This window comes from Macrotis lagotis, chromosome 1, assembly GCF_037893015.1.
Source record: "Macrotis lagotis isolate mMagLag1 chromosome 1, bilby.v1.9.chrom.fasta, whole genome shotgun sequence".
In the NCBI taxonomy this organism is placed as follows: Eukaryota; Metazoa; Chordata; class Mammalia; order Peramelemorphia; family Peramelidae; genus Macrotis; species Macrotis lagotis.
Genome location: NC_133658.1, coordinates 460,388,848 through 460,533,026, shown reverse-complemented (window position 1 = coordinate 460,533,026; position 144,179 = coordinate 460,388,848). Strand labels below are relative to the sequence as shown.

Here is a 144,179-nt window from a genome sequence, read left to right as displayed (position 1 = left end):
CATGTGTGATGCCAGTTTCATAAAAAGCCTAATGTAAACCTAATCAGAATTCTTAAATCTTGCTATGTGATCTGTTTGTTACTCACTGACTAATGAGAAATTCAATATAGATATAAAATAAGTATTCTGTGAGGGATGCTAAGTAGGCCAAGATGAAAAAAACCCATTGTTTGCCCCAGGTATACATACTACTACTACTACTTATTTAATGCTATAAATAATATTATGTGATGTACACAAATCTGTTGTTCTTTTCAATTATCTGACTCTAAATGATCCCATTTGGAGTTCTCTCTTTTCTCATTTTTCTTTCTCATTTTCAGGATTGAAGCAAGGAAAATTAAGTGCCTTGACCAATATCACACAGCTAGCATGTGTTGCAGTCTGCTTTTGAACTCACAGGGATGAGTCTTCCTAAATCAGCCCCAGCACTGTCTAACCTAACTGCCCACCCAAAAGCATATTTGCTCCATCTTGCTACTGGAGAGGGATATTCAGTGTTATCTTATTGCACACCAAGTTATTGTGAACATATGAAGGTGAAAATGAGAGCTTTCACTGCTGGTAGTTTCAGTCAGTGGGTTATGTAGAAAGAGTCAGATACATAGCACAGTGATTAAATAGTATACCATCCCTGAAGTCACAAAGATTCATCTACCTTGTTTCAAATCTGGATGCAAACACTTAATAGCTCTGTGACTCTGGACAAGTCACTTAATCCTGTTTGCTTTACTTTTCCTCATCAGTTAAATGAGATGGGAAAGGGATTCCAAAACTGCTGTAGCCTCTTTGCCAAGAAACCGTCAATTGGATCACAGCAGTCAGAGACAACTGGAAAAACTGAACAAGGAGAAAAAAATGTAGCAGCAATACTTATGCGAATTTGAAGGATGGGTTCCATGGGTATGGGACAAAGGAGTACCATTAAGTGTTCCCAAGCAAGAATTGTTCTTCTAAATTTTCCTACATCACAGGTTCAAAATAGTGATGGGGTATTTTGCAGAGAATACTTCTTTGTATATTATTGTATATTATTTTGAAAAGTCTTTCCTAGATTAGGTTGTTTACATTGTCAGGTCAGCTATTATCCAGTGTCAAAAGCAGTAGAATTCTATTCCTGAATATTTATAAAATGGAAGGTATATGAATGAAGGAGCTGGCAGGGAACTCAGAAAGACAGTGACCATCTGACACGTGAAAGACACTAAAACCACTGGAAGTGAAGCACACAGCTGTTCTTCTGAGCCAGGCAGAATCCTTAGAAGGTTTTCCCACATCCAGTGCAAATGCTTGCTACTTAGAAATGAAAAGTACCATGATGTCTTTTCAGTCCTTGGAGTCTCCTTCTCTAAAATGTTGGGTATTCCATTAGTACAGGGAGTTTCCTCTTCTTGGGACTCTTTTGATCACTCCAATTCCTCTTCGCATTACAATCCATAGGCTTTTTTCCTTTGACAGATGGCTGTCTGTCTTACCCTTGTTTCCTTTCCTTATTTGCCAAATCCTTCACTTTTCAGGAGTTTACTTGCTTGAAACATATTGTCTATCCATAGATTATTCCTGGAGCATGGTAATACTAGCATGGCTCAATGCCATTGATTTCTCCCATAAAATGTTTGTCAGCATGGTGAGAAACAGCCACAAAGTTCACAGAGATTTTAAACCTCTTTTGAGGTCTAGAACAGTGGTAGGGTAAGTTTCTACTATTGAAAAATTGCCACGTGCTTTCTGAAAAAGTTTTCTTGTTCTGATATACATGGAATCTATGGTAGGTTCATGGCCTCATCAAACCCAATTGGGGCAAGAAAAGAAGGATAAAAATTGGAACAAGATCAATTGAAGAGACTGGTTTCTTTGGGCCAGTGAACTGAACCACAATCAATTATATTTCAAATACAGAAAAAGAAAATGAATTTCATGCTTAATGTAAATGTATTATTTTGTCTTAGTTTAGCATTTAAGTTTTCTCAGTTTACCATCTGAAATAAAGTCAGATGTTTGCTTTCTTTGAAGGAACACAAAAATTTTTTGTATATTGACATAATAATCTCAGTAAAATTTGATAGTGTTTTGTTGAATTGAGAAAATTGCAGGTCATTGCAGATCAGAAAAAATCAAAATCGTTCAATATTTTGAATTTCAAAAGTGCCTCTTTCCCTAATGCACATGATTAGTGGAGTTTCATAGTAATACCTTGCCAAATCATTCATGACTTAGGTGCTGAATCATGAAGAGAATTGAACCCTACTAGTCTCATAAGACTTTCTTACCAGGTGACACCATAACCCAGTCATTCTTTAGTGACTACCATCATGCATGCTCAATGAATGTACCAGTGTGTGGAACCATTTGTTCATTGAACTATCGTATTCTATGGGGTGACCAATTGTGTCCACAAAGACATAAATGCTAGTGTAGTAAGCCTTTTCATGACAATCATCCACATGTGATCTATTTCAATGCCATCTTTGCAGTAATAGCCACTGAAATTTTAAAATACTACTTCCTTAGGTGGCTTGGAAAGATAATTTGTAAGACATAGTACTATACTGGAGTTCATTTATCTTACACCTTCTAAAGTGACCTAACTCCAAAGCTCTCCATTCAAGCAGGTAACTAACTGCTTATTCAGCATGATTCAGCATTAATTCAACCAACTTGTTTAAAACTTTAACTCTTTACCCCTAAGGTTGCTAAGTAAGCTAAAATGAAGAGGATATATAATTTTCACCCTCAAATGGTTAACATTCCACCTGAATAATTTTATAAATAAGTTTCTCCATGTAATTCACAAAATATTTCTTCACAGGAATACTCAGTGTATCATTGTGCACCAAGTCTTTGGTAAAAGGTAGGGTGAAAATGAGAGCTCTTCTGAAGAGAGGTTTTGTGATTTGGGATTAGGTGATGGAATAGAGTTATATTGGAAACGCATATAGTAACTATTCTTCTGGGAATTAGTAAATAGCAAAGTTGACCATTTAATGTTCCAATGAAGGGATTGGTCCTGTCGAATATTCCTAGGTACAGTTTTTGATAATGCAATCTAGGTATTATCATTGACAAGAGAAATATCCAAACATATGTCATCCTGAAAATATTGCTAGATTAGGCTGCAATTCTTAAGATTCTATTTCACTGACAGAGTTGAATCAAAATATTCCTTGAATGTCTGCATATTTTTTAATTGGTGAAATCACCAAATATAGTGTGAAAAAACTTACCACTGTGATCATTTAGATGTTTCGTCCTGATTTTGTTCTAATTTCAAACCATGGACCTTCCAAGAACAAGAAGCAAATTCATCTAAATTGAAATCCTTATTGCATAAATATAAGAGGTGTAGATATGTAGTTTTGATATGCCACAAAACTCTTCACTTGGATAAAGACCTTGGAAGATAAATTCATTTGATTGTGGGAAAGTCAGTCCAAGTCTTTTCAAGAATATTTTACTTTTCAGAATCAATAACGTTATTCAGACTGTCACTCAATCAAAACTTATTTATAATATGTGAAACTAACTTTGTTGTTTTCTTTTTCCTACTGGAATTTAATACCATCAACTAGCTTACAAAAACATATTTTTCAACACACCATGTACTGTGTCATCTTTGTTGTCTTCTTTTTGTAAATGGAAAAGATTTTTTCTGACTAGGTTGTTCCCCCTGAATCCCAGACTATGGGATTAGGGGAAGAGGGTGAGGGAGGAGGAACTGGCCTCAGGGTTTAAGGAAACCTTGCTTCTTGTAACTCCTCACAGGCATCCCTAGTGCAATGAAGGGCAGTACTGCCTTTCCATGAGAATTCAGCAAAATCCTTTTGGCTTTCAAGTTATATTAAGTATTTATTTTGATTTTAACTAGTGGTCTTTATATTATACAGTTTCAACAAAACTGATTGTGTTAGAAACTCAAGGAAGTTGAGATTGCAAGAAGTTTTGTATTTTGTACAAACACACCCTAAACTTACCTAAAATACAATAAGTTTGTTTTTAGAATGAAGTAAAGTTTTCATGTGATGGAACAGGACTTTTATTTTATTTTCTAAATTTCACCTTTAATTTTTAGGATTTTCACACTTGTGCTTATTTGAGGGTTTTACATTCCTTACTTTTCTAGTTTGTTTTTTTATGTGAATATTCAACTTTTTGGTCTGTGACTTCGTTATTTTGTTGGTACAAGTGCTTAGATCTACAAATTTTCTTATTAGTGCTTTTGCTATATCTCAAAATTTAGTTATTTTATTTCTGTTGCCTTTAATAAACTTACTGTTCTGTTATTTGTTATTTATGCTACATATTCTCTAACTTCAGGTTGTTTAATCTCCAATTATTTTTTCTGTTTCCATAATCCCTCATGAGACATATTTTTATATCATTATGGCCCTTAAATGAAAATTAATTTTCTATATTCATGATTGTCTTTCTTTTATATCATTTGCTGATTGGTTTCCTGCTCATTTTTTCACTTGGTACTTTGTAGTAGAGTTGTGCTTTGGTCCTGCACTGCCCTGGGCTTTCTTTGCTGGGGCTGAGCTTCTTGCTGCTGACTTTCACCAAGCTTCAAGAATTAGTTGCTTGCTTGCATTAGAGGGCAGGCTGCTTTCTGACTTGAACTTGGGTGTGGGGCTTCTCTTTTGGCCTCCTCAGAAAGTGGGATTTCTTTGTTTACCTGGCCCTGGGGCATGGCCTTCCTGCTGGGTTGCTAGCAAAACAGAATCTATATGTTGGTTGGGAGGGATCTTGTTGATGTTCTATCCCAGTAGTTGTGGGTTGTTATTTGGTTGCTATGGAAACAGGGCCTGTCTACAGAACTTCACTCATGGAGTGAAATGGGGGATAGCTTAGGGCTGCCAGACTGGCCCCTAGCTCTGTAGCTCAGTCCATTGGCTGGCCTTCCTAGTGGGTTCTCCAGGTTTGGATCCTTGCTGCAGGCATCCTGCTGAGCCTGACTGCTGTTTGCTCTCCAACTAACCTCTCCTCCAAGCTTTTCTTCTGTGCTGGTAAGCTGCATTCTTGCTACTCAAAGGATTCTGGGGCAGTTTTCAAGTTGTTTAGAGGGGAACTTTGGGAGGGTTCCAGAGAGTACCTTACTCACTCCCCCATCTTGGCCTCCAACATTTTCACCACCTCCCAATAGAAACTATTGGTTTCCAAGGTCAGTTGATTGCTAGGAAAAGAGGAGGGAATTATTTCTAGGTAAAGTTGTGTTGGACTTTGACCTTCATCAAAAGAATGTGTTTCCTCACTGTGTTGTACCAGGCAGTGCCTGAAAATTTGAGGACATGAAAACACCTTTGCAAATCAAAAATCCACTTAGGAACTATAACTGTGAGAAGGTGTGATTTTTAGATGTATTTAATGCCAGAAGATTGTGTCTTGAAGAAAGCCATTATTCAATGGCTGTCTAGTTAATTTGCCTAATAAAGAAATTATACTGCTGAGAATGACTACAGGTGGAGGAGACCCAAGTTGGGAATTTTAGGTACTGTGGACCAATAGGAAGGCAACAGCTTTCAAAGGGATAGAGAAGCTCAGATCCCAGACAGAGAAGAAAGGGATGCAGGGTCTTGTTAATACTCACCCAAGCCCTCAGGTGAGAGCTAAGGCATTAAAATAGGATCAGAATTTAAGAGAAACCGTTCTGAAACCTGAGGAGGAAGGGAGAGTTTAGTATAAAAGGGGACTGCTTTAGACAAAATGATAGTTTACTTACAGAAGTCGATAAAAATCAGCTGAATAAATCGATCATAATAATACTACCTAAACCATCATTTAAAGGGTCAATAAATGCATACAAAATAAGCAGAAAAGAGAAGGTATTGTAAAATAAGGAGAAATGAATAAAGTATAAATCCAAAAAAAAAAAGCTGCAGAAATGATAAACCTGCAAACTGCTTCTTTGAATATACTAACAAAAGAGACAAAATGTTAGCCAATGTGGTTAAGAAGAGCGCAGGAAATCAAATCCACAAAAGGGCATATGAACAGAGTTGAAGTCACAGCAAAACCAAAAGAAAGAAAAGGGAAGAAAAAGATTGACACTAAGAAAATAAAGACCCTGAAAGAATCACGTAATATCTTTAAAAAAAATTTTAAATGCCAAAACTAAACGTAGTTGAAATAGAAATATTTAATAATTTATTCTCAGAAATTAAACTACAGGTAATAGTAAGGTGGCTGCATGTGTGGGAGATGAGGAGGGAGGAAAACAGCATCCTGATAGACTTGCTAAGAGTATTCTATCAAACTGAAAACATAAATAGTACCAGTACTACACAAGTTTTCGCCACAATTCTGAAAGGATTCTACCAGACTCCTTTTTATGAGACAAAGTCAATCATGATACTGAAGCTGGGAAGGCTAAAGTAAAGAAAAAAAAAACAAAGATTCATATCACTAATGAATATTGATTTTAAAAACTAAGCAAAATATAGTCAGATTAAAGCAATTCCTTCAAGAAATCATTTATTATGAATATGTTAGCAGCAAATATAGTTGCATGTTAAGGACACTATCCACATAGCTACAATAAAAACAAATGCTCAAGAGATTAGATCAAGGAGAATCAGAAACAATGAGATTCAATAATCCAATATTTGACAAACCTCAAAACAGAACTGACTTAGAAAATTACTACTTGTTTTTCTACAAAAAAATGGAAGTCAGTCAGACAGATATTAGTTTTAGATAAATGTTTTGCATAATTTGTCACAATTTCAAATGGATTTGAAGCAGGTGTATTGAATATACCTTAAAAGATTAGTAGCAATTCTGATCTTTGAAAAAGCTCTGGGTAGGATATGCATTCTTCAGTTATATTTCACTTCCTTTCAAATAAAAAAGTCTTCTCTAATGTTCAACATGTTCCTCCCCATTATAAAAGTAAGGAAAAACCAATTTTTGTAAAATTCATAGTCAAGCAAAACAAATTCTCACATCAGCTATGTCCAAAAATATTCCCTTTCAGTGTCCACCCAGAGACCTTCATTGATAGTGTTTCATCATTAATTCTCTGCAATCAAGCTTGGTCATTTTCTTAGTGAGAAGAGTTCTTTGATCTTTCAAGGCTGTCTGTCTTTTAATTCTTTTGTGATTTCATGACTTTTTCTATTAAATATAATCCTAATAAAAAAAGAAGCAATCACAAAAAAATAAAATAGATATTTGCCTGATATAGAAAAGATTTTGCTTCAAGAATATATATATATATATATATATATATATATATATATATATATATATATATATATATATATATGTATATCCCATTTTCAGGTATCAGCAGATACCTGAAGCAAGTTTTGGAATCGTAGAATGTTGGACCCATGAAAAGGATTTTAGAGATGACCAAACCCAGAGGCATCAAACTCCTCTACTCCAAGGAGCAACTAAATTTCAGAGAGTGGAGGAATATGATGAAAATGTAATTGGGAAGTGTTTTAAAAAAACAAACACAAATACAATAAAACAAAGATCAGTGGTGTTGCAGATTTCCAAAGCAATTTATGGTTTCTTTTTGAGTTTGACACCATCTCCCAAATCTATTTCACCCTTTTAATCTTAAGGAAAAAATTGCAAGAAAATTCAGAGGGGATAAAAACAAATGTTTATTTAAAACAAAGGATTTTTTAGAAGTACTTTTATTGATCTGTGTAGAATGATGAAATAATAGCTTTATCCACATGTAAGTCAAGGCATCAACATGGAAAGTTAAAAAAGAATTTGTTTTTTTTTATTTTCTTTAGGTTTTCTGAATAGTCTTCATAACTCATCAGCTTTCAGTCTACAATGAAATTAAACATCAGAACATTTTTTATACTGATGACTACCATTATATTAGCTTTGGTAGGTTGGCTGTTATGTATTTTTATCACAAATTCAGTGTGTTGGAGACTGTGGCAATTTTCTAACCAGAATGTTACGACTATGTGGATTGGACTTTGGAAGGCTTGCTATCTTGAACGAAAATCTCCTGCAGAGTTTGAAGTAGTCTGTGATCAGTTGGATTCCCTCTGGGATGAACTTGAGGAATTTCATTACTTCCAGGACCTGATCATATTGTCTGATTTCCTCCAAGCATATGGTCTGATATTGAATGTGGGGGCATTACTAAGTCTCCTTAAGGAGGAAAATTGCCCAAACTTCATCCATACATGTCACCTCATTGCTGCATTTTCCTACATCTTAGATGGTATCTGTGTTGGAGTTGCAGTGATCTACAATAGTTATTTGGATGTGTCAGGCCAAAGTACACTGCCAGACAATTTTCCATATCATCTGGAGAAAATAATTGAGAAAACATTTGGTCATGGCCTGTTCTTTGGAATAGCAAGTGCAGTTTGTTCTTTGGTAAGTGGAACCGTCTTATCTTGGCACACATGCCTTTCCAAGTCATCTAGAATACAACCAAAAAACAGTATTTTAACCATCATTTAAGAAAGCTGACTAGAATGAAAAGGAAAAGTGCTAGAGGTAGAGTGTGCCATCTGGTCTAGTGAATGAACTTTGTAAATATGATTGTACATTATTTCTATCTTGATATTTTAATGTATGCATTATTCCATAGTTGTATATCCCATGTGATCATTTTAATAAAATGTTTATATAAAATGAGTTCTTTAACTGTCTGAGATGGGGGTAAGCACATGTTCCCCATTTCTCCTCCCAGCTGCAAGGTGTAGATATCTCATTGGGTCTATTTCTTGACTCCTCAGAGCCATGGCCTATTGTATAATGACCATGGAGTCAGAAGTCCTCAGATCCTCTTGGTGCCTTCCTTTCCTCATTGGCCAAATGCAGAAGGTGAACTCCAAGCATTCAAGATTGCTTCCAGCTCTCAATCTCGGGATTTTCCCCTCAAATGAGAGATTTGGAATCCATGACATCTGAGTTACTTTTTAGCTCTAAATGAATGCTTTTCTATTCAGGTATAGAAATGAGAGAATTCGGGCTCAGTGGTGTCTGTGGTCCTTTCCAGTTCTAAACTGTGATCTTAAGGACCAGCTCTCTTTTGGTCATAATACATTTTTTTTTATTTTCTTGGGGTGATTCACTTCTCATCTCCTTTCTTTTTTTTGTTTCTTTTTTGTTTCTTTTTTGTTTTTTTATTTTTTAAGGTTTTAAATATATTTTTATTAAATATATTATTTGAGTTTTACAATTTTCCCCCAATCTTGCTTCCCTCCCCCCACCCCTCCACAGAAAGCACTCTGTCAGTCTTTACTTTGTTTCCATGTTGTACCTTGATCCAAATTGTGTGTGATGAGAGAAAAATCTTATCCTTAAAGGGAAGTCGGAGAGGTAACAAGATCAGACAATAAGATATCTGTTTTTTTTCTAAATTAAAGGGAATAGTCCTTGCACTTTGTTCAAATGCCACAGCACCTTATCTGGATACAGATGGCACTCTCCTTTGCAGAATGCCCAAAAATGTTCCCAATTGTTACACTCATGGAATGAGCAAGTCCTTCGAGGTTGAACATCACTCCCATGTTGCTGTTAGGGTGTACAGTGATTTTCTGGTTCTGCTCATCTCACTCAACATCAGTTCATGCAAATCCCTCCAGGTTTCCCTGAAATCCCATCCCTCCTGGTTTCTAATAGAACAATAGTGTTTCATGACATACATACACCACAGTTTGCTAAGCCATTCTCCAATTGGAGGACATTTACTGGATTTCCAATTCTTTGCCACCACAAACAGGGCTGCTACAAATATTTTTGTACAAGTAATCTTTTTACCCTTTTTCCTCATCTCTTCAGGGTATAAACCCAGTAGTGCTATTGCTGGGTCAAGGGGTATGCACATTTTTGTTGCCCTTTGGGCATAGTTCCAAATAGCTCTTCAGAAGGGTTGGATGAGTTCACAGCTCCACCAACAGTGTAATAGTGTCCCAGATTTCCCACATCCTTTCCAACAATGATCATTATCCTTCCTGGTCATACTGGCCAATCTGAGAGGTGTGAGGAGATACTTCAGAGATACTTTAATTGGCATTTCTCTAATAAGTAATGATTTGTATCAATTTTTCATATCACTATGGATAGCTTTGATTTCCTCATCTGTATATTGCCTTTGCATTTGCTTTGACCATTTTTCAACTGGGGGATGGCTTGGTTTTTAAAAAATTTCACTCAGTTCTCTGTTTTTGAAATGAGTCCTTTGTCAAAAGACTAGTTGTAATAATTATTTCCCAATTTACTGCATGTCTTTTGATCTTGGTTACAGTGGTTTTTGTCTGTTCAAAAGATTTTTAATTTAATGTAATCAAAACTATTTAGTTTGTTTTTAATGTTCTCTATTCCTTGGGCATAAACTGCTTCCCTTTCCATTGATCTGGCAGCCAAACTATTCCTTGTTCTCCTAGTTTGCTTATAATATTGTCCTTTATGTCTAAATCCTGTACCCATTTTGATCTTCTCTTGGTATGGGATGTGAGGGGTGTTGGTCTAATCTAAGTTTCTTTCATGTTAATTTCAAATTTTCCCAAAAGTTAATATCAAAGTGAGAGTTTTCATCCTGATAGCTGTACTCTTTGGGTTTATCCAATAGCAGATTTTAATAACTGTTTCCTGCTATCTCTTTTGCACCTATTCTATTCCACTCATGCAGCAGTCTGTTTCTTAGTCAATACCGGACAGTTTTGATGACTGAAGCTTTATAAGATAATTTTAGGTCTGGTAGGGCTAAGCTCCCTTCTTTTGCATTTTGTTTTTCATTGAATGCCTGGAAATTCTTGACTTTTTATTTCTCATATGAATTTACTTACATTTTTTTCTAACTCATTAAAGTTATTTTTTGGAATTTTGATTTGTAGGGCACTAAATAAGTGGTTTAATTCAGGTAGAATTGTCATTTTTATTATATTAGCTCAACCTCTTCATGAGCAGTTGATATTTAACCAGTTATTAAAATCTTATTTTATTTGAGTGAGAAGTGTTTTGTAATTGTTTTCCTAAAGTCCTGTTGGATAGTAGTTTTTTTTTTTCCCATTACCCTTTATTTTTTTACTTTTCATGTGTCTCTTTAGGCTCCTGTTTGAAGCTTGGCCTTCTCTGGTCTTCTCAGTAGGAACAGTTTGAAGTCTCCTATTTCATTATCATTTTCCCTGGAAGAGAAGACCCAGTTTTACTGGATAGTAAATTCTTGGCTGCATTGCAATGACCCTTGCTCTTCATAATATTGCATTCTAGGCCCTTCAATCCCTTAATGTTGATGCAGCCATGGCCTGTGTGATCCTTACTGTGGTTCCTTGGCATCTAAATTGTTTCTTTCTGGTTGCTTGCAGGATTTTATCTTTTCTCTAATCATTCTGGAATTTGGCCATAAAGACCCAGTTGACAAATGAGATAAGTGAGGCAGAATGCCTTTCTCATTATACCACTATGAGTAATTGTCCATAGTAGCATTTGGCCATGGATCTTTCTGACTAAATCCATCACTCTAACCACTTTCCAGCTAGCCACCTTGGGGGTGCCAGAGTGACTTAGTAACCAGCCCTTGTGAACATACTTTGAAAGATCTATATATCCTCCTGGAGAAAGTACAGTTTCCTTCTTAACACTATCTGCCAGGGTCTTAGGGACCTGAATTGTAAGACAAAGCTTCTACCACCATAGTTATGTCTTTTGGAAGGTAAATATTATCAAGTAGAACTGAAAATGAATCTTGCTAACATCCGAGTCTCTTAGTTGTTGGTCATTCTGTATTACTCATGTGTGATGTACCTCAGGGCATCTTTGGTACCTGCAGGCATGTTTCCACTGCTAAAATTCCAGAGCCACTGATAGAGCCACCCAGCCTAGGATGGCCTAGTTATATTCGGTCCATGGGGTTCACCTGAAATAGTGGGCTACCAAGGTTTGCCACTATTGTTTTCTTGAACCTGATTTAATGTTCTCTTAGAGTTCTCCCTGGGGTTGGCTCTTGTGCTGGGCCTGAAATCAGGAAGATTCATTATCAGCCAAGCATCCCAACATCCATGGAGTTTCTTGTGTCTGCTTTATGCTCATGCAATAAGGAAGTGATTTCAACAATTGAGCCTTTAGTCCCAGAGAAAATCCAGGCTCAAGAAACAAATCAATACCTTTTAAGGAAAAAGTAGCCTGGTTCAAATGCAAGGAGGGAATAAGGCACATATATATCTAAAATGCATATATTTATATGTGTGTATATAAATATACATATATACATGTGCATCAATATATACATGCATGTATATAGATTTGTGTAATACATTTATATATATAAATATATATATATATTTATGCACATTTATGAACGGGCAAATATAGAATTTTTTCCTTCTAGTTTGTTGAATAAATTATGAACAACTCCCTTGTCCCAATCCTAATTGCAAGGGAACTCTCACAACTCAGAATACTCTTCATTTATAAAATGCTGATAGGTGCGAAGATTATTGTCCAGCCTCAAGGACACCTTTCATAGATGTAAAGTTTCTGGTGTTTATGGAGAACTTTCTTCTATTCATTATGAGAATCAATCTGAAATGAGTTAAAAGTACCTGAGAAATCTGGTTTTATACACACACACACACACACACACACACACACACACACGTGTGTGTGTATTGCTGTCTGAACCATCCCTGAGAAAAGGTTGACCATTTTATGATGAAAGAGACCACTGGATTTGTTAAAAGAGTACTTTGATAGGAATCTAGGTTCTGCTTAGCCTATCAGGGCCAAATCTTTTAACACAATGGGCCTCAGTTTAGAGTAACCTAAGGTTGTTCATCTAAATGATCTCTAAATAGTCAGGTCAAAAATATCATTGTGGAATGAAATGATATGACTAAGGAGATCTCTAAGGTTCTGTTCTCCTACACATCTATCCAATTTTTCCTACATGTACAATCACAACACCCACTATTGCAGGTTAGTTCTATGACTATAGTGACAGTTTCGTATGCCAATTGATCTTTCACCATTTCCTCATTCCAGTCTTACTACACTTCCTTAGAGAAGTTTTTTTTCCTGGACCCTCAAAGTCCTTAAGAGTCCCTCCTCTCCTCCGATTATCTTGTCCATACTTCAAAAAGTCAATATGATGTTTTCATGCACTTCCGGTAGCTCCCATTCTCCTCCCTCTGGGCAAAAGCTACTCTTTGGTCACTTTGAGTATTTCATTTGACTTTGCTCCTACTAAACAAGACATATGAGTACTTGTGGAGAAAAAGGCCAGTAAGTAATACAATGATGATTTTAAATGAAATGAATTTAGAATTCCTTGACAAGAATCTGGGAAAGGAAACTAGAAGCATCCTCAGTCTGTTGTGAGGTGTTTGTAACAAACTATGATGGCCAGAAATGAGCCAGAGCTGTGCAGCGTGAATGAGCCAGAGCAGTTCAAACTTGCAGTTTCCTCTGAGGGCTTCTATACGTGTTGTCTCTCTCAGTATTTGGTGGAGACTTCTCCCCCTTTCTTGTGACCACATAAAACCTTGCTTTGTCATTGTGTGGGCCCTGGTTCTTTACATACCTGACAACGAGCACTGAGCTCTGATTGAGTCACTCCTCTAGACCCCTTAACACAATCATCCTCAGGGACTGCTCCCTTCTGTAACTGACCCCACATTTTCTCGATCTTTGAGACAAGACCTGGATGTTCACTCCCCTGATTGTGAAGCAGTCTGACAACTTAGTCCACAAGCTTCAGGAGAAAGAGAAATTTCAGGCTTTGTTCGTATAATCTGAACATCCCTGCATCATTTGGGTTCTGTATACCAGTAGAGAGGATCTTCTGAGCACAGAATATGTACTTTCTAAAGGCTTATAAATGAATGGATCTATTTGGGTCAGAGGTGTAGCAGGGGCCTCGGGTCATCTCTTTGAACTTCTCCATTTTACACAAGGAGACTGAGGCAACGAGATGAGAAAGAACCTTCCCAGATATGCCCAGGGAGTAAGGAGCAGAAGCAAGATTTGAATCCAATACTCTTCTGCCTGCATCATGTTATGAATGCCATCTTCTAATGCTCGTTAGATGCACCTCAAGGACATTCTTGTATAGTTAATGAACTGAAGGCTTAGCTTCAGTTAGCTTCATTTTTGCTTATAAGACAGACCCCCACTGGCACAAATCTAGAAAAAATGTCCCTTTGGGATGACATATCACTGAAAATATATTCTCCCATTCTGGATTTGGATGTATCCTCACCAGTGACTGCTCTTATCCTGAAATGACCCTAGGTAACTAATACGTGTGAAGACTTTACTGTCATAATTTCCAAATATTGATGACATTCCTTTGGGGTTCACACTGGACCAGGTCTGTACAGTCTCTCAAGACACCTAGAAAGGTAAGGAGTGTCTGCTTCACCCTAGAACACACTATTCCCTCATATAACCTCAACTCAAGTCATATTCACTCACTCTCACCATAGAATCAAGTCTCACGGCTACAAGCTAGACTCTCAGATTGTTCCAATCCTTTTTTTTAAGGCATTCTTCTACTCATTAACTTTAGGGATTGTTTTATGCAATTGACCAAAACTGGTTTTTAACAAGGTGTTTTTTTTAGCCTTTTGGGGATATCCTTGACTAAGCTGCTGATTTAGGTTTTTATGTTTTTCCTGCAACTCTATCATTTCTTGTCCCAATTTTTCCTCTACTCCCTTACTTGACTTTTAAAATATTTTTGGTGCTCTCTCATAGCATGAGAACAACTTCTATATTTCTTGTAAGCTTTAGATGCAGAAGCTTGAACTTTTTCATCTTCTGAGTGTGTATTTTCATCCACCATGGGACCAAAGTCATTGTCTATGGTCAAGTCCAATTTTTTTTTTCCGTTTGCTCATTTCCCCAGTCATGCCCTGGTTTTGGGGGTGCTTCCTGAGCTTTTGAGTATTATTGGGACACCCCCACAAAGAACTCAATTCCTTCAAGGTCTCTGCCTGCTCTCCTGCCTCTGGTCTATGGATGGCCACAAGCATTTCCCTCTCCCCTGGAGTTGTGAGGAGGATGCCTGCTTTATGACAGTATGGGGGCCCAGCCTGTAGCCAGAGTGTGACTATGGGCAAAGTCCCAAAGGCCTGTCCCAGGGATAGAGGAGAGACCTTAACAGTATCCCCCCACTCCCTTAACTTCCTTGGGCTGAGCAGTCAGGGAACAGCTGCTGGGCAACTCCAGCTGTACTGCTCTGCTTCCTGGGATCTGGGCTGTGCTGAGGGCCCTGCCTTGCTGAGAAGATCCACAGTGGCCGGGGCTTTACGCTCACTCTGGCAGAGGTTTACTAGCTAATCTTCCACGTTGTGCTTGGTGCTCCTAGGGTTGGCAGCCCGGGAAACTGTTTCTGCTGCCAGGAGAACAATGCTCCAATGCACCCCACACGCTATTCCCTGAAGGCTGGAGCTCCTTTGTTCTGGTTCACTCGCATCTCCTCCAACCACAAGAATCAAAGGCTTCCCATGATTTTCCAGGTTACCTTGGGCTAGAGAATTGTCTTACTGGATATTTCTGTGGGTTCTGTCTCTTGAAAATAGAAAAACAGAGAAATAATTTTAAGATTTTTGAAATATTTTGGATAGAGCTCCTAGGAAAGACTGCTCTCCTGCACAGTCTTGGCTCTATCCCCAAGAAAACAACTTTGAAAGACTTCAGAACTCTGAAAATGTAATAACGACATGAATTTTCAAATCCGTTATACATGTATATAAATACATTCACACATAGATCAAAGATTAAAGTTTTCCTGATACTATGCAATCAGCCTGTGAGTGCCCACTATATTTCCAGCAGGAGAGAGAGGGACAAAAAGTCTGTACTTCACATAGAGGGGTGGGGAAATTAAGAGCTAAATTAATGAATGCTTCATGAAGCCTTGCAAAATGTGTTGTAAAATAAAACACCAATATTCAAATGCAGACAATATTTGCTTTGTTTCACTTCTTTCTTATAATTTTTTAAAAAATTTATTTAAGGCAATGGACTTGCCCAAAGTCACACAGCTAGACAATTATTAAGTGTCTGAGGTGGGATTTGAACTCAGGTCCTCCTGACTCCAGGGTCAGTGCACTGTGCCACCTAGCAACCCCCTCACTGTACTTCTTAATACTTATCTTTGTCCTTTGTTCTCAAAGAAAATGATGACTTCAAGGAAGTGATACCCTATTAAGCAAGTGAATTGTATTTCAGTAAGAGGGTATTGTGTTAAGGCATGAGCTTCATTTTCTCCTCCAGAGCCCTCTTTATCTGATCTCCAGATATGAATCAACATGATTAGACATGGCTCTGGACAGAAGGTAGTCAGGGTAATGTGACTTACCCAAGATCACAAAGCTAGGCTCAAGTGTCGGAGGTCAAATTTGAACTGGGATCCTCCTGATTCCAGGGACAAGGTTATATTAATTGAACTACCTTTCTGCCCAGATTAAAATGTTAAAATACAGAGTTCCAGAGAAAGAAGGAGTTTTAGTTGAGAAGTCACAATAACATACAAAAGGACAGAATAACAATAACATTTAAACCAGATATAAGCCAATATTTTTGAATCTCTAAAAATTAATAGTATTAATATTTGATATGGCCTATGTTCTACCTTAGATTCACAAGTCTTAGGTTTTCATTCCAAATAAAGTAAAGGTAATCCTTTAAAAAACCAAGTCAGACATACAACTAAATTGAATATTTTCTGTGATAGATGAGGTAGATCCTAAAGAAATGTGAATTATTATTATAGTGTTAGCTTTGAGCTTCTCTACAACTAATAATAATAATAGTTAGGATACATATAGTACTTTTAAGGTCTGTAAAGTTCTTTGCCCATCTAATTCTCCACAATAACTCAAGGAGATAGCTGTTTTTATCTCTTTTTATAGACGCTATGACTGAGGGAGATAGAGAGAGAGAGAGAAAGAGAGAGAGAGAGAGAGAGAGAGAGAGAGAGAGAGAGAGAGAGAGAGTTGGCAAGGCTTAACCATAGGAAGTAAGTATCTCAGGCAGGTTCGATCTCAACATTTCTCTGACTTCAAGTTCAAATTCCTTCTATTATGCCACTTATCTGCCTCTGGATAATAAAAGGCTAAAGCTTTAAAAAGAATCAATCTGCATGACTTTAAAGATGTAACTTTTCTTTTGGATTATCCTTAGTAAAATATTATTCCAGATCAAATTTACATCAGTCTGGACTTTTCCACCTCAATACTTGCTTTCTTCTAAGAAGCAAACATTAGATTTAATCCACCCATCTCATTCCACAAAAAATAAAATATATAAAATTGTGTTAGAGGATGGGAATAGGAAGCAAGAGAAATTGTGTCACCCAGGGACTAACTAAAAGAGTTCTCATTTGAACCTAAAACGTCAGTGAGTAAGAGAGTACCTTCCCCACTGTATCATATTATCTGTCTCCTTGTGTTATGTTCTATTTAGAAATTGTTTCAATGTTTAACTCTTTGATATGATATCTTTCTGTGATTCTTGATCATTACTTTCCATCAACCCTCCTTAGAGAATATATTGAACAGTCATTCTTTCTCTAGATGACTGTGCTCTATACAGGTTCTAATAAAATATAAAAGTTGTTTCCTTCACTCTTATGTACCTGACACTATTTTCTATCACATATTTTTCACTTCTACTCATTGTGAACCCCATAAAGAAGAAAAACACAACCCTGAACTTATATATATATATATATATATTATATAATATATATCCTAATATGTATTTGTATGTGCATGTATAGATATATAAATGTATATGTACAAATATATATATATATATATATATATGTGCAAAATAAAACATTTAAATAAATATCATCTAGCTAAATAATCTCCTGGATTTGCCATGTCAAAAAAACAACAACAACAAAAAAGGAAAATAAGAGGGAATGTAGAATGAGAGAAAAATCTTAATTTTGTTCATCCATTCTCTTATCTGGAAGTGGATTGCATGTTTCATTATGAATTCTTTGGATTTGCAGTTGGTTATTGTATCTTTAATAGAAATAAAATCATAGAAATAAGAATTTATTAAAAGTCAACTAGTCAGGGTGGGAAACAACTTACAAATATTATCACATTTTAAACATCTAACTTGCCCCACTTTGCCTATTATGTTTCGCAATGTTTGCAAGTTGGGCAACTGATAACTTTGATTCCATAGAGACTGTGATATTGGACACTCAGAGAGTTTTTATGTCATCCTTTTGTGCCAGGCTCTGCCCAAAGTGCCAACAAAATCTTCTAAAAGAGGGAAGCATTGGGGGTGGGGACACAGCGAGGGAAAAAAGAAGACTTCTTGAAGAATCTGAGATCTGAGATAAATCTCAAGAAAGGAGAATGTCCTATAGTTTTAGGAGCCAGAGCATCAAAGATCACTCAGTGAAAAGGTACAGTCAAGAACTGTAGCAGCATGTGCAAGGAACAGCAGAAGGAGTAAGGTTTGTGGGCAGATTACTGGAGAGAAAGAAAAGGGTAGGACAAAGCATTTTATATTTGATCCTGGACATAATGAGTTATTGGTTTTTTTAAGAGTAGAAGTTGGTAGCAGCAAGGTTGTGCAATGCATAGAGCACGGGCCCTGTAATCAAGAGGACCTGAGTTCAAATCCAGCCATGGGTGATTAATAATTACCTACCTTTGTGATCTTGGACAAGCCACTTAACCCAATTTCCTTGCTAAAAAAAATAAAGAGTAAAAATTGATATTAGTTTTAATTCTTAACTAAGATTAAAATAAGTTCAACACAATTATACATGAACAACTTTTTCCAGATTGTTCACCTTCTTGAGGATGGACAAGGGAAAAGAGGGATGTGGAACAATATGGACGTCATATACACAGAAATAGATGGATATTGAAATCTTAATTTGCATATAATTGAAAAAATAAAATTGAATAACAAAAATTTAAAAATAAAAAATAGAGAGTGACATGGTCAGGTATAAGTTTTAGGAAAATTTTGGCAACTAAGTGAAAGATGGACTGAAGTGGGGAAGAGACATGAGGAAAGAATAATAAGAAGAAAACATCTGAAATCTTTCATTCATGAGGGGATGAGAGCCTACACCAAGACATTGCAGGGGTTCTAGGAATAAAGGAGTTTGTACTCATATAAATATGAGTTTGTATATATTCGCACAGATAGATATTAGAATTTCTTTTTATTTACAGGAAATTATGTTTATACTCATACAAACACACATACATTTATATATACATATGCATATTTTTAAATATATGCATATGTTGTGTATGCCGAAATGGCAATACTTGGCAAGTGATTGTTGAAGAAAGGAATTAAGGATGATACCTAAATTTAGAGGCTGGATGATGAGGAAAATGGGGGTACCCTTGACAAGAACAAGGGAGTTTGGTGGAAGTAAGAATTTAGGAGAAAAGATAATGATATTAGCTTTCAACATATTGAATTTGAGATAGCTTTGTGAAATAGCTTTCTGAAATCAAAATGATCCATAGTCAGATGAAAAATTGCTCTAAATCAGTACTTATTAGAGAAATGCAAATGAAAGCATCTCTGAGGTACCACCTCACACCTCTCAGACAGGCCAATATGACCAGAAGGGACAATGATGAATGTTGGAAGGGATTTAGGAAATTTGGGACACTAATACATTGTTGGTGGAGCTGTGAACTTATCCAACCTTTCCGGAGAGCAACTTGGAATTATGCCAAATGACAACAGAAATGTAGATATCCTTGGATCCAGAAATATCAATACTGGGTCTATACACTGAAGAGATTATGAAAAAGTATGAAAACATCACTTGTAGAAAAATATTAATAGAAGGACTATTTGTGGTGGTAAAGAATTGGAAATTGAGTGACTGTAGTAATGGATAACTTAATAAACTGTGGTATATGTATGTGATAGAACACTGTTTGTCCATCAGAAACCAGGAGAGATGGTAATCCAAGGAAGCCTGAAAGGATTTGCATGAACTGATGCTGAGTGAGATGAGCAGAACCAGAAGAACTTTGTACATCCATCAGCAACATGGAAGTGATGATCAAAATTAATGGACTTGCTCATTCCATCAATGCAACAATTAGGCAAAATTTTGGGGTATCTGTGATGGAGAATACCACCTGTATCCAGAGAAAGAATTGTGGAGTTTGAACAAAGACTATAACCTTTAATTTTAAAAAAAAGTTATCGTGTTATGTAATTTTGCTATTTTTCATACTTTATTTTTCTTCGTTAAGGATATGATTTCTCTCTCATCCCATTCAATTTAGATCAATATATACCATGGAAACAATATAAAGACTAACAGATTGCCTTATGTGGGGGTGGGTGAGAGGAGGGAAGCAAAATTAGGGGGGGAAATTGAAAAATTCAAAATAAAAATTTTTAAAAAGAATTATCAAAACATGTATATTACTGAATATTGAGTTTTCCATTTTGCTAAGGGGTTATACTGGCAATGTCTTTGGGGGATTTTTGACTCTTTTCTGGGAAAGATGAGTACAATAGGAGGAAGTTGTGGCTCCTGAGTCCTTTTGGAAGCTTAGAAATGGGAAAGACTGGATTCATTTGTGGAGGAGGGTGAAGTGGATGCCATTGTTTATTGACTTTTTTAAAAAAACTATTTGATTCGGTCGAGCAATATGCAGTCTGCAAGACTTCCAACATGATTTTAGGGATCTTAGAAGATCTACAGTTAATTGCAACTTCACATAATTTTAACTCCTCCATAATTAACTGTCAAATCTCATTACATATAGAAGCTATCTTCAAGATTCCTCAAAACTTTCACTTCTCCAAACTTCTTCCTAGCTGAGACTTTAACCTAATTTTAACTAAGAGAGTAGAACTTGCTTTCATGAAATGCGTCTTCTCCACTTCATCTCAGAATCCAATTGATAATGTGTCCCCATGGTCTTCTCCGGCATTCTTATTTCTGAGAAAAGATGGAATGAAATATAGTATGTGGCAGTCTCTGTGTTAAGTGTTTTATAAATCTTTCATTTGTCATAGCAAATCACCTTCATGGTGCCCTTATTATTCCTATTTTACAGTTTAGGCAACTGAGGCAGAGTTTAAATATATTAAGATTCATAACCATTCAAAAGTATTTTTCCACAAAGTAAGGAGGTTGCATTCTGAGTTCTGAAAAGTCCCTTCATTTTACTCAAACAAAGTTTGAAAATGATTGAACAAACCTTGTTAATAGTTGGGGAAAAGCAAAGAAAACCTTCAAAGGCCTATCATTCTAAATGAATCAACCTTCACTTTCAATCTACTTCAGAGATTTCCTCTTTTAATTACATAGATGGCTCCCTATTACCAATATATTAAATTTAACTCAAGTGTGTGAAAAAAATCAGACAAATGAAAAATATAATAAGGTATTGATTAGATTTCTATTAGACATTTTGCCTTATCATTTGACTACATGAATGAGGATAAATTGTTAGCAACAGATTTTTTTAAATGTTTAACAACCAGCTTTCCCTGGGAAGAAAAATTGTCTCAGAAAGAGAAGTCAATCTATGCTAGGTCCTCACTCAGGGACATATCTGTTGGCTCTTGCTTTTTTGCGCATCATTTTGGAGGGTGACAGGTACACCCTATCCTGATTGGGGTGATTTTTTAAGCCAAGATTTGCAGAGGCAGCTGAGTTTCATAATCAGCCCACTTTCCCCAACTGCCTCTCCCTACCCCCTACTCCAATGGTGAAATAATCAGGAGGAGTTGAAAACTCTTTTCTCACCTTCTCAATAAAATATCCATCAATTGGGATTGCCTTCTCATTGCCAAAATGACATGAAAAAAAAGACACTCTGGGGTTTAAAAAGCCTTGTCAGCCCCTGCTCGGTGTCTTTTTGACACAAATGTAGTTGGCCCTTTACTAACGAGTTTAGTGCACCATTAATAAATGATATTTCACTCAGAGAAAATCCTTCATTTTTATCAATGTGATAAATTTCTCCCATGACAATTTTAAACTTTTGTCTTTTTTAACTGTCTTGCTTTCTTCTTCTTTTTTAAAATACGGAGTATTTTAGATTCTTATAAAGACTGATTGGTAGTCAGAATATATTTTCTTAAGCAGCAACATTTCTTTCCCCAGCCAGGCATTATTAGTCAGTTTGTCTATGAGTAAATTAATGTATGTCGATGATATACAAATTGCACCAAGGTTGTTTCAACTTCAAAATTACAACAGCATGTGTTATAAAAACATTAAAATCAATGCTAGAATTTAGAAATGCCTTGGGTAGGATCTTGTCAAATAGTTTTCATCAATTTTATTTATCTTGTCGTGTTTGAAATAAAAAAAATCAGAATAGAAATTGTTTGATATGTTTTTTGATAATGTTGAAACAATGTTGTTAAAGAATTTGCCTAATCTAAACAAACAAGGAATCTAGCTTTCTGCAAACTTTTTTGGCAAATGTCAAAGTAGTGAAATACTATAATAGCTAGGAAAAAGGGTTAGTCTGCTGTACTTGAAATTTATCTAAAAGAATACATCATAACTCCGTTTAACTCAACATGGCTGTTCAAAACAGAATTCTCCACTGTATATTGCAGTGGACAAACCTATTTGATACAAATCATTATGAAACTTAGCACACTTCACAGGAAAACTGAAACTCACCACCTATGGAAAATGAAAAAAAGGAAAATAGCAAAAAGATTTTCCTAATTAGAAAGACTTCATTGGGAGAAGAAATGGAAATGATAACAGTATTAAAAGCAAAGAAAATAGAATTCTGTGAGATGGACAGAAATAAAGAGACTTTGAGCTTGACCTTAGTCTCATATATAATTCTCAGTAGGAAGTTAAAATAGTTCTCGATTGATTGTTCAGTGATATGTTTCTATTTATACTTAAGGAAAACATTCTGATATCATTGTGAAAGAGTAGCTGAATAGGGAAAGACCTGAGATAGGGAGATTGACTAAGAGACAATTAAAATCATATAAATGAATGATGAAAGTCTGTGCTAGAGGGAAAACTGTGAAAATAGATTGAAGGACACAGATGCTAGATATCTATGAATGAAGTAAGTGCAAGATCAAGAAATTTATTGGCTATATGGTATGAAACATAATATAAAGTTAAAGGCGACCATGGCATGGGGAGTTTGAAGATGTCAGTCAATGCAAATTTATTAAGTTCCTACTTTGCACTAGGTATTGGGTTAAGTGTTGGGGATACAATGATAGGCAAAAACCAACAATTTTTCTCAAGGAACTCACAGTCTACCAGGGAAAACACCATGGAAATCACGCTGCAAAGAGGAAATATACAGAGTAAACTGGAGAAAGTCTCAAAGAGAAGATATTAAGAATAAAGAGTATCGGAAAAGGTTTCTGAAGAACTTGGATTTTAGTGGAGACTTATAGTGGGAAGAGAAGAAAAAACAGGGGAAAATGTCCGTGGTCATATTTGAAGAACAGAAAAGAGACCAGTGTCACTGGAGTGGAGGATGAAAACTGGAAAAGTAGGAAGGGGTCAAGTTATAAAGGACTTTATAAGATTTTATATTTGTTGCTACAAGTAATAGAAAGCCACTGCAATTTACTGTACAGGAGTGAGAATTGTGAGAACTGTGATTTAGAAAGTTCAGTTTGACAGCAATGTGGATGACAAAATGAGGCAGGGAGACTAACCATAAAGTTCTTGCAGTAATGCAAACATACATGTAATAGCAACAACAAAGAGAAAAGGGAATTATAGAACAAATGTTATAAAGGTACAAAGTGGATATGACAAATGAGAGAGAATGAGCAGTGGAAGAAAACACAGAGGTTGCAAACCTGAGTGACTGGGTGGATATTATTACCCACTACTGTAGAGAAGTAGTTAGGAGGAGGAAAGGGTTTGGGAAGGGAAAGAAAATGAATCAATTTTTTTGTACATGGTATGCTTAAGATGTCTATGGAACAATGATTTCAAATGTCTAAGGAGCAGCTGGAGATGCAAAACTGGAAGTCATGAGAGAGGTAAAGGGGGACTGACAACTTAAAAAAAAGACGGTCTGATTTAGCAATGAATATTAAAGTCAAAAACGTGACTACAGAGTTGATGAATGAGTGATAGGAAAAGAAATGGAGGCAGCATTTATAGACAGTTTTTTTTCTTTCTCTAATTTCACTGAATCAGGGAGGAGAAATAAAGGACAATAGTTCTAGAGAATTGTAGGATCCAATGAAGATTTTATAACAATGAGGGAGCCTTGAGCATGCAGTACTGAAAGAATCAGTAGGTTGGCAAGATTGACATTGAGGACAAGAGGGAGAGTGGGAATAGAGAGGCAGAGATACGAGTCAGAGAAGAATTAGAGACAGAGGATAGTGAGGCTGTGATTTTTGTGAGAGAGGAAGAATAAAATCTATTACTTTTATCGTTCTATATTGAAGACTTCTGTAATTCAGTTAATCTTTCTATTATTGATTTAGATTGTTATGCCAATTGATGAATGTTTCATACTGATATTTGTTCTTTGTGGTTCCATTAAACATAATCTTGTTTTTTTCCATCAATATTGTGAATTAATTTTCCTTTGTCTGATAGAATGATTACAACTATAGTTTCATCACTTGATGCATAGTTAAAATATTTTTTCCTGCAGCTTCTCATCTTCCTTAGTCTGGAAAGAGTTAAAGAGTTGTATTGCATTTCCAGAGTTCAAGAAAAATCCACAATTGTAGTTGTTAGAGGTGAAATTGGCTTTGTTCTTTGGGGTGCTTCATTGTTGCAGTGTTAAATGTCTTTCTAACGTTTTTGTTATGCTGTTAATAAATTGCATGGTGGATATGATTCACGTTTGTCTATGAGCTCAAGGAGGGGGGGGGGTGGAGGGAGGGAGGGAGGGAGGGAGAGGAGAAAGGTTGAGGGAGAGGGAGGAAAGAGACAAAGTTTACAGGGAAGAGAAGGGAAACGACTAGCATGTGCCAGGAGCTTAGTGTATTGGCATTGGATCTTCACTTATAAATATCATTTCACTTTATCTGCTTAGCTACACTGTGAAGCGGGCAAGATTTTTATCCTCATCCTACAGTTGAGAAAAATGAGAGATTAAATGATTTGTCCATGATAACCTTGGTTGGTGAAAACTGAAGGGTGAATTTGAACTCAAGTCCTCAAATACTTCTATCCATCTAATATTCAGTATCGATTGCCAGGAAAATTTTCAAAAAAGCATGAAAGTAGGTAGTAACTAGAAAATAAAGAGACTTTTTTTGTTCTTTTTTTTTCTCTCTAAAACAAGAAAATTTCACAGGAAAATTCTTCAAATTCCAGTTGAAATAAACTCCATCTAGATTTTTAAAACTTAAGTTAAAATATTTTATAAACTAATCATTTAGTGTTGAAGTCTTCTGATTTTGGTTTTAGAAATTGAATCAAATTTTGGCATTAGGTTTTTAAAATATTCATAACAATCTTGAATTGTGTAAAGAGAATGTTGTTTTATACCAATTCATAATTAACCTCCTTCTAAATTTCTAGTTTTTAATTATTAATGTGAAATCTTTTCCTTTTAGTTACCAAAAGTTTCAAAAAGTATTTAGAGATGATGGTTTATGTCTTCTGCTTGAACCATGAGTAATTTGAAAACATCACATATATAATCAACTTTAGTTAACTTCAGGTAAGATTTGGTTAGTAATAACACATTGTACTTTATGTTATAGAACATATACATATATATATATATATATATATATACATACATACATATGTATAAATAGATTTATAAAAGAGTAATAATATGCTCTACTCATATTATACTCAGAAACATGTCATATATCAAACAAATATAATTATATATTCATAAATATATCAAGAAAGCAAATTCGCTATTTTAATATACGTGCTATTAAAGTATATGGTACCACTTTCTAACAGGCCTTTTGATCCTCAAGGTTAGCATGGAACAGCAACCTACTAAAGAACAAGCTGTCATTCTGATGACAGGACAATGCTCCCAGGGAAAGGGGGGTCTCAATATCAGGTTCCATTCTGACTCAGGGAAATAAAAAAGGCTTAGATTTTAATTCACAGGTTGCACAAAATAATCACGTTCCTTCAAAGGGTACTAAAGTAAGTGCTACTAAAAGTTCATAAAACCTTACAGCAAAGAAATTCACATAAGGAGAGAGGGGAAAGACAAAAGGGAAGGAGAACAACCATAAGATGTGACTGTGTTTAGTTCCATACAGAGCCAGCATGGAGGAGGGTGCTGCGCAAACTTTTATAGGCTGTCTTGTCCTCAGGTGCAGGGAGGAGTTCAGGAAGGGGGTCAAGGAGAGACCCTCTGGATGTGTCCAAATTCAGGTTTCCTCCTCAGAAAGCTAAGAGCCAGGAAGGTGGAGGAGGAGTAGGGGGAATGAGTTCAGATTGCTTTCTTTTATCTTGGTGAATTTACATTTAAGAAGAGGCATACACCAAAAGATGAGGAGGGAGTCAGAGGCCCACAGAAAAAAATCATACAAGGATAGATCATAGTTCCTAAATATTATAGGAAAAGCTACACAAATATTTCTCCTTCAATAATCCTGCTTCAATTATTGAGGCAGTGTGAGTCAATAGAGCTTCAAAGTACAAGCATTGCATAAAATTAGTCTAAAGATAAGGGAAATGGGGGGATGTTTTGGGTTTGATAGTGGTTGGGGCAAAGTGATCAGGGGGAAGGATTGGAGAATGAGGTTTGGCCTTACTGGATTCCAGAGTTTGACGTTTGGGAACTTCAGTTTCTAAACTGGGAGATAAGGTGAAACAAAGGGGGATGTAACAAAATATATAGTGTGGCTTCATTTCATCATTATTAATTAGTCCCATTATCCCTTGAATTTGTTCCCCAAAATGTGAAGAGGTTAGTAAATTACTGTCACAAACTTTCAAATAACCCTCTCTAAACCCTACTATCACACACAACATTTTAGATGAATGCTTCTTTTTCATTCTGGTTGTTTCGACATTCTAGGAAGACAGTTGAGGATGGCAGTGAGGTAAAATGACCTACACCCAAATGACAAAGAAGCAGCACTGAAGGTTGACAAAATTTTCAAACTTGCAGGGGGATATGAATGTATAACAATAGAAGATACAAGTGATAACTCATAGTTCCTGATTCTGAGATCTGGATCATGAAAAAGAGACTCAGAATGAAGGATACATAGCACACTCTTAGGATTCTCACTGTGAAAAGGTACAACACCCAAGGTTACTCAGTGTCGTGAATGGCCTCATCTGTGCTACTGCAGCTTGATTTGTTTTGGCTTCTGATTCTATTGACGAAATTCCAGCTTCTTCTCTATTGACATGTCACTTCTCATATTTCATATTACACTAGTTCATACAAGTCTTCCGAGCTTTCCCTGAAACTATCCATTTCATAACTTCTTATAAGAGCAGATTTCAATCTATTCAAATATCATTGATTTTTTAGTCATTTTCCAAATGATGGCCACACTTTCAGTTTCTAGTTCTTTATTGCCACCAAAAGAGCAGATATAAAAATGTTTTTAGGTATAAATCTTGTTCCCTTTCCAACAGACTGTTAACAGACTAACTTGCAATTAATCTTGAACATGGTGCCTTAAATCTGTGACAAATATCCTTTGACATGGAACTGAGTTGAAAGATATTTTCCATTCATCTTCCTATGCATACAAGAAATACAATTAGAAGGGACCTACTGACTTTGATATAGCATTTTGGATTAAAACCAAAATTTTAGATATGGCATACATTCAGAAAAGAGTGGGAACAGGGCAGAGCCAAGATGGCAGTGCGAAGGCAGCATTTCTCAGGAGCTCCTTCCCTCCCAAAAGCCAACAAATTATAACTCTAGGCAAAATTTAGAGGGGGCAGAACCCACAGAAAGACTGAGTGATGCATTTTTCCAATCCAAGATAACTTAGAAGTTTCGTGAAAAAAGCTTGTTTCACTAGGACTGCGGGTTGGAAAAAAGCCATGGCCACAACACAGTGCAGCACAGGCAGGACCAGAGATCAGCAGCAACAGCTTGAAAGGGTGGCAAGAGAACTCTGCTACACCAGAATGAATGTGGAGTGAGGAGCACCGGCCCCAGAACCTGCAGTGAGAATCTGGAGAAAGAAGCCTGCATCCATAAATATGGTAAGGGAAGTCTGCAAAGATTTCTGGTTTCTCCCTCAGGGTTGAACTCTGCTGGTAGCCTACACTCAGGTGCAGGTTTTAGTTTGGTGTTCCATACTAAGTAGCCAAGCTGGATCCCTCTTTATAGCTCCAGGGCAGAGGGAAGTTCTGTGGCCATCTACATATCAAAGCACAGGCAAGAGAGCATATGACCTTGGAGGAATAAAGGTCCAAAAGCCTTGGAAGTATTGTAAATTATTCTTGGCCTGAGGAAATGAGTAGCAATGAAAAAGGAATAATCTGACCATAGAGAATTACTTTAGTCCCATGGAAGATCAAAGCACATGCTCAGAGGATGGCAAAATTGAAGCTTCCACATTCAACACCTCTAAGAGAAATAGAAAATGGGCTCAGACTATGGATGAGCTCAAAAAAGACCCTGAAAAGCAATTAAGGGAGATGGAGGAAAAATTGGGATGAGAAATGAGAGCGATACAGAAAAATCATGAAAACAATATCAAAAGCTTGGTGAAAGAAATACAAAAAAAATACTGAAGAAAGTAAAATATTAAAATCCACTTTTGGCATAATGGAAAAAGCTAAACAAAAGGCAAATGAGGAGAAGAATGCCTTAAAAAAGCAGAATTGGACAGTACTAAAAGGAGATAAAAACAGTCTCTGAAGAAAATAACTGCTTCAAATGCAGAGCAGAACTAAAGGAAGCTGTTGACTTTGCAAAAAATCAGGAAGAAATAAAAATGTTCAAAAAAGCCAAAAATTAAAAAGAAAACGTTAAACATTTCTTTGGAAAAACAAATACCCTCAAAAACAGATCCAGGAGAAATAATTGAAAAATTATTGGGCAATCTGAAAGCCATGATCAGGAGAAGGGCCCAGACTTTACTTTTCCATAAATACTACAGCAAAATTGCCCAGAGATCCCAGAAGCAGAGGGTAAAATAGAAATTGAGAGAATTCACTGGTGACCTCCTGAAAGAGAGCCCAAAAGAAACACTTCCAGGCCAGAAATATTATTGCCAAATTTCAAAAGTTCCAAATCAAAGAGAAAATTCTAAAAGCTGCCAGAAACAAACAATTCAACTACCATGGCTCCATATTCAAGATTACACAGGATCTTATAGCATCTACATTAAGGACTCCTAGGGCTTGGTATTTGACACTCTGGAAGGTAAAAGATCTTGGTTTATAATCCAGAATCAACTACCCAGGAAAAAATGAACATCCTCTTTCAGGGGAAAAGATGGACTTATAATGAAACAAGGGACTTTCAGACTTTCCTACTGAAACAACCAGAGCTGAACAGAAAGTTAGATCTCCAAGTACAGGACTCTGCTGAACCATAGAGAAGGTAGAAGAGAAGGACCAACTATGAGGAACTTAATGATATTGCTCTGTTTGTATTCCCTCATGGGAAGAAGATTTTGATAACTCATATGAACTTTCTCATTTATAAGAACTGCTAGAAGGAGCATAGGTAGGACACAGGAAGGAGCAGAATGCAATGGTATAATATAGTAAAAAGATGGATTCAGTGGGTGATAAAGGAAACTGGGAGGAAGGGAAAGGAGATGAAGAAGCTACAAAATTTCATATAAGATTCAAGAAAATCTTTTTCAATGGAGTGAAAGTGGGAAGGCCAGGGGGAATCGGTGGGGTGTCATTCTCATCAGAAATGGCTCAGAGAGGAAATAACATACACACTTAATGGTATGGGGGAATCTATCTTACCTTAGAGAACATTGAAAAGAAAGGGCTGGAATAAGGGGGAATGTGGAGAGGGAAGGGGGTAATAAGTGATAGAAGTGAGGGAAGATCGAGGGAGAGGGTACTCCGATTTAACAAAATTTGGACAGGGCCAGGATGAAAGGAGAGAGAGAATAGAATAAATGAAAGTGGGGAGGAATAGAATGGAGGTACAGCTAGTAATAGCAACTGTGGGGGAAGATATTGAAGCAATTTATGGGTTGGATTTATGATAAAGAAAACAACTCACCCAAGAGACAGGGCCATTGGAATCTGAACACAGACTGAAGTAGGGTTTTTCCTCCTCTATCTCTATTCTTAAGGTTTCTCATCTTCTTGGGGGGGAGGGGGGTTTGTGTTTACTCTTATAACACATTCAATTTACATCAATGTATAGCATGGGAACAATGTAAAGACTATCAGACAGCCTTTGGAGGGGAAGGAAGGGGGTTGGAAATTGTAAAATTGAAAACTTTGCAAAAAAATGAGGATAAACAATGGTGTAAATTTCCTATTAATAATAAAAAAAAGAATTGGGAATTTTAGTCAATTAAAAATTCATGAGTGTATGTAGCAGTCAAAGAAAACCAATGGTGTATTAGGCTGCATTAACAGAAATGCACTGTTCTTAATGAATGAGAGTAATGATCCTATCATACCTTGCCCTGGTTCGTCTTCTGGATATCTAAGGTATATTGTGCTTGCTCTTAGAAGGAGTGTATTATCCATCATTAGAAGTCTTCAAGTTGAGCCCAGTTGACTCAGAGTCAGAGAATGAGATTTGAAAGGCATTTTACTCCTGTAAATCTAATGCATTCTGGAAAGAAATCCTCACTACCATATATCTGACAAGTGGTGATCCTTCTTAAATCACCTTAGAAGGTGAAACGTCTTAAATACTCTAAGAATGTCAAAAGGTTCAGCTCTGAAGGCAGTTCATTTAGTTTCTGTCCATCTCTAATTAATAAAAACTTTTTGTCCAGCCAGTTGTAACAGACATTCCTGCCCAGATGGAATTAGATGACGAAATCCATTCTAATTCTGACTGAAGTGCTGTTATTCTAGTATTGTCATCCATCTAACAAATACAAAATGACATATATGTCCAGGGGTAAGCACTGATGAAAACACAAAAAATGAATCCTACTCTGCTATCTTTTCTATTAAGGAGTTTACCAAGTAATGAGAGGAAGACTGCATAAGAAAATAATTATAAAAATAGACAGTATATGACAAATATCACATCAATGGTACAAGCACGAAGTCCACAAGAAGGGAAAAATATTTCTGGAAGAATCATGAGCACTGGGACCTGAACCCTGAAGAATTCATGGGATTTTGACAGGCAGAAATAGAGAAGTGAGGTCATTCTGGATGGAGGAAATTTCAGGAGTTGAAGAGACACAAAGGTGAAACATTCTTTGGAAACACTGAGTAGGCCAATTTGGATGCAGTAGAGAGGTGAGCTCATGAGAATAATGGATGCGCACTTGAGTCTGCCCTGCCCTGGGGAAGCATCACACCACCTTGTTGTACTCATGATGTCTTGCTTTCAGAAATGTCTTTAGAAATATCCATAAATTAGGAGAAAACATGTTTTCCAGAGCTAAGGCCCAGCAAGCAAGCCATGCCCCTGAGTGTGGCATAGCATCCTTTTCTGTTTCTCCCCTGGATTTTACCTTCTGCCAAAATCACATTTTTTTTTTCTGTATTTGATCCCTGCTTCCCTATTCCCACCTGTCAAAATCCCAGTGAATTCTTCAGGGCCCAGATCTGTGCCCATGATTCTTCCAGAAACAGTTTTCCCTTCTCATGAACATGTGCAACATCTTGCTTATACCATCCATGTGATATTTGTCACATACTTCCTTTTTGATAATTATTTGCTCATACAACTTTCCTGGAATTACTTGGTACACTCCTTGATGGAAGAGACGATGGCGCATGATTCGTTTTTGTGTCTGCATCAGCGCTTACCCCCGGACTTACGTGCCATTTTGGCTGACTATGAGAAGTCAAAGCAACCATCATGCCACGTTGGTTTTCATTCGACTCCTAAAGAAGGTGGCCTCGTTCCCAGTTCCTCTGGCAGGTGGAGGCACAGCCGACCCGGACAAAGCCGGGCCAGGGCTGGGGGAGGAGGAGCCTTCCTTTCCGCAGCTTGAGAGAGGCTCAGGGAATGCCTTCTGGGGCCTGAGGGGTTCTGGATCCGTAAAAGGAGAGGAAATCAGGACAGTGACAGGCGGGGCAGCTGGGGTTCATTTCCGGGTCAGGGGGCGGGAGCTGGGCTGCTCGAACCTCCCCTCCCCCACACCTCCCCTGCCCCGCCCTGCCTCCTGAACTGCATCTTTTGAAATCTGCTCCAGCCAATCAGAGTCCCCAGCGCGGGCACGTGCGCCAGACCTTAACGTTGCGCATTGGCTGCGCGTCCGTTACCGGCCGTTAGGGGCGGGTCGGAGGTTGCTCTTCCCCCGGGCCGCGCCCTGCGTCTCAGCCTGGGCCGATGCCCGGAGCCCCGGAGCCGCCGGGCCCCCCTGGGCCTTTGCTGCTCTAGCATCTGCCCAGATCCCGGCCCGCGGGCACTGGCAGCCTCCTCCCAGGCCTGGGCAGTGGGTGCAGTGAGGAGTCTCCTAAAGGTGGTTGTGGCTGGAAAGGAGGCGCCCCGTCAGGCGTGGAGGGCGGAGGCTGGGGGCCGCCTGCCCGGGGCCGCTGCCGGGCACTCCTTGGCCTGGCGCCCACCCCAGCAAAGGGATGCAAAGAAATGGAACAGCTTTTTAAGTATTGCTCCCTCCTCTATTTTGTTTTTTATTGTCTAACTACTTCTTGTTCCTAGCAAGGAAGTGAAGCTGGACATTTCTGTGTATCTTGACCATGAAGGTGCTTTCTATAGTTTAGATTGCATGCTAAAGTTGCTTATAATGGCAGTGAGCATCTCTATTCTTTACTGGTTCCATTTGAGCCTATTTTATTGTGTCGTTCCCATCCTCCTCCCTAAGGAAAGGTCATTATATAGATCCCAAGAACCAGGAGAACAGCAATGGAAACGGAGATGAAACCAAAGCTGTTCATGGCAGGAACAGCTGGCTGGATCAGAGCAGACTGCACCAGTGGGTAGTTGGCGGAGCAGGTCTTTCATAGAGGGAGCGTGATAGGAAGACAGGGTGCTATGGTTGGGGTCTCCATGGAGGATGTGACTTGTCTGGGGTTTCAATGAAGATTAAGATTCCTCTTCTCAGGAAAGGATACTCAACCCGGCTCAAGAGTGAAACCCGGACCTCAAATCTAACATTCCTTTCAATTTTTAGCTTAGGGTCAGTTACAGATTAGGTTTGGTTAGCTCGGACAGCAACTGTACTTGCAGTGGTAAAAGGGAAAGCCCCTTGCCCGCCAAGACTATGGAAGAATGAGCCAACAGTCATCTCCGAACTTATGAGGGGCCTGCTTCATGGGAATCAGGACAAAGACTCAGTTTTGGTAGCGCCTTCTAGCTGAAGAGGAACAATGTATGGTGAGCTGGAAGGTCAGTGACGGTTTGGGAGTCAGGAGGTGGCCCCTTGATCTAGGCAAACAGGATGAAAGAACAGAATTTTGATATGAGACAATCATTTTGAGTAGTAATAGTGCCTAGAGAACCTTTACATAGAGTGACTATGGGTCTAGAGATGCAGGTGGTCTCAGAGGACTGACCCTTGATACGGTGGGGCTTTCCTTGTGGAAGGAAGAAGGGATAAGTGTAGAGAGAAGAGGTGAGGTTTCCAACAAGCCTGAAAAACAAAGGATATTGAGCATGTTGACTTGGGGGTGGTTAGAGGATGTCAAGAGTTATTAGGAGGTGAGCATGAACCATGAAATGCGACTCAGTTCTTCATGAATCTTTGGTCTTAGGTTCTCATGGAGATTGTTAGGAAGATGCCCCATCCCAGTTTGTCACCATGGGAGTTGCACAGACAAGAGTCCCTGGGGCACAGCCAGCCAGAGGTTAGGCTAAGAAAAAATGACCAGTAGTATTAGGATGTGGAAAAGAGTGTGTGAAGAGGGACAGTAGAGTAAGGAGTAATTGGGAGAACAAGACCAGGGACTATCTACAAGGGCCACATGTATCAGTGGTTGATAAGAGAATAAGCAAAAACAGAAGCACCAGTGAGCATTTCCCAGAGGTTAACAAAGACAGGCATTTAAATTTCTCTTCAAGAGAAAGAGAATGTCTTCAACATGTGGTCTTTTCCATGTTATGCTCAGTTCAGGGTTTAACCTATAGCAAGTTGAAATACATCAACACCAACAACAAAAAAAGAAGGACAGTAAAAATACATAGAAGTGTGGATGACAAAATAGTTTGCATGACTTTGGTAGTTGATAGTTGAATCAAATTATTTTTCATCCAGGCAGCATTATTCTTTTCAATATTAGGCGAACACTGCCTTTTACTAGATATACTGTGCATGCACCTATATCTTTCATTGGATACTTGTTTTTATTGTGGAATTCTGCTAAAGAGAGGAAAAAAAAACTGAGATCTGATTAAACCAAAATAGTCCTTGATACAGCAGGATCTCAGACATCCTTAATTCTGTTTAGCTTAGGGTAAGTGTCACAGTTAACAGTCAGTCATGCAGTCATGGATCAGCAATAAGGAGGTAGAAAACCTTCCTTTTCATGGGGGAATTGATGCTGAAGGAATTCTTTTGAACTGAGACCAAAGACTGACTTTTCAGTCTGTCGGCAGACACCTCCACTTGTGACAGTCTTAGGTGCAACTTGTAATAGTGGATTGCAGCAGTTCATCTGAATAGTAGGTTATTGACTTAATGATTCCCTCACACAATGATGCCTAAAGTCAAACTTTAGAAATATAACTTATCATAGGCCAAAAGTGTCTTACCCCAAATAGCAAAGTCCACCAGTTTCAGCTTAAGGCTTGATGCCATTTTCCTCATGGCTTGCTATAAACAATAAAAGCTTACTAGTTAACAATGGCTAACAAATGGACAAATTTCAAATCCATTTGCCTTTTCCTTTATCAGTAGAATTAATGTCAAAACTTAGGTAATCAGATTGAAGACTTTTGATGATCTATGACTAGATGTTCCTAAAAATTCCTTTTTAACTCAATTTACAGTGAATTCCAAAAGACCTTTTTATTTCAACAGTGCCTATCTAATTTTCCAATGATCTGTCATTTTTTGTAATCATATCTGTTAAGAACATTACTTTTTCTAGCTCTCTAGTATAACTAGTGACCATGGTGTAAAAACATATATACTCTTTTTGTTGGCATGATTCCCAGAACGGGGTGGGTCTTCAACAGGAGTTGAACTGCATTTGATAGGAATTTTTCTCCAAGGAAAGCCATAAGGCTGAAAGAGTCAGCATCGAGTATAGTAAAATTCCCAGAATGGGGTGCAAACTAGAGCAAGATATGGTACGATAGACTATCCCCTTTCAAGTTGTATTTTCCAGGTATATTTTACTTTCTGGAGCCAAACCAATTTGGGCAAGAGTTGACTGATCTTCCATTGTAGAGGAGTAGACAAGAGGTAAGAAGAAAACTAAGAACAGTGGCCTCCTTCAGAGGGAGGGAGTTTTGTCTTCATTGAAAGAAGACATTTTTGACATATTGAGCTGTTCAAGGTTTACTTTCAATTGAAGTTGGGCCAGGCATTATTTTTTAAAAAAAGTTTCTTCCTCAAATCCTGTCTTGCAAATTTTTCCCGGTTCTTTAGGAGACAACCTGAGGGGTTCAGGATCGGAGTAGTTCAAGACAGTGAACTATAGAGATATATTGCCCATACACTGGGAGGTCAGGAGCTGTTGGACTGGTGGGGCAGAGTCTGAGGGTGAGGTTTGATGTAGATCCAGGATATACATTCATTGTAAGAGGCTGGATAGAGAATTGCAGGATTTGAATAACATCGCAGTCCCAAGGAGAGTAGTCACAACTTCAAAAAACAGCTTCACTCTATTAGCCTTGGTTGAAACAAATTGTTCCTGTCACTTTAAGGTGTTGAGCAAGTTTTGGAATTTGAGGTCCTGTGAAGGAGTATTATGAGGTGAGAATACACAGTGTACCCCGGTAACTATGACTAAGACCCACTTGAGGAGGGAAGGAGGCATTATTTCGTTTCAAGTAAAACAAAGAGGCATCCCAGTTTCTTTTTTTCTGTTTCAAGGCAGTTCCCCACATAGATAGGATTTTGGTGGTTCTGAGAAAGAGGAAGGAGTGCCTGGGGAGGAGTCTTAAGTCTTGAATTAGTCCAGTTTTCTGAAGTGGCCAGGGAGCAGCAATTATCCTTAAATACCAAGGGCTTAGTAGGTCCAGGAGAGGGTTGCAATGATTCCCTCTGTCAGGATCAGGGAGTTATCACAAGAGGACTGTCGAAGCTTCCTGCTTCCTTGGCTGAGTGCCTTCAGGAATCCTTGCCACTCCTCTCCTAGATTTGGCACCAAATGAAAAGTTGGGCCTTGGTCTGAGAACTGCAAGCAATAGAAACAAATGGAATATAAAGCTGTTTATTGAAGGAGCAGCAGCTGGATCTGAACAGAATCCATCTGTGGGTAGTTGGGGAAGAGTTTTTTATAGAAATATGTTATATAGGAAGCAGGGTGTTTGTATGTTAAATAGTAATTGAAGATAGTTTAGGCTCTCCATGGAGGTTATGAATCATTTGGAGTCTCCCTGGAGTTTTCTCAGAGAAAAAAATGATGCAGGAGTGAAGTCCAGGCCCGGTCTCAACATTTAAGCTGGTCCAGTGGTAAAGCACCAACCCTGGAATAATTTTCTCCTCCTCCTCCTGGATTTGGGTTTAACTTTGACACTTAATTACCTAGCTGGGTGACCTTGGACAAGTCACTTAACCCTACTATCATGTGAAAAAGGTTTTTTTTAAAGCATCATGTGGATTATCTCATCTAGTATTTGCCTAGAAAAAATAGCCCCAAACAAAATTGATAGAAGCCTTGAGGTATAGTCTGCTATATATAACTAATCTTGTTTTCCTTTTCATATCCAATTAGAAGAAGTAAAGTAGTAAGATACAGAAAAAGCCCTTTAAAAATTTCATTGCTTCAAACTGCACTGTTAACTTGAACTGTACTTGAAGAAAATGAATTATATAAATTTTAAAATAGTGCCATAAATTATATAAATTTTAAAAATACATGTTTTAGGTTGACATTTACATTAGTTTATTTTATACATCACTTTCATTCTCTTAAATATATTCTTCTCTCTACTTCCCTATCCTGTGAACATTTCAAAACAAAAAAAGAATTTTAAAAAGGTTAAGCAAACTAGTCAACACATTTAACATGTTTGTTACCTATTGCCCTCTACTTCTTTAAGGAGGGAAATAGGGAGATTTGTTTTTCTTTCCTTGGAAACAAGCTTGGCAATAATCACTTTTAAGGACTATTTTGTAATTTCTTTTCTCCATTTACCTGCTGTAATTAGCTTGTGGTTTTTGTGAAATGATTGATAACATGTTTAATATCTGAGTAAATTTAAATGTTTCTTCTTTTATAGTCCTCGAGTCCTTAATGGAATGATTTCTGCCCTTTAATGTTTTGATGCACTGTAATTCAGAATTTTTATTAGAACTTCTGATTTCATTTCATAATCTTTCCTGAGAAATGAATTTCACAATAGATTTAACCATAATTATTTTAGTTAGTTTTATTCATAAAATTAAATTATTATGCCCTGGATTGTCTTGAAAGACACAAAAGACAAAACTATTGGCATTTGTCTAGAATTATGGGGAAAAAAGTCATTGTTTACCATGAACTGTCTCATCTCTAAAGTCAAAGTTTAAATGCATCAGGGTGATAAAAGTTCATTGCAATGTGTGCTAAGGGCCTCTTTAAAAAAAAGTCATTTCTAGGCAATAAGCTGCAGAGAAAGGAGTGCCAATGTTTGACTTTTAGGCATAAGAACATTTTATTAGTGTTTTTAGAAAGGTAACATGATGTTTTAGATTCAGAATCAAGTGTCATCTTTAATTTGGCTTTTTTAAACCTTAGCACAATATAGAAGAAAACATTTTTCTACATTGGATAGAATTGTCATAAAGTGTTTGCAACCCAGGAGGTCTATGTCAACATTGTACAAATTAAGCAGGTTACCTTAATGTGAATTAGTTTAATCAGGCCATTCAATTTAACTATATAAACAGTGAAGGGAAAAGAATACAAGTTGTTCTAAGGAAAGAAAACAAAAGTTACTTTCTGGTCATTTTAAGAAGTCCTTTAGTCTTGTACCAAACTGAAGATGGGTAACATCAACCATGGCTGATGTTTACTTTTCCTAATGAAAACTGATTGGAAATATCCTCACTAATATGATTTAAAAATTTCACATATGATAATGAAGTGACTTTTAATATTCTTATGGATATTTTAGTATTTTTATCGATGACATTCATGCAGTTTTATTATTTAACTTTTTATATATAATTTCTAATTAAAATTAGCAAAAACTCCAATTTCATGAAAACATAAAAATTCTTTCAGAATTTTGCAACTGTGCTGAAAGGATTCTGCTTGCCATTTCTTGGAGCACAAAAATATTTCATTACAATCTTATACTTCAACTTGTACAGCCATTCACCAATTGATAGGCACCACCTCAATTTTCACTACTTTGCCACAGTAAAAGGAGCTGCTATAAATATTTTTCTTTTACCTTTACTTTATTTTCCCCTTCACTGATTGGGATAGATCAGTTCAACTCCACCAGTAATTAAAAATGAGCCTTCTTAAATTATGTTCCATGGACTTCCAAGGAAGACACTTCAGGAGGTTTATGAACTTGGAGGGAGAAAAAAAATAGTGTTATTTTAACTACTTGATTTCCTTCTTTTTTTGCGTTTGATTTATTTACAAACATTCCAAGATAAGTTTGTGGGCTTCTCTAGACAACCAAGGGGTCGATGACAAGAAAAAAACGGTTATGAAACATTACCCTAGTATATCTTTAGTATTCCAGTAGTGAAAAGTTGTGGTATAATCAAATGAGAATATATATTATTTAAGTATTTCTTAGATGTAAGTCGCTATAGGGAGATATAATGAAATTTTAACAGGATTCTTGTCTTTACTTAGTTAAATGCAATTCTTATTTCTCCTTTCAAGTTATCCTTGGAGGGGGGAGGGGGAATCCCTTTCTTAAAATAAGTTAGCAAAATTTGATAGGAAAACACTAAAACCCAGTGAAGTATCATCCTATAATGCATTCTTTTGTTTTTATTTTAAAAAGTTTATTTTTTTCAGTTAGCTAAGGATCTCTAGTCTGTTTTAGAAAAATGTATTTGTGTAGAGAAATTGGAGGCTTTGATTAATTTTTCTTTTTATTTAAGAAAGATTGTATTTATATTGAGTTTTACAAGTTTTCTCCCATTCTTTCCTCCCTCCACCCCCTACAGAAGGCATTTAGTCTTTACATTGGTTCTATGTTATACATTGATCTCAGTTGAATGTGATGACGGAGAAATCACATCCTTAAGAAAGAAAAATAAATTATGAGATAGTAAAATTACTTAATAATATAACTTTTTTATTCTAATATGACAGTAATAGTTTTTGGTCTTTGTTCAAAGTCTATAACTGGTTACAGATAGTATTCTCCATTGCAGATGGCCAAGAATTGTCCCTGGTTGTTGCCCTGCAGGGATAAGCAAGTCCATTAAGGTGGATCATCACCCCCATGTTGTTGTTAGGGTGTACAGTGTTTCTCTGGTTTTGCTCATCTCACTCAGCATCATTTCATGCAAATCCTGCCAGGCTTCCTTGAATTCCCATCCCTCCTGGTTTCTAATAGAACAATAGTGTTCCATGACCTGCATATAACACATTTTGTTAAACCATTCCCCAATTGAAGGACATTCACTGAATATGCACTTTTTTGCCACCACAAACAGGGCTGCTATAAATACTTTGGTACAACTGATGTATTTACACTTTTTCATAATCTCTTTAGGGTATAGACCCAGTGGTAATCTTGAGTCAAAGGGTATGCACATTTTTGATGCCCTTTGGTCATAATCCCAAATTGCACTCCAGAAAGGTTAAATGAGTTCACTCAAAAATGTATTACTGCCCCAGATTTCCCACATCCTTTCCAACACTGATCATTGTCCTTTCTGCACGTAATGACAAGTCTGAGAGGTGTAGGGTGATATTGCAGAGATGCATTTCTCTAATAAGTTATGGTTTGGAACAATTTTTCATATGACTATAAATTGCTTTGATTTCCTATGCTGAACTTCTTTGCATATCCCTTGACCATTTGTCAATTGGGTAATGGCTTTTTTTTTGAAAATTTGGCTCACTTCTCTATATTTTAGAAATGAGTCCTTTGTCAGAAATACCAGTTGCAAAAATCATTTCCCAATCACTACGTTTCTTTTGATCTTGGTTAGAGTGGTTTTGTTTGTGCAAAAGCTTTTTTAATTTAATGTAATCAAAATTATCTAGTTTGTTTGGAATGATATTCCTCTATCCCTTGGTCATAAACTGCCTCCCTTTGCATAGATCTAATAGGTAAATTAGTTCTTCATCTTCTTGTCTGATTATAACATTGATTTTTAGCTCTAATTCCTGTATCCATTTGGTATCCTAGATCTTGGTATAGGGTGTGAGGTGTTTGTCTAATTCAAGTTTCTGCCATACTAACTTCTAATTTTCACAACAGTTTTTATTGTAGAGTTTTTATCCCGATAGCTGGTCTTTTGGGGTTTATCAAACAAGATTACTATAATCATAATCATTTCCTGCTATTGTACCTAAGTCTATTCCACTAATCCATAACTCTATTTCTTAGTCAATTCCAGGCAGTTTTGATGACTGATGCTTCATAATATAATTTTAGATCTGGTAAGGCTAAGCCACCCTCTCTTGTACTTTTTTCACTGAATCCCTGGAAATTCTTGACCTTTAATATCTCCATATAAATTTACCTATGACTTTTTCTAAATCATTAAAGTAGTTCTTAGGAATTTTCATTGTAAGGGCACTAAAAAAGTAGTTTAGTTTTGGTAGAGTTGTCATTTTGCAATTTGTCATTTTACAAGTTGTCATTAGCTTGACCTATCCATGAACAGTTGATGTTTTCCCAGGTATTTAAGTCTGCTTTTATTTGCATGAGAAGAGTTTTGTAATTGTTTTCAAAGAGTACTTGAGTCTGTTTTGACAAGTAGCCATCCAGGTATTTTATTTTGTCTGAGGTTGCTTTGAATGGGATTTCTCTTTCTAGCTCTTTTCACTGTATCTTGCTAGGCATTTATAGAAATGTTGAGGATTTATGAGGGTTTCTTGTATATTCTGCTACATTACTAAAGTTGCTCATTATTTCTAGTAGTATTGTAGATGACTTTTTGGTATTCTCTTGGTATACCATCATGTCATCTGCAAAGAGTGAGAGTTTTGTCTTCTTCCCATTCTGTTACATTTTTTAAATTTTTTTAGGTTTTTTGCAAGGCAAATGGGATTAAAGTGCCTTGACCAAGGTTATACAGCTAGGTAATTATTAAGTGTCTGAGGTCAAATTTGCACTCAGGTCCTCCTGACTCCAGAGCTGGTGCTCTATCCAGTGTGCCACCTAGCTGCCCATTCTAATTCCTTAAATTTCTTTTTTCTTCTCTTATTTCTGAGGCTAACATTTCTATTACCATACTGAATAGCACTGGTGACAATGGGCATCCTTGTTTCAGCTCTGATTTTATTGAGAATTTCTCAAACCTATCCCTGTTGCATATAATGCTTATTGAGCATTATCAGATAGATACTGCTTATTAATCTAAGGAACAATTCATTTATTCCTACACTCTGCAGTGTAGGAATGGGTGCTCTATTTTGTCAAAACCTTTTTCAGCATCTATTGATATAATCATATGGGCTCTGATATGTATGTTATTAATATAATTATACTAGCAGTTTTGCCAATATTGAACTAACCCTGTATTGCTGGTATAAATCCTACTTGATCATAATGTATTATCCTAATGATAACTTGTCATAGTCAATTTTTGTGTAAGTGCCATGTACTGCAGGACAAAAAAGTATATTCCTTTCTATCTCTATTCAGTTTCCTCCATAGGTCTATCATGCCTAGGTTTTCTAAAAATCTATTTACGACTTTAACTTCCTTCTTGTTTATTTTATTAATTGATTCATCTAAATATGAGAGTAAGGGGTTGAGGTCTCCCATTAGTACAGTTTTGCTGTCTGTCTTTCTGTAGCTCTTTCAACATTTCCTCTAAGAATTTGGATGCTGGTCCATTGGGTGCATACATATTTAGTATTGAAATTACTTTATTGTCTATGGTACCTTCCTTATCCCTTTTAACACTATCTATTTCTGCAACTGCTTTGTCTAATATAAGGATTGCTCTCCCTGCTTTTTTTCCCTTCAGCTGGAGCAAAATATATTTTGCTCCAACCTTTTAACCTTTATTCTATATGTATCTCTCTGCTTCAGATGACTTTCTTATGAACAGCATATTGTAGGGTTCCAGTTTTTCATCTATTCTGCTGTCTGCTTTCATTTTAACTGAGAGTTCATCCCATTCACATTCAAAGTTATAATTACTAACTTTTTATTGACCTCCAAGCTATCTTCCTTCTGTTTGTATTTTCCCCCTTTTTCTCCTTTGTCCATATTCCCCAATATTTTGTTTCTGAATACCACCACCTTCAGTGTGTTGGTCCTCCTATATCAAACCACCTCCTCTTTCCCTCCCCCTTCCCTTTTCCCCTTCTTCACTTCCTTCTTTTAGTTCCCCTTTTTCTCCCTGTCCCTGTTCCCACCTTTTCTCCTTTTAATGCTTGAAAGTAAGGTAAGTTTCTTAAATTGATTAATTGTGTTTAACTTAACTGTAAGTCAATTCTGATGAGATTCAGATGGTTCTCACCTCCTCCCTTCTTCCACTCAACTACAATAAGCCTTAATGTAATGAGATTTACCCCATTCAGTCTCCTTCCAACCTCCCTTCTCCTTACTGCCCCCACTTTTAAGGAGGTATTGTTTTTAAATCATTATGATTCACAAATGAATTCTGAGTATCCAATACTTCTGGTTATGTATATTCTCTCCTATACAGTCACAATTCTCAAGAGTTTTGAGAATCTTTCTCCAAATTGGGTATAAAGCCAGTTTCATCATATTGTATAGCAGTTTTTTTTAACCTTTTCATGTGTCTCTTGAACCTTCTGTTTGATTTCCTAATTTTCTATTTTGTTCTGGTCTTTTCATTATGAAATCTTGGAAGTCTCCCATTTCATTAAATTTCCATCTTTTTCCCTGCAAGACAAGGCTCAGCTTTGCCAGATAGGCGATTGTTGGCTGCATTCCAAGATCCGTTGCTCATCGAAATATAACATTCCAGGCCCTTCGATCCCTTAAAGTTGCTGCAGCCAGGTTTTGTGTAATTCTTACTGTGGTTCATGGGTATTTAACTTTTTTTTCTTTCTGTTTCCATGTAGAATTATTTCTTTTATTTGATAGTCCAGGACTTTGGCCACAATATTTTATTTTAGGATCTCTTTCTGGAGGGGATCCATGTATGATTTCATTAACTATTTTACCCTCTGGTTCCATGATATCAGGTCAATTTTCCATGACAAAATCCTATAATATTAACTCCAGGCTTTTTTGCTCTTCAATGTTTTCAGGAAGGCCTATAATTCTCAGATTCTCCCTTCTTGACCTGTTCTTGATGTCAGAGGTTTTGATGATGAGGTATTTTCCATTTTTTTTCCATTTTTTCAAACTTTTGGTTTTGTTTAACACAATCTTGTTATCTCATGAAGTCATTGGGTTCTGCCATTTCCATTCTTTTTTTAGAGAAGATTTTTTCTTCATTTATCTTTTACAGCCCCTTTTCCAGTTCGTCCATTCTATTTTTGAAGAACCTTCGGTTTTCCCAAATGTAGTTTTGAGAGAATCATTTCCTTTTTGCATTTTCCCAATTGAAGATTTGAGAGAGTTATTCTCATTTTGCATTTGTCCAATTGTATTTTCCAAGGATTTGTTTTCTTGCTGCATGATATTAATTTTATCTTGCAATGTGTTAATTTTCTCTTGAGTTTCTTTTCCCACTTTTTCCAGTTGATTTTTAACTCCTTCCTGATTTCTTCAAAGAAGTCTTTCTGGGCTGGAGACCAATTCGTATTTTCCTCAACAGTGCTTGATATCTCTCTGGGTTAGAAATTGCCTCTTCTAAGTATTTCTCCATGGGCCTCCCTTTTCTCTGTCCTTTTTTCATCTTGTGTTGGGGGGTGTGGAGCAAGCTCTCAGAGGTTTGCTTTTTGAAGATCCTAGAGGCTTTGTTCTCTTGGCTCAGTAATTCCAGGGGCCAGCCAGTAGGGGCTGCTGGTTGCTTTCTCTGGAGTGAAGTGCTCAGCAGCAGGTTCTGGGTTGACATTGAACACTGGGCTGGGCCCTGGTGGAGGGAGTTAATCTTTTCCTGTTGAGTGAACTTGTTGCCCTGAGGGGGTTGGGGTGGATTGTTTATTATGGAGCTCAGGTCCCTGGTTTGGCTGGTTGTTGTCCAGGCATGCTCTGAGAATCTGTGCTGGAATTCATCCTCCCACTGCTACTCTCCCCCCACCCCCCTGCCCAAAACTGTGCATCTAAAGGTGGATCTCGAACCCTACACTTGCCACTCACCAACAAAATCTCATGACTGAGGCTGTCCCTCTGGCTTCCCCCAGCTGCCATACCAAGCTTATCCTCTGCTCTTGTCCCAGGTTTCACCCACAGTCCCCTGAGACAGATCTTCTTGGTAGGTGTTCTTCTCCCAGCTTCTCTTTCTGGATTTATTGATCAAATTTGTGTTAAGAGGGTTCTCTCATGTTATTTCTGAGAGGAATGAGATAGCACCTATCACAGTGCCTTTCTTCTCTCTGCCATCTTGGCCAGAAATCTCCAAATATGACGTTTTGATTTCTTAATTAACTAATACTGATTATCTAGTTTAAATATGCCAATACCCTAATGAGAACTTATAATATATTGAGCTAACAGTCTATTGCTTTCTTCTATTTTTACCTAGTGAAAGGAATTCCCAGTAAGACCCTCACAGGGTTAATGAACAGAAAAAAAATGCTTAATAAGTTTTTAAAATTTTTATTAAAGATATTATTTGAGTTTTACAATTTTCCCCTAATCTTCTTTCCCTCCCCCACCCCTACCACACTGATAGCACTCCATCAATCTTTGCTTTGTTTCCATGTTTTACCTTGATCCAATTTGGGTGTGATGAGAGAAAAATCATACCGTTAAAGAGAACAGAATTCTCAGAGGTAACAAGGTCAGACAATAAGATATCTGGGTTTTTCCCCAAATTAAAGGGAATAGTCCTTGTACTTTGTTCAAACTCCACAGCTCCTTATCTGGATACAGATGGTACTCTCCTTTGCAGACAGCCCAAAATTGTTCCCGATTGTTGCACTGATGGAATGAGCAAGTCCTTCAAGGTTGAACATCACTCCCATGTTGCTGTTAGGGTGTACAGTGTTTTTCTGGTTCTGCTCCTCTCACTCAGCATCAGTTCATGCAAATCCCTCCAGGTTTCCATGAAATCCAGTCCCTCCTGGTTTCTAATAGAACAATAGTGTTCCATGACATACATATACCACAGTTTGCTAAGCCATTCTCCAATTGAAGGACATTTACTGGATTTCCAATTCTTTGCCACCACAAACAGGGCTGCTATAAACAGTATTGTACAAGTAATGTTTTTACCCTTTTTCCTCATCTCTTCAGGGTATGGACCCAGTAGTGGTATTGCTGGGTCAAAGGGTATGCACATTTTTGGAGCCTTTGGGAACAGTTCCAAATAGCTCTCCAGAAGGGTTGGATGAGTTCACAGCTCCACCAACAGAGTAATAGTGTCCCAGATTTCCCACATCCCTTCCAACAATGATCATTATCCTTCCTGGTCATCCTGGCCAATCTGAGAGGTGTGAGGTGGTACCTCAGAAAACCTTTAATTTGCATTTCGCTAATAGTTAAGGATTTAAAGCATTTTTTCATATGGCTATGGATTTTTTTGATCTCCTCATCTGTAAATTGCCTTTGATGGGGAATGGCTTTTTGTTTTAAAAATATGACACAGTTCTCTATATATTTTAGAAATGAGTCCTTTGTCAGAATCATTAGTTGTAAAGATTGCTTCCCAATTTACTACTTTTGTTTTGATCTTGATTACATTGGTTTTATCTGTGCAAAAGCTTTTTAATTTAATGTCATTGAAATCATCTAATTGGTTTTTAGTGATGTTCTCCAACTCTTCCCTAGTCATAAACTGTTCCCCTTTCCATAGATCTGACAGGTAGACTAGTCCTTGATCTTCTAATTTGCTTATAGTATTGTTTTTTATGTCTATGTCCTGTAACCATTTGGATCTTATCTTGGTAAAGGGTGTGAGGTGTTGGTCTAATCTAAGTTTCTTCCATACTAACTTCCAATTATCCCAGCAGTTTTTATCAAAGAGGGAGTTTTTATCTGAGTGGCAGGACTCTTTGGGTTTATCAAACAGCATATTATTATACTCCTCTCCTGCTTTTACACCTACTCTATTCCACTGGTCCACCACTCTATTTCTTAGCCAATACCAAATAGTTTTGATGACTGATGCTTTATAATATAATTTAAATCAGGTAGTGCTAAGCCACCTTCGTTTGCATGTTTTTTCATTAAGCTCCTGGCAATTCTTGACTTTTTATTTCTCCATATGAATTTACTTACAATTTTTTCTAACTCTTCAATGTAATTTTTTGGAATTTTGATTGGTGGGGCACTAAAAAGATAGTTAAGTTTTGGTAGAATTGTCATTTTTATTATATTAGCTCTCCCTATCCATGAGCAGTTGATAGTTGCCCAGTTAATTAAATCTGATTTAATTTCCGTGAGAAGTGTTTTATAATTGTTTTCAAAAAGTTTCTGAGTCTGTCTTGGCAAATAGACTCCCAAATATTTTACACTGTCTGAGGTTACTTTGCATGGGGTTTCTCTTTCTAGCTCTTCCTGCTGTTTCTTGCTAGACATATATAGAAAAGTTGAGGATTTATGAGGGTTTATTTTGTAACCTGCAACTTTGCTAAAATTGCTAATTGTTTCCTGTAGTTTTTTAGATGATTTCTTGGGATTCTCTAGGTAGACCATCATGTCATCTGCGAAGAGTGTGAGTTTTGTCTCTTCCTTCCCAATTCTAATTCCTTCAATTTCTTTTTCTTCTCTAATTGCTGATGCTAAGAATTCTAATACAATATTGAATAGTAGTGGTGATAATGGGCACCCTTGTTTGATCCCTGATCTTACTGGGAATGCCTTTAGCCTCTCCTCATTGAATATAATGCTTGTTGATGGTTTCAGATAGATACTGCTAATTATTTTAAGGAACAGTCCATTTATTCCTACTCTCTCTAGTGTTTTTAATAGAAATGGACGCTGTATTTTGTCAAAAGCTTTTTCAGCATCTATTGATATGATCATATGATTTCTGATAGGTTTGCTATTGATATAATTGAGTATACTAACAGTTTTCCTAATATTGAACCATCCCTGCATTCCTGGAATAAATCCTACTTGATCATAATGTATTATCCTTGTGATGACTTGTTGTAATCGTTTTGCTAAGATTTAATTTAGGATTTTTGCATCTATATTCATCAGGGAAATAGGTCCATAATTTTCTTTCTGTGTTTTAACTCTTCCTGGTTTAGGTAACAGGGCCATGTTGTGGTCATAGAAAGAGTTAGGCAGAGTTCCATCTTTCCCTATTTTTCCAAAAAGTTTATATAGGATTGGAACCAATTGTTACTTAAATGTTTGGTAGAATTCACTTGTGAATCCATCTGTACCTGGAGATTTTTTTATGGAGTTCAATAATGGCTTGTTACATTTCTTTTTCTGAGAAAGGGTTGTTTAGGTATTTATTCTCTTCTTCATTTAACCTAGGCAACTTATATTTTTGTAAATATTCATCCATTTCACTTAGATTATCAAATTTATTGGCAGAGTTGGGCAAAATAATTTCAAATTATTACTTTAATTTCCTCCTCATTGGTGGTGAGTTCACCTTTTTCATTTATAATACTAGTAATTTGGTTTTCTTCTTTCTTTTTTAAATCAAATTGACAAGAGGTTTATCAATTTTATTGGTTTTTTGATAATACCAACTTTTGGTTTTATTAATTCAATATTTTTTTGCTTTTGATTTCATTAATTTCTCCTTTAATTTTTAGAATTTCTAATTTGGTATTTGATTGGGGATTTTTGATTTGTTCTTTCTCTGATTTTTTTAGTTGTATGTTTAGTTCATTGATTTCCTCTTTCTCCAATTTATTGATATAAGCATTTAGAGCTATAATATATCCCCTGAGAGTTGCTTTGAATGAATCGCATAGGTTTTGGTACGTTGTTTCATCATTATCATTATCTAGGATAAAATGCTTAATTCTTTCTGTAATTTGTTTTTTGGTCCACTCATTTTTTAAAATGAGGTTATTCAGTTTGCAATTTGTTCTGGTTCTATATCTCCTTGGACCAGGATTGCATATGACTTTTATTGCATTGTGATCTGAGAAAGATGTATTCACTATTTCTGCCTTTCTGCAGTTGATCATTAGGTTTTTATGTCCTAGTACATGGTCCATTTTTGTATAAGTTCCATGTTCTGCAAAGAAAAAGGTATATTCCTTTCTATCCCCATTCAGTTTCCTCCATAAGTCTACCATATCTACATTTTTTAACAATCTATTTACCTCCCTAATTTCTTTCTTGTTTGTTTTATGATTTTATTTATCTTCATCTGATAGCAGGAGGTTGAGGTCTCCTACTAGTAGAGTTTTGCTGTCTATGTCTTCCTGTAATTCTTTCAGCTTCTCCTCTAAGAATTTGGGTGCTGTCCCATTTGGTGCATATATATTCAATACTGAAATGACTTTACTGTCTATGGTACCTTTTAGGAGGATAAAGTTTCCTTCTTTATCTCTTTTAATGCTATCTCTTTTTGCTGCTGCTTTGTCTGAGATAAGGATTGCTACCCCTGCTTTTTTTACTTCAGCTGAGGCAAAATATATTTTGCTCCAACCTTTTACCTTTACTCTCTATGTATCTCTCTGCTTCAAATGAGTTTCTTGTAAGCAGCATATTTTAGGATTCTGCTTTTCAATCCACTTTGCTATTTGCTTACGTTTTCAGGGAGAGTTCATCCCATTCACATTCAAGGTTATGATTACTAATTTTTTATTGCCCTCTGTGCTATCTTCACTCTGTTTGTATTTTCCCCCTTCCCCCCCTTATCCATATTCCCCAGTATTTTGTTTCTGAATACCACCCCCTTCAGTGTGTTTGCCCTCCTATATCACACCCTCCCCTTTCTTTCCCCTTTTCCTTTTTACCTTTTCCCTTCCCTTCCTTTTGTTATTTCCCCTTATTTCCCCCACTCCCCTTCCCTTTCTCCATCCCCCCTCCTCTTTTCCCCTTTTAATACTCGAAAGGTTTGATGTTTTATAAGTTAACTGACTATGTGTAGGTTGACTTTTAGCCAAGTCTGATGAGAAGAAGATTCGGGTGTTTCTCATGTGCTCCCTTCTTCCCCTCTATTACCATAGGTTTTTTGTACCTCTTAGTGTAATGAGATTTGTCCCATTCAGTCCCCTCCCTCCTCCCGTCTCTTTCCTGTCTTCCTTTATAGGGAGGTAGTGTATCTTTTTACATCATTCTACCTAGGTCATAGAAAATTAAGAGTGTCTTTCCCTTCTAGTTCAGTATATTGTATTGAATAGAGTCAAAATTCCTGAGAGTTATTAGAGTCTTTCTCCCAAGTGGGGTTAAAGCCGGTTACATCCCATTAGACAGCAGTCTCATGGATAGGTCATGGATATCCATCATTTCTGGCTAGGTATATTCTCTCCGTTAGAGTTACATTTCTCAGGATTTATGAGAGGCTCTTTCTTCCCCCCCCCCCCCCCATGCTGGGATATAGCCAGTTTCAACTTACTGGATTGCATTTTTTCCCTTTTACTGCCCCCCCCTTTTTTACCTTTTCATGTGTCTCTTGAGCCTCCTCTTTGATGTCCAGATTTTCTGTTTAGCTCTGGTCTTTTCATCAGAAATTTTTGGAATTCTTCCATTTCTTTAAATGTTCATCTTTTTCCCTGGAAGAGAAGGTGCATCATTCCAATCTCCCGTGCTCTTCGAAATATCTCGTTCCAGGCCCTTTGATCCCTTAAAATTGATGCAGCCAGATCTTGCGTGATCCTTATTGTGGCTCCTTGATATTTAAATTTTTTCTTTCTGGCTGCTTGCAGGATTTTCTCTTTTATCTGATAGTTCTGCAGTTTGGCTACAACATTCCTTGGTGTTTTCATTTTAGGATCTTTTTCTGGTGGGGATCGATGTACTCTTTCAATAACTACTTTGCCCTCCAATTCCAGGATATAAGGGCAGTTTTCCATCACTAGATCCTGTAATATTAAGTCCAGGCTTTTTTTTCTCTTCAATGTTTTCAGGAAGTCCTATAATTTTCAGGTTGCCCCTCCTCGATCTATTCTCGATGTCAGTGGTTTTGTTGATGAGGTATTTTATACATTTGCCTCTGTTTTTTGATTTTGTTTAACTGACTCTTGCTGTCTCATGGAGTCATTAGTTTCTGTAGACTCCATTCTTTTTTTGAGGGAGGAGTTTTCTTCATTAACCTTTTGCAATTCCTTTTCCAATATTTCAATTCTAATTTTGAAAGAGCTTTCCATTTGACCAGTTGAGTTTTTGAGAGAATTAATTTCTTTTGCATTTGCTTGTTTGAGGATCTGAGAGAATTATTCTCATTTTCTAATTCTCCAATTGATGATCTTAGAGATTTATTCTCCTTTTGTGTTTGTCCAGTTGTATTTTCTAAGGTATTAATTGTCTCTCCAAATTTTTAAGCTCCTTCCTTATTTCTTCTAGGAAGTCTTTCTGTGCTAGAGACCATATTTTATTCTCCTCAGAGGTTGGAGGTCTCTCTGAGTTGGGGTTTTTCCCTTCCACGAATTTTTCTATGGATCCACCTTTTCACTGACACTTCTTCATTATGCTAAGACCTTGAGTTGGGGGGGGGGGGCTGGTTCACCTGGGCTTGAGATTGCTGAAGGCTTTACTGAGTGCAGTTTCTACGGCTGGCCAGTAGGAGGTGCTGGTTTCCCTCTCTGGGGTGTCTGTGACCTTGGTTGGGAGGCCTTCTCCCTTTGCCTGAAGGCAGGGGTTGGAACTATTGAATTCTTTTTCCTTCAATCAATGGTGGTCTTTACCCTGGCCTGAGGTGATTCCTCTGATGGGCTGGTTCTTCTGCACACCTGGGCCTGAGGCAGAAGTAATTTGCTTTTCTTTGAGGAGAGGCCTCTGTGCAATGGAGGCATGCCCTCAGAGTTTCTCAGACCCAAGAAGCCTAGGGATGGTGTCTGCCATTCTCCTGCACCAGTATTCTTCCCCTAGCCTGGTCCCCGAGGTCCAGGGGGACAGCACCAACACCAGCTCCTCTGCTTCCCCACGGATCCCAGCCCCTTTCATCCAGCCCCACTGCTGATCCAGCAGGTCCCTCTCTTGGTCCCTCAGACCCCCGGTTCCAATTCAGCTGTTAATCTGGCTGATCTGGGCCAGATCCTCCCTCTGAGCCCAGACTCACCCACCCGAATTCTACCAGAGCTGCAGAGGGAGACAAATCCTGAGGTAAATGCTCTTTCTCCTGGCTTTTCTTTCTGGGTTTTGTGGGTTGGATTTCTTTTAAGAGGTTTGTTTCATGTGATAGATGGGGAAGAGAGCAGGAGACTTTAGAACTGTGCACTGTCTTCTCTCCTTCATCTTGGCCGGAAGTCCCTTAATAAGTTTTGACAATGAGATTCAGTTTTTATTATACAACCTTGAAAGTGAACGTTAATGTGTGGGATAAAAACACCAAACACAATCTTCAGGGACTGCTCTGAGTAAAAGTTCTGATTTCCTTTTCTCCAGAGGAGGGAGACTCATGTTCAAAGAGCTGCACTTAAAGGATAGTCAATCATGATTTTGAATACATCCTAATACAGGTCTCCCCATCACCACCACCACCACCACCAGCCTAACCACCTTCTTCTGTAACCCACTGGCTCAGTCTCTGGAGGAACAATCTTATTAGCGGGAAAACTACCCGAGCAATAGGCACAGGGAAAAATAATGAAATGTTTTCATAATATTTGTCCCTCAGTTGGTAACATGGTAACCTTCATCACTATCTTAATGAAGAAATAAACATGGTTAGACTATCCTCCCAGTTTGTAAAAATAGTTTCATCAGAAAGCATCCTGAGCTTCTCTTTCGGAATGCAAGGTCATTCTAAGAATGGTACAATAATTATAGTTTGTTTTTCTTAATATTTCTTAAACCTGAGAGGACTTCACTAGGAATTTTAACACTGTATGGGTTTTACTGGGAATATTCCACTATGTGGAGTTAGATTAAAGTCTGTAAAATAAATCTAACCTTTTTAAAAAGAATACCGCTGATAAACTAAGCACATATAAGTCAAGGAGACCTAATAGATGAAAAAGAACAATGTAATACAAAAATATTTATGAAAATATTCTTTACAGTAACCAAAGACCTTAATGGAAAGTTCTCATCAATTGAACATTAGAATAAACTATAATATATCGCTATAATAGAATATTTCCATACCATTAGAATTGCCCATAAGGAATTCATAGAAATTTGGGAAGCTTAGGAATTGGTGCTGAGTGAAATAAGACCAGGAGAATAATTGATATGAACATCTCAGAAAGATAATGCAATATAAAAGAATTGAGAGATATTCAGAATTAGTTTTCCTTCACTTATACTGGCCAGTTCCTCATGGGGCGAATTTGGGTGGGGAGAGATGGCATTGATAAATGACAGTGAAGTAAAAAAGAACATCAGTGCTTAAACAAAATAAAATTAGTGTTTAAAAGATGGATCTTTATTAAAAGCTGCAAATGTACCCCTGCATATATGGAACGAGCTCTGCAGGTTGTACTTTTTTACCTGCATGTCAGAAAGCATAGACATTCTTAATATATTTGATGTTTCCTTTGTGGAAAGGATAAAAACTCGTCCTGAGTTCCCATGCCTTTGACATCCTCCTCTTCATTGCCTCATGTTGTCTGGGTTGCTAACTTCCTCTGAGACTCTTGACTACTTACTGGGTCCAATTCAGTATCTTCTCCTGTGTTTGTTTTCCCTGGGATTATCTGTAGGATTACCTCCATGTGCTGCCTTTAGTGATCCAAGCACTCTTAGGTGTTGAGCATAGAAATACAAAGAATGAACAAAATCCCAAAAGTCAAAGTGGGACATCTGGAGCTCTCACAGAGGTGTGATGGCTCCACTGTCCTGGAGGGTGAAAAAGAGCTTTGTTATAAAAAATTTTAATAGATAGTTTAAAAAAATTATCCTTATTGTACAGCTTCCAGTTGTCTTCTCCCTTTAATGATCCTTTGGATATTTGAACATTTCATCAGTTCTTTAAATTCGTGGGGTTTTTCCCCCCTCTACTTCTTTTCATGTTTGTATGAGGCAGTACTGCTCTTAATCTTTTATTATCTTTTCTTTATAAAGTTATTTCCTGAGTATGTAGTTCTAACTCGTCCTGATTATCTGGCAGGTTTACATTTAGTAAAATCTGATTTTTGACTCTCGGAATTTCTAGGCTTTCTTTCACTGTATTTTTTTTATTGCACTTAATGTATACTTGTAAAATTTCTGTAGGATATTATCAGAATCTATTTTGAATAAATGATTGGAAAAAATTAAAATACTAAAATTCTTAAAAAAAGTAAAAACTTATTCAGTTCTTCTTGGGTGACTACTACTTTGCAAAGTCCTGGAGGTTGCAATAGTAGAAATGAGGAAGGGACTGCCTTCAAGAACCTTACATTCAAATAGGGAAAGAACATTCTGGGGGAGTGGTGGCTGAAAGAGAGGTGTTTTCAGGAAGGGAAAATCCCAAGATGGGAGCTGTAGTCCACATTTTCTTTCTGGGAGTGGTTACCTTGGTTTGATTACTGTGCCTAGAGCAAGAATTATGAGGAGGAGGAACAGGAGGGAAGGAAAGAGGAGTAAAAGGAGAAATTTACCTTAAGCAAGAATTGGCAGGTGCTGAGAGGAGTGACACATGTGGTAATGGGTCTCTTTGGGCTGTGGTGGATGTTCACCATTAAAAATCCGGACTTCTGGAGTATAGATGAATATGACTGGGAAATAGTCTTTACTTTTAACTGTGTCCTATTTTTGAGATACTAGTATCTTATTTAAATAGGTAATGTTGGAATTTTGCTCTTACAAGTTAGTATTGTGTTATATTTGGATAAATGATTCAAGAATGGAAAGTATATTTATCATTTATAATAAATATTGTACATTGTGGGAGAGTATAGCCTCATAGAAAGTCTAAAGAGTTATGTTTGAATCCTGTCTTCAAAACTTTGTCCTGGACCCTCTTCCCTCTTTGTACTTTTTCTGTTATTATCTTTGTAGCCACTGCTTTGAAAAATAGATATCAAGAGTCTCCTCAAATCATCAGCTTCATATTGGAACATTCTAAAATGGAGATGTCCATAGATATCTGAAACTCATTCATGTGTATTATAGTCTTAATTGCCTTTTCACTTAACCCTCTGTTCTACGTAATTCTATTTAGAGCCCACTCAATTCAGTCATTTAGTTTCATGATTGGCCTATGGTGGTGTTGTTGCTTTTTAGCTGCCATTTTGATTTATTTATTTATTATATTACTTTTCTCTAATCTTAAAACTGATGTTGCTTAATGCTGCCACAGAAAAATGTAAAAATGAATATTCGTTATATCACTAAAATTTTTAAAATATAAAGTGATTTTTAAATTTAAAAATTTTTAGAAAAGTAGCAATACTAAATGTATGAATAGTAAATAATGGCAAAACCAAAACAGTGAAAGTAATAAAAGGAGGTAAGCTATGGATATATATATATATATATATATATATATATATATATGCATATATGCAAAATCTATGCTAAATTATCCTTAATTTCTGATTAGCTATTTCTAACAATTTTTTTATAAGACTTCAGACCACTAAGTAGTGTGACAGTTCAATTAGTACCTGTTGTTTTGGCCCTTAGACTTTGTAGTACAGAGCAGAAGCTTCATAATTGCTAGCTGATGGATTATATGAGGGCTCCCATTTGGTTTGTGCCCCCCTATTTAGGAAAGTCATGGGGTATTACACTTGATTAGGCACAGGGGCTGAGAGATTGATTCCTTTCAGGGGTGTAAGCAATGATGGAAATTTAGGAGAATTCAGACATGCATGAAAACTGAGACAGACATACCTATCTGATCAGTACATGCACTTGATTTTGAGACAGGATGGAAATATATTTCTATTTCCTATCTGCATCCTTAATTCATTCACTCAATATATTTCCTCCAAATTTTCCCCAAATCTACTCCTTCATGTTAGAATTGATCATATGATCAGAACTTTTGTTGAAACAATCCCTCAGAGATCATCTTGTCTGACTCTTTCGTGTTCTGGATAAGAAAACAGGTGACACGACTTGCCCAGGATCATGTCACAGGCAGGTTATGAACCTGGTCTCTCTTACTTAAAATGAACACTATTTCCTTAAAAGCACTCCTTTCCTTACTGCTTCCTCTCTATTAGAAACTTAAGAATTTCTTATTAGATAGGAAGGACGAGTGGCTATACTCAGAAGATGAATTTTCAGATCTAGAAGACATGTTCAGTATAAAGTCTTGCCTAACTAACTTAGTTACCTTTTTCTCCTTTGAACTCATTCATTTGATAATATTTCTGGACATATTGTCAGCATCTCAAGTTTCATATATTCAAATGTGAACTCCTTGTACTGTTATGAAATCCTTACATTCTTTTTTACATAACCTCTAAAGCTATATCTAAGGGTGGTCATTGAGTGTTCCTTTCCTCCTCTTTCTCCGTCTTGTAATTATTTGAATCCTTTTGATGGTTCTTTCACAATATTTCTCAAATTTATTTCTTCCTATCCATTCCATTGTCACTACCCTAATATCTAAGTTTAGTCCTACCATGGGTTATTAGAAGAGGCCTACTGATTTCCCTCACTGCCTTTACTCACTTCTTCAAACTAACCTATATGAAGATCAGATCACATAAACATGGCACTTTAACCTGTTACTCAGGGCAAAATACATACTCTCTTATTTATTTTGACATTCCAAAACAAGCCATTCTCTGCTCTCCAACTTTTCTTCCTTGCTTTATGCATTTTATTTCAAATTTTATCATCACTGGTTTCAGAAGCACAGAAAATTTGTGCCCAAAAGAACCTCAGAGATCATTAAAACAAACCTCATTTTATAGATGAGGAAACTGAGCTTCTGAGATTATTCATAAGTGACTTCTATAAGTTAGTTCAAATTCAGATTTTGTGGCTCAAAATCCACTGTGTTTTTTTCCCACTGAACTATCTTTTGTATTGTCCTCTTTTACCTCTAAGAATTTTCACAGATCTTTCACTTTCCCTACACATAACCAAATCCTATCTCTTCTAAGAAGACTTTCTTGATTGCAGGCACTGCCCCATACCTATTATCTTATTCCTATGTTTGATCTTAAGGATTTCTAGATATCTTGCATTATGCCTGTCTCTCCCTCTATTTGTAAGTTTTGTAAGATTTGTAAGTTCTTTAGGGAACAATGTCATTTTTCATTTTAGCATTCTTAGCATCTAGCATTTAATATTAATCTGCAGTAGTGCACTACTTCATGAAAATTCCTTGGATAATGTTTCAACTGACACTTTTAGAATTAGTGTGTTTTAAAAGTTTTTTATACGGGACTCTAAACACTGTTTTTTATTCATGAATCATGGTTAGATTTCCAGGCTAAGACAGCCTATTTAACTTAAAATAAGGCAGAATTAGAGTTTGACTTAAGTAGTCTTCCATTCTCAGACCTCAAACCATGCACTTCAAGGTAAAGAGAAGAGGAAGCTTTATAATAAGATAGTTTACTAACTAACTTGATCATTAGCATTTTGAGGGGGATAAATAAAGTCCTTAAAAGTTTCTTTTCCCTGTATGATGTTCTGATGCAAGGTTACAGTCTTCCCCCAAGAGATAAACTCTCCTTATAAGACTGGATGATGGTGATTGATGGTTTTGCATGGTGCTAAAATTGTTAAATTTTAGTTATTTTACTTGTCAACAGTAAAACTCTGATATGAAGACAAGAATGCAGAACATGGATTTAGCAAACTGATTGTTAATCCTAGTTTTATCACTGGTTTATTAAGGGCTGGAATAAGTCATTTTCCTGCCCTGGGTGTTCATTCTCATTTGTAAAATTGGGGATTGGAATAAATGATCACTAAGATGACTCTTAATTCTAAAATTATGTGATTCTGTGAAGACAACTTCCACCCTCCTTCCCTGATCCAGGCCCCCTTTTTTTAAAGTCTGCCTTTTGCATGCAAGTACTTTTTAACCTTCCTAAAGAACATCAGGACCTCCCGCTGCCCCTTGTCTCTGAACCAGGCAGTCCACCTCTAAGTTGACTCTCTTTACTAATCTAACTTCTCATTCCTGTATGTAGTTAAAGTTTGGAAAACAAGCAATCTAACTGAATGGATATGAATGGTGTAGAATTTGTGGTAAAAAAAAGTGTTGGAATTGGAGGACTAGTTTTAATCAAGATTAAAACTATTGTTTGCAGTGTGTTTTCTCATCTATAAATTATTTTAAGGAAATAGTTGACATAATATATAAATTTGAGCAAAGGAATTCTACCAGAGGTAATTGTATTTTTTAGAAGTGTATCCTCAATGCAAAATAATTACATAATTGGTAAATTTGCTGTATCAGAAGAAGGGAGAAAAATCCAGTCCTTTTCTATCTGTTTGTTAAGGAGTCTGCAACTTAAAAACCTAACAGTTACCACCTGGGAGCTTCCCCTCAGTGAGTCAGTCATTAAGCATTTATTAGGCACCTGCTATGTTCTAAGTATTGTGTAGGTTCACAATGTGTCAATACACAGAGGCAAGACAGGCCCTTCTCTGAAGTTTACTTAGAGACACAACATGAAAACAACTGTGTATTTTCAGGACTGATTGGAAATAGTCTACAGAGGGAAGGCCAACATCCTGAAGAAGGATCAAGAAAAATCAAGAAGAGGAAGTCATTCTCAACATGGGAGTGGTCAGCTTTCTAGAACTCATCCTGCTCTTCAAATTTCAATCCTTAGTTGTATTAAATTTTTTTTTCTATTTTCTTTAAAATAGAGGATTTTTTTTTCCATTAGGGTCAGGGGAAGGCAGTGTAGCATAATGAACACACAGTGGTCAGGAAGATTTATGTTTAAATCCTGCATCAGATGTTAACTATTTTTATGATGGTCATGTAATCTCTCTTGGTCCTCAGGTTTATTATCTGTACATGGGGCTGATTATAATAGCATCTAACTCCCAGGGATTTTGTAAGGCTCACATGAGCTAATAAACATAGAAGGACTTTGCACTCCTTAGTTGTTTAGTCATAGTTATGTCCAACTTTCTGTGACCCTTGTTTTGGGGTTTTCTTGGCAGAGATACTGGAATGATTTACCAATTCCTGGCCTCAGTTTCCTTATCTGTAAAAGGATCTAACAAAGTTAAGTGACTTGCCCATAGCATCTCAGTGTCTGAGGACAAATTTAAACTTGAGTTTTCCTGACTCAATTTATCTGCCTGTCTAATACTTTAAACACAAATTAAAAACACTGAATAAATGTGATATATTCTTATTAGGGTACAAGTAAATGAGGACATGCAACATTTGCATATATGACTTGTTTCAAGTCACTATAGTCCTTTAACTTTTTTTTGTGTCTTATCTCTTCTTTAGACTAAATAAGCTCTTTAAGGGCAGGGTCTTTGTATCACATGCATTTCTTTGTGGGTCCACAGTGAGTGCCTAAAGTTTTTTTTAAATACATCAGTCAGGGAATATTCTTTAGAATATTTCAAAGTAGTGTAGCTTTACTTTTGTATAATGATATCAGATTTTAGTTGTTTAAGAATTTAACATAAAGCTAAGTATTCATTAGCAAATTCAAACCTGTAGAATATGCTGTTTTGTTTTTTTCCCCTTTAAAACAGAAAATTCCCAAGATGTTCTTCCAACTGTCAAGTTTTCTAGATTTGATTTTAGACAGAGAAACTTTGATGTCATAATTTTTGAAGTAGGAGATAGAGAATTTGAGGAATTTGGCCAAATTACTATGGTGAGTCATATGCAGTAATATTTGTGGTGAATTCTAGTGGTGAAATAAGAATAAATGAAGCTAAAAAGAAAGCTGCTGTTGTTCTAAGTCTTCCTAGAATATCTGGATAATATATGGGACATATCAATTCATGGTAAGTGATTTATTAGATTGGATTATGTTTTAAAATATTGGATTGGTGAGCATATTAATTCTTCCAGTATCATTGAAACTGGGGAAGAGTGTATCTAACTTTTTATGCTAAAAGTTTATTGATCTTTTTTTTTTCTTTTGGAATGTAATTTTTTCTTCTATTCAGCCTTCTCACACTGGTAAATCGTATACTATATGAGCTCAAATTTTTTCTTTTATGATGCTGCTCAAAATAATTAACGAAGAGAGTTGGGGTAGCTATGTAGAATCAGTGATTTGTTAGAGGACAAGAAAGTCTATAATGAAGGTGCTAACTCATTTTCCTCTCGTTGAATACTTTAAATCTGTCACATTAATCTGAGAACATAACTGACATTTCTTGAATCATTATTGTGAAAATGATGGTGAAATGCCATTAGTAATACTGAACTTTTTCTTGTGCAAAGCTAAGTAAACGTGTTATGTTTTACTTATCCTTAACAGTTTTTTCTCCCAATTAGCAAATCCTTGAATAGTTGCTGTGCATTCTATTTAGAGATTTCCAAATGTCAAGAAGTTATACAACTGAATACTGCATTTAAATTAGTTTGTAACCACTGAAATTTTATCCATAGGTGAAATTTACCCACAATTATATATACTGAGTATTTTGAAATATATTTTGTTCTGAATAATTAATGTGTTCAGATAAATGTTGATTTTTATGCTCTATACTTGTAGGCCATTTAATTTTTTGTGTTCTTAGGTCAAGTATAATATAAAAGTTTTATATTTCATTATTGTACTATTAATATTTTTATTGGGATGAGAGAGATACTAGGTTGTTTTGTCTAATTCTAGATAGTGAAGTTTTGTACTACTTAATATAGGATAGTATAAATTTTTGAGATAGTGGGTTTCCTCCTAAATTTATCCTTGAAAGAGAGCTGTTTGAGGTCTAGGAAGAGTGACTACCTTAGGATCATTTAGGAGGTTTTAGTATAGAGGTTCTCTCTTACTGATTCAAGATTTATCTCTTATGTCTCTAAGGAAAGGTACTTGTAATGATGAATATAGGAATATCCCTTTCTTCCTAAATCGCTAAATATAAGAGAGTAACTTGATCTTTATACACATAAAATTTAACTGTATATCTATATACAGCTTTATATTTAAATCTAGTTGAATTGAATCACAGGCTTCACCCCCCATAGCTAACCTGTTCTTCACACTTGAAATCCTTATTCTGTTGCTGTTCCACAACTACCAGTCCTACACTCTGCTCATCTGTCTTTATTCCTATGTTATGTGCTGGGCACCATGCTTTTCTAGGAAAATAAAAACAGAGACTCTGCTATGTAGGATTTTATAATATAATATACAATATAATTGTACAAAACCTTTTTGATATAATTAAAATTGTCCATTTTATAAATTTAAAATGCTCTGTGTCTTGTCTATTCCTAAATTTTCTATTCATAATTCTGATATGTTCTCTGTTCTTCCACTTTTCTTAAGATGCCTCTTTTTATATCCAATTGATTTATCTGTTTTGACTTTATATTGGTATATGGTACAGTTTATTGGTCTTTGCCCAGTTTCTACCAGACTTCTTTCCAGCTTTCCCAGCAATTTTTGACCAAACGATGAACTCTTAATCCCAAAAGTCCAAATCTTGCTTGGTATCAAATACAAGACTACCATAAAAAATTTACTGCAGTGTATTGCATTTCTGCTCTGTTACATAGATCTACCTTTCTACTTCTCAGCCAGTATCATATACTTTTGACAATGACTTCTTTATATAATAATTTAAGATGTGGTAGGACTAAATCTCCTTCCTTTATTTTGTTATTAATTCCTTTCATATACCTCACCTTAAGTTCTTCAAAATGAATTATATTTTTCTAGCTAGATTACTCTTTTATGTAATTTAATTAGGACAGCCTTGAATAGATTATTTCATTTAAAATTTTCTGCCACCCATGAACAATTAATATTGCTCCAATTATGTAAATCTGGCTTTATTTTTTGAAAAAGTATTTTGTAATAATGTTCATGTAGACACTTGGTTTATTTTGGTAGGTGTCCTCCCAGGTATTTTGTATTGTCTAGAATTATTGTAAATGAAGCATCTCTATCTTCTCCTGGAGGGGTTTGTTGGTGATATTTGTGAGTGGAATATTCCCAATAAAGTCATTTCAGGGTTAACATTCCTAGTGAAGCCCTCTTAGGGTTAAGAAATATTAAAGAAAGAACAAACTATTATTCTTAAGCTATTTCTAGAAGAAAGCCCCTTGTATTCCAAACTTTCCTAACTTTTGATAAAACTACTGTTACTGACTACTAGGATAAACCATGACAGTAATCTTGCATTCCAAAGAAACTCCTAAAACTCCTCTTGTTTGATGATAAGTAGATGGTTCCTACGCCTTGTGTTCCAAGACAAACTACATTACTTCAATAATATCGTGAGAATAACCTTCAGGATTATAACTATCTGGATGGAGAGGTAGTATTTTATGAAAACCTTTCATTCTTTTTTTGATGCTGGGGTAGATTTCTACAAGTAGAATGTGACTCTGAAGACTAACCAATGATTCAACAAAGAGGGATTGAAGGGAGGAGGAGGGGATTATATTAGGCCATATAATCTTCCTTGACTGTCAATTTAGAGATGTTCCTTGATCTTTACTACCTCTGTGAGACTTGGAGTGTGCCCTTTTCTGATGAAAAGTCAAAATAAACTTTCCTTTTTGCTCAGAGGAATCTCTATATATAGTTTACCTGGATTTTTATCCCACACAGTTTGGTGCATGGGCTGGGGAATTTACCCCCTCAAGACTCTCTTGGACATACATACAAGTGGGTGACATGCTGGAAATTGCCAGCAGCTTGTGATTTAGTGCCCACATAGATCCCTTGAGAAGGAAGGGAAGAATCCCGAAGAGAGACTTATTTTGAGCAAAATTGAAAGCCAGAAGGTTCTCTGGAGGCAGCACAACATGGGAGATGCCCCACCACAGGTCCATAAGTTTGTGTACACAAGTCCAGGTGTAGCCCTGAGTGACCAGACCCTTGTCGCTTCCTCTCAGGTCAAATCTGCAGATAGAATCTGATGGGAGCAGAAAAAAGAGCAGGGGTAGAAATACTGCCAAGCAATTAATACATTTTGCAGGGAGAGATTCCAAAGAAGTCCAAGTGGTTAGAGGCCATAGGGATAAGACAAAAGAGTCCAGAAGTGCCGACTGAGAGCTCTAGGGTCCACGCTTAATAATAGGAATGAAATCCAAAGTAAAAATGGAAAAGTGCAGAAAATGATAAAATGCTGTTCGCTTTTTTTTCCTTCCCCCTTCTTCATTGTGATTCTGTGTTGCCATTGCCAGAATGCTTTCTCCTCTCACTGTTCCCCATCCCAGCTTCTTTTTTCTGGGGCACTTGTCTGTTTTTTTTTTTTTGGGGGGGGGGTGTTATCTCTCAATTTTGGGAGGGAAATGGGAACAAAAAGAGAATTTTTTAAGAAAAAGGACTAATCAAAAATAGAATTATTTCATGAAGACATAGTAAAATAAGTGTTAAAAGTGACCTTAATTTGAAGTTAATGTAACTGGAAAGAGATAATGAATATTACCAAATATATTAAAGAAATCATATAAAGATATGTTGTTTTAATTTGAAAAGTTTTGGGGAAGAAAATTCCAGACAGTCAGGTTAATTATAAAGTATATAATTTGGTTACACAGAAATGCTAGAAAAGGTGAACTAAATAATTAATCTTTTACCAGAATGAAATGATAATATTATATAGTTTTATGTGTTTATTAGCATAGATTCTGGTAATGTTAGTTATTACAGAGAGTAATGGAATAAATAGGGATCTGAGAACAGAACAGCACCTGGGAAGGATTTTGGACTTGCCTCCTTATGAGAAAAGTTATGCGGTTTAGAAGGGAGAACGCAATATCCCAATTAGGCTGTGAGTTTTGTGAGTAGCTGTTCGCCTTCTCAAAATTTTACCAGTTAAAATCAAGAACTATTAAATATTGAATCCTTCGAATGGAAAATATATTGTGGAATATTGTATAAAATACATTGTCTGTGGTTCATACAGCTGTGTATAAGCTACGGGGATGTAGTTCAGACCAGTATTACCTACAGTTGAAAAGAGTTAATGAAAAAGAATAGTGGAACAGAATATTAAGGGGAAATGTAAGCTATATGGTCTCAGTAGGAGGTTCTGAAAGTATTGGGAAAAGCATCAAGGCATAGAAACAACTTGGGTTTTTTGAACTGTTAAAGCATGTAGACAGAAGGTTTGAGGAGGTTTGACACTGTATAAGTAAAAGAATTGATTTTGGAATTTTGGAAGCCTTGAAATATCATTTAAAAATCAATGAAAAAAAGATAGTATAGAAAGCTAAAAGTTTACATGAGATATATGTCTAAATGAGGTTAAAATAATCTAAAGAATGCATTAAACTGCCACTTTTGCAATATCTGGCAGTGAATTGTTTGCAAAAGTGATAAACCCAATAATATAGAAAGTTTGATAGGTAAATATAATTTGTTTTATTATTTTTGATTCTATAATGAGCTAATCTTTTGTACAAAGTAATCTGAAGATATATGTAACCTGAATTAAGGAATCTGTAAAAAAAAAAAGTTTTTTTTTTAAATTCTAGTTTTTTATGGCTCCTCCAGAGTCATAGGAGGAAAAAGAATCAATGGAAATGATGTAATAGATAGGGAACCAATGACCTTGGTGGAGACTGGGAGTATGACAAAACTATGGTCAGGATGGACAGACTGTGAGTTTTGTGTCCTTAATCAAAATTTATAATTACTAAACAAAGGAAAGGTAATATTTTACCCCGATTCAAAATATGCTTGGGGTATAGTTCATATATATGGAAAAATATGGTGCATGAGTAATGATAACAGTAAAGGTAAATAATTAGTACATATTGCTTTAATATCTCAAATTTAGGGGAATATCCAATTCCCAGAACATAAAATGTTGTAATATTAAGAAATGCTGGTCAGTGGGGATAGAAAACTCTTATAAGTTAGAGCATTGAGAAGTTAGAATTGCACTGATAAAGAAAAAAAAATTTGAAAACGTTTTAGGCTTTGAAAAGAAAATGATTTAAGGTTATTTTGAATATGACTTTTGGAATTTAAGAGAACTAAAAAGAAAATCTTGTAATTATAAAAAGGTATTTTTAGCAACAACTGGTCTTAAGAATTTTTCTATGTTGCAAAATTCTAGGTAGTAAAGGAAATATACACAAAATTGAACTATGTAATGAATAATTAGTAAATTTTGTATAAGAACAGATTCAAACAATTTTTTTGAGAATTTAAAAATTGTATTTCACTAATGAACAACGAATGAATTGAGGTTTAAGCTATCACATTTGTACAGATTAGTTTACTCATGAAAACTAGGGAATATTTTGCCAACAGGTGATATCTCTCAAGGTCTTTTTGGTCCAGAGAATGTGTGAAAGGCTTTGTTTTTTCACCTTATGTTTATAAAAGGGAATATTTCTATGTAAGACCAATGTAGCTTATTATCTGTTATTTAAGAAGAAATTATATATGTAAATGTAACACCATCATGGGTAAAAAGTGTACATTTTTCTTTTGGAATATGTATAGGACTAGATTCATGGAGTTTATTATTTTTTTATTTTGAAGATAAAAGTGTATTTGGAAGAAGAAATTTGGAAGAAGAAATAAATAAGATTATAAAGCACTAATTTAGAAGAGGTCTGTGTGTAAAAGAAACTTAATTGTAATGATAACTTTAAGAGAACCTGTTGCTTTGTTTTGTTTTGAGTTAATGAGATGTCAGCATGAAAACTTTGTTTCATGTAGGTTAAGAATTTAATGTTTAAATTTTAAAGAAGTAAAATTGCTGGTTTCTCCCCCCACGTTAAATGCAGATTCAGAAGGATATTGTATAAGAGATTGCAAGGTATATCTTAACACCAAGCTACACTTTCCAATAAAGTGGAATAAATTTGAGGGGCATTGGAAAATATTTAGGATAATTAAAATTATGTAACCCTAAGTAGATGACTTATCATTGAGTAAGATGTTGAAGAGTGTTATCAAATATGTGATCTAGTTTGGGAAATATAAACTATTTTACTGAAATGATGTCAAATCTGGAATTAATGATTGATTGCTTTTTAAGGATCATGAGGGAAATTATTAAAGATCACGACCCTCTATGTTCTCTGAAATTTTTAAATGATGTGTTGGATCTTCCTCTAGATCTGTAGGTCCAGTTATAAATGTAATAACAGAAAGATTGTTTTGTGAAATCTAGTTCTTAATGTGTTACACTTACTGTTTTGTTAAATTTAGAGACCCTTACGTTATTCTAATGGATTGAATGAATTCTGAAAAGTTACAATTTATATTTCAAATATATCTATTAAATAGGTTTATTATAGAGAATTGTTTGCATAAGAACTTGCCAATCTTTATGTATGTATATATGTATGTTTGCCTTATAAGCAGCTTGGTGGTTTCTGATTTTTAATCCATTCAGACATTCAATTCCATTTTATAGATGAGTTCATCACATTCAAAGTTATAATACAATTATAACTTATATTTTAAAGATAATTTTATATATATATATATATAGACAGATAATTATAACTTTTATTCTATTTATCCTCATAACTTTTATGATTTCCTCAAAATTCTGATTTACTTCTCATCTTTACCTCCCTTTACTTCCTCACATAACTGATTTGCTTCTAACTTTTGCCTCCCTTTACCACACTCTTTTTAAGACTCCTTTATCAGCTCTCCCTAATCTCCTGTTCCTTAATCCACCCACCCCTCTAAGAACCACCCCCTTTATTTTCTCCATCCTTCTGCTTCTGGATCTACCTACACCCATGTCCTGATTTCATCAGCATCTTATTTTTATAAATTTAAAAGACTTTTATGTACCATACACACACACACACACACATACATACACAAATACACACAGACACACACACAAACACACACTTACAACGCAGAAAACACATACATATATATCTGTATAAATGTATATAGACATGTTCCTTCTCTAACTCAGTTCTCTAACCAACTTCTTCCACAGTAACAGTTCTTACATTCATGCTTCCCTTGTATGAAATAAATGCTACCTTTTACATCTCCCTACCCAGTTTTGTTTTGGAATCAGCCTACAAATATTCATCTATGTATGCTCTCTTAACCTGCTCAAATAAAATAAAACAACATTGAAAACATCAAAAATATCTTTAAGCATATTCCCAGAAAAGAATAGTTTACTCTCATCCTTAGAAATGATCTTTAATAATTACCTTAATGTTAATGGGCAGCAAGGTGGTACAGTGGATAGAGCATAAGCCCTAGAGTTCAGATCCGGCCTCAGTCACTTAATAATCACCTAGCTGTGTGTCCTTGGCCAAGTCACCTAACCCCATTGCCTTGAAAAAAAATTAATTACCTTCTCTTTCTCCTAGATTTTATATATCAGATTTAATTCATCAAATATCCATTTTTTCATATTCAGGATTTTATTCAGCTTCACTGTTATGGTTTTGCAAACTCATCTCTTTGTCTCTTTGAAATTTAATGTTTTCAGTACTTCGGTCTTCTAATGAGGAACCTTCTAGACTTTGTGTTATCATAATTGTAGCTCCATAACATTTTATCCTTAACCTGGAAGCTTAAAAGCTTGACTATGGTGTACCTGTGGATTTTCATCATGGGATCTCTTACAGGAGATGATCTCTCCCCATCCCCATTATGTTCTGTGTCTTTCCGCTCTTTGGCCATTAGTTCCTTCCTGTGTTTGTTATTAACATATGCTTGTTTTCCCCATCTTTAAAAATCACTTGTTAGGACTTTTCCCTCCATTATCCTATATGTTTTCACTCCCTGTCATCTAAATTTCAAGAAAATATGTGTGTATATATAATATATGTATTACACACACACACACACACACACACACACACACACACACACACATATATATAAATGTGGATTTATGGGTGTGTTTTTATGTTCAGTTCCTTTAATAGAATGTGAACTTGAATTTAGTGTCTATTTTTGTGTTTCTTGACATCATAAGTGCTGGAAAATTCTTAATGATTAACTCAAATAGGAGGAAACATCAGTAAATTTTCCATTCATTCTAGGGTAACCTAACAAAGAAGAAGAAGATTGTGGGTATGCTGACTAGAACTATCTATTCCTTGTGTTTGAAAATAGGAGAATATTATTCCCACCCTGTCAAAACACAATGGTGAAAACCAGGACTCAAATAAATGATTATTACGAGGAGATAATACATTGTTTTTTCTATGTTTTCAAGATAGCACATTCTTCTGGTTCTCTTCCCATTTTCACCTCTTCTTCATTATCCTTTGCTGAATCCTCATCCAGATCACATCATCTTAACTGTAGCTGGTCCCATATGGTTCTGTCCTGGTCCCTCTTCTGTTCTCTTCTTTACTACTTTATTGATTGCTGTTGATGCACAAATCTCTGCATCGTGTCATAAATTTTGTTTTCCATTCTTATGTTTACCTGAGAAGGTGGTGGGCATCATTTTTCTTTTTTTTGCTATTCAAGTGAAAATATATTATACCCTTGAGACATCTTGAATTGCATATCCAATAAACTGCTCAAGCTAAGAATGTCCCAAACTGAATCATATTTTTGCTACTGCTAGTTAGCACAATGGAAAGCAGTGGATTCTGGAAGACTTTGATTCAAATCAGACTTCAGACTCAGTAGTTTTGTGACTCTGGGCAAGTCACTTAACCTTATTTGCCTCCATTTCCTCATTATTACAGTGATTTGGAGAAGGAAATGACAAATCATTCTTTGGCAAACCTTTGCCAAGAAAACCCCGGATAGGGTCAAAAGGAATTGAAAACCTGAAAAACGTCTAAACAGCAAAAATGTTTATTTTTTTCAAAACCCTTATTTTAATTTCCCTATTGCTCTCATAGGTTGCCATCCTCCAAATCTGCTCAGTCTTGCTCACCTAGATATAACTATTAGTCCTCCCTATTTGTCATCCTACTGTATATCGAGTCTGTTGCCAAGGTCTGTAGAATTGAGCTTTGTAACATCTCTCAAATATACCTCCTTCTCTCCTCAGATACTGTCACCACCCTGGGACAGTCTTCACCAGCTTTTGCTTGAACTATTGCAGTAATCTGCTACTTGGTAAGCCTTGCGCAAGTTTCTCCTCATCTAATCAATTCTCACAAGGGATTTTCCTAAACTATTAGAGGGACATCTTCTCCTCCCCCCCTCACTTAATAAAGTCCATTGAATCCCTATTCAAAGCCCTTCATTCCTAGTCCTGCCCCCCCTTCCTCACCCACTTTTAGACTGTTTAGCATAAATCTCCCGGCTGTTCCTTGAACAGCATGTCTACTCCATGTATTTTTCTCTGGATATATTCTTAAGCATGCCTGGAATGCTCTTAAGTGACCATCTCGTCTGATTTCCCTGTCTTCAAGTCTCGGTTAAAATCCTATAAAATGTCTTTCCCTATCTATCCTTTTTTTAATTTTAATGCTTCCCTCTCACCCATTTTTCTCTATATATGTTTTATGTACAATTTTGTTGTTTCTCCCATCTGAAAGTGGAGACTGTCTTTTGTATTTTTGTATATCTGGAACAACGAAATTATGATGATGATGATGAGCATCAAGATCATTGTCGTCATCATCACTGTTTCTCCTCCATTCTCAAAGACCATGACATCAGAGCAATGACACCTTGGCAAGCAAGTGAATTGGATTTGAGTGAGTGAGTGCTGAAAATGATGATTCCTTGACCAGGAATGGAACCCAGAAGATGTGGTGAGGCTCTGAATCCTAACCACTAGACCACCAGGAAGCTTGTTCAGAAGGAGATCAGGCTGAGGCCCAGAGTCCGATCAGCAACAGAAGCCAAGGAATAGATGATTGAGGATTCAAAGGCTCTTCTAGAGGGGAAGAATTACAACCACACATAAGCAGAAACTGGACACAGACCAACCCTCCTGTGAACAGTGTGACTTCAGTTATAATTCTGGTATGTTAAGAGGAACTTAATATAAATAATTATAATATCTCTTCACAAATTCAGCTTATGTTTTCATATTTTCTTCCTGAGGCTTTTTCTTCAAACTTTTTGGATGTTTGTATTTGACTTATATTCTTATAATAAATAGAATAAGATACACTTCACACTAGTTTCTCACACTGGTTTTATTTGGCAAATATATAAATATATTCTTATATTTGACACCTATTTTTGAATTCTGTTATACAAAAATTTATTCATTGCCTGCTACATACAGAGCACTGGGCTAGGTTTAGGAAAGTTAATTGGATATGTCCCTACCATAATGAAATTTAAAATGTGCGGTAATACACTGAGATATCCATAATGCATGGTTATGTATAAGGATCAAAGAATTCTTGAAAGTCAGTTTACTCTAACATACCTGAACAGGAAGAAACACTTTTACCACATCCATCAAAAAGAGGAATATATTTATTTTCCTTTTTTGCAAGGCAATGGACTTATGTAACTTAGGCAAGGTCACACTGCTAAGTACCTGAGGCTGGATTGGAACTCAGATGCTCTTATCTCCAAGGCTGGTGCTTTATCTGCTGTACCTTCTAGTTGCCCCTAATGAAGAATATATTAATATATCTTCCTTATGGGGGTGATTTTTCATTTTGAGGAAGATCTTCTAATTCCAAAATTTGGTTCTACATTGTTTTACCCCTTGTTTGTACTTTCTGTAGACAAGTAATCAATTCTAATCCCTTATGTATTGGCCTTTCCAATAATTCAAAAGAGAATTTTGGAATAAATCATTTCTTCTCCAGAATAAATAGAAGAAGTAGTAAAAATTAGAAAAGTTGTTGAGTGAAATTTAATTACTACAGACAATTCTCAGTTTAATATTTACATTCTGGCATTTGTTTTCAAGGAGATGGAGCAGAAATTTTTAGACGTTCTCAAGTAATCATTCTTTTTACTTTACACATCACTTTATTTTCTGTTATCTAAAGTTATTTTAAATGAAATTCTTTCTTTTAGTATGAACTTTGTTGGTAATATGTAGAAAAACTGAAAATCTGTATGCATTCATTTTATTGTCTACAACCTTGCTAAAGTTAATTATTTCAAGGATTTTTTTAGTTAATTCTTTAGGAATTCATGTCATTTGCAAAGAGAGACTTTTTGTTTTTCATTGCCTGCTCTAATTCCTTTGATTTCATTTTCTTACTTTTTCAATATTTAGTTTGGAAAAGGTTTCTCCCTCCCACCTTTTCCCCAACCCTAGGATAACAAATAATCTAATAAAAGTTATACATGTGTACAATTGTGTTACACATATTTCTGTATTAGTCATCGTTTTAAAGAAAAGTTAGAATAAGTAAAGGAAAGGAAAGGGGAGAAGGAAAAAAACAAGTCAATTTAAAAAGCATAAAAGTAGTATGCTTTCATCTGCATGCAGTTTCCATAGTTCTATCTCTAAATGTGGATGGCATTTTCCATCACATGTCTTTTATAATTGTCTTTGCTGTAGTGTTGAGAAGAAATAAGTATCATAGTTATCAATTGTACATTGTTGCTGTCAGGATGTACACTAGTCTCCTGGTTCAGCTCATTTCCATCAGCATCAGTCTTTACAAGTTTTTTCTGAAATCTGCCTGCTCATTATTTCTTATAGACCAATAATATTCCATTATATTCACAAACCACAGCCTGTTCAGCCATCCCTCAAATTTCACTCCCAAAACAGCTTCTATGAATATATTTGTACATGTGGATCTTTTATCCTTTTTTGTGATCTCTCTGAGTTACAGATGTACTAGTGGTATATTGCTTGTTCAAATGGCATTCGCAGTGCTAAAAAGTACCGTATTGAAAAAGTGGTGATTATAGGCATCTCTTTCACACTGATCTTAATTGGGAATGCTTTTTGTTCTTAACCCTGTTGCAGACAATGTTTGTTGATTGTTTTAGATAGAAAACTCTTCCTTAATCCTTATCTCTCTCTAGTGTTTTGAGTACCAGTCAGAAGCTTTTTCTACATGGTTTAGACAATAAGATTTCTCTTGGTTTTGTTATTAAGATGCTCAGTTTTGCCAATATTTTTTTTTCCAAATACTGGACAAGTCCTGCATTCCTAGTCTAAATCTCACCCGGTCACATATTGCATTATCCTGATATATTGTCATAATGGTTTTACTGAAATTTTATTTTGCATCAATATCATTAGGAAAATTGATCTATAATTTTTGTTCACAGTTTTGACCCCTCCTGGTTTTAGAACCATCTCTCCTAAAAGGAATTGGCTAATTTTTCCAAATTGTTTATATTACTTTGAAATTAATTGTTCTTTAAATGTTTGGTAGAAATTATTTGTAATTCTTTCTAACCCTGAAGGTTTTTTCTTATTCTTGTTCAATTTCTTTTTCTAAAATGGCACTGTTTAATAAATATTTCATTTCCTCTTCTGGTAATCACGGCTATTTGTTTTTGAAATTTTCATCTATTTTATTTAACTCCTAATTAATGTTTTAATTTCCTCTTTCCTAATGGTTAATTCACTTTTCATTTATGATACTGGCAATTTGGTTTTCTTCTTTTTTTAAATCAAATTAACCAAAGTTTTATGTATTTTGTTGGATTTTTTCCCTATTCATTACTTCATCATTTTGACTGCATTCCATAAGTGTGGTCTATTGTCTCATTATTGTCATTCTCTTTGATGAAATAATTGACTTGTTATGTGACCCACTCATTTTTTTTAGGCTCTGCAATTTCCACTTAATTTTTAATCTGCCTTCCATTGTCCTTTATTACATGCAATTGTTTTTGCATCTTGATGACCTGAAGGTTTTTTGCTGCTGAAATAAAGATACATTTATTTCAATCCTCAGTTTTTTTTTCTGAGGACTATTATATCTAACTCTAAAATTCTATTTACCTCATTCAACTCTATCTTCTTTCTTGTTTATTTTCAGCTTGGGTTTATTTAGTTCTAAGAGGCAGAGATTGAGGGCCCTCTCCAGGATACTTTTACTGTCAATTTCTTCATACCTTTTAGCAAGATGTAGTTTCCTCCATTAACTTATAATTTAATCGAATTCTGCTTTCGCTTTTTGCTGAGATGATGATGGTCATTCTCCATTTTTTACTTTAGCTGAAACATATAATATATTCTGCTCTGCATTTTTATCTGCTCTCTTTGCTTCAAATGTATTTCTTGTAAGCAATATATTATAGTACTCTAGTTTTTAACCTACCCTGCTATCAGTTTCCTTTTCCATCAGAGGTCATTCCATCCATATTCACAGTTATGATTATAATTGTACTTCCTACATCCTAATTTTGCACTTTTTATACTTTTTTCCTCTCTCCTTTCATTACACCCATTCTCACATATTTTGCTTCTAACTATTGCCTTCCTCAATCTTCCCTCCCTTCTATCAGTTGCCCTCCCTCTCTCCCGAAACACACCTCTTTATTTTATTTTTTTCAATATATGATTTTTTTACTCCCCTGAGTTTGTATATTATTCCTTCTGAGCCAAATCTCACAAGAGATTTCAAACTAGTGAGTTCAAACAACCTTACCCCCACTCTTTTTTCCCTCTGCTGAAATACGTTTCTCATGTCTCTTCATGTTGATAGAATTTATTCTATTCTGCCTCTTCCTTTTCTGTTCAGTCCTTTTTTTCACCTCATAATTTTCTTTTAATCATCATATCAAAGTTAGCTTATTTCCCCACACACTAATTACTTCCTCCTTCTAACTACCCCAGCCCTGAGAGATATACTTACCGTTACAAGGATAATCTTTGTCATGGAGAGAAGGAAACAGAGTTAAAGCTTATAGAATATCATGTTTTGCTTTGCTTTTTTCCTTTCCAATTTTATCTTTTTTATAAAAAAAAAGCTTCTCTTTAGTTTTGTATTTGAAGATCAAATTTTCTGTTCAGCTCTGAGATTTTCATCAGGAAAGTTTGAAAAGTTCCATATTTTATTGAATTATCCATCTTTTCCCCCAAATGATAAGGCTCAGTTTTTCAGTTCCTTTCAGGAATATGATATTCTGATTCTTACAATCTTTTAATGTAATGCTTTACTGTGTCTTCTTGATAATTAAATTGTTAATATTTTGACTGCTTGCAGTATTTATTCCTTTACCTGGAGAAATATTCTTTGGGACTTTACATTTTGGGATATACATCAGCAAATTATTTCCATTCCCAACGCCCTCTCCTTTACTACTGGCTATTTCTTTTTTTTTTGTCTATAATCATGTGCATATTTTTCCTGTCTTTAAGAATCTCTCAATAGGATTTCTCCAACATCATTCTATATGTCTTCTTTCCCTTTCAGACTTCTGGAGTTTATACATCTGTACTAGAAAACTCCACTTCTTTCCATTCTACAGTCTTGTTTGCACTCTGAAGTCTGGCTTTCACCTCATAGTTACCAATGATGTCTTAATTGATAGATTCTAATGGCCCTTTCTGCTCTTAATGACATCCTTCCAAATTCTTTTAAAACACCCTCGAGCATTTTGTTACCTGCTTTACTTCTCCTTTTCTGAATCTTCCTCCAAATGAGGTCATGAGTGACCCATAGGAACCTGTTCTGGTCCTGCTGCAAAGCCCCAACCCAGAAACTGAGGCTGAGATTCCAATAAATGGAAAGAAAATCCCAATATAGCAAAGAAATAAAATACACACAAAAGAACAGAATAACCCCTCAAATTGAATATAAAGGAAAATAAAACTCCATTTTGAATTGGGGTCTGAGTTCAGATCCCAGTTCTGAATTAAATGCTCCCAGCATCAATCTCACACAAGTTAGTTAATATCTCTAGACCACAGTATTCTCTGTAAAATGAAAGGGTTGAATTACTCTTTCTAATTATGCTTATTTCTGTCTCTCCCATATTTACAAATGGACCTATGCCATATGCCATACATATATATATATATATATATATATATATGTATAAAACACACACATATATTCATACTTGTATATAGGTACATGAATATGTTCCTAAAATGCACCTATATATATATATATGTATATATTTTTTAAATATAAATTTCATTTACATTTTATTACAAACTTATTTCAAACTTGTCCTAATAACATGTTTTTCGCTAAATTTGTTTTTCTTCCTAACCATTTCTAATTGATGTCTGATTTTTCCCTTTCCCTTAACTTTTTTTATATAAACTCAATAAATATCTCCTCCGTCTTCTCTCTCCCTTGCCCCCCGTTTGTCTGTCTCTCTCTCTCTCGACATTTTTCATTACCAATCTACAGAGACTTTTTTCAATAGCTTTCCAACCAATTGATTACACTATCTTCTTTCCAGGTCCTCTAGGTGTATCATTGACTTTGGTGTCAGGAGCTTAGAAGTTCTAATTTGGCCTCAGACACTTGACTGCTACTACCTGTGTGACCTTGGGCAAGTCAATTGGCCCTGACTGCCTGGCATCCAGGGTCATCTCCAGTCATCCTGATTCATATCTGGCCACCGGACCCAGATGATTCTCGAGCAGAAATTGAGGCTGTGATGGGTGACTGCAGACCAAAAGGCTGATGAAGTGGAAACCCAGCTCATGTTGCTATTGCACAAGACTGATTATGGCAATCACTTTGACTGGGAATGAGATTCCCTGCTCACCTCTCCCACATTCCCTGGGTGCCCGCTTCATCTGGGCACTGCCTGTCAGAAAGGACACTGGTGAGCAGGAAGGTATGGAGGACAGCTCCACAAAGAGGGCCAGTGGAGGGAATGGACACATGGAGCCTGGAGTAGAGTCTTGGGGGGGGGGGGGTGCCAGCAGATAGAAGGTCCAGGAGTTGACTCATTCCATTTGGAAGTACCAACAGGTAAAGAGACACATTCGGCTGTGGTGTCAGAATGAGCAGTAAGTATGAGCTATCCCCATAGTGGGCCAGGCTGTCTCTGGAGGCGATAGCTTCTCCCTGGGGGGGAGGTCCTCAGATCCATGTAGAAGAAAGGACTTGGCTTCCTTGGCAGTCTTGTATAACATAAGTCATTCATTTAAAATCATGTTTTAGAGAAAGGTGAAGGTATGATGCCCCAAAGAGGAAAGATCCCCTGACATAGGACTCCAGACCAGGGTCAGTAAATCTCTGTGCCATTTCCAAAGCAGGGGTACTCTACTTCTTCTGCTTCTCTGGGAGACTCTGCCCTAAATCCAGGAGGAGCAAAGCCCTTCCAGTCAGGTCAATGTCTACCAGCCAGGCCAGGAGAGGTTTTCTGGTGCATTACTGTCAGGTGAAGGGATTTGACCCCAGGGCACAGGGTGGAGACATTCATGTCCTCAGGGCTCACAGGACCCTCATCAGAAGTTGGAGGGGGAGCTTCTATTGTACCTCTTATTTTTTTTTTTTTTTTGCTTGCTTTCTTTTTGAGGCAATGGAATTAAATGACCTGACTAAGGTCACACAGCTAGTAAGTATCAGGTGTGTCAGGGTGGACTTGAATACCAGTTCTCCTGACTCCAAGGCTGGTGGTCTATCTTCTCTGCCATCTCAACACTTTTTTTGTCAGTTTTCTGGTCTTTTTGTTCATCTGCAAAACAAGCAGTACAAGTGTTGACCAGAGTTCCTATAGCACTGAGACTTGGCAACTTTCTTGGGTCTATTCCTAAGAAGTTGGAAGGGCTATCATGAGAAACTAGAAGGTCTTGTCTGGGGGCTTCAGGGAGATGGCCCTGTTCCATGTTTCTTGCAATAAGTAATTCAAAGCATTAATTCTATTCAGGTCAACAGCATTAGTTCAGTGCAAGCTGTATGCTGGTGTTAGAAAAAGTGAAAAATGGCCTCTTGCCCCATTCTTGTGTGTGTGTGTGTGTGTGTGTGTGTAGGCATGTATGCACCTGTTGGGGCTGGTAGTGGGGAGGGGAGACCTGGCCACATTTCTAGGGCTGCAGAAACACAGAATTGACCCTCCTTCAGGATACTTTTGTCCTAGGCTCAGTCACTCCAGATACTCCCCCAGTCAACAGGCATTGATCTCTGAACTAAGTGCTGCCCACAGGAGTGGTTTAGTCAAGCATTGTTTTTTAAAGAAACATCCTGACCTTGACAAACACTGATGAAAATGGGAATCTCCACATACCTGAGGACCCGACAGACCTGAACCTCTCTCTCTCTCCAGGTTTCTGTCTCCTCCCAGAGACCTTGGGGACTCGCTGTTGGGAAAGCCCCCTACTGATCACTGTACCCTTTTTGGAACCTTTATCTTTCCTAGTTCATGTTTTGACCCAGTCCACAGTACTAAAGCTGAACAAAGTGGCCAGTCACATCCACAGCTTCCTGCACCTGATGTTCATAGGGAACATGGACAACATGGCAATTTGGGCTCTCAAAGAGGTGAGTAGAGGGCGCAGCTGGGGACTCTCCATACTGGGTGGCTCGGGGCTTCATGGTCTATCTCCCTGCCCAGGTGAACAGTACTAGAAGCTGTTCCTGGAGATGTTCCCCAGTTTCCTCAGGGACTCCATTAGCTCCCAGGAAATCACAGAAACCTTGATGGTGCTGACCAACTTGCTGGAACTGATGGACAGATGGACTCCTTCAGGGCCATCTCCATGCAGTCTCTAGTCTTTTTTGAATATGTGAGCCAGAGGCCCTGTGCAGGGAAGGAGCCTCTGCCAGGATAGGATCTGCAGCTTAAAGGGACCTCAGAAGGCATTCACTACTATTTTTTTAGGTTTTTGCAAGGCAGTGGGATTAAGTGACTTGCCCTAGGCCACACAGCTAGGTAATTATTGTCTGAACTCAAATTTGAACTCATCCTCCAGCGCAGGTGCTTTATTCACTGCGCCATCTAGCTGCCCACTACCCACTCCCATTTTACAGATGGGGAAGCTGAGGGCAGGGTGGCAAATTAATATTCCCTGGATCATACAGGTGGAGAAGAGGAGGCTTCCCTGGTTCCATTTACTCTGAAGCAAGTAGCTTATTTCCAGGCTGGGACCTAGAACTTAACTGTTTTGCTTTCCTGACCTATGCATAAGACATATAATGAGTCTCTGGGCATATTGTTCTCCAGACATAGGTCCAAAGTGGGAACGGGTGTGAGGGAGGCAAGGGAGAATGGGACAGGGAGTGGTGACTGATGGAAAATTAGAGCATTTCTTGCAGAGCAAAATCCTGAAGCCCAAGAAAGGGCACAGTGTATCCAGCCCATGACCATGTAAAAGAAAGAGTGTGAGATGGTGCCACATTCCTGAGGACACCAAAGATCTCAGTTCCATGATCTGTTATTTAGATTCAGATCCCATCAGAGAATCTCTGGCAAAGAACTTGAATTTGAAGATGAGGATGGAGTGGCCTAGGCAAGGGGGGACACTAGGGGACAGAGGTTGGAGGAGATCCCAGAATCAGCATGGTGCCACCCTTCTTCTCAGGCTTGCAGCATAGCAAAGCAGTCCAAGGGTCATCCAAACAAGCACCATAGCTGTGACTAATCCATCATGGCCAGGGATGGTGACAGAGGCAGAAAGATATTCCCTGACTCAGAGTATATGTCTTCCTGGAGAGGAATGTACAGATGAGCACAGTACCTGGAAGGGGGCAAAGGAGGGGGTGATGCAAGGGGTATGCTGGGAGGAGGTGGCCCCTGAATTGAGCCTTGAATGGTCAGGACACATTTGAGAGGAAGAGCTGGGGAAGAAACCTCAGGCAAGGTCAGAGGCACACTTGGGCGATGCCTGCCCAAGAGATGAGAGAAGGTGGAAGATGGGCATGGGTAGTGAGGAAGAGCCCTCTTGGGAAGCAGGTTATCACTATCAGAGGTAATAGGGATTCATGTCAAATTTTCGAACAGGGAAGTGACCTGGTCAAACTTCCACCTCTGGAGAATCATCTTGAAAATGAGATGGGGTGGGATGACAATGGATTGGACAGGAGAAAGGCTGGAGTCCAAGAAATGCTCCAGGGTAGAGGGACTGAGACCTGTTCTGGGGTTGTGTATGGGGAGGGGGTGGGACGCAGATGGAGAGAGAAGAGGCAGAGGTAGAGGTGGAGGCAGACTGATGATGTGGGATTGGATGGTCCTGGGTTGAGCAATGGATCTGCGAATATTTAAGGTCACAGGATCATAGAAGGCACCTTCAAGTGACTGCCCCAGAGTTACACAGAATCTGATGCAGTATTAGAACTCGGGTCTTTGACTCATAGCCTGTCCTTAGGATGGCTCCTGGATTCTTCACAGTGCTTCAGGAGAAAAGAGTTTATTTAGGATTCCCATCTTCCAGACTGCCCAGGGCCTGAAGCCCTGCATACATTGATTGCCTCTGCTAGGGACTTCTCAGTCATGTCCTGCCTCTCAGGCTCCCACCATGGGTGGATGACCATCCACCTAGCACCATACAAGAGATGGAGATATGCCTGCACGTGTGTATATATGTGTATGTCACACATGGTGTGTGCCATCTACACACATGCATAAACACATGTGCATCTGTGTAGCCAAGGATCACCAGCTCATATGTGTGTGTGTCACTACTGGCTTGTTGGTTATCCCCCATTTGAGGGCAAGCAGAGTGCCTATATACAGGAGTGACTAATGCTGACCTCCAGGACCCAGAGCTTGGGCTGGGGGCTGCCTCTTGCCAGCCCTGTGAGTCAGTGCTACTGTCTAAGAGGTTGGACATGCTCCCTAAGGAAGTTTATGGATTTTTGGATTGGATTGAATCCAATCCTCAACAGTTCCTGGGTGTTTTTGACAGAAGGTGCTGGGGTCTCACTTTATCTGTCTCATCTACAGGAGATCGAGTGGCTTAGCTTATGAACTTTCACCCTGTTTGGGATGGTTGTCAGCTAGACTGGGAGAAAGAAGAACTTCTTTGCAACAGAGTTCAGGAAGAGCTAGATGTTCCTGATTCTTCACCTGCAGGATCCCTGCCCAGAAGTGGTCCAGGTGAGCCTGCTCCTCTGGGGTCTCTGTTGAACAGAGAAAGAGAAGAAAATTGAGCCTTTGGTGTGCTGGCTCCCTGTTTAGTGCTGCCTATCCAGCATGACCGGAGTCAGTGCTGATGACACTTGGCTCCTTGCCCTTCCCATAGAGTGGAGAGGAGGGCCTGAGACTCAATAATCTCTACATTCCTCCTTCTTGATGTGCAAACAGACTGGATGTTTAATGAAGTTTGATTGATTATAATCCTTTGATTATCTCTAAAAGGGGCATCAAAATCAGACATTCCCTGAGCTTCCTTCCTTAAAATATCCTGCAGATTCCAAGATGAGCTGAAGGCCTCATCAACCAGGTTTAACATGTTCAAGTTAAATATTTCAAAATATTAAGATCAAAATAGTTGAATGCAATCATGGTATTGATACTGTGTTTTATTAAGTATACTAATAAAATTCTAGTGCAATATTATGTGTAATATGTTGATATTATAATTATATGCAAGAATAAATTCATTAGACATAACTTTAATATATGATAAATATATATTGTATATTTCAACATATATGGTAATAAACTCCACATAAGAATATTTCTTGGCAGTTACAGAGGTGGTCTCAGACAGAATCAGGAAGACTGCTAGGTTCAAGTCCTGCTTTTGACATATTCTATGTGATCATGGACCAGTCATTTCAGCTCTGAAGTTGCTAAGATGAGGGCAGTGCTGGCTTACATTGGTAAAGGGAGCTTCTTTCCTTGGAAGTTTATTATACTCATTAAATTAGTTTTAGGCTGAAAAGTATAAAAAAATACCAATGCAAACCAAGACTACATGGCATCTCATCATCATGATCAGCATGATCAGTGATTGGCACATCATCATTCTGAATTTGGGGACTTTGCCCTTCATTTGTGGGACAGACCCTCCCCTCTCCCACACATCCTTCTCCCACTCTCCATTTCTGTGTAGTCAATATTCTATGGTATTGTGGACCCACACTGTACATTCTCCTTCCATCAGTCAGCTGAATCTTCTTTGATAACTGGACACAGTTTGAATTGATCTCAAGAAATGAAATCTTTTTGTAATTGTGTGGCATCAGAATCCTCCTCTTGTGGATTCTCTTGGTACAGATGGGTCTGGGATTCTCAAAGATGGTGGCATTTCCTTGGAGCAGGTATTTGGGCCCTTTTGAACCGCCTCCCCCATCTCCTTGTATTTAGGAGGAAGGGAGTTGAACAAAATGACTTAAAATCAAAGGGTGTATAAACATTTTTTGTGGAGGCACCTATAAATGCTTTCTCAGTATAATTTCAAATGTATAATGTGAAATATCAAGGATTATTGTACAAGTCGGTTATATTGAAATTCATTGATAAAAAAATATATTTAAAAAAATTTCCCAGCTGCTGTGTTAAGACTCTCACAGTCCCCTCCTTCATAATTCCCTACCTGAAGCCATAGGATTTTTCTCCTGACTGTGGAAGGAGTTTGCCCTGGTCATTACAGTTTAATATTAGCCTTAGCCCTACACTTTCTGTGACACAGCTTTGTGTCCAGAGACTTGTATGATGAATCGACTTTGACTCTGCCTCTGTGTCCATCCCAACAATGACAGAACTGAAATAGGCTTTCCCTGATTGAATGCTTACCTTCCCAATTCCTATCACATCACCATTTGCATGGATATTCCTCTCTGGGGCTGGAAGAAACTGAAAATCTGCTTAGAGAACTGTCAACTAAGGCAGTGACCTGAGCCTCTTCCTGATTGGTAAAGTATGATTACTTGGTAAGTGGAATTCTCAGAAGGACTGGTTAGTGGTTAATGGTTCCAGACTGACTTGGCAGGAAGTCTCTAGAGGAAAATCCAAGGGATGTGTGCTGCCCCTATACTTTTTAGATTATTAAAAAATTTTTAATGTTAAATATTTTAAAATATCTTAAAAATTAAACTAGCACAACTCTTGGTGACAAATTCAAAATCCAGAAAGACCCTCAACAACCTAAAGATCAACCACAATAAATGAGAACTAAGCTGCTTTACCCCACTTCTGACAACGAACTGTAGTAAAGTAAAAAATTCCTACTTGACCATATGGTCCCAGAACTATGAGGAATGCATATGGTGAAGTGGGAGTTTTTTACTTCACTACAGTTATCCCTTCCATATTGCAACTTTCCCTTCATGGTTTTGATATCACACGTAGGCATAAGAAATTGAGGGGGGTTGGCAAAAGGCAAATTTCACGCAACAGCCAACAGACAATAAAAATGGAAAAAATACATATAATATGTATGGTATGTATATTTATGTATTTAAATATATATATATATATACATATATAATATACAGTATTATATAATTTTACAGTAAAGTGTAATGTAAACATCCCACAAAAGAAAAAAGAAAAGATTCTCTGGTACAAAGGGAGCATTCAATTTTTTTTTAATTTTTATTTATTTATTTTGATAATTTTTTCCCATAATCTCACTTCCCTTCTCCCCACCCCCACAGAAAGCAGTCTGTTAGTCTTTTCATTGTTTCTATGGTATACATTGATCTAAGTTGAGTGTGACGAGAGAGAAATCCTATCCTAAAGGAAAAAAAAGTACAATAGATAGCAAAATTACATAAGAGGAGAATTTTTTATAAATTAGAGGTAGCAGTCCTTGGTCTTTGTTCAAACTCTACAATTCTCTGGATCCAGATGTTATTCTCCATGGCAGATATCCCAAAATTGTGCCTGATGGTTTCACTGATGGAATAAGCAAGTCCATTAAGTTTGATCATCAATCCCATGTTGCTATTAGGGTGTACAATGTTCTTCTGGTTTTGATCATCTCACCCACCATCAATTCATGCAAATCCTTCCAGGCTCCCCTGAATTCCCATCCCTCCTGGTTTCTAATATAACATCACATACATATACCACAGTTTATTAAGCCATTCCCCAATTGATTCACTCACTTTCCAATTCTTTGCCACTACAAACATGGCTGTTATGATTATTTTTTTTACAAGTGATGTTTTTACCCTTTTTCATATTCTCTTAGCGTAGATACAGCAGTGGTATTGCTGGATCAAAGAGCATGGACATTTTTGTTGCCCTTTGGGCATAGTTCCAAATTTCTGTCCAGAAATGTTGGATGAGTTCACAGCTCCATCAACAATGGATAAGTGTCCCAGATTTCCCACATCCCATCCAACATTGATCATTGTCCTTTCTTGTCACGTTGTCTAGTCTTAGAGGTGTGAGATGGTGTGATGGTTTCAGATAGATACTGCATATTATTCTAAGGAACAATCTATTTATTCCAGTGCTCTCTAGAGTTTTAGTAGGAATGGGTGCTGTATTTTGTCAAAAGCTTTTCCAGCATCTATTGATATAATTATATGATTTCTGATAGGTTTACTTTGCTAATATTGAACCAACCCTGAATTCTTGGGACAAAACCTACCTTTATTAATGTATTATCCTAGTGATAACTTGTTTTAATCCTTTTGCTAACATTTTATTTAAGATTTTTTTTGCATCTATATTCATCAGGGAGATAGGCCTATAATTTTCTTTTTCTGTTTTAACTCTTCCTGGTTTATTGGTGTCATAGAAAGGTTTAGGCAGAGTTCCGTCTTCACCTATTTTTTCCAAAGAGTTTATATAGAATTGGAACCAATTGTTCCTTAAATGCTTTATAGAATTCACTTGTGAATCCATCTGGCCTGGAGATTTTTTTCTGAGGGAGTTCAATAAGGCTTGTTGAATTTCTTTTTCTTAGATAGGGTAATTTAGGTATTTGATTTCCTCTTCATTTAAACTAGGTAACTTATATTTTTGTACATATTCATCCAATTCACTTGGATTCTCACATGTAATGGCATAAAGTTAGACAAAATAATTCCAAATTTTTTCTTTAATTTCCTCCTAATTGGTTGTGAGTTTACCTTTGTCATTTATGATACTAGCAATTTTTTTTTTATTTTAATCAAAGTGAACAGAGTTTCATCAATTTCATTGGTTTTTTCATAAAACAAACTCTTGGTATATATAATAGTTTAATAGTTAACTTGCTTTCAAGTATATTAATATCTCCTTTAATTTTTAGAATTTCTGATTTAATTGGGGGGGTTAATTTGTACTTTCTCTAACTATTTTAGTTGTATGTTTAGTTCATTGATTTGGTCTTTCTTTAATTTATTCATGTAAACATTTAAAGATATATTATATACCCTGACATGTGAGTTGGCTGTATCCCATAAGTTTTAATTTGTGTTTTCATAATTGTCATTATCTAGGATGAATTCATTAATTCTTTCCAGAATTTACTGTATGATACCCACATTCTTTAAAATGAGGTCATTTAGTTTACAATTAGTATTGGGTATATATCTACCTGACAAATATTGCATGTGATTTTGATTGCATTATGGTCTGAGAAAGAGGTCTTCACTATTTCTGCCTTTCTACAATTATTAGGGTTTTATGTCCTAGTCCATGATCAATTTTTATGTGACATGGATTGCAGGAAAAAAAGTATATTCCTTTCTATACCGATTCAGTTTCCTCCACAGATATATCATGCTTAGATTTGCTAACAATCTATTTACCTCCTTTACTTCCTTCTAGTTTATTTTTTGGTTAGATTTATCTAAATCTGACAGAAGGAGACGGAGGTCTCCCACCAGTAGAGTTTTAGTGTCTAGGTCTTGCTGTAACTCCTTCAACTTCTCCTCTTAAGATTTTGGATGCTATGCCATTTGGTGAATACATATTTAGTATTGAAATTAATTTATTGTCTGTGGTCCTTTTTAGGAGGATGTAGTTTCCTTCCTTAGCTCATTTAATGAGCTCTATTTTAGTAGCTGATTTGTTTGAGATAAGGATTACTACCTCTGCCCTTTTCTTTCTTTTTTTTTGCAAGGGAAATGGGGTTAAGTGGCTTGCTCAAGGCCACACAGCGAGGTAATTATTAAATCTTTGAGACCAGATTTGAAGCCAGGTACTCCTAACTCCAAGGCAAGTGCTTTATCCACTACACCACATAGCCCCCCACCCCCACCCTTGCCCATTTCCCTTAAGCTGAAGCAAAATATATTTTGCTCCATCCTTTTACCTTTACTTTGTATGTATCTTGATGTTTCAAATGAGTTTTTTGTAAGCAGCATATTGTAGGATCTTGTTCTTTAATCCACTCTGCTATTAGCTTCCTTTTTAAGGGAGAGTCCGTCCCATTCACATTCAAAACTATAATTACAACTCTTTATTGCCCTCTATGTTATCTTCCCTCTGTTTGTATTTTTACCCTTTTTTCTCTTTATCCATAGTCCCCAGTGCTTTGTTTCTGAATACCGCAACCTTCAGTGTATTTTCCCTCCTATATCCAAGCCTGTTCCTTCTTTCCCCTTTCCCTTTTCCCCTCCTTCCTTCCCTTCCTTCTGTTAGTTCCCTTTTTTTCCTCCCCCTCCCCTTTCCCCTTTTAATATCTGAAAGGTAAGATAAGTTTCTTAACTGAGTGTTTGATGTTAACTTTAAGCCAAATCTGGTGAAAGTAAGATTCAAGTGGTTCTCACCTCCTGCCTTCTTCCCCTCTTTTGCAATAGGCCCTTTGTACCTCTTAATGAAAATAGAATTACCCCATTCAATCATCCTCCCAATCTCTTTACTCTCCCCCTTTTTAAGGAGGTATTATTTCAAATAATTCTGGGTCCTAGAAAAGTCATGAGTGTCCATCACTTCTGGCTAAGTATATTCTCTCCAATAGAGTTTCAATTCTCAAGAGCTATTAAAGTCGTTCTCCCAGGTAGGGATATAGCCAGTTTCATCTTATTGGATAGCAGTTTTTTCCCCTTTACCCTTTTTGTTTAAAGTTTTTCTTGAGTCTCTTCAGTCTCCCATTTGAAGTCCAAATTTTCTATTAAACTCTGGTCTTTTCATCTGGAAAAGTTGAGAGTCTCCTTATTTCACTCTTGGCTGCATTCCAGTCTCCCTTGATTTTCAGAATATGGCATTCCAGGCCCTTAAATCCCTTAATGTTGATGCAGCTAGGTCCTCCACAGTCTTTACTGTGGCTCCTTGGTCTCTAAATTGTTTCTTTGTGGCTGGGCAAAGGGGAATAAATGAATTCTATATTTGGTTTTTAAAACTAGCTTCCCAATCTCAAAGCAGAATAGGCATCACTCACCATAATTTGTTCAGTAGAGATTGTGGGTTTTAGCATTTAGTCAAGAATGTGAGATGGTGAGATGGTAACTGAGAAAGGAAATACTTTGCTAGCAGTGAGAGCAGTTGTCTTTCTAATCTTTGCCATTGTAGATGAATTTCTATTCTTATACTCTGAGCCCCTACCAGTGAGTTTCCCTCTAACTGTGGACACAAGTAACTCATTGGAATGGCATTTAGTAAGATTGTATAATAGGAATAGTAAACAGAAAACATTCATTCTTCCTCCTGCTGAAAATCTATGGAACAATCCTCCACAAATAGTGCCCATGGGAAGGGTGGGCACAACTTTGAGTTAAAATCATAGTGAGACAAGTAAATAGGGAACATCTGTGTAAAGGAGAGCTAACATCTCTGGTTTGACAGAATCTTGATCCTTATTTATTTCTGATGGAGTCCTCTGTCCCACTCAACTTTAAGTCATGACCTGCTCTCAGGACTCATGAACCTCAAAGATGCTTCTGGCCTCAAATGACTGCTTCTTTTTGTTCATGTCTGTCTGGAGGAGGTGGATCTTGCTCAGTCACGTAGCTGTTATAATTTTTTCAACTGATTTGGATCTCTATGACAAGATATCCAATATGGGAGGTGGGAGAGAGAACAAACTCCTCCCACATTTCAGCTGCTATGAATCTCTATCTCCCATCCAATCCTACAGGGTCAGATTAAATTCCTTAATATTTGACCCAAAATAATGGTCCAAAATGCTTCCCTCCTCTGTCATGTCTTAGTTAGAAAATTGTGCTTGTAGAAAATTTTGCAAATTGAGATAGGAAGAAGATGGGATGGGAGGGCCTAGGTGGTATTTATTTCCAATGTAGGGAGGTGGATTAGGCAAGAGAAGTTGAGGTCTGGAATGGAGTCCCTGAGAAAAAGGGTGGAGGCTCATGTCTACTGGGATGGTATGGTGTATCAATGAGAATCAGGAAACTATCTGAATCTAAGGTCAGCATGTCTGTCATCCATTATCTGTGGTCATATGGACTTGGCTGCAGGCATGTGTGTGTGTGCTTGTGTGTCTGTTCTGGAGTGATTGAATCTGTTTGTGTACCTATATGATTGTAGATACTCTGTGATGATGTATCTGTCTGGGTGAGTGTCAGTGGGTACGTGTCAATGCATGAGTCTGTATGACAGTGGGTCTATATTACAGTGAATGTGTGATGCTGTTTACATGTGTATGTGTTCACATGTCTGTGTGTTGGGGGAGTAGATAAGGATGGGTGTTTGTGAGTTAATCCATCTCATTATCTCCTTCTGAGACCTCAACACTGACAGAGCCTTGAAAAGTAAACAGAAAGGAGATAAGAGAAAATGACATGCCACCTGTAAGGAAATCCTTCTCTCTCTTTCCTGGCTCTCTTCCCCTCTCTCTCTCTCTCTCTCTCTCTCTCTCTCTCTCTCTCTCTCCCCCTCTCCCTCTCTCCCTCCCTCCCTCTCCCCTGACATGCACATGCCCTCATATTATAACACATGTATAGACATCAAATGACTCAGAGCATGCCAGCATGCTCAGGAAATGCAGTTCCAATTCTCCCTTAGGGCTTCTTCCTCTTGGTTTGTCACCACTTCCTTTCAAGGCACCTTTTTCCTTTGCCCTCTTTGGCTGCCAGAAACTGTTGATTTTTCTCTTTTTCCAGGTCTTGGATGAGAGCCAACAGTAGGAGGAAGAACCAGAGTGGAGGAAGGTAGGCTAACAACAGATTGAACAAAATCCTACCACCTTGAAACTTATTTGAAAGTTACTCCCATCAAAGTGGGAAGGAGCAATTTAATACTTGAAATGTCTCCAAAAGGGAGTAACATAAATACTCAATTGAATTTTAGAAATCTATCTTACTCTGTAAAAAAGAGAAAGGGAAAAGGATAAAAGAAAGGGGGAGGGAGACTATTCACAGAATGGAAAACAGATTGGGGGACATAGAAGACAGAATCAAAACTTTTGAAGATGAGATGAAAAGAAAGACAAGAGGATGAGTGGGGAAGAAATAGGATGGAGGAAAATACATAGCTATTTTGTGGAAAAAAATTTACAACAAAGTTTGTCTGATACAGGCCTCGTTTCTCAAACATTTATAGAGTGAAGAATTTTATAAAAATAAGAGCCATTTTGTAATTGATAAATGTGCAAAGTATATGGACAGCCAAATTTCCTGACAAAAAAATACTCAAAATGATCCATAGTCTTAGGAAAATATGCTCTAAATCAGTATTGATTAGAAAAATGCAAATTAACGCACCTCTGAGATATTACCTTACACCTATTAGATTGAATGATATAACAAAAGAGGGAAATGTTTAATGTGGGGATGATAGTGTGAAAATTGAGACAATAATGCACTGTTGTGGAGTTGTGAACTGATCCAAACATTCTAGAGAGCAACCTGGAAGTACTCCCAAATTACTATAAAATTCTGCATACCCTTTCGCCCAGCTACTGTATCCCAAATGGATGAACAACAAAAAGATGATGGACCTATTTGAACACAAAATATTGACAGTAGTTCTTTTTGTAGAGGCAAAGAATTGTAAATTGAGAGGATGCCCATCCCTAAGTACAATAAGATTCTTAAAATTATATTCCTGGTAAAAAAAAACACTGAGTAGCCTTGACATCAATCACCTTCCCATTTAATAAGAAAGTAAGAATTCTAGATATTGCTCCCATGTTAATTAAACTCAGGAAAACAATAATCAGGAATACTGGGAGACTTGTTCTGTCAATAAGAGACAAGAAGAGATTAGATAGTATTGTACAAAGATGATAGTTTTTGAAGAGCACTTTTGGGCAGTTATAATGTGAAACCATCATTGTCAGGCCACAGAAGAGATTAATGATTTTCCCTATTCTCTGGTTTTGAAAGAGGATCTTCAGTTTTGCTTGGTAATTCAAGTTCTTTTGCCTTCCACAATATTATATTCCAAGTTTAAAGAACCCTTAATGAAGATGCTGCTGAGTCCTGCATAATCCTGACTGTAGTGCCACGATGTCTGAATTGTTTCTTTCTGGCTGCTTATAATATCTTCTTTTTGAATTGGGAGTTCTGCAATTTGGCTATAATATCCCTCAAAGTTTTTTTGTCCCCTTAGGATCTCTTTCAGGAGAGGATATCAGAGGAAATCAAATTGTTTTATATGATTTTTTTGGTATATTTTTCACCAAGCTTTTGACCATTTCCTTGATTTTCTTGCATCACTCTCATTTCTCTTCCCAATTTGTTCTCAACCACCCTTAATTACTTTTAAAATCTTTGTTGAGCTTTTCTATAGCCTAAGACAAATTGATTTATTCCTTGCAGGCTTTGGATATAGAAGTTTTGACTATTTCATCTTCCAAGTATGTGTTTTGATCCTCCATGTTGACCAAAGTAATTATCTATGTTCAGATTCTTTTTCTCCTGCTGTTTACTCATTTCCCCAGCCTATAACCTGGTTTTAATGCACAACCCAAAGTTTTGAGTGTTTTTGAGGCAGCCCTACCAAGGGACCTCAACTGCTTCAAGATCTTATGATAGACTCTAACTGCTCTCTAGGTCTGTGCTTGGATGATCATAAGCATTCCCCCTTCTGCCCTGGAGTTGTGTGGAGGGCCTCAGACTCCAATCATGATCTGAGTATGAACAAAGAAACAGAGTCCTGTTCCAGGGATAGTGGAGAGACCTTGACTTTCTCGCCCTACCTCCTTACCATCTGTGGGCTGAGCACTATGGAAACAGCTACTAGTTGGCTCCCTTTGGGGTGGCTTCACAAGCCGGCTTCGAATTCATGGAGAGAGTTGCCCTGGCCCGTGCTCCATGTTCACTCTGGTGTGTGGCAGTTTCTTTGCTCAGCTTCCAAGTTGTCCTTGGTTGAGAGGTCTGGAGGTTGCACTCAATGCCAAGAACCCTGGTACCCCCAGGGTCACAGGTCACCACAGGCTGTACCTGTAAGGCTGGAGCTTATTCACTCGGGCACAGCCCTGGCTCTCCTATGGCTCCTTCCAACCCCAGTTTAACAAAGTCTTCCTATTGATCTTCCAAATTATCTTTTGCTGTAAAATTGTTTCAAAACTGTTTCATTCAGTCTCTCTGTGGGTTCTTCTACTCTAGAATTTGGTCATCATTTTAAGATTCTTGTGGAGCCTATGAGGGAGTCTTATCTCTGATACCATCTCCATTCTCATGTTTGCTCTCATCTCCTCCTGCCTGGACTATGACAACATCCTATTGGTTGGCCTGTGCTGAACCTCTTTTTGTTTTCAGAACTTAAATCCTTTTCCTGAAAACCCAGGGCTGACCCAAGTGATTTCTCTGCCCCCCCCATTCTCTAATTGTAACTTTAAAACCTTTAATACCCTAATAGCCTTTCCTACTTTTCTAGTCTTCTTACATGGGCCTCCTCCATTTTCCTCAAGAGTTTAATTTTTTTTAGAATTTTCTCAATTCTTCCCCAAGCCAGTAAAGTTTTACCTTTTCATCTCTACTTCCTCTTACGTAAGAATCATCCCACCTTCTACAGGACATCTTAATGAGAGTTCCTTTTTCCTGTAAGCTTGTTTTTCCTGGTTCTTTCAACAGTATGTTACCAATAAGACTGTGAGTTGTATATCAAATGTGCTCAAAAAAGTCATCGACTAAGTACTAGGAATAAGAAAACACATGTGTAAACATTCTAACAAAATCATAACAATTTATTTGCATATGATACTACATATAATTAATTCTTAATAAGAAAAGAGATATAGTTGAATATTCATGAATCTTCATAACAAACCTTAAAAAATTACTTTGTGATCATTTTATTTCTTGCATTTTCCCCGTTTGGGAAAAGAGAATAAAATACTGCAATATGAGGGTACTTTATCTGATACATCTCTGATTCAGTGGGGAAAAAAGAATAATTAAATATTACCATGATGCAAAGATAATTAAAGTTAAATACATTTTAGAAAAATTCATAAATATAAGACCTTTTCTTAATGTGAAGCAAGACATATGTTAGAGAGTATATATGTGGATGTTTAGAGCTCATCATGAAAAATATTTGTGTAGGTGAGCTTAGTTGTATCTTGATGTACTTAATACTGGTAGAGTTCTGCTACTCCTATCAATGTTTCAGTCATAGATTGGATGTGGTTTAAAGATGAATGAACTCTTTTTTTTTTTCCATCAGCCAAACCCATGAAATAGGTTGTGAATGCAAAAAAAAAATGATAATAACATATCATGAGGAAAGATGAAAATACCTTTCAGCAACTGGTTTGTCTTTATATACTTTTTTCCATTTTCTAAATAGCCATGAGAAACCCCTGAAGTTCAAGGTGAGGAAAAGTGTATTTCCACATTTTCATTCATGTAGTTTTTTGAATGCTGTTCTAGGTTTATATAATCAAATTATGTATAGACATTATATAAGAGATGTATTAGCATTAATAAAATTAAGATCTAGTGTTTCTTTAGGCCTCTTTTTGTATATGTGTATTGGTGTATTGTGTATTCAGAAGATGATTTCCCTTTGGATGTAATGTCTGTGTCTGTGAATGGCAATCATTTTTACCTCGGTATTTATCCATATTGCCTAGGTACATTTTCAACATTTTCATTTCTTATTTTTCCTGCAGATGACCAAAAAGGCTTTTCCCTTGAAAAACTTGTGTTATAGCACCCTTATCTAGTACAGGACTATCTTTACTCCTGATGAAGGAAGTGAGGTCTCGTTAAATGACTTAAGTAATATTACATTCATAGTGATAAGGGGTAGAATTAGACTTTAGATTGAAGTACAATATTAATATTTGTGCAATCCTTGTGTAGAAGGAGTCCTTGGCACCTTTCTGAGCCCCAAGAAATTCCTCAGAAATATAACTTTGGCTAGGAGACTTTGGGTCTGAAAATAATCTGACAGGACCCAAATGCTTGATTCTGGGTATCACCGATACACCATAAATTTGGCTAAGATTTACAAAGCACCCTTTTAGCCTAATTATCTTGCTGTATCTGTAAAATTCCTGCTTCATCATAGGACTGCCTCCCCTTGCCCAGATGTGGCTGGAACCCTAAGATAGTAAATATCACCCCCTCAAACCTGTTGGAAGCCCATGAATATGTGACTCCCTCCATCTCAGGAAACATGCTCAGACATAACTCAAAGACCCAGACCCTTTCACATTCTGTCTACTCCCCCATTCATATTGAACCATATGTTTACATATGCTTGTAGTGGTATGACAAGAAAGTATATCTAATTGCTGTCTTTGCTTCCGTATCCTGCTTGCTCTCAGTACCCCCTCCCCTTAAAACACTATAAAAACCCTATCCTCTGAAGACTCAGGTATTGTCTTACTTGGGTACTCTTCATTCCCAGGAAGTCCCTGGGAAATTAAAGCTCTCCAAATTTATCAAATTTGGGTCTCTGTCTCGCACTTTGGGTTCAGCATTTGGAGGCCCCAGAGAGATCTTAGTTTTTTGTGTCACCCCAGGGGAACACTGGAGCCTCAATTTTAGGTTAAAATGGACTGTCTTTCCCTTTCCGAGGGAGCCAGCCCCTGATGATGTCCCAGGGCCCCAGGACTAGATACTCAAAGTCTTAGCATGAACCTCTCCTTGTTTGCAATCCCCCATTCAGCCTGAATGGAGTTCTTGTTATACCTCTGGTGGTAAGCTTGTTATGGTTCTGGGCCTAGACATTTGGTTGCAAGGGAATTCCATATCAGACATGATGTTCAGGTCCCCTCTTTTGGATGTTCCTTGTGATAGAAAGGAACATATTTGGTCGGCCTTTGGGAGAGATTGTCAGATGCGACACGAAAATCTCCCCTCATGGCATTCCTGATACATCAGGAATTTGTCATTGGCCCGTATTTGTTGATATGTGTTGAGATTGTCAATTTGGAAACTTCTGTTGTGTTTGTGTAATCTGTGCTTGTGCCTCATCTATCTTTATTTGTTTAGATTGTCTATTTACTTGTGTGTTTTGCTGTTTGTATTGATTTATTAAATGAGAAAAGTTCCCTTAAAAATTTCCTTGGATTGTGTCATTTCAATTGCTGCTCTTTGTTATTTCAGGCATCTAGATTTTTTAGACTTCTAAGCCTTCACTGGCTCACCCCTTGAGCCTGCTTTCTGCCTGCATTACAATGGGTAATATGATCCCTCCCTCCTCACTCCTGCATTGTCTCTTGGGCTCTTCCACAAGTGTTTAAAAAAAATATTTAAAAAGGAATGGGTTTTGTGTTAAATTGACTGAGGCCAACCTTCTCACCACCACCCCCGAATATTCCTTTTTTTGTTCCCTTCTCTTCCCCATTCTCTGTGATTCTGTGCTGCCAGAGTGTTTCCCCCTCCCTCCCCCTTTCAGGAAAGAGAGTTACTTCAGGAAAAATTAGGAGAGTTAAAAGGAACCTTATTTTTAAGTTAAAGAAACAGGAAAGAGATAGCAAATATTACCAAATATGTTAAACAAATAAATCATAGAAAGATATGCTATTTTAATTTGAAAATAGGGAAAATAAATTTCTGAAAGACAAGAGAGTCAGGTTAATCCTAAAGTGTATAATGTGGTTACCAAGATATGCCAATGTAGGGGAAACTAAATAGTTAATCTTTTTCCACAATGATATGGCATCATTAGAGCTTTAGGAGCTTATCAATATAGATTCAGATTTGTTAGTTATTACAGAAAATTATGGGACATGTTAAGGATTTAACAAATAGAAGATCAACCCCCACCCCCACCCCCCCCGCAGAAAGAATCTTGGACAGTCTCTTTATAAAAGTTATTCAATTTACTCTATTTGAAGGAAGGGGGCAGGAAATACTCTAATTAGGCTAAGAGATTTGTGAATGATTGCCTTCTCCAGGATGCTAGCAGTTATAATCAAGAAATGTTAAATTTTAAAACCTTAGAATGGAAAAGGTACTGTGAAAAGTGGAATCATACCTGCTGTTTATATGACTCTATAAGCTATGCGACTCTAGTTCAGGATAGTATGAATTACAGTCAAGAAGAGCTAATGAAAAAGAATGGTAGAACAGGATATTGAGGGAAACTGTGAGCTCTATATAGTCAGAGGTTTGGAAAGAACTTGAAAGAAAATTCAGACATGGGGAAAATCAGGGTTTTGGAAACAATTGTCAAGCATGGAAATTGACCATGCATACAAAAGGTGGATTTTGGGAACTTTGAAAAATGGTTTACAAATCATTGTAAGAAAAGAAGAAAGTATAGAGTTATCAGTCTGTAGGGAGATATGTGTTTATATGAGGTTGGGGTGATTTAAAAAGTGCATTAAATTGGCACTTTGTGCAATGTTTGGCAATGAAGTGATTGGAAAAGTAAATAAACCCTGTAAAGTGAAAAGTTTGATATGAAGGCAATTGCTTGGTAAATGATAATTTTATTATGTTATTGTTGATCCTATAATGTGCTAATCTAAAGATACATGTAAATTGAATTAAGGAGTTTGTAAAAAATATGTTTGAATTTGGTTTCTGATGTTTTATGGCCCCTCCAGAGTCGTGGGAGTAAGGACAGACTTGTGAATTAGCTTTAGAATAAAATAACTAAACAAAGGGAAGCTAATACACTGATTGGAATGTAGTTCATGTATTTGGGAAAAATCTGGAGTTAGTGAGTAATGATAAACAGTAAAGGTAATGAATTAGTACGTATTACTTTGATATCTCAAATTGTGGGGAATCTCCAATTCCCAGGAGGATATTCTAATATTAAGAAATGTTGGTCAGTGAATATAGAAAGCTCTTATAAGTGAGAGCATTGCGAACGTAGAGTTGTCCTGATAAAAATAATAAGAATTTGCAAACTTTTTAGGCTTTTGAAAAGAAAATGATTTAAGGATAATTTGAATATGACTTTTGGAATTTAAGAGAAGTATAAAGAAAACTTGTCATAAGGGATATTTTAGCAACAATTGGTCTTAAGAATTCTTTGTCTTTTAAAGTTTCAGGGAGTAAAGAAAACATACATGTAATTGAAATATACTGTGTACAATTAGTAAACTTTGTATTAGAACAATTTAAGCTATACTTTTTGAGACTTTAAAATTGTTTAGTAAAAACAAACTATGAATGCATTGAAATCACATTTTTAAAGATCTGTTATGAGAAAAAAAACTAGAGAATACCTTGCTAATGGGTTCTAGAGGTCTTTTGGCCCAGAAAATTTGTGAAAGGCTTTGTTTGTCACCTCTTGTTTGTGGAAGGGAATATTGATATGTGAGATAAATGTAGCTTATTTACTATCTGCTTAAAAGAGGAAATTATACTTATAGATGTAACACTGTCATAGGTAATAAGTGTACATTGGGCTTTTGAAATTATTGTGTAACACTAACATTGATAGAGGATCTTATTTTCTTTGAAATAGGAATATATTTTGAAGAAGAGATAAAATAAGCTTATAAAGCAAAAATTCAAAAGTGATTTGCATGTAAGTGATAATTATAAAGTTAACTTTAAGAGAACCTGTTGTTTTATTTTACTTTTAAGAGAATGAGAAGTCAGCGTGTTATGTTTCATGTAGGTTAAGAATTTAATGTTTACATTATATCTTAACTGCAAGATACCCTTTCCAATGATATTGAATAAATATGAGGGGCTTTGGAAAATGATTAGGAAATTAAAAATTATGTAACCATAATTAGGTGACTTCATAAGTAAGATTGAAGGGTGTTGTAAAACATGTGATCCGCTTTTGGAAATATGAACTATTTTAATGTAAGGATGTCAAAACTGAAATCAATGATTGTTAATGCGAGAAATTATCAAACCATGACCCTATGGGCTCCCTGAAATTTTACATGATGTGTTGGAACTTGCTCTAGATCTCTAGGTCCAGCTATAACTGTAATAACAGAAAGATTATTTTGTGAAATCTAGTTCATAATGTGTTACATTTTTGTTAAACTTAGAGATCTCATCCCCTGAATTCCCAAACCCCATCTGCCCACCCCTGTCACCAGGTCCTGTCTGTTCCCCCTTGGAAGATGCCTTTGCTAGATCAAAAGTGTGGAATACAAGAGTAGGGAAGGTAATGAACATTCCTAAATGGAAATATCCTTTTCTGTCTCCCTTTCCCCCTGACCCACCCTACTCCCCCCTTGGAAGATTCCTTTGCTGTACAAAAAGGGGAGAAGATGGCAGCAGCAGGAGGATGGTGGAGAATTGACAGAAAATTTCTTATCTCAAAAACTATAATAGAGACAGTAAAAACCCCTGCATGAAAACGCCTGCAACAAGTTTTGAGTATCTCTTCGTTTTTGTTGACACCTTTTCAGAATGGGTAGAAGCTAATGAAACAGCTGCTTTGGAAGTAGTTTAAAAAATTCTAAATGAGCCCCTCCCCAATTTGATCTCCTGCTAGGAATCAGGTCAGTTAATGGTCCTGCGTTTACAGCTAAAATTTCTGAACGAATGCTCGATACTAATAGAACTTGACTGCGTTTTGAATGTTTAGAAAATAATCCTATTTAATGTATTCTGATGACAGGGACACTGAGAGTAGATACATGTTGAATACATGATATATATGTGTAAGGAAGGGAGCTGATTGATTGTGACGCTCCCTAGCTAAATTGTGAATTAGATTCACTTGGATATCTAATTAGGTAAAACAATTATTTTAGATCACTGGACTTTTAATCAATTTTCTTTTTATATCTGATACCAGGGCAGTCATCAAAATGAAATGCTACTGGGTAAATGTCTTGTTCTTGCAGCCAAGGGAGCCAAGATATCAGGTGAATGTGATGTGCAGCCAAAGGGGTAACTTCTCAGTATGGCCTGAACTTTGGAACCCTTTGAAATGATTTCCCCAGAATGACATTTGGATAATGTCTCACCTGGAAGAATAAATGTGGCCTGAAACATTTGACTACCCACACGACCTCTGCTTGGACACTGATATTCAATATTCTATACCTTTAAGAGAATTTTCCTTTCATGTCCTGGATCTTCATGTCCTGGATCTTTATGGCCACTAAGCAAAACAGAAAAAGAAGTTTTAGTTGAATTGCATATAATAGCCCCCTAGCTATCCTATCTCTATAGGTTAGGTGTGTTACATGTGGCTCTGACACCTGCTAAAAGCTACATGTTAAGATAGGAATTAAGTTTCTTCAATTTTTAGAAGGGATATTTAGGTAAGAAGAAGAATAGGAAATTCTTAGGATAGGATAATTAGTTTTAAAGCCTAGCCTAAAGAAAGGAATGTGAGTCAGATAAGTATACCAGGAAAAAGAAAACGAATGGTTATTTGGGAATATTTTAAAAAATTTCATTTTCGTTAAGAATATTTGAGCCATTATTGTAATAAGAGAAAAAAGCCAAGATCGTTTTATTTTAAACCATATTCTGGGTACTCTGAACTAAGATGATTGTTGAATGTATGTTACAAGCTCAAGACAGTATGACAATTCTCATTGGGAGTTTGCTCATATAGTAAAATACTAAGGAAGGTTTATTGTGTTAAAGTGAGGTGTGTGCATCAATATGGCAATAAAGGGATTGTAAATTGTAATAATTGTCTCGTGAAGAAAACATGTGTTTTGATCTGAGTAAAATGTTAAGCAGATTCTTTACCAGAAGACAAAGTCTCAACTAGTCATTTGAGCTGGAGAGGACTTTTTAGCACAGATTCAGAAGATGCAGAAGGACATCTGATGTCTCCAGGAGAGAAGACAAGAGAGGAGAGACACTGGACCAGTTACTTATTCTCTACTATTTCTCACCTTTTTATACGGTGTGGAGTTGGGGATCTATTTTTGTAACCTCCCCTTGTAAGTGTGACACCCCTAAGTATACCCTTCTTATGAAAAAGGCAGAGGAGAGACAGGATACAGGAGACACAGGGTGCAAATGTTCTCCACTGAGAGAATTAGAGGGAGACTATTGGGTGATATGTTTATACCCTAACTAAGAAAATCTTATCTTTGAATTATCTGGACTGTAGATCATTTTGGTTCCCATGAGAATGACACGACAAGCACACTGAAGCAAAAGTTTCTATGGTCAACAAAGAACCAGGGTAAAATGGAAAATTGTCTTGTTCAGTAGAATAATTTTGTTATTATGCACAAATATCTTAGAGGACGAAGAAAGACATGCTTCTCTTTATTGGTTTTCCCTTGTATGGCATTTTTTTTTTCATTATTTACACTGAGGGTAAGAATAACAATGTGAGTGAAACACTAAAAATTCCACATAGTATTTTTTAGAGACAGCTTGCCCACAAGGGCTGGCTTTCACTTATGTGGCTGAATGAGTGAATTCTAACCTAGCACCTTTCTCCTGATACTAAGAAGAAGGGATGGACATCAAGACTGCCTTTGGCCTCTCTTCAGTGGTAGCTGAACACCAAGAAAGCTTGGGTCAGCAAAAAAAAAAAAACCACATTAATTGGCTAGCAAAAGTGAGCTGAAACCAATTCCATGAAGTTATCAGAAAGAGGCTCAGCATAAGCCTCCTTAGAAATGTCAGGCAGGGAGGTGCATGGCTTGGACTCAGGTTGTTATTTACTAGTAGTGACTCAAGAAGACCCAGGCTCAGCTACCTGGGTAGTTAATCCCTTAAGGAGAACTCTGTAAATTCACAATCATGAAACATGAATGCAGTTAAGTGAGAGCCCCCAGGATGGGATCCAAGTTTCACCACCTTCTTTACGTAAAACTTATCATCTATCTCATAACTGGCGGAGAAATTTGGACCATTTCATAGATCAACAATTATGGATTGCAAATTATATTAACACAAATTCACCCCAAATAAAAGTTATTCTTCCTGAGATCCAAGTACAGTAACCACTAGAATGAGTGTTAGGTATCTCTAGGTTCAAATCCAGCCTCAGACATTTAACTAGCTGTATGACCAGGGACAAGTCATTTGGCTTCTCTCAACTTCTTTCCACACCTACAAAACCAGGGTAAGATTGGAATCACATCAGAGTTAGTGTGCTAATGGAGGAAAATAACGTATAAAATTCTTGGCAAACCTTAAAGCTCTATATTAGTGTTAGCTATAATTATTATCCAAGATTTTTACAGTTTCTCTTTACTTCTTCCACAACAATTTTCATGATTAATAAGACAATTCAAAATCATTCCCAAAGTAAAAAGATGTTAAACATCCAAATGTAGTTATCATTTCATAACTCAGAACTTTCTTCCCATTATGAATTAAAATCAATTAAGCAAATATTTATCATTCAATTTTCCAACCAAATGATGAATTAATTTGATTACATATCTGCAAAATTCTACTTAATGCATATCAAAGGGGGCCTAACAATACACTTGCTAAATTGGTGCTAGGTTATTTTGGCATCTACGAATAACCAAATAACCAATAAGCAAAGCTCCAAATGTTACTGTAACAGCGACTCTTGTGGAGTCCTTTGAAAGTGTCCTTGTTTATTCTTCCTAAGTTGGGAATTAGCAATTATTTGGCATTACTCTTTTCACAAGAAGAATTCTTCAAAGAATATCTTTTTGACATCTAGCTTATGCTGCAATTGATGAAATAGCACTTAATTTCGTTTAAATCTGAATATTCCTCCAATGACTATATAGAAAGAAATCCTGAAACTCACCACTCATATTAGACACTGAATCTTCATTAGCTTCTGGTATTGGGGATAATGTGACATTCCTAGAATAGTAAAACAAAACATTGGGAAAGGAATCTACTAGATCATTCTTTCCACAACAGTCGTTGGAAGAGAAATTCAATTGATAGCGACTGTTGGAAACAATATATCCATAAAAAATGTTTTATTATTCTTTGCAATCTTACTTTTCATCTCAGGGAGCTGTCTCAGACTTATCCCTAAGCCCTATGCCCTATTTTCCTGCCAAGGCAATCTCTTCAAAAATAGTATTTTATTCTTTTGAATTATATGTAGATATAATTTTTAGCATTCAGTGTGATAAGATTTTGAATTCCAAATATTTGTCCTTCACCCTCCCCTTTTACTATAATGATAAGCAATTTGATCTAGGTTTTAATATGTGCAATCATATTATGTCATGGTACTTAGAGATGGGAAAGGAGAAATTGATCAGAAGCAGAAACACACACATACACACCCATACACACAGACACACATACACACAGACACACACAATACACACATACACATGCACATACATAACACATAGACACATTAACATACACATAAACACAGACATATACACACATACACACACAAACACATAGACACACACAGACACACACAATGCACAGTGAAAATGTAGGCTTTGATCTGCATTCACAGCCCATAAATTCCATAACTGGATGTGTATAATAGTATCTGTGTCCTGCTTATTCTGTAAGTCTATCCAGGTTTTTCTGAAATCTGTCTCGTTTCTTTTTCCCTTAACCTTCATATACCACAATTTAATCAGCCATTCTTTAATGGAAGGGCATGCCTTCAATTTCTAATTATTTCATGCTCATCCCTAAGAAAATCCTGTCTGGCAATGAGAGAAGTTGGAAAGCACTATCATATGCCTGACTTTCGTTTTGAAGACAGTCCTACGCCTCCAGCGAATTTCATATTGGTTTCTTGAGCTGCCCTAAATGGAATAACCAAAGGAATCATGAATTCATAGTGAAACACTGGTCAGAATTCTAGGACCTATCTAGGTACCCTCCTCGGACCATAAGGCACTCCTTTCTCCTGCCCTGAATAAAGAAGATGCCACAGGTTGTCTCACTGATCCCTTCCTTAACCTTGATTCCGTACACTTTTGCTAGCCTACTAGTTCTACTACCTAACTTGTTGCCACATTAAAGATTTTAGAGCATGGCAGCTCCATCCAAAAATCTTATTAAGTCTTTGTACCCAAACTTTTTACTTTTTTTGGTTATATACATTAATCTCATCTGCAGTGATGAGAGGGAATGAGTCGCTCAATTGTCTAGCTATAGGTAGGACAGCAAAAGAAAAGATCATATATATACACATATATATGGAAACAGACATGTAAATACAGTAAATGATTCCCAGATAATGTTTTATCATTTTTTTATTTTTTGGTTTTTGCAAGGCAATGGGCATAAGTGGCTTGCCCAAGGCCACACAGCTAGATAATTAAGTGTCTGAGGCCGGAGTTGAACTCAGGTCCTCCTGACTCTAAGGCCTGTACTCTATCCACTGCTCCACTTAGCCACCCCACCAGATAATATTACCATAAAGATTCTGCACCTAATTTATAGTTGAGGTAAATACAGAGATCGTTTACTCCTACTAATTATTTGATATTTTAAGAACTGAGCACCAGAGAGATTCAATGACCAAACCCATTTATGACTATCATAATTGTCTAATTTGTTTAAGGTGGAATCTCATTCATCACAATTAGAGCAAAGTATGTAATGCAACAAGTTATTTAAATAAGGAATGAAAATCAATAGAGACATAACTATTTCTAAAGAAAAAAACATAATAGTATAACTTTCTTTCATTGACTTCAGAGAAAAATTTACTATGCTGAAAAGAGTCTAAAGGCATTTATGGATTTGTGTCTACGCCTACTTACCTACCCGTCCCTTTTTTAAAAAAGATTTCTCTACTTGCCTGAAGCATGTCTTTTGCCAAAGAAGTCTGCAAAGGTAAGCCTGGGATTTATCAACAGACCATATCATCAGCCATAGTAAGGCAGGGAAAGATTTACAGGATAAGGCTAGGGATATTACAATAATAGTTCATTTAGCCCAAGTTAGGTGTGTCCAAACACATTGTCTCAGATGTAGAAGTAGAAAATTGATACTCTCCTTGAAGTACAAAGACTATCATAGGTGGCTGGGTGGTATAGTGGATAGAGCACCGGCCCTTGCCATAAAAATGCTAAAAAGAGTTAGCATGTTTTTATCCCCACATTAGTGCAAATAAAATAGTTCACAACTCAAGAGAGTGCTTTGTTGTTATTGAAACAAGCCAACAAATCTGAAGATGGATGATTTCTATGGTAAATCTATTTAAATTATCCTGATCCTCACTACAAAGCTTATTCTGATTTAGTGATTTGCAAAAGTAGGTTACCAAGTGAGTCTGTAAACTGCTTCTTTCACATTTAGTGTTCCTTTTGTAGCAGGAGTGATGAATCCTATATCCGTTTGGTCTACAAAGAGTATCAAAGTTTAGACACAAGGCACTAAGCAGTATAAAGTTTTGACTTTATCTGACACTATAGAACTTGAAAATTCATTAAGTCCGCAAGATTATTATGATTGCCCAGTAGAGAACGTGGACTTTTCTTCCACTTATGAAGTCATAGATTTTGCAACCCTTAAGCATTAGTATCCAGTTCTTGCCTCCCATCAAAATTTATCAATTCATATGAGTAATGTCAGTTACATAAAAACCCCTAATACAAAAACGATGTGAATTCTAAAACTTTTCAATGTAATTGCCACAACAGATACTGAGCAATTCCATAAAAAGATAAAATATATAGACTGCCAGGGGTGCCAAATTAGCAAAAATGGAAAAGGACTCATCATTTGCCCCAAGGATAGCTATTATTTTACTTGTTTAAAGCTGCAAATAGTTGCTTTCTTATGTGATTAGAAAAGTATGTTATTGTGCTAAATATTCAACATGTTTCTGACTCTTTGCCATTTCCTTGTCCAAATCATGTACAGAAGAGGAACTGAGGCAACAAGGCTTAAGTGACTTGGCCAGTGTCACACTGGTAACAGTAATCCAGTTTTCAAGGACAGCAATTTATCTACTGTAGACTGTACCACCTGTTCACAAAAAAGCATACTCATTAGTATTCCATCTTCTACCTAGAGAGGAATGTTCAGGATATATCATTGGACATCAAGTTGCTATATGACAAAGAAGAAATGAAAGGAAGATTTTACTGCTGGTAGTTTGGGTCAGTTGGATTATATAGAGAAAGACATCTTGGTTGCCTAGTACATAGCGTGTTGACTCTAAAGTGAGTAAGGCTTATTGTCCAGAATTCTGATCTTCCTCAGAAATTTAATAGCTGTGCTAATAAAGCCAGGTCCCTTGGCCCTTTTTTCAGGGTCATTCCACATCTTTAAAATAGGGGTGAGCATAGTATCATAACAGTTGTTTTGGTAACTTAGTAAGGTGACTTCTATAAAGCTTTTAGCAAACTGTACACTGTGTATGAAGCTTAGCTATGATTATTTTCAGAGGGTTTAAAACCCTTCTTAAAATAACTTCAGGAAAACATGTATAAGACATTGACTTTGGAGGACTAAGGCCATAATATGCAGTCTTATGATGCTTTAAAAAACCATTCTCTTGGGTGGCTAGGTGGCGCAGTGGATAAAGCACCAGCCCTGGAGTCAGGAGTACCTGGCTCCAAATCCAGTCTCAGACATGTGGCCTTGGGCAAGCCACATAACCCCATTGCCTTGCAAAAATCTAAAAAAAATTCTCTTTCCGGTAGGTTTTATCATAGATAATTTAAAGCACTAAAATACCCAGCAAAAAGAAAATTGTTAGCTTCGCTGAAGATGATTTTTGCCATTGTGACTTAGCAAACTCCCCTCTTCTTGTAGTATTCTTTTTTACAAAGGGAATCCTCAATGACATGATTCTCTAGATTAGGCTGCTATTGGTAAATAATCTAAGTAGCTAAAACAAAATCAGCAAGAACAAAAAGAAAGTCATCTTACCCCTCATATCTCCAGAATTTTCTTCTCTCTCTAATACTGACCCTAAATCAGTGGTCCTAGAAGAGTTGAGTAAAAAAGTTTGAAGTGAAATTCTAATTTTAAAATGATAAGTAACTTTGCACAATACCTTAACATTGATCATTCTTTCCATTTAAACAGGCCCTGGAAGAGGAATTGAAATACAAAGCTATTTTGACTTTCTGAACAGATTTCTCACCTGCCATGAGTGTTGTCCTTTGCTCCAAACTTGGGATTTTCAAGGAATTCCAGGAAATATGGCAGAGAGAAGCTAAGAACTTCCTTGAGGTCTTCATAGTTTCCCAGAGAAACAACTGTAAATCAAAGCTCTCAATATATTCTGGAGTGACAGAACCCAGAAAAGAGTGACACATATCTCAGTTATATTTGAGAAGGACTTCAGGAAAGATGAGCACCCAGTACAGGGAAGCAGTAACCAGCTCAGAAAGGTTCTAGCTATAGAAAACAGGAGCCTCTCAAGCACAGAAGAAATCAGTAGTTGAGGCTCCTAGATCCAGATTCACCAGGCTACAAGACTTCAGGTCAAATGTGAGACTTTCAGTCTCATCATAGAAAGTAAATCACAAGTGTCAGATGCCCAACCCAGCCAGTAGGACTATGCTCAGCTACTGTAAGACACAGTGTAAGCTGCTAGCACCTGAGGCCACAATTCCAAAATTCCATGAGCAGGCCAGTAAATCTCTGAGTGAAAAGCTTTGGACAGTGTCCCTCTGGCCAAGAAATAGAGTTCAAAACCATAAACTCGTCTTAATGAGTAAGAGACAGAAAAGAAGCCATGACTATAATAGACAACTATTATTGCAATAAGGAAGATCAAAACAACTCTACAGAAGAGAAAAGTGGAAAAAGGCCTAGAAGTGAAATTCCACAGGGGAATATGAATTGTTCTCACATTCCAAAAGTCCTCTTGGAAAAGTTCATGAACTTTAAATAGCAAGTAGAAACATTGGGGGAAAAATTATGCAAGACAGGGGAGTCAACAATGGTGGGATGTGAATAAACAACCAGTTCACAGAAGGGCAGGTTCAGATTAGGTAATCAGTTCTGCTGAACTGGAGCCAACTGACTGAATCCCACCACTGTGGAGAAAACCAATTAACAACCAGTTCACTGAATTCAAGGTAGAATTAGGTATCGCTTCTGCCAAATCATTGTGAATTGCCTGAATCCCACAAATGGAGTAGACAGAGTGGGCAAGAAGGCATTTAGTGAAGAAATCAACTCCATCAAGAATAAATTTGGATAAATAAATGATGAAAATTATTCTTTAAATAAAAGAATTGTCCAAATGGAGAAAAATGTGCACTGAAGAAAGCAACTCCTTTAAAAAAATGACTAAATTGAAAGGGAAATACAAAATCTAACTGAAGAAAATGATTACTTGAAAAAGGACAACTGGGTACTTGCAAGATAATGGCTCTCTGATCAATCAAGAAGCATTCAAACAAAGTTGAAAGAAAGAACGAAAGAAAGAAATAGATGAAAATGTAAAATAATTGAATGGGAAAATAGATCAAGGAGAGATAATTTAAGAATTGTGTTACTAGTAAGCAGAAAGCAAGGAGTCTGAATAACATGTTTCAAGAAATGAACAAGGAGTTGTGGCTAGGTGGTGCAGTGGATACAGCACTGGCCCTGGAGTCAGGAGTACCTGAATTCAAACCCAGCCTCAAAAACTTAAGAACTACCTAGCTGTGTGGCTTTGGGCAAGCCACTTAAACTCATTGCGTTGCAAAAATCTTAAATAAATGAACAAGGAAAACTTTCCTGATATCATAAAACAAAAGAGTAAAATCATAATTGAAAAGAATTGCCAATCACCACCTAATAATGATCCTAAAGTGAAATCTCCAAGAATATGGTACCCAAATTCTAGAATTATAGGTCACAGAAAAAATAATGCATGAAATCATAAAATAATTTCAATTCCAAGGAGTCACGGTCACGATTTTGGAGGACTTGACAGCTTCAATATTAAATCTTACAAATAAGAAACCTGTTGTAGGTTGATCAAGTAATCAATGCAAGGTAGGGAAGAAAAGAAGGATGAGGTGTGGAAGAGGCCTCATTCCTTGAGGCCCAGTGAACTGAACCATTCTCAATGCCATATCAAATACAGAATAGAAAAGGAAAATGAATCTTTCCTTCTCTCACCATGCTTATTATATATTTTATATAATATGTATAAATGTTTTTATGCTTTTCTCAGTTTAGCAATCTTGAGAAAGCAAACTCAGTGAAGTTGACTTTGAAGAAATACAAAAGCATTTATTGAATATGAACATATTATGGAAAACTTGATAGTATTATTGTTGAGTATGGCAAATTGTGAGTAATTATTGAAGTGAACAAAAGAATATCCTTAAATACTGTGAATTTCATAAGTTTCTATTTCCCTAAAACATTTCTTTAGTGAGATTTGTAGTAATACCTTGCAGATAGAGATCTATTGCCAAATTATTCTTGACTTTTGTCCTCAATCAAGAATAAGACTAAACCCTACTAGTCTCATAAGTTTTTCCTACCAAGAGATACTCTAAACTAGTTACTATCGCTACAGTTTTCATACATTTTCAATAAATGTACCATAAAGTGCAGACAATTATACCCTAAAATGAGAGTGAGTGATTGTTAAATTGAGTGTGATAGGCCTTTTAATGACAGTCATGCATAGATGATCTGATTCACTTCCAACTTAGAATCAGTAGCCATTCAGATATTAAATGCCTTGTTCAATGTCACTTGGAAAGGTAAATTATAAGACATAATATTATGGACATAATTTTTTATTTACACTTTGTTCACTTTTAGAAAGGATCTATTCACTGTTTCTCAGTTCTCACTCCAAATCTAATTCTAATAACATTATTGGTAAAATTGGAAAGTCACCTTCTAATGCTACAGCCCTCACCAGGTAGCTGGGAAAGAAAAAACTAAATATTTTTCTCTCAGGAGCTATAAGTCATAAATACAAAGAAATTAAAGTATATACACAAAACAATTAAAATGAAAGGATAAAGCTAGGCAATTCTGTAGGGCCAGAGATTTCTTATGATTTGACATTCTCGTGCAGTCTCAGAATGTTATACCCTCTATCCCTCAACCCAAGTTCACTGGCTCTCACAAAAATTATCATTAATTCGTATGAATAGTGTCAGTTTCATTAAAATTTTTTTATGTAAAAGTGGCATTTACACTGACCATCAAAGTGCTCAGTAAAGAAAAATAAAATTAGATTACACCATCACTTTCGAAGTAGCTACTATCCTATTAATTTTATGCTATACTTTATCATTTTTCTGGGTGACATAAAGTCTCTTGTTTATCTCGTCCTTGATTTGGACTTTTCCATGATCCCATTTGCAATATTTTTGGAGCACAAAGTTCAAAAGTGTTTTATAGCAGTGATTTATGTTGTCAGCTGCATTAAAAGACTCTTGTGCGATCTTTTTGGACATTTCAAATCATGGTTAGTCCTGTTTACTGTTCCTAAACTGGTAACAATGGTTTGATTGTATCCATGCTATTGGAAAATAACTTACTGTGCTAAAACTGCTTTTATTTCATGTTTTCTCAGATAACTATCCAAAGAAATAAATCAGCAAGAATAAAAAGAATGTGATGTCAGCACTCAATAGGAATGCACAATCATCCTTGCTCTTATGCAAAAGCCAAGAATTGGCTGATCTAGGGGGAGTAAAAACATTTTCAAATGAAATTTTAGATTTAAATTGATAAATATATGGAAAAGATCGTTTTTTCACCAACACTTTGTTCACTTTCTGAAAGGATCAGTTCAACATGTCTCCATTCTCATTCCCAATCAAATTAGAATAACATTAAAGACAAAATTGAAATCTCACCTTTGAGGCGGATGAAGATCTGCTTCCTTCTTGCTATATGCAATCCTAAATATTAATTCCGACAAAGAAAACTCAACTTGTCTTTCAGGAGGTATAAATCATAAACACAAAGAGTTTAAATACAATATATTAAAATGTGACAAAATAGCTAGGCAATTCTATAAGCCTAGACATTTCTTATGATTTGCCTTTCTCTTGAATAAATGGAGATATTTTCAACTGTACTTTTTTCCACTCATGCAGACAAAGTATTTTGCAACCATTAGGCCAGGCAGGGCCCCTAACTCACTGTAATACTGAGCAGTAATTCATATATATAGTACTTTGTATGTAATATCAAAAAATCTAAAAATGTTTTAGGTGAGCTATTTATTACTGTTTGCTTTTCTTCCTTTGAATAATGATGAATTTTTAAATCATATTAAATATCTACACTGACAGAGGTGCTAAGTATCTTAAAATTTTTTTAAAAAGATACACAATTTGCCCCAAAGTAGCTAATACTATGTTTGTTTACTGTTTTATATAATTGCTTCTCTAGGTGCTATTTTTTATCATTTCAACTTGCAAAAATGATTCTTCCTATCTCAGGACCAGCGCTTCATCCACTAAGCCAACTTGCTATTCAAACAAAAGTATTTTCATTTCATCTTCCCGCTGGAATGGAATATTATCATTTCACAACAAGTGTCTGTGAAGAAAAAATAATGAAAATAAGGACTTTATTGCTGGTAGTTTTGGTCACTGAGATTATATAAAAAGCCATCTAGGTGCACTGTACATAATGTAATAACTGAATTGAAAAAAATCTTATCACTTTGATTTCTAATCTGCCTCAAACACTTAATAGATTTATCAACATGGCCAAGTCATTTGACCTTGTTTTCAGGTTCTTTCCACATCTATAAAATAGAGCTAAGAATAGTATCACACCAGGGTTGTTGTGAAAACCCTGTAAGATTATCTATGGTAAGTTCTCAACATAATCCTAAAGCTCTCCATCAAGATGAGTTTTGATATTTGTAAAGCCTTTACAACCCTTTATATTGCCAAGTGGATGACTTTTCAATTCTCCTGTGTAATAAGACAATTAAAGGCAATTCTCAAAGATTATAGGAGCAAAAAGTTAAATTTTTCTGTCATAATTATGTAAATCACATTTTTATTCTGTTGAAAGTCAATAAACCTATGTGAAATATTTTTTAAACTTATCATGCTATGGAAAACATTTCCTTCAGTAAGTTACAAAAGTCCTTTTTTATGTTTTATTTTATATTCTCTTTTTGTACAAATGTTTTTTATACATTCATAAAATGTTCTTGTTTAAGAGTAAACAGAATACCACCTCCTCCCACAAAATATAGACTCGCTTGAGCAATAAAGTAAAGGCGAGAGAAAATACTTAAAATTAAAAAAATAATAGTAATAATTGTAGGTATGGCCAGGTGGCACAATGGACAGGACTCCAGCCCTGGAGCCAGGAGTACTCAAAAGCCATATCCAGTCCTATACACCCAACAATCACCCAACCGTTTGTCATGCAAGCCACCCCAACCCCAATGCCCTGCAAAAACCAAAAAAAAAAGAAAAAGAAAAGAAAAAGAAAACAATACATGAAATAAAATAAAATAGTAATAATAGGGGTGGCTGGGTGGTGGACAGAGCATTGGCCCTTGAGCCAGGAGCACCCGGGTTTGATTCTGGCCTCAGACACCCGAAGATCACCTTGCTATGCGACTCCAGGCAGGCCACCCAGCCCCATTTGCCCCGCACCCCGCCCAAATAATAAAAAATGTGCTTCAGTCTTTGTTCCAATACCAACAACTCTGTTGCAGTTGGATCACTTTATGATAAGTCCATCACAAAACTTCCAAATTTTTACACCATTGCCATTGCTGATCGCAACTCCCTCCTTCCGTATTTCTCCACTACCGTGTACTATATTTTCTCTTTCCTTTCACTCTGACTCTGCTGTAGGGTAGCTGAGGGGCTCAACAGACAGATCTTTGGTCCTGTGGCCAAGAGGCCTTGAGCCCCGCTACTACCCCTTAGGACCAGCGTCCACCTCGCCCTATGGATCTGGACAGGCCATCCAATTCCAACCCCTTTCTACAAGTAAAAAGGAAAATGTGTTATATCTAACCACTCTCCCCCCATGGTCCATCCTCTCCTCCATCACTCACATCCCACCTTTCCCCCTTGACCCCCTTTGCTTCTTACTCCAGATGTCTATACCCCATTGAGTATATATGCTATGTCATCTCCTAGCCACCTCTGATGAGAGCAAAGTTTCCCTCATTCCCCCTTGCCTTCCCGTCTTCATATCATTGCAATAGCTCATTGTAATAAAAATCTTATATGAAATATCTTGGCCTATTCCCCTCTCCTTTTTCTTTCTCCTATTACATTTCCCTTTTTTCTATTGACTAATTTTACCTCTTTTTATATTCAAATTCAGCTTTATCCTGTGCTTCAACTATGAAAGCTCCCTCTACCTGCTCTATTAACTGAGAAGGTTCAAATGAGTTTCATCAGCGTCATTTTTCTATGCAGGAATACATGCAGTTCATTAACTCCCTCATATTTTCCCCTTCTCCTATTTCCATGCTTCACCTGAGTCCTGTATCTGAAGATCATATCTTCTGTTCTTCCAACAGGAACATTTGAAATTGCCATGTTCATTGAAAGTCCATCTTTTTCCCCAGAAGAGGATATTCAGCCTTTCTGGGTAGTTGATACTCGGTTGCATTCTAAGCTCTTTTGCCTGCCGATATATTCCAAAACCTACAAGCTTCCAAGGTAATTGCTGCTAAGTCCTGTGTGATGCTGACTGAAGCTCCATGATATTTGAACTGCGTCCTTCTGGCTGCTTGTAATATTTTATCTTTGACTTGGCAGTTCTGGAACTTGGCTATAATATTCCTAGGGGTTGGTTTTTTGGGATCTCTTTCTTGGGGGGATCGGTGGATTCTCTCCATTTCTATTTTCCCCTCTGATTCTAGAATATCAGGACAATTTTCCTGAAGTAATTCTTTGAAAATGATGTCAAGGCTCTTTTCCTGATCATGACTTTCAGGTATTCCAATAATTTTTAAATTATCTTTCCTAAGTCTGTTTTCCATATCAGTTGTTTTTTTCAATGGGATGTTTCACATTTTATTCTAATTTTTCATTTTTTTTTTTGGTTTTGAAGTAATGAATCCTGATTTCTGGTAAATTCATCAATCCCCCCGAGTTCCATTCTTTGTCTAAAGGATTTGTTCTCAGAGAGTTTTCTTATCTCTTTTTCGATCTGGCCAATTTTGCTTTTAAAGCATTCTTAATAACTTTTTGAACTGTTTTATCCATTTGACCTAAGCTGGTTTTTAGCATGCTATTTTCTTCAGCATTTTTGGATTTGCTTGACTAAGCTGCTGACTTCATTTTCATATTTTTCCTGCATCTCTCTTTTCCCAGTTTTTCTTCTAACTCGCTCATTTGATTTTCAAAGTCTTTTTTTAGACTCTGTCATAGCCTGAGCCCAGTTTCTGTTTTTCATGGAGTCCTTAGATGCAGGAGCTTGTGCTTCCTCATCTTCAGACTGAGTATTTTAATCCTTCTTGGGCTCACATGCAAAATATTTCTCAATGATCTTCTTGTTTCTCTGCTCATTTTCCCAACTTTAACCTGTTTTGGGTTCTTGAGCTTTTGGGACACTCCCACAAGGATCTCAGTGTGTGAGGTTCCTCCCTCCTGGTCTGTGAATGACCATATGTGCCCCTCCCCTCTGCCACAGGGCTGAGGTGGGTGGGGGCCCTGCTGGTTTATGGGGGGGCCTAGACTGTGATCAGGATCTGAATGTGGTCAGAGCCCCAGAGTCCTGTTCGAGGGGCACAGCTCTGCAGTCTCTCTTCACTCACCTCCATCAGCTCAATGGGCTCATGTCCTGGGGGCTCCACCTTACCATCTCTGCCTGCTTCTATTCCTGGATCTGTGCTGCCGAAAGACCACCTTGCTTGCTTTGTGCCCTGAGGGCTGGGCTTCACGTGCTTACTCTGGCAGTGGGCCCCAGCTGTTCCCCCACTTTGTGCCTGGTGCTCACGGGTGGCGGACCTCAGGAGACTCCCCAGCTGCTGTGAGCCACAGCTCCCAGTGCCCTGGAGATGCCTCCGGGAGGCTGAAGTTCTTTCTCTCATGCAGGCCACCCCTCCGGCGGGCTGCCCCTCTAACCCCGGGTAGCTGAGCCTTTCTGCTCTTTTCCAGGTTACCTTGGGTAAGAGAACTGCCTCCCTGGGTCCCTCTGTGGGTTCTGTCTCTCAAAACTTTAGTTAGAGTCCTTTGTTTCTAAGTTTTATGAGAGAGCTTCTAAGAGACATTGCTCTCTTGTCGCCATCTTGGCTCTGCCCTACGAAACTCAATACCTATTGAAATTGATTTAAAGCAATGAATTGCAAAGTAAAATGTAAAAATGGTAGCTGTGTGCTAAATAATTTTTGTGTCTTAGCAACCCTCCCCCCCACCACAGTTTTAGGATCAAAAATATCAGAAGAATATTACAGCAGCAATTCCTCTCTCAATAGCATTAAAAGACTTCTATGGAATCTCTTGAAATTTCTAAAATATGAAATGTCCTTGTTTACTATTCCTGAATGGGGTTTAGCAATGATTTCAAAAGATCCTTTTTATGAGGGGAATTCCTCAAAGTAATCATTTCCTAGATTAGTGTGCTATTGGTAAATAATCTGTGAACTAGGGGAGGCTAGGTTGCACAGTAGATAAAGCCCCAGCCCTGGAATCAGTAGTAACTGGGTTCAAATCCGGTCTCAGACTCTTAATAATTACCTAGCTGTGTGGCCTTGGGCAAGCCACTTAATCCCATTTGCCTTGCAAAAGCCTAAAAAAAAAATTTTTGAAATAAATCCAGTTTAAACTCAAGATGTCTCAGATAACTGTACATGGAATGAAATCAAGAATAGAAAAATGTGAAGAAAGTCACCACTCATTTGACTTTTGGGACCTTTGGTGGTCTCTGTTAAGTTATGTTCTGTTTTCCTAGAAGAGTGAGAAAATAATTTTTGAAGTGAAATTCTTTTAAAATTATCAATAAACTTATTTTCAGGGCAGCTAGATGTTGCAGTGCATAAAGCCCTGGCCTTGGAGTCAAGAGTACCTGGGTTCAAATTCTATCTCAGACAGTTTATAATTACCTAGCTGTGTGGCCTTGGCCAAGTTACTTAACCCCATTTGCCTTGCAAAAGAAACCTAAAAAAATAAACTTATTTGCATCGTTGGTTAAGGCTTTTGCCTCAATCCCTCTTTCCATCTAAACAGGTCCTGAGGAACAGAAGTGTAGGTAGGTGCGGCATGCCATATTTGCCTAAAAACTATTTTTACTTTATGAACATATATCTTACCTGTCGTGATAAGACATATGCCTTTCTCTCCAAACTGAAAATTTCAAAAAAAGAATTCAGAGAGAGATGGCAAAGAGAATCCAGGAACTACCCTGAGATTTTTCTAGCTTCCGTCATATAAACAGCTTTAAATCAAGCGTCTAAACAGGTTCTAAGGTGATGGAACCCACCAAAAGAAATATGATATTTAGGAAGGATGTCAGCAAATGTCTTTCTGTCTCCTTTGGGGCCTAGTACAGGGTGAACAGCACAGAGCAGAGTTTAACCTGAAACATCTGATAAAATTTCTTAGGCAATTCCCAGTTAATGAAGTAAATGCAATTTTCAATATCACTGTTAGATAATCTCTATGAAGTGCAAAGGCACTGAACTACCCAGAACAATAAGATTCCATGATATGGCTAAAACATTGTCATTGAGCAATACATGAATACATTCCCACTGTGGCCAAGCATTTGCAATTGGATTGCCCTGTAAGTTTTGTCTCAGTGCCAACTTTGCAGTTGTGTGGTTACATTTTAAAATGCTAAGACAAATTGCCTATTTTTGTGCTTTTTCAGCATCATTTATCATTTATTTTTTTTTTTTGCTAGGCAGTGGGGTTAAATGGCTTGCCCAAGGCCACACATCTAGGTAATTATTAAGTGTCTGAGTCTGGATTTGAACCCAGGTACTCCTGACTCCAGGGCCTGTGCTTTATCCACTGCGTGACCTAGCCGCTCCCTATCATTTATTTTTAAATGACAACTATTGTCAGGTAGTGTTCCTTCTGCATGAGACATTTGAATCCTTTCTAAAATGATGGAAATCCAAGTTAAATTTAATCAAATGATGGCCTAAATTAGAAACTCACTGTGTATCATTATCCCCTACTCATCTTGGAACCATAATTTTGTTTTTCAATTCCATATTCAAATCCATAAGACAGTCTTCTTTTTTCCTTCTGGTTGCTCTATTATTTTCATTTTTAATGACAGAAGTTCAAATCAGAATCACAAATAATTCTGAGCAATTAAAAAAACAGAATTCTGATTAATTTACTGGCATTTACTTAATCCATAATGTAGCAGTGTTTAGAGTAACCATTTAGGTCATTCATTATAGAAATTGTAAAATTAGATTGATATTAATAGTTTTGCCTACAAATTTGGATATGGCATTGTGCAAAATAAGTCTCATGGAGGGTTTGTTAAATACTCATAAATTGGAGACTCTCTGGAATTAAATATTTTTCATTTGTGTGAGAACTTCCTCAAATCCTGTCAGTTTGAAAACTTTGTCAAGATGTCAGTGACATAAGAATTTCACCATTACATCATGGAATCACAAAATTGCTCCAATGACTGGATTTCTTACGGAATCTCTAAACATGACTGATTTTAATCAGGCTAACAGGGTCATCAACATAGTGGATCCCTTTTCTTTCTTTTTTTTTGGTTTCTTTTCTTTGAAAATGTTATATCTCTGTAATAAATCACAATTGGAGAGCAAGCAGCTCTTTATGATCACATAATTCTTTTCAAGGGGAGTTTCTCCAAGTGTGATAATTAGGGATTGTTCCTTAAATTAGGCTGATATAGGTTAGAATCTGTTTCACTAGAAAATGGTAGTGATAGAATTTATAATGAAATTTTCACATATGGAAATAATTTCAATAAACTCACCATCATGAAAAATGTCTCTTCCATATCTTCAAACACCAGATACTGTAATGAACTATTTCCCTTGAATAAAAAAATAGGAACGCTTGAAATGTATCTTCTAATTTAAATATCAAAAATACATAATACATTGTAAAAGGACATTTTTCCTAATTTTTTTTTCATTAGAGCCCTAAGAATTTTGGTTTGGGAAAAATTTGATTATGGGAAAATCAGGACATGATTCCAACAGTAAATGATCCACCCAAAGTTACCCAGGAAGTAACAAGGAAACTTTCCAAAACACCCAGAGCAGTTTACATTCTTGGCTTGTACAAGTATGCTTGTTGCTTGAACACTGAGTCATTTAACATCACCAGACTCTAGAAGTTGTCCCGCTAAATTTGAACCTCCTTCCTTTATCAAAAAATAACTTTTTTTGGAGATTCTGTCCTGGAGGGAATAATGATAGAACTGGAGAGAGCTTGCTGGAACCCTTATCTACATGCTATGAGCAGCTTCTCTTGAGATCCTCCTACTTAACCTGAGAATAAAGATACCACTTGTTAACTGCTCATGTCTTTTCTGAATTAGCTCCTATGTACTTTTATGTAAGTTGACTTTCAATGTACTTTGGTTTGTCTCTGTCTAATCTACATTATTTTAGTTAATTTAGAGATTATTTAGTTTTGTATAGCCTCCCCATAAGTTCATGAAATTTTTTTAGTCTATAAATAACTTGTTTTCCAGTTATATACAATAGTAGTTTCTACAAATTTTTTGCAAGATTTTGAATTTTACCATTTATCCCTCCCTTCCCCCTCCCCTTCCCCCAACAGAAGGTAATCTGATAGTCTTTACATTTGTTCCCGTAAAATGCACAGATCAAAATTAAATGTGTTGAAGGAAAAGAAAAAACATCTTTAAGGAAGTAAGAAACTCCTAAAGTTAGCAAAATTATGTAGTACATGACACAAATTTTTTAAAATTGAAGATAATCATCTTTGGCCTTCGTTTAAACTCCACAGTTGTTTCTTTGTATACACATTCTTTTCTCTGTCACAGATTTCCTAAAATTGTCCCTGATGATTGCTCTGATAGAGTGAGCAAGTTCTTATGTTGTTCTTAAGTTGTTCAATGTTCTGGTTCTGCTCATCTCACTCAGCACATGACAGAATTTTGAGGAAACTTTCAGTTATTATTACTTGATCCCTACCTACAGGTATGGGAGGAAGATGATTGCTCTATTTTGCAGAGGATGTAAATTGAAAATAGAAACAAAATGTGTGGCCTCAATTATTGAAATAAAGGAGAAGAAATGTAATTATCCCTTAATATTGATGCAGTTAGGTCCTCTGCAATTTTTACTGTGGCTCCTTGGTCTCTAAATTGTTTCTTTTTGGCTGCTTGCAGGATTTTCTCTTTTATCTGATAGTTCTGGAATTTGGCCACAGTACTTCTTGGCATTTTCATTTTGGGATCCCTTTCTGGAAAAGATCAATATATTCTTTCAATAAGTATTTTTCCCTCTGATTCCATGAGGTAAGGGCAATTTTCCATCACTAAATCCTGTAATATTAAGTCCAGGCTTTCTTTGTCTTCAATATTTTCAGTAAGCCCAGTGGTTCTTTGCTTGTCTCTCCTCATTCTATTTTCCAGGTCGTGGTTTTGCCAGTTCAGTGCTTTCCATTTTCTTCTATTTTTTCCAATTTTTCGGTTTTGTTTAACAGATTCCTTTTCTCTCATGAAGTCGTTAGTCCACAGACTCCATTCTTTTTTTTTAGAGAAGAATTTTCTTCATTTATCTTTTTGAACCTCCTTTTCTTTTTGGTCAATTCTATTTTTGAAAGAGTTTTCCATTTGATCAATTGAGGTTTTGAGTGTTATTTTCTTTTTGCATCTGTCCAGTTGTATTTTCAAAAGATTTGTTTTCTTCTTGGAAGGTGTTACGATTCTCTCCAAAATTTTCCAATTGATTTTGAAAATTCCTTTCTGATTTCTTCAAGGAAGTCTTTCTGGGTGGGAGAGGAAATCATATTCTCCTCAGAGGTTCTACATCTGAGTTAGGGTCTTTGTCTTTGAGGTAGCTTTCAATGGTTCCCCCTTCTGTTGACTTTTCTTCATTTCCCTAAGGTCTTATATTAGGGAAAGGGCTGGTTCATAGAAGTTTGTTGTTGAGCTCCCTAGAGGCTTTACACAGAGTTTAATAATTCCAAGTGTGACGACCAATAGGGGGTGCTAGAGCCTTGACTCATTGAGTTTAATAACTCCACGTGGGCTGGCCAGTAGTAGGTGCTGGTTGCTTTCCCGAGAGTGTTTGTGAGCTTTATTTGAAGCTCACTACCTTGGCCTGGATGGGGTCAGTGGTACTGCTTTTATCGTTGAACAATGTGGGATGTGCCCTAGGACAAGGTAATTACTCTCCCTACTCAGCTGCTGGAGTTCTGCTGCCCATGCCTGAGCCTGGAGAGTGGTGTGGATGGCCTGTACCTGTGTTCGTTCTGGGAAGAGTATTCTGCTGAAGTAAAAGCATGGAGTCTGAGTTCCTCCAGACCAGAGGAGCCCAGCAGATCGATGTCTGAAAATCTCTGCACTGGAACTCACCCTATGGCCCTGCTGGAGCACCCCAAATGGATTGTTTTACAGCCAAATCCTCCATGCCCCAGTTGGCTCTTGGACCATGTCTTCCATAGTCAGCATCTCCACGGCTGATCCTAGGCTAGTTTGCTTCTCACCCTTCCTGGTAGGGTCTTTGCTCTCTGCACCAGGCTCACCCATGATCCTGGAAGAGAAACTTTGAGGTAGATGTTCTTCTCCTCACTTCTTTTTCTGGGTTTTGTCGACTGAATTACTGTTAAGTGATTTGTTTCATATTATATATGAGGGAAGGTCAGGAGACCTTAGCATAGTGCCAGTCGTCTCCACTATCTTGGCCAGAAAATCAGCATCCAAAAATTTTACATGAATTTTCTAGATTGTAGGGGTGCCACTCTCTTAACTCCCATGACATGGAAGGGATAAATTTGTGTGTGTGTGTGTGTGTGTGTGTGTGTGTGTGTGTGTGTGTTTGTGCACATATCTACATACATATGGTTTTCTTTTGAATAGCGGCAAGGGTAATGGTAAAAAAATTTTTTAATGAGAAAATTAAATGAAATACATTTCTTGACAACCTAGAACTGATTCAACTAAATATATGGAAATTAAGGGGAATAAATGAATTCTATATTTAGTTTTTAAAACTAGCTTCACAATAACAAAGTGTAATACGCATCACTCACCCTAATTTGTTCAGTAGAGTTTGTGCATTTAAGCATTTAGTCAAGAATGTGAAATGGTAACCGAGAAAGCAAATTAATTTGGTAGCTGTGAGAATAGTTGTCTTTCTAATCTTTGCCATTGTAGATGAATTTATAAGATCTAGAGTATCCCTCTTTTAATGTGAGCCACTACCAGAGAGTTTCTCTCTAACTGTGGACACAAGTAACTCTTAGGAATGGCATTTACTAACATTGCAGAATAGGAAGAGTAAACACAAAAAATTCATTCTTCCTCTCCTGAAAATCTGTGGAACAATCTTCCACAAATAGCGCCCTTGGTAAGGGTGGGCACAACTTTGACTTAAAATCGTAGTGAGACAAGTAAATAGGGAACATCTGTGTAAAGGGCAGCTAACATCTCTGGCTTGACAGAATCTTGATGCTTATTTATATCTGATGGAATCCTCTGTCCCATTCAACTCTTCAGACAAATTTCCCTTTAAGTCATGGCCTGCTCTCAGGAATCATGAACCTCAAAGACCCTTCTGGCCTCAAATGACTGCTTCTTTTTGTTCACGTCTATCTGGAGGATATGAATCTCTGGTTACTCACCTAGCTCATACAATTTTTTGAACTAATTTGGATGTCTATGACAAGATATCCAATATGGGAGGGGGGAGAGTGAACAAACCCCTCTAGCTAACTCTCTGGAATAGAGCAAGGACTGTATTCTGCAAATGATTCTCTTCTTCGACTCACTCAGGAATGTGGTCCATCATTACTGATCAATGGTATTTAATCAAGGAAACTTTCACACTTAAGAAATGGATAGGGTAAAGAGTCTTCTTAAAGCTAGTGTAATAACTTGTAATAGCTTGTGATTCACTCCTTACTTGTATTATATGTATTATATGCTCAGCTTTCTAGGCTAAAAACTTACTCAGAATCTTTCTTCCCTACACAAATAATTCCCTAAAGGGAAATGGGTTGTTGGCAGTCTTTACGCAGAGACTAGATGACTACTCACTGTATTGTGTGAGGAATCGTTTTCAGATGTGGATTACACTGTAGAGAGCTGAGGTCCCTAATCCTGGGTTTATGGTATCTGTTGAATCTTATTTTTTTTTTTTACCACAGAATTATTTGTATCCTCTCTCCTACCATCCTTTTAATAGGATCTGAATATCTAGTCATATTCCTATGCTTTCTTCTAGGTCATGGCCTCTGTTGAGGCCTGAGTAGCTGGGATACTTATTCCTGGTCTTAAGGTTTAACTTTTTTTTGATAGTAGTTGTGGGGCTCTGGAAAGGGATTTGGAATCAAGAAGGTCTGGATTCCAATCCTTCTGTGATTCAGGGTAACTGGGTCACTCTTCTTACCTTATTGTTAACCTGAGAGGGGTCAGACAAGATGACCGTAGAGGTTTTCTCCCAGTTTTCAGTATTCGATCATATAAGCTTCCCAAATATTCAGGTTGAGTCAGGAGTATAGTGCCATCACCTCTCATATTTCAGCTGCTATGAATCTCCATCTCCCATCCAATCTTACAGCGTCAGATTAAATTCCTTAATATTAAACACAAAATATTGGTCCAAAATGCTTCCCTGCTCTGCTGTGTCTTAGTTAGAAAATTGTGCTTGTTAGAAAGTTTTTGAACGTTGAGATAGGAAGAAGATGGGATGGGTGGTCCTGCGTGGTATTTATTTCCAATGGGAGGAGGTGGATTAGGCAAGAGAAGCTGAGGTCTGGAATGGAGTCCCTAAGAAGAAGGGTGCAGGCTCATGGCTACAGGGATGGGGTGGGGTGTCAATGAGGATCCGGAAACTCTTTCTGAATCTAAGGTCAGCATGTCTGTCATCCATTATCTGTGGTCATGTGGCCTTGGTTGCAGGCATGTGTGAGGGTGTGTGCTTGTGTGTCTGTTCTAGAGTGGTTGAATCTGTCTACCTATATGTTTGTAGATATTCTGTGATAATGTATCTGTCTGGGTGAGTGTCAGTGGGTACATGTCGATGAATGAGTCAGTATGACAGTGGGTCTATATGACTGTGTATGTGTGATGCTGTTTGCATGTGTATGTGTGCACATGTTAGTGAGTTGGGGGACTGGATAAGGATGAGTGTTTGTGAATCCATCCATCTCACCACCTCCATCTGAGACGTCAACACAGGCAGAGCCTTGAAAAGTAAACAGAACGGAGATAAGAGAAGATGACATGCCCCCTGTGAGCAAAGCCTTCTCTCTCTCCTGTCCCTCTCTCTCCCCCATTCTCTCCCCCTCTCCCTCTTCCTCCCTCGCTTACTCTCTCTCTCTCTCTCTCTCTCTCTCTCACACACACACACATACACACAGACACACACACACACACACACACACACACACACACACACACACTCTCCCCCGACATGCGCACGCCCTCACATAACACATGCATAGACATCAAAAGACTCAGAGCATGTCAGCATGCCCAGGAAATGCAGTTCTGACTTTCCCTTAGGGATTCTTCCTCTTGGTCTGTCATCACTTCCTTTCAAGGCCCCTTTGTTCTTTGCCCTCTTTGGCTGCCAGAAACTGTTGATTTTGAGTTTTTTCTCTTTTTCCAGGTCTTGTGTTGAGATGAGAGTCAAAAGTAGGAGGAAGAACCAGAGTGGAGGATAGTAGACCAACAATAGATCGAATATTCAGACGATTGAAAGAAAATGAAATTTTAGTAGGATACTTGTGAAATTGTTACATTTAGTTTCTAGAAATATTGACACATTCAAGGTGAGGGGTAAGGCTATATATTAGTTCATTTGAGCAAAGATATTAGGGTTTTAGTGAGCAATTTCAGTATGTGTAAGTAGTGATCTTGGGTGAGGGTAACAGGAATAATGGGGTAAAAATTTTGCTGTATCCTGCCTCTCATCAGAAGGTATTCTGCCTCATGTCAGAACTCAAGGGGTATTGTGTTCCATTCTTGGTTCTGTGTATTAGAAAGAACAATGTTCTGTAATGCTTATAGAAAAAAAAAATATTAAGGCATTGATCTTGGTAGGATGTTGATCGCCAAAAGTGTCTAAAAGAAAAAAAAAGCCATAAAAGAATAAGATACCTCTAAATAGTTGAAGGAATAGGCACATTGAAGAGGAATGGGTTGGTTCTGTTAGGTACCTCCTGAGAGGTGAGAAATACAATGGAAATGATAAAGATGTAGTTTACACTTGAAGTATGTTAAAACTTTCCCACATTTGTTGTTTCAATCATGTCTGATTCTTTGAAATTTTTTTGGCAAAGGCAGTAGAATAGTTGGCCATTTACTTTTCTGGCTCATTTTGCAGAGGAGGAAATTGAGGTAAAGAGGGTGGATTGACCTGCCAAGGGTCCTAGGCTAAATTTGCCCTCTGGAATATAAGTCACTCTGACTCCAGACCCTACACACTCTATCCACTGCACCACCAAGCCTCAGGAGTGTTAGGCTGAGATAAAACTAGGTGTTTTCATGCCAAGGATACAAATTCCTTGTGGGTTATGGTGAAGAAAGGATTCTTGAGGAGTTATGCTTGAGATGAGGTAGTCTTTGAGGTCCTTTCCAACTTCAAAATTATATAATTCTTTGGTTCTTTTTCTCTCAAGATGAATTTTCATATTAGGTGGCTCCTTTCTGAGACTGAGGCAGTTATAATCCTCATTATAATAGTATAGTAGTATAGTATCATATAATATAATATAGTATTGCATATTATAGTATAGTATAGTATAGTATAACATAGTATAGTATAGTATAGTACAGTATAGTATAATCCTTATTGTAGTATAGTCATTGTACTTATTTAGAAGAGAGATGAGAAGTGAGTTACCCTAAGATAATGAAAATAAAAATATATCAGTAAAGTGTTATGTCCAAAAGATAGCTGGTCCTTAAGATCACAGTTTAGAATTGTAAGGGACCATGGGTGCCATCGAGCCTAACGCTTTTATATACATGATTAAAGAAGAATTCTTTCAGAGCTAAAAAGTACCGCAGATGTTATGTAGTCCAAATGTCTAATTTGACAGGAAAATCCTAAAATCATAGATTGAGAGCTGGAAGCAATCATGAATGCTTGGAGTTCTACTTCTGAATTTGATCAAAGTGGAAAAAAGGTATCAAGTGGATCTGAGAATTTCTGACTCCATCCACTAGGCCATGGCTCAGAGGAGTCAAGGACTGAGTACTGCACCTGGGAGCTGGGACCAGAAATGGAGAACATATGCTTACCACCACCTTAGACTATTAAAGATCTCATATTAAAATTCTAATAAAATGAACACATGGGATATACAGTTATGGAGTCAGGCATCATTAATATGTCAAGATACAAATTATATATATTGATATCTACAGAAGCTAAATATTTGCAAAGTTCAGTCACTAAAACACCAGATAGCACAGAGTTAAAAACTGCTTTGTCCGATAATAAGGTGCAGGAATTTTCATAGAGAATTGTCATTGGGCCAGCTCACAAAGGAATCAGATCTCTGTAACCCTAGAACTCGTTGAAACAGTCAAGTTGCTTAAACGATGTGTAAAATCCTGTTTTAGGATCTATTATAGAAGGCTTTGAACAAGTGCAGCAAAAAAATATGGCTCCATTTATCAAAGAACAAACTGCACTTGTTATTGCCAATAAGAAAGCACGCCCCGCTTATTTTCTCCAGATTTTTTGGCATTTTGTTTGGGAGTGTACTCTAGCCTGTCACATCTATATAAGTATTCCAGATCACTGACACTCCAAGACTAATACTACAGAAGATGTAGGAAAATGGAGAAATGAGGTGACAGGTATTGATGAACTGTTGGCAATCTTCATTCTTCAAGAGCATTAGTAATGCCCCCCACACTGAAAATCAGAGCATTTTCATTGGAAGTCAGACAATATGACTAGTTCCTGGAAGTAAACAAATTCCTCAGGGTAATCCCAGTTGGAATCCAATTGCACACAGACTACTGTAGACCGAGCAGAAGAATTTCTTTCAAGATAGCAAGATTTCCAAAGTCTAATCCACATAGTAATGTTTTGGTTGGAAAATTTGGATTTGGAATAAAAATAAGAGCCAACCTACCAAAGCTAATATTATGCTAGTCATTAGTACAAAAAATGTTCAGATCTTCAATTTCATAGTAGAGTGAAGACTAATGAGTTAAGAAGACTATTAAGGAAAAACTAAAGAAAACAAGAACAAAAACAATTCTAATGTTTATCTGCCAATGCCTTGTCTAACATGTACATAAAGCTACTTCAGTGTTCCACATAGAGCAGTAAAGTTATTAAAAATAACTTTGGTTTAAATATTTGTTTTTATCCCCTCTGAATTTTCTTGCAGTTTTCCCTTTCAATATTAAAAGGGACAAATAATTTTGGGCCATGGTGTCAAACTCAAATTGAAAACACATATTGATTTAGAAACCTGCAATATCAATTTCCCAAACACATTTTAATCAGGTTCCTCCATACTATGAAATTTATAGAGACTGCTTAGGGCAGAGAAGTTTGGTACACCTGGGCTAGGTCATCTCTAAAATCCTGTTCATGTGTCCAACAAAGCATGATATTAGAATTTGGTTCAGGAAAGGATGATTCTGCTGATTCCTGAACCGAGATATTTAGATTTGCGTGAGTCTCTCTCGTCTCTCTCTCTCTCTCTCTCTCTCTCTCTCTCTCTCTCTCTCTCTCTTTCTCTCTTTGTGTGTGTGTGTGTGTGTGTGTGTGTGTGTTGTGCTAGCAAACCTATGATTTCATTCCTTTGGTGAATTATCAGTGAGGAAACTCCACATGTATATCTGCAATTATTCTGATGTTTGTATATTCAGAAGTTAGCTGAGACACTGAAGAATTTAATGACTTTCTCAGAGGCAGATGACTCAAGAGGTGGATTCCATCCACTCTTCCATCCTGCCTCTCCTTACTTAAACCAGATTCAATCTTTTAAGAGCAGCAACATAATGAAAGGCTATAAGTAAATTCTTTATTATGCCCAAAGAGACAGGGCTGGAAGTGGCAAAAAAACATTTTTTAAAAAAAAGCCTGAATAATGGAAACAACGTCAGAGAAACAGCTTGGCCTAGTAGAAAACGAGCCATTATCAGAGGTTCCACAATCTGGGTTCAAGTCTCTGACATCCTATCGTTATGACCATGGTCAAGTCACTTTCTTTGGTCCAGGTAATTTTCTGAGGCAGACAGTTATAAATCACTTGCTGGCAGTTAAGTGAAATTTTGGATCTGCAAAAAATGTTCCAACTTTAGATCTTTTTAATTTTGGAGGCAGACCAGGAAAGACCTATAATTAGCCCCCATAGCTTTTGTACACTTCTCTTTGGCTGTCTTTAGATTTTCCAAGATTCCTGAGGGAATTTGTACCTTTTCTTCTTTTGCTATTTATTTCTTAATTCTACCATGCCCACACTCCCGGAAACACATGTGTTCCCCACATACACATATTCCCTAGGTTCAGTTGTCAGCAGAATCATACCTTTTCTAAGCAAAAGAGGTCTATATGTTTTTCAAAAAAAACATTAAATTTGAGAATTATGAATTATGACTGTCAAGGGTACCCCACTCCTAAATTCTTCATTACCCACTCTGACATGTTTATTACTTCCAGTTAGATCTTCATTCCATAATGTCTGAAGGAATACTGGGTTACCACTAACTCTATGAAAATTCCCTAGACTGTTTGCATGGGGTGGAGGGAGGGGAGATCCTAGCCATTCCCCAATGGACAAATGGTCAAAGGATATGCAAAGGTAATATACAGATGAGGTAATCAAAGCAATCCATAGTCATATGAAAAATTGCTCTAAATCACTAATTATTAGAGAAACGTGAATTAAAGCATCTCTGAGGTGCCACCTCAGACTGGCCAATATGACCAGAAAAGACAGTGATCAATGTTGGAAGGAATGTGGGAAATCTGGGACCCTAATACATTGTTGGTGGAACTGTGAACTCATCCAATTTTTTGGAGAGCAATTTGGAATTATGCCTAAAAGGCAACAAAAATGTGCATACCCTTTGGACAAGCAGCACCACTACTGGGTCTAGATCCTGAAGAGATTATGCAAAAAGGTAAAAACATCACCTGTACAAAAATGTTCATAGCAGCTCTCTTTGTGGTGGCTAGGAAATGGAAACTTAGGGAATGCCATCAAATGGAGAATGGTTTAACAAAGTGTGGTATATGTATGTTATGGAACACTATTGTTCTAACAGAAACCAGGAGGGATGGGAATTCAGTGGAGCATAATATTAAAAGCACCAGAAGAACATTGCACACCATAAGAGTAACAGGGGAGTGATGATCAACTTTAATGGTCTTGCTCAAATCAACAGGGCATCAATCAGGCACAATTTTAGGATATCTGTGATAGATAATGCCATCTGTAACCTGAGAACTGTGAAGTTTGAACAAAGGCCAAAGACTTTCTATGTACCTTTAACTATTAAAAAGTTGTCTTATGTCTTATTATGTAATTCTGCTATATCTCATACTTTGTTTTTTCTTTAAAGATATGATTTCTTTCTCATCGCATTCAACATAGATCAATGCACACTATGGCAATGATGTAAAGACTAACAAACTGCTTTCTGCTGGGGTGTGGAGGGAGGGAAGCAAGATTGGGGCAAAAATTGTATAACTGAAAATAAAACTTTTTTAAAATTAATAAAAGTAAAAGAGAATTAGGAGGGGTATGTTGGAGAAAAAACAAACACCAAAAAAAAAAAAAAAGAAAATCCATTCTTCCCTGTCCCTGGTAGCTCCAAAACATTTAGACCCTCATTACATATAGGGCAATAACTTCATTTTTCTTTTGATGACTATGATTAAAATAAAAGGGTAAGCAGGGGGAAAAATCTATTTCCCGGTATCTTTATTTTTTAATCTTCTGAATAAGGAAACTGAGACCTAGAAAATACAAGAGACTTTTGCTTTAAGCAAAAGCTTTTCAATTCAGGCAAACATTTATATTTTTTTTGTGATTGCTTCTTATTCTTATTACCTTAAGATTACATTTAAGAGAACAATTAATTCAATAGCAAATATGAAAAGACATACAACTTTGAAAAACTACAGAACTATTCTTAGCAAGGCAATGACCAAGTTTGATTGTAGAGAATTAATGATGAAACACTATCAACTGAAAAATGATGGCCTCTGGGTCTAGATTGAAAGGTAAATTTTTTGGATGTTAGTCATGTGAGAATTGTTTGCTTGACCATATTACAAGGGTTTTGATTTTCTTCTTTTATAATGGGGAAGAACTTGCTCAAAGTTAGAGAAGACAGATTTTTTTACTGAAAAAAAATGTATCCAAAGAAGATATATTATACCCGTAGCTTTTCAAGGTAAGAACCTCTTCTAATTTTAAGGTATATTTCAATACTCCTAATTCATATTGATTTTGAATTGTGAAATATTATGAAAAACATTTAGCTAAGCCTGCTATCTGCCTGACTGCTTTCCAGTTTTCTTAAAAAAACAAGTAATTTTCTAAAGTAAATTGTGTTTTGAGGTTGAGCAAATACTTGGTTATTGAATTCCATTATTTCTCATTCTCCTTGGTCCAATCTGTTGAGGATTTGTTTTTATTGTAGCTATATGGACAGTTTCTCTAACATGGAACTATATTTCCTGCAAACATGGTGATAAAAATAACTTCGTGGCAGAATTTCTTTAATCTGATTATATTTTATATAGTTTTTAAAATCAATATCCATTAATGATATCAATCTTTATTTCTCTTTCTTTCCTTTAGCCTTCCTTGCTTTAATATCATGATTGTATCTGTCTCATAAAAAGGAGTCTGGTAGAATCCTTTCACAATTTTGGGGGAAAATTGTGTAGTACTGGTACTATTTTTTAAGTTTGATAGAATATTCCTATGTAATGCTATCAGGATGTAGAGATCTCCTGACCCCCTATCTCCCACTGAGAATAAATTATTGATTATTTCTATTTCAAACTCTTTTAGTTTGGTCATTTAATATTTTTTTAGGTTTTTGCAAGGCAAATGGGGTTAAGTGGCTTGCCCAAGGACACACAGGTAATTATTAAGTGTCTGAGACCATATTTGAACCCATGAACTCCAGACTCCAGGGCCGGTGCTTTATCCACTGTGTCACCTAGCCACCCCCCCCATTTAATATTTTTTTAAAAAAGTATTCCTTGATGTGTTTAGGTTCTCCATTTTCTTAGGATAAAACTTTTTCTTCCCTTTTCTTTAGGTTTTGCTGGGTCTTCAAACCTGTTTATTTGCTCTTTTGTTGATTTGGTTTCCTGCCCACTTCTTAACCACATTGGCTAAACTTTTAATTCTTTTGTCAGCATATTCAGACTCAGTTTTCAGTTTTATCATTTCTATAGCTTTTTTTAAACTTTATTCATTTCTCCTTGAATTTTCAATATCTTCTCTTTTCTGCTTCTTTTGGATTTATTTATTGGCCCTTTAAATGGTGGTTTATTTATGGTTATTTAAATTATCAATTTATTCAGCTGTTTTTTTATTGACTCTCCAGGCTTCTCTAAGTAAACTATCATACAGTCTAAAGCAGCCCATTTTCCATTAAATTGTCCCTTCTCATCAGGCTTTAGGACTGTTTCTTTTAACTTTTGGTTCTGTTTTAATTTCTTAGCTCTCACCTGAGGGATTGAATGACCATTACCATCACCTTAGATTCCTTTCTCCTCTGCCTGGGATCTGTGCTTATCTTTTACACTGAAGGCTACTGCCTTCTGATTGGTCCACAGTACTTAAAAATTCCCAACTTGGGTCTCCTCCACCTGTAGTCTTTCTCAGCAGTATAGTTGCTTTATTAGGCAAATTTATAATTGGCAAAGGCCTTTCTTCAAGACACAATCTTCTGGCACCATCAAGTGCATCTAAAGATCTCACAGTTCCCAGAGCTATAGATCCTAACTGGATGGCCTTTGGAATTTTGACTTGTAAATTTGTTTTCATGTCCACAAATTTCCAGGCACTGCCTAGGACAATGCAGAGAGGAAACACATTCTTTCCTATAGGACTATGACCCTTGATTAGGGTCAAAATCCAACATAACTTTATCTAAAAATAATTTCATCCTCTTTTCCTAGCAATCAACTTACCTAGGGCGTCATTACTTCCTATTAGGAGATGTTGAAACTGTTGGAGCCCAAGGTAGGGGAGTGAGAAAGGAACTCTCTGGAGCCCTCCCGAATTTCCCTCTAAACAACTTGAAAACTGCCTCAGAATTGACTGAGGAGTAGGTGAACAGTTTGCTAGCAGAGAACAAAAGAGTGGAGGAAAGGAAAGTTGTAGAGGAAGCAGCAGTCAGGTTCAGTAGGATTATCTGCAGCAAGGATCCAAACCTGGACAATTCACCAGCGAGACAAACCAATGGTCTGAGCTGCAGAGTGATGCTCCAGTCCAGTGGCCCTAACCTCAGCACAGGTCATTAGCTATTCCTCATCCTATCCCCATTTCCTACCAGGAGTGAGGCTCCACTTCCAGTGAACCCTCTTATAGACAGACCCTGTTTCCATAGCACCACAATAACAGCCCCAGCTGCTGGGATAGAATAGCAACAAGTTCCCTCCCCCAGGGACAATCAACATATAGATTCTATTTCACTAGCAACCCACCAGGAAGGTCATACCCTAGGGGCAAGCCAACAAAGAAATACCACTTTCTGAGGAGGTCAAAAGAGAGGACCCATAAGTTAGTTCAAGTCAGAAGACTACCAGCTAATGCAAGCAAGCAGCTAGTTCTTGAAAGTAAGCAGCAAGACCCTGAACCTAATCATAATAAGTCCAGGGTAGTGAAGAACCAAAGTCCAACTCTCCAATAAAACACCAAGTGAAAAACTAAGCAGGACAAAAAAATCAGCAAAAACATATGACAAAAACAAACTTGACTATTTAAAATTAATGTTCATTTGAAGACCATAATGCAATAAAAATTATGTCTGATAAAGGGACTATGGAAAGATAGAGAAAATAATTGGAGATTAAAAATCCTAAAGTTAGAGAATATATAGCACAAATAATAGTAATAATTTCTTTATAGATAACAATAATAACAAAACCAACTGAGATATATCAAAAGCAGTTATTAGAGGAAAATTTCTATCTCTAAATGCTTTTATTAATAAAACAAAGAAACACAGATGAAAACGTTGAATATTCAAGTAAAAAAAATAGAAAAGGAAGATATGTAAAACCCTCAATTAAGCACTAATGTGAAAATCCTAAAAATTGAAGATGAAATTAGGAAAAGATGACAAATATATTTTATTTTAAAACAAACTCATTGTATTTTACATATATTTGGGGTGCATTTGTATAGAAAACAACACTTCTTGGGATTTCAACTTACTTGAATTACTAAAACTCTAAATTAGTTTTATTGAAATTATATGGTACAGAGATCACTACTCAAAATCTGAATAAAAATTTAAGATACCTTGTAAGCAGAAAGGATTCTATTGCATTTTCATGAGAAGGTGATTTGATTCTGCCCTTCACTGAAGTGCTGAGGAGTACAAGAAGCAAGGTTAAACTATATCCTAATTAAAGCTCTGGCTCCTTCCTATTATCCCATTGCCTTGGATTTAGGAGGCACCATCTAGTCACAAAAAATCCCATCAACAAAAAGACAGCAAATGTGACACAGTACATGGTGTTTTGAAAAATGTTTTGGTTAGCTAGCTGCAGGTATTATTTTCCAGTAGCAAAAAGTGAACAACAAAGTTAGTATCACATATTACAAACAAGATTGGATAGAGGGAGGATGGTCAAGCACAGCATGTGGTGTTTTGAGAAGCATGTTTTTGATAAGATCAGCTAGCTGAAGGTGTTATTTTGCAGGGGTGTGCATTCCAACAAGACAAGAAACTATTAACCCTTTTGAGGAAGATTCATGGTAGGGGGGGCAGATTATCTCTCACAAAACAAGGAAAAATGTTATTAATTTGTATATCTAAAACACCTCCAGTGACAGGCTGAATAAAGTTATTAATTCTGGAAAGTAAAATATTCATGAAAAGAATTAACTGACTTTCCCACAATCACACGAATTCATCTTCCAAGGTCTTTATCAAAGTGAAAGTTTTGTGCCATAATGAAATTACATATTTACACCTCTGATGTTTTAAAATAAGGAATTTATTTTAGGTGATTTTACTTCTTGTCCTAGGGAGGTCGTTGACCTCAAATTAGCACAAAATCAGGAAGACACCTCTTAACAATCATAGTGGTAAGTTTTTTCGTTCTATTTCTTTATTTGTTGGTTTCACAAAATATGCAGACATTCAAGGAATAATGAGATCCAACTCTGTCAATGAAATAGATTCTTAGCCATTGTAGTCTGATCTAGCAAATATTTTCAAAACGAAATATGTTTTGAAATTACTCTTGTAAATGATTAATACCTAGATAACATTATCCATACCTGTACCTAGGAATGGTCAACAGGACCAATCCATTCATTGGAACATTCAATGGTCAACTCTGCTATGTACCAGTTCCCAGAAAATAGTTACTATCTATACACAGTCTTTTCCTATATACCTCCATTCCATTACCTAATCACAAATCATAAAACCTATCATCAGAAGATCTCCCATTTTCACCCCTTTTTCCCAAGTACTTGATGCCCAATGATACAGTTAGTATTCCTGTGAAGATAAAATATGGATTAAGGAATGTCTTGTGAATTACATGGAGAAACTGATTTACAAAATTATTTAGGTAGAATATTAACCATTTGAGGGTGAAGACTATGTATCTTCATTTTTGCTTACTTGGCAACCATGGGGGTATAGAGTTAAAGTTTTAAACAAGTTTAGTGAATTTATGCTGACTGACTTTAAACAAATCACAAAACAGCTAGTTACCTGTCCGAATGGAGAGCTTCTGAGTTAGGTCCTTTTAGAAAGTGAAAAAAATGCGAATGAAAAAAAATGAAATCCAGTATATTAGTATGTCTTATAAATTATCTTTCCAAACAGCATGAAGAAGTAGTATTTTAAAATTTCAGTGGTTACCACTAAAAAGATGGCAATGAAATAGATCACCTGCACATGACTGTCATGAAAAGGCATACTACACTAGCATTTATTTTACTATGGACACAGTCAACCCTTAGATCATTATACTTCAGTGTACTAATGATTCCACAGACTGATACATTTATTTATAATGAATGAAGGTTCTAGTGACTAGGTTTTGGGGTCACATGGTAAGAAAGTCTTAGGAAACCAGTAGGGTTCAATATCTTTCATGATTCAGCACCCAAGTCATGAATGGCAATACATATTTTTCTGGAAGGAACTATCAAAACCCACTAATCAACTGCTTTAGAGAGACACTTATGAAATTCAACATAATGAAAGCTATTCATATTTTCCAATTTATAATGACTCAAAATTTACCCAATTCAATACAAATGCTATCAAATTTTACTGAGATTATTATGTCCATATTCAAGAAATGATTGAGTTTTCCTTCAAAGCTAACATCTGAGTTTCAGTGGCTAAACTGAAAAAAAATACATGTACATTAACTGTAAGATTCATTTTTCCTTTTCCATATTTTGAAATGTAATTCATCATGGCTCAGTTAACTGGCCCCAAGGAACCATTGTCCTCAATTGATCCTGTTCCAGTCTGTGTTCTTCTTTTCTTACTCCAACTAAGTTTGATGAAATCATGAACCTTGTAGATTCCATACACATAAGACCAAGACTCTCTCAGAAAGCACATCGTACTTTTTAAATGGTAGAGACTTTACACTACCTCTGTTCTATATCTCAATAAAGGCTTAGAACTTCTTTGAACTTTATGGTTGTTTCTCACCATGATGACAGTTTTTTAATGGGAGAAATTCACGGCATTTTTCAATGGGAAGAAATTCATGGCATTGTTCAATGCTGGCATTACCATGCCCCAGGGATAATCTATGAGAATAAAATAAGTTTCCAAGTAGACTCCTCAAAAGAGAAGTATTTGGCAGACAAGGAAAGGCAACAAGGATAGGATTAAGATAGTCAATTGTCAAAAGACAAAGCAAATGTGTTCTAATGGGAACAGTAACTGGAATGATAAAAAGACTCCCAATGGAATTCCCACCATTTTAGAGGAGACTCCAAGGATTCATAATGTGTTATGGTACTTTGCATTTTCAAGTAGCAAGCATTTATTTTAGATGTGGGAATCCCTTCTAATGATTCTGCCTAGATCGGAACAGCTTTGTACATCACTTTAATTTTAAAGATTTTAGTTATTTTGAGATTTACACTTTTTCCCCTAATCGTACTTCCATCGCCCCCAACCACAGAAGGCAATTTGCCAATCTTTATAGTGTTTCCATGGTATATATTGATCCAAACAGAATGTGATGAGAGAGAAATCACATGCTTAAGGAATAAAAATAAAGTATAAGAGATAGCAAGATCAGGCAATAAGATATCAGAGTTTTTTCCCCTAAATTAAACGAAAAAAGTCCTTGATCTTTTTTCAAACTCCACAGTTTTTTCTCTGGATACAGATGGAATTCTCCATTGCAAATAGCCTCAAATTGTCCCTGATTGTAGCACTGATGGAATGAGCAAGCTTATCAAGGTTGATCATCACCCCCATGTTGCTGTTAGGGTAAACAATATTTTTCTGGTTCTGCACATCTCACTCAACCTCAGTTCATGCAAAAGCCTGCAGGTTTCCATGAATTCCCATCCCTCCTGGTGAGATGGAATAGAACAATTGTGTTCCATGACATACATAGCCCACGGTTTGCTAAGCCATTCCCCAATTGAAGAACATTTACCTGATTTCTAATTCTTTGCCACCACAAACCAGGCTGCTATGAACATTTTTGTACAGGTGATGTTTTTACCCTTTTTCATCAACTCTTCAGGGTATAGACCCAGTAATGGTATTTCTGGATCAAAGGATATGTGCATTTTTGTTGCCTTTTGGGCATAGTTCCAAATTTCTCTCCAGAAAGGTTGTATGAGTTCACAGCTCCATCAACAATGTAATAGTGTCCAAGATTTTCCACAACCCTTTCAACAATAATTGTTATCCCTTCTGGTCATATTGGCCAGTCTGAGAGGTATGGGGTAGTATCTCAGACAAGCTATTTGCATTTCTCTAATAAGTAAAGATTTAGAGCAGTTTTTCAAATGACTATGGATTGCTTTGATCTTCTCTTCTGTAAATTGCCTTTGCATATCCTTTGATCATTTATCAACTGGGGAATGGCTTTTTTAAAAAAAATATGACTTGGTTCTCTGTATATTTTAGAAATGGATCCTTTGTCAGAAACATTGTCAAGATTGTTTCCCAGTATACTACATTTCTTTTGATCTAGGTTGCAGTGGTTTTATTTGTGCAAAAGCTTTTTAAATTAATGTAATCGAAATCTAGTTTGTTTTCAGTGAAGTTCTCTATCTCTTCCTTAGTCATAAACTACTTGCTGTCCTATAGAGTTGACATGTAAACTACTCCTTGATCTACTAGTTTGCTTATAATATTGTTTTTTATGTCTAAATACTGTGTCCATTTTGTTCTTTTCTTGGTAAAGGGTGTGAGGTGTGGGTCTAATCTAAGTTTCTTCTATACTAACTTTCAATTTTTCTAGCAGTTTTTATCGAAGAGAGAGTTTTTTATCCCAATAGTTGGACTCTTTGGGTTTATCAAACAAGTAATTACTATAATCATTTCCTGCTATTGTACCTAGTGTATTCCACTGGTCCACACTCTATTTCTTAGCCGATACCAGACAGTTTTGATGACTGATGTTTTATCATATAATTATAGATCAGGGAGGACTAAGCCACCTTTTTTGCCACTATAGTTTAGGGAGGCAGGAGGAGCTAAAGAAATATATATATATATATATATATATATATATCAGCTAAATAATGCAGCAGACTATTGTAATAACTAGGGTGGAGATGGTTTGGCCTGTATATGGGATTATGGGATGTAATAATGCTGAATGGCAAACACTGAAGGAAGGAAAGCAACGAATTCAGAGGGCGCAAGAAATGAAAACATTTGGAGAAAGCTGACATGTATGTGGGGGGATAAAACAGAAGGAGATTTTGAGTTTGACATGTCAGCTGTGTGACTGGGATGATAGCAGTCTGTTGAGTTGCTAAAGGAATGTCCAGATTAAGACAGATGTTGTAGGGGAAGAATCATGAGTTTGACTGTAATACTGCTGAGCTTACAAAGGCCATACAACACACAATAAGTTAGTAAAATCAGAATGTACCTTCAAGTGTACCAAGAGATGTGGAAGAAGTGAAGTTAATCTGTGTGCTGCAAGATTAGAGATGAAGCATTTCAAGAACCGACCAATACTCTCCTGTGGGGAACTGAAAAAAACATCTGTTACCAAGGAGATCACTGACAACATTGGCTTTGTGATGTAATCAGCACCTGCCATTAGCTGTTTGCTCTTCTTGGTGAATAAAAACATGGCATTGACTTAACAATAAAAGTCTTCCATTTTCAGACAAAAGACCAAAAATCCCTAAGCATTTGTTGTCATATGTAAAAGAATTTTATTTTAGAACACATTTTATATTTGGTTTCAATTTGTCACAATGAAAAAAAAAACTGTTCAGCCTACAAAGAAATTTATAGGGTCACTGTATCTAGTTTTGGCTCAAAGTATAAGCTGTTCAGCAGCTAGGTGGCACCGTGGATAAAGCACCTGAGTGAGGAGGACCTGAGGTCAAGTTCAGCCTGAGACAATGAATAATTGTCTACCTGTGTGATCCCGGGCAAGTCACTTAATCCCATTGCTATAAAAAATGTGTAAACGATCTTCTAGGTAAGCAATGAATAAAAATTTCTCAGAATTTTCTGGAGAACTGAGGATTGTCACTTTAACAATGATTCAAAAGATTATAATTCCTCAAAGAGCAGAAACGGTTGGCTCCACTGAATGGGAGTTGTGGCCCACCAGAGGGGTGGCCTACCAGAGTCCAGGAACTTCAGCCTCCTGCAGGCAGCCCCAGGGCGCTGGGAGCTGGCTCACAGGAGCGGGGTAGTTCCCTGATATACACCCCAGGGAGCACCAGGCACAACTTGGGGGACAAGGGGAGACGTCTGCCGGAGGGAGCTCCTGAATCCCCTCAGAGAACAGAACCTAGGGAGGGGAGTGAAGAGAGCCTGCCAAGCTCTGTCTTCTCTCCCTGGAACAGGACTTGGGGTTTCCGAGCACATTCAGATACTAATCTCAGTTTAGGTTCACTCATAGAACAGCAGGGCCCCCCACCTCAGCCCCATGACAGAGGGGTCTCTTATGGTCATTCACAGACCAGGAGTGAGGACAGAGGCTGACATACTGAGATCCATGTGGGGGTTCCCAAAACCTCATGAAGTACCCCCCAAACCAGGTACAGGTTGGGAAAAATGAGTAAGCAGAGAAAAAAGAGGAACACCATTGACAAACACTTTTTCTATGATCCCAGGAAGGATCAAATTATTCAATCTGAAGATGAGGAGGAACAAGCACCTGCATCTAAAGACTCCAAGAAAACAGAAATTGGACTCAGTCCATGACAGAGCTCAAAAAAGACTTTGAAAATCAAGTGGGGGAGATAGAGGAAAAAATTGGGAAAAGAAATGAGATGCAGGAAAAAGATGAAAATGAAGTCAGCAGCTTAGTCAAGGAGATTCAAAAAAGTGCTGAAGAAAATAACATGTTAAAAACCAGCATAAGTCAAATGGATAAAACAGTTCAAAAAGTTATTGAGGAGAAGAATGTTTTAAAAACCATAATTTGCCAGATGGAAAAGGGGATAAGAAATCTCTCTTAGGAAAACAAATCCTTCAGACAAAGAATAGAACTCAGGGAGACTGCTGATTTTACAAGAAATTGGGACTCAATACTTCAAAACCAAAACAATGAAAAATTAGAAGAAAATGTGAAACATCTCACTGAAAAAACAACTGATATGGAAAACAGATTTAGGAAAGATAATTTAAAAATTATTGGAAATAATAATAAATAACAAACAAATAAATAAATCTTTCTGGTGCACACATTCAATTGGAGGGGAAAGGCTGCTCAAAGAGAAGGGTACCCCAACTCTCTCCTTTTTTTCCATAGCTATGTAATAGTCAGGAAAGGGCTAGATGCTCTCTTATGCCATACGTAAATCATCTCTTTTCTATTCTTCTGAGGATCCACATTTAAGGTTGTCTTTGATTCATATGAAGAATTTCATACAGTATTGCTTTCTTTCTTCATTTTGAAGAAAATGTTGAAATTTTGGGCTTTATTATTTGGTTAAATGTTTGAGAACGTCACCTGAATAAATTTTTGCTCTATGTTAGGGCTTTGTTTTGCTAATTTGTATGAAGTGGATTTTAACATGCTGGGTTTCTTCTGACTCATTCTCTTTGATACAAAATAGGTAAAATTCAGAATAACAGTAGAGATTCTCAGAGCACACTTCCTCAACACCTGTTATGGGCTGATACTGAGACTATTGCTACACATTTAAAGGAAAAAATGACAGGCATAAAGTGAGTACAATCACATGAAGGGAGTGGGATATTCTGACTTGAAACTGGGAGTCAGAAAGCATGTTAGTCTTTCACAAGAAGTGTTTGAGGCTTATTCAGTATTCTTATACACTCTCATTTCTCATTCTTGTCGAATGATGTCAATATAATCTTCTACCAATGAATTGTTGCATATATCACATCTCTGTTCCCTTAATGTTCATTATTTTTGGTACTGGAAAGTAATATCTAACCCAAACTTTAAATTTATTTTAAAATGATTTTTTCATTTATTCTTTGATACCTCTTGTTTCCCTTGTGATATTTTTCTTTGTGAGTGCAACTCATTGAATTAAAAGAGTAAAGAAAAGTGTCTATTTTTCTATAGTTCTTTATAATTTAAACTTAACTTTCTTCATATAGCATTTCTTTCCATGTTATGAAATTAAATTCAGGTTCTTTCACAATTTGTTATGGATAACATTTTTCCCTCACATCTTTTAAAAATAAAGGCTTTGATTATTGTATGTAAAAGAAAAACAGAATCTGACTGATTATTAGTATTGTGATTTTTTTTAATCCTTGTTGTACTTTCACCTTAGTATTTGTCATGGTTCCTATCTTAACAAAAGATGTCTTTTGGTGTGTGAAGCTTAAGTTTCTCTTAAGACTGCGTTTTCTGACACCAATAACCCCATGAATTCTGTTTTATTTTAATCTAATATGTGTTCTTTAAGCTTCTATCAGGAGTCCAACTTGTGCTAAGCCTTGGAGATACAATTAGGAAAATGAAAATCAATGCCCTCTTCAAGCTTATAATCTAAAACAAACCCATTTCCTTTAAAAGATTCTGTTTATGGAGTGGGGGCACAGAACCAAAATGGTGGCATTAAGGCAGCATTTCCTAGGAACTCCTTCCCCCCAAACTCCAAAAAAACTAAACAAATAATGACTCTAGCCAAAATTTAGAGGGACAGAACCCACAGAAAGTCTGAGTGATACATTTTCCCAGTCCAACATAACTTAGAAGTTCCGAGGGAAAGATGTGCTGCACCAGGACCAGGGGTTGAAAAAAGGCCACCCTCAGCGCAGTGCAGTGCAGTGCAGTGCAGACTAGCCCAGCTCATCCCAGCCCAGAGATCACTGGCAACAGCTTGAAGGGGCAGTGAGAGAATGCTGCTACACCAGAATGAGTATGGAGTGAGGGAACAATGGTCACAAGATCTGTAGCGAGAATCTGGAGAAAGCAGCCTGCACCTCCAGAGACAGTAAGGGAAATCTTCAGAGATTTCTGTGCTCTCCCTGGGGTAGGACTCTGCTGTTTGCCTACACTCAGACCTAGGTTGCAGTTTGGGCTTCCATACTAAATAACCAATTTGGATCCCTGATTATAGCCCCACGGCAGAGGTCAGTGCTGTGGTCATCTACATATCAAAGTACAGGCTAGACAGCATAAGACCTTGGAGGAATCAAGGTCCCAGTGGAGAGAACCACCCCAAAAGAGAACCCCAAAACCTTGGAAGTACTGTAAATTAGGCTTGGGCTGAGTAAATGAGTAAATAACAGAAAAAGAAGAATCTGACCATAGAAAATAACTTTAGTTGCATGGAAGATCCAAACACATAGTCAGATCACAACAAAATCGAACCTTCCATATCCAAAACCTCCAAGAGAAATAGAAATGGGCTCAGAATATGGATGAACTCAAAAAAGTCTTTGTAAAGCAATTAATGTAGGTGGAGGAAAAATTGAGAAGAGAAATGAGAGCAATGTAGAAAAATCATGAAAACAAAATCAAAAGCTTGGTGAAACATACACAAAAAAAATACTGAAGAAAATAATATGTTAAAAGCTCGTTTGGCCTAATGGAAAACAAAAGGCAAATTACTAGAAGAATGTCTTCAAAAGCAGAATTGGCCGGCAGGGAAAGGAGATAAAAAAGCTCTCTGAAGAAAATAACTCCTTCAAATTCAGAATGAATCTAAAGGAAGCTGATGACTTTTGCAAGAAATCAGAAACAAAACTCTTCCAAAAAAGCCAAAAATTAGAAGAAAATGTGAAATATCTCATTGGAAATAAAAAAGACTCAAAAACAGATCCAGAAGAAACAATTTAAAAATTATTGGGCTATCTGAAAACCATGACCAGGAGAAGAGCCTAGATTTCATTTTTCAAGATATAATACAGCAAAATTTCCCTGAGATCCTAGGAGCTGAGGGTAAAATAGAAATCAAGAAAACTCCCCGGTCACATCCTGAAAGAGATCCCCCCCACCAAAAAAAAAAACAACTTCCAGGAATACAAATTCGAACACTCCCAAATCAAAAAGAAAATTCTAAAAGCTCCCAGAAACAATTCAACTACTGAGGCTCTGTAGTCACAATTACACAGCATCTGGCACCATCTACATTAAGGGCTCATAGGAATTGGAATATGACATTCTGGAGGGCAAAATATCTTGATTTGCAACTGAAAATCAACTATCCAGCAAAACTGAACATCCTCTTTCAGGGGAATAGATGGACTTTCAGTGAAATTGGATTTTCAAATTTTCCTATTGAGATAGCCAGAGCTGACCAGAATGTTTGAATCTCCAAGTACAGGACTCTGGTGAACCATAGAGGGAGTGGAAGAGAAGAACTAATTATGAGGAACCTGATGATGTTAAACTGTTTGTATTCCTTCATGGGAAGAAGACAATGATAACTCATATGAACTTTCTCGTTTATCAGAGCTGTTAGAAGGAGCATATATAGACAGGACAGAGGAAAAAGCAGGATATAATGGTATAGTAAAAAGATGGAGTCAATGGGTGATAAAGTACTGTTAGGAAGGGAAAGGAGATGAAGAATAAGTTAAAAAATTTCACACAAGAGTCAAGAAAAAAGTTTTTTCAATGGAGTGGAAAGGGGGAAAGCAAGGGAGAATGAGTGAACTTTCATTTTCATCAGAAACGGCTTAGAGAGGAAATAACATCCACACTTCATAGGGTGAGGAAATCTATCTTACCCTAGTGAAAAATAAGAAGAAAAGGATAGGATAAGGGGGAATGGAGAAGGGAAGGGGGAACAGGTGATAGAAGAGAGGGAAGACTGAGAGAGAGGATACTCAGATTCGACACGTTTTTTGGACAGGGTCAGGATGAAAGGAGAGAGAGAATAGAATAAATGAGAGTGGGGAGAAATAAGAGTGGAGGTACAACTAGTAATAGCTACTGTGGGAAAAATATTGAAGCAACTTCTCTGGTGGACTTATGATAAAGAAAGCAACTCATCCTAGACAGAGCCATTGAAATCTGAAGTACAGTTCTCTCTCTCTCTCTCTCTCTCTCTCTCTCTCTCTCTCTCTCTCTCTCTCTCTCTCTCTCTCTTTCTCCTTTTCTCTTCTCTTTTTCTAGGGGGAATGGGTTTATGTTTCTTCTTATATTTACTTTTATAACAATTCATTACATCAATGTATGATATGGAAACAATGTAGAGACTATCAGACAGCCTTCTGGGGGGCGAGGGGAGGGAAGGGAGGGTGGGGGCAAAATTCTAGAACTCAGAGCCTTGCAAAAAATTATGGGTACATGTTATTATTGTATATAATTGGAAAATAAAGAAAAGGTTAGCAAGAAAGGATTATCTTTATGACCTAGTTGTCTCCATGAACTTATTCCTCCAGAGTGCACTCATCTCAAAAATTTTCTTTTCATCTTGGAGCCCAAGATTGAACATTACATATCTTCATATATGTCTACTGAGGGTAGAGTACAAGGAGTTGTATTCCTTTGAATAATTTTTCTAAGCTCTTTAGGAAAATTCAGAAAGATTTTGAATTCAATGTTCACTTAGAGGACAGTTTACCACTGAGACCTTTATGGTTTTTTTCTGTCATGGTCAACTGCTTTCACTGCGAGAAAATGAAAACAAAATTTAAAATACCATATGAAATAACAGTCTTCTGAAAAATGAAAAAAATAGTGAGAACATTTTTGGCATCTTTCTGAAGATTGATAACACAATGATTTTATTCACCAAGGAGAACTCCCAACCACTAATGGGATGTGCTGCTCACATCATGTTGCCAATGTTTTCCTTGATCTCCTTGGAAAGAAAAGTACATCCACTTCTCCTTTGGAGAGTGTTAAAACAGGACATGTAGTGGTTGATTCTTCATATGCTTTGTGTCAGCTTAGGAAATAGATATTTTCTGCATTTCTGATTTCAGAACTCTTATGTGGAATACTGATTTCTCTAATTTATTATTGATAGTATAGTCTTTTTAAACTCAGTATTACTAGAATCAAACTCAGGATCCTTCTCCTCATAAATCCCTCTTAATCTTGTCTTCCCAGTAATTGCTGAAGCATTCAATATCCTCCCAGTCTCCCTTGCTCACAAATGAGATTTCAACCTCAAAACTAACCCCTCTCAAATCCCCCATATACATGTCAATTGTCAACAAAATTGGTCACTTCTAAGCAATCCAATATTATTGCTATCCATCCCCCATTATTATTCTTTTTCACATCCCATGCTCAGACTTCATCTCATGCAACCTGGACTATGACAATAGCCCGATGGTTGATCTACCTTACACAATCAGCAGTCTATTGTCACTTAATTCCTTCCCTTGAGTCAAAGTCACCTTTCTCTTCAAGTTTACTCTAGTCCTAAACTCAATCCACCCAATTGACTTACTAATACCAGGAAGAAAAATGTTACAAACATTGGATTCTCTTTCAAATGTGATTCCCCATTCTTCAAGGTGTGATTCCCCAGGACCACTAAATTGTCAGGAATGCACAAATCTTTCCACTCTCTGAGACTCAAGTTACACTGAGATAATACATTCCGAGGTAGCAAGGCTCTAAGACTACAGGTAGCCCCAAGTTCTCCCTTTCAGTTTAATCAACCTACATGTCAAGAGAAGATACCCAAAAAGCACCAAAGTTGTATTCTTCCTCAGTCGCAAATATAAGGTTGTATTTGATTCATAAGATCTTATTAGTAGAGTTCTATTTTCCTTATTCATTTTGGAAGAAATGTTGGATACTTCAGGCTTTAGTATGTGTTTAAAAGTTTGAGGACTTCCACTTGAATCTAGTTCTCCAGTGTTGTGGTCTTTTTTCCTTTTATTGTTTGTCTGAAGTGAATTTCATAAAGTTGGGTTTGTTTTAAGACCTATACATTTCTGACACTGAAAAGAAAAAGTTAAAAATTTCAATAGAGATAGTCACTAATGGGAAATTTTCTTAACACTTAGTATTTAGCAGATATTATGCTTTAAAAAAGTCATATTATGTTAAAAATAGTCCCAAGGAGCTCATAATGGAATACCAAGAGTTAATACTAAACATGAAATGCCTGAGGTATACTCAGTCTTTTTGCATACTCTAGTTTTGCAATCACATTAATGTTAGATCAACCAGCCTTCTTTAATACATCATGAACATGTTGTCTGTTTTAACATACATGTCTTTTTTCTTTGACCAATTTCCTTATTTCTTTTTATTATCTTAGTAATAAAACTTCCGTTTTAGATTGCCTTCATCAGAACAATTCTTCTAAAATTTCACTACCTCTGTGATTGTGAAGTTTAGAAGGGTTTAAATCTAAGAAAAAATTTTATATGCATACACGCATATATGCATATATACATTAGATCAATATTTCTATTTGATTTATCTCTTTTTTCATATGTGTATATTTATCTATATATAAAATCATAATTAAATCTATTTGATGAAAATTTTGTGACTGTAATACATAAAATCTTCATCTAATATTATAGAAAAGAAATAGAAAGCTCAAGAATTGGCTTTTAAAATATTTATCAAATATGCAGTAAATTTCCAATTTTTCCAATTCTTAAGATACCAAGACACACACACACACACACACATATATACATATATACATACATACTTTTCAAGTTAGCTTAAATGGCTGTTTCAACATTTAATATGCTGCATTTCTGTTTGTATATTATTTGGTTGTTGCATTAATACTTTTTATTTTGTTCAGTGTACATATTGATTTCATGGCTCTGTTTCTTTCACCTTGCCTCAGTTCACATTGATCTTTCCCTAGTTATCCATATTCCTTACATTAATGACTTTATATAACAATATAATATCCCCTTATGGTCCCATAATACAATTTTATGATTCATTCTTCAATAAATGGTCGTCTACTTGTGTTCAAGTATTTGTTAACAGGAAAAAATGCTTTGTACACATTTCAGTGACATTTTCTTCTTGACTTCACTAGGAAACATGTCAGGAATGCATAGGTCTTAAACATACAATGTTTTCACTTAATTATAGTCTATCAGCAGTGCACTGGTGTACTAATCTCCCCATAAGCCCTTTGAAAATGTCACTAAGTTCATCTTTAAATATCTCTACCAATACTTTGTCCAGTTATGAGGTAAAGGGTTTATTTTACTGAGTTCCTTTCTCACCGAGTGATTTGTATTACTCTGTCCAGGAAAACATTTTGCAATGCTTGAGTTGGTGTTTAGGTTTCTCTGGGATATATCCTTGATCATGACAAGTAATAGGGAGTGGAATATCTAGAATTAGCAGGGTGCTGTAGCCATGGAAACCTTGGAACTGGAATTTCAGTCTGAATGTAATATCCAGCTGAAAAACCAAGATCCCAGTGAAGGGGATCTTTGGAGGTAGAACTTGTTGGAACTAGGTTATAGAAGAACTTTAAAAATCTGTGTATCAAACTCTCATTCATTTTCCAAAGACTGTAGTAGAGGCATTATGGTGACCAGGTGTTGGGGAAGAATATTTAAATGCCTATTCCTTTTAAAAGTTCAGTGTCAATATTGAGCTGTTTAAATTCACCTTTGGGAATTGAAGTGCATAAGAGACCATAAAATGGAAGGAACATGAGAAGTGGAACTTAAAACAGTGGTAGATAAAAAAACATCTTGAGCCTCTCTTCCATCCAATTTCCTGAACGGTATAGGAGAACCTTGAAGTAAGGACAAATTTCTATCTACTTGATAGCAAGGGAATAGGGAGTAGGTGCAGAGAATTATAACTGCAATAAGATTAAATTTAGAACAATTTCTTAAAATCAACAAATCCAATTTGATTTGTCTTATCATTTCTCTTAATCTTTTGTGGTGAATATTTTATGAATCTGTTTATTAGTTTCTCTTTTTCCTTGCATTGGTGACTTATTAATACAATTTCTCATGATCTGAAAATATTTTCTGTTTTAACATCAATTATTCCAAGGACTTCATTGCAGAAATTTTCAAATGCTGTCTTATGATAATTATTGTCATTTGCATGCTTTGTTGTTTGAGTCTCATCTTATTTAATATTTCATGAAGAAACTTTATGATTTAGGCTAATCCCCCTCATTTTAGAAATGATTTAACTGAACTTTTATGGGGGTAACTGAAAAGCCCAGCAATGTATGTGCTTGTGATAATGTGAAATGCTTAAACTTAAGCCACTTTTTTTATATTATGTAATAATCGTATAAATTCAGAATCCTAAGGGTATGCTTGTAATCTATTTGCAGTTTCAAAGTATTTTTAGCCACTGATCATTTTTTTAAAAAAATTCAGCAATGTAATTGAGTAATGCAAGCACTGCAAATTTGAGACTTTCATTCCCTTTGGATAATTACATTTCTTCTCCTTTATTTTCATAACTGAGGTCACACTTTTTTCTATTTTCAATTCCATCCTCTGCAAAATAAAGCAATCAGCTTCCTCTCATACCTGTAGGTAGGGATCAAGGAATAAAAATTTAAAGTTTCTTCAAAATTGTATCATCTGCTGAGAGAGATGAGCAGAAGCAAAACATTGAACACCTTAACAACAACATAAGGACTTGCTCACTCTATCAGAGCAATCATCATTGACAATTTTAGGGGATCTGTGATGGAGAATAGCATCTATATACAAAGAAAGAACTGTAGAATTTAAACAAAGGCCAAAGGTGATTATCTTCAATTTTTAAAAATTTGTGTAATATACTACATAATTTTGCTAACTTTAGGATTTTCTTTCTTCCTTAAGGATATCTTTTCTTTTTCTTTCAGCACATTTAATTTTGATCCGTGCATTTCATGGGAACAAATGTAAAGACTATCAGATTACCTTCTGTTGGGTGAATGGGAGGGTGAAGGGAGGGGTAAAATTGTAAAATTCAAAATCTTGCAAAATTTGGTAGCAACTACTATTGTATATAACTGGAAAACAAGTTATTTATAAACTAAAAAATATTTCATGAACTTATGGGGAGGTTATACAAAGCTAGATAATCTCTAAATTAACTAAAATAAAGAATGTAGAATAGACAGAGACAAAACAAAGTA

At 36.7% G+C, this 144,179-nt stretch overlaps 1 protein-coding gene and 3 long non-coding RNA genes across 15 annotated transcripts; 2 read left to right on the top strand and 2 right to left on the bottom strand.

Moving 5' to 3' along the window:
- Positions 1-4,423: 4,423 nt before the first annotated feature.
- Positions 4,424-8,836, top strand: LOC141519427 (claudin-4-like). The gene is made up of 2 exons (XM_074231672.1): positions 4,424-5,003; positions 7,749-8,836. Exon 2 carries the CDS (start codon positions 7,792-7,794, stop codon positions 8,437-8,439), a length of 648 nt encoding a protein of 215 aa, XP_074087773.1. The 5' UTR covers positions 4,424-5,003; positions 7,749-7,791; the 3' UTR covers positions 8,440-8,836.
- A 23,312-nt stretch (positions 8,837-32,148) lies between these two features.
- LOC141506640 (uncharacterized) lies at positions 32,149-108,238 on the top strand. Of its 12 annotated transcripts, none has more exons than XR_012473940.1 (12): positions 32,149-33,353; positions 59,007-59,131; positions 68,415-68,482; positions 69,019-69,340; positions 74,678-75,198; positions 76,589-76,710; positions 79,112-79,264; positions 87,115-87,162; positions 90,626-97,495; positions 100,942-101,079; positions 102,112-102,413; positions 103,285-108,238. It is a non-coding gene; the product is annotated as an uncharacterized LOC141506640 (long non-coding RNA). The 12 variants fall into 12 exon arrangements; XR_012473935.1 differs by having other exon boundaries at positions 74,678-75,236; XR_012473942.1 differs by having other exon boundaries at positions 74,678-76,710; positions 90,626-94,900; positions 96,140-96,209.
- On the bottom strand, positions 95,914-101,874 carry LOC141506641 (uncharacterized). The gene is made up of 3 exons (XR_012473946.1): positions 101,510-101,874; positions 99,056-99,114; positions 95,914-96,448 (listed from the first exon to the last, which is right to left on the bottom strand). It is a non-coding gene; the product is annotated as an uncharacterized LOC141506641 (long non-coding RNA).
- Positions 108,239-108,830: 592 nt separating the features above from the next.
- Positions 108,831-119,562, bottom strand: LOC141519419 (uncharacterized). Its single transcript, XR_012477350.1, has 3 exons — positions 118,700-119,562; positions 114,085-114,144; positions 108,831-109,136 (listed from the first exon to the last, which is right to left on the bottom strand). It is a non-coding gene; the product is annotated as an uncharacterized LOC141519419 (long non-coding RNA).
- Between the last annotated feature and the right edge of the window lie 24,617 nt (positions 119,563-144,179).

Coding starts and splice junctions, on each gene's coding strand:
- LOC141519427 (XM_074231672.1), top strand. CDS start 7,792: ATGAAATTAAACATCAGAACATTTTTTATACTGATGACTACCATTATA.